The sequence below is a fragment of the Delphinapterus leucas genome, chromosome 18, assembly GCF_059928025.1.
Source record: "Delphinapterus leucas isolate spDelLeu-1000000601 "Yukka" chromosome 18, BTC_Dleu_Yukka2, whole genome shotgun sequence".
NCBI lineage: Eukaryota > Metazoa > Chordata > Mammalia > Artiodactyla > Monodontidae > Delphinapterus > Delphinapterus leucas.
In genome coordinates, this window is record NC_143146.1 from 26,774,429 (window position 1) to 26,918,607 (window position 144,179).

General features: G+C 36.8%; 1 protein-coding gene across 18 annotated transcripts; it reads left to right on the plus strand.

The window, feature by feature from the left end:
- The first annotated feature begins 16,188 nt into the window (after positions 1–16,188).
- RBM26 (RNA binding motif protein 26) lies at positions 16,189–100,471 on the plus strand. Of its 18 annotated transcripts, none has more exons than XM_022576964.3 (24): positions 16,189–16,810; positions 43,106–43,224; positions 43,842–43,978; positions 47,627–47,715; positions 48,386–48,603; positions 50,465–50,725; positions 51,428–51,667; positions 52,080–52,250; positions 52,596–52,751; positions 56,488–56,599; positions 57,664–57,823; positions 60,295–60,459; positions 61,302–61,424; positions 62,666–62,737; positions 71,072–71,197; positions 71,547–71,621; positions 73,063–73,230; positions 75,104–75,208; positions 79,351–79,551; positions 82,252–82,338; positions 89,952–90,065; positions 91,685–92,836; positions 93,469–93,527; positions 97,257–100,471. In XM_022576964.3, exons 1-22 carry the CDS (start codon positions 16,740–16,742, stop codon positions 91,772–91,774), a joined length of 3,060 nt encoding a protein of 1,019 aa, XP_022432672.1. In that variant the 5' UTR covers positions 16,189–16,739; the 3' UTR covers positions 91,775–92,836; positions 93,469–93,527; positions 97,257–100,471. The 18 variants fall into 18 exon arrangements, with proteins under 18 accessions (XP_022432672.1, XP_022432676.1, XP_089755553.1 ...); XM_022576968.3 differs by having other exon boundaries at positions 52,110–52,250; XM_089899427.1 differs by having other exon boundaries at positions 48,389–48,603; positions 61,293–61,424.
- The last annotated feature ends 43,708 nt before the right edge of the window (positions 100,472–144,179 follow it).

Here is a 144,179-nt window from a genome sequence, read left to right on the forward strand (position 1 = left end):
ACAGGGCTCCTCCTCCGAATAGAATGGCACAGCCTTGTTTCTCTGACCCATTCAGAAATATCCTACTTATCCACCACACCAGCCCACTCAACCCTTCTGTAAAGCTTATTCTCTGCCAGGGAGGCACAATGGCACAGCAGTTAAGAACAAATGTAAGAGCCCAATAACAGTGCTCAGGAGAAGCATCAGAAAAGGTGGTGATGTGCATGGACCACGAAGCCAGGCTGCCTGGGTCTGAATCCTGCCTCTACAACGTGGTCATGAGCTCTGTGATCTTAGATGAGTTACTTTATGTCCCCATGTCTCAGTCTCCTCAATAGTTAAATAAGATAAAGAATGGTGGTTACTTCAAAAGTCTATTTTGGAGATGAGATAAAGCACCTAGAATAGTACCCACCAAACGTTTATCTAATAAAGTCCTCAATCTATCACTTCTTAGCTGGGTGACCTTCAATGGTTTATTTAACCTTTCTGTATCTCAATTTCTTGACTTTAAAATGAGGATAAGAAAAATAGCACCAATTTCATAGGATTGTTGAGGATTAAATAAAATAATATATGTAACTTGCCTACTACATAATTGTATATAGAGCTTTGCATATGGCAGGATTTAAACAAAATGGTAGTTTTAAAAAAAAGTTAGTTATTTTTCCTGAACTCTGTAACGCCTTACTCATATATCTATTACAGCACATATCAGATTATATTGTAATAGCCTAGACTGGGAACTCCTTGAGGACAGGAAGTTTGTCATTAATCTTCTGGTAAAGGGAAAACCAGTTCAGCTGGCAACTAGGATGTGAGGGGGGAACTGAAAATTGAAACAGAAACCACAACTTGCAAAACTATATAATGAGTCACAAAATAGAAAAACTGTACAAAACCACGATATGCAAGACAAACTAAGTTCAGACCCTTAACGACATCTCATGGTGTTCTAAATAAGACAACAAACTAACCTAACAATAACTCCACACAAAGGCATGTCTTCTAAAGATAAGACCGCTGATTATTCCAACAACTTCCTAGTTTACAAATTCTGACCTATCTCTGCCTAGGCCATCCAATGACTAACTACAGTCCTGCAAACTCTGTAGATAATCTTCCTTAACTTCCACCTGTTAAAATGTTGAACTCTCCATTATGTGTGCACCTCCTTGCTGCAGCAAGCTAATAAACCTTTGTTTGAAAAAAAAATACTACCTATTGTACGCTGGACACTGGGAATAAAACCGTGAATGGAAAAAGCTTTTGCCTTCAAGGAACCTAATCTTTTAATGTGGTAACAGACAAATATTAACAATACAGTGTGATATAATTATAAGCAAGGTAAGCACTGTGAACACTTGGCCTAGTCAGGGAAGTCTTTCTGGAGGAAGTGATTTTTAGGATAAATCCTGAAGGGTGATTAGGAGTTAGGTAAAGAATAGGGTTGGGCATGGTAAACATTCTAAACAGCAAGGGCTCCTTGTCTGAAGAAGAGAATAAAGGACAGCATGCTTGGAATAGAATAAAGGACAGCTAGGAATAGATTAAGGACTTTATAGGCCCCATGCATCAAGAATACTGCTAAGTTCTTCCATTTGAAATTCAAAATAAAAATTAATGCTAATTATAAAACACATGCAGGGAAAAAGGCACACAAGACCCAGGGCGCCACCTCCAGGCACTTGGGGGAAGGAGGGTCAGTGAAGAGCTGGAAGAGCAGCCAGGCGGGGGGGTCGCAGCTCCTACAAAGGTGCAAAGAATGTCAGTAAGAGGATACTCTGTGGCTGAGACCGCTGGTAAGAGGATTCTGGCACTTATAATATCAGAGCCCTGTGGCTGACAGGGTCTTGGTGCTGCCGTCGGGTGTCAGGCCTGTGCCTCTGAGGTGGGAGTGCTGAGTTCAGGATATTGGTCCACCAGAGACCTCCTGGCTCTGCATAATATCAAACAGCGAAAGCTCTCCCAGAGATCTCCATCTCAACGCTAAGACCCAGCTCCACTCGACGACCAGCAAGCTACAGTGCTGGACGCCCTATGCCAAACAACTAGCAAGACAGGAACTCAACCCCACCCATTAGCAGAGAGGCTGCCTAAAATCATTCTAAGTTCACAGACACCTCAAAACACACCAGACGCAGCCCTGCCTACCAGAAAGAAAAGATCCAGCCTCATCCACCAGAACACAGGCACCAGTTCCCTCCACCAGGAAGGCTACCCAACCCACTGAACCAACCTTAGCCCCTGGGGGCAGACACCAAAAACAACGGGAACTATGAACCTGCAGCTGGCGAAAAGGAGATCCCAAACTGAGTAAGTTAAGCAAAATGGGAAGACAGAGAAATATGCAACAGATGAAGGAGCAAGGTAAAAACCCAGCAGACCAAACAGATGAAGAGGAAATAGGCAGTCTACCTGAAAAAGATTTCAGGGTAATGATAGTAAAGATGACCCCAAATCTTGGAAATAGAATGGAGAAAACACAAGAAATGTTTAACAAGGACCTAGAAGAATTAAAGAGCAAACAAATAATGATGAACAACACAATAAATGAAATTAAAAATTCTCTAGAAGGAATCAAAAGCAGAATAACTGAGGCAGAAGAACGGATAAGTGACCTGGAAGATAAAATAGTGGAAATAACTACCACAGAGCAGAATAAAGAAAAAAGAATGAAAAGAACTGAGGACAGTCTCAGAGACCTATGGGACAACATTAAACACATCAACATATAAATTATAGGGGTCCCAGAAGAAGAAGAGAAAAAAAAGGGACTGAGAAAATATTTGAAGAGATTATAGTTGAAAACTTCCCTAATATGGGAAAGGATATAGTTAATCAAGTCCAGGAAGTGCAGACAGTCCCAGACAGGATAAATCCAAGGAGAAACACGCCAAGACACATATTAATCAAACTATCAAAAATTAAATACAAAGAAAAAATATTAAAAGCAGCAAGGGAAAAACAACAAATAACATACAAAGGAATCCCCATAAGGTTAACACTGATCTTTCAGCAGAAACTCTGCAAGCCAGAAGAGAGTGGCAGGACATATTTAAAGTGATGAAAGGGAAAAACCTACAACCAAGATTACTCTACCCAGCAAGGATCTCATTCAGATTCAACGGAGAAATTAAAATATTTACAGACAAGCAAAAGCTAAGAGAATTCAGCACCAATAAAACAGCTTTACAACAACTGCTAAAGGAACTTCTCTAGGCAGGAAACACAAGACAAGGAAAAGACCTACAATAACAAACCCAAAACAATTAAGAAAATGGTAATAGGAACATACATATTGATAACTACCTTAAATGTAAAAGGATTAAATGCTCCAACCAAAAAGACACAGACTGGCTGAATGTATACAAAAACAAGACCCTTGTACATGCTGTCTACAGGAGACCCACTTCAGACCTAGGGACACATACAGACTGAAGGTGAGGGGATGGAAAAAGATATTCCATGCAAATGGAAATCAAAAGAAAGCTGGAGTACCAATTTTCATATCAGACAAAATGGACTTTAAAATAAAGACTATAAGAAGAGACAAAGAAGGACACCCCATAATGGGGTGGTGGATCAATCCAAGAAGAAGATATAACAATTGTAAATATTTATGCACCCAACAGAGGAGCACCTCAATACATAAGGCAAATGCTAACAGCCATAAAAGGGCAAATCGACACTAACACATTCATAGTAGGGGACTTCAACACCCCACTTTCACCAATGGACAGATCATCCAAAATGAAAATAAATAAGGAAACACAAGCTATAAATGATACATTAAACAAGATGGACTTAATTGATATTTATAGGACACTGCATCCAAAAACAACAGAATACACTTTCTTCTCAAATGCTCATGGAACATTCTCCAGGATAGTTCATATCTTGGATCACAACTCAAGCCTTGGTAAATTTAAGAAAATTGAAATCATATCAAGTATCTTTTCCAACCACAACGCTATGAGACTAGATATCAATTACAGGAAGAAATCTGTAAAAAATAAAAACACAGGGAGGCTAAACAATACACTACTTAATAACCAAGAGATCACTGAAGAAATCAAAGAGGAAATCAAAAAATACCTAGAAACAAATGACAATGAAAACACAACTATCCAAAACCTATGGGATGCAGCAAAAGCAGTTCTAAGAGGGAAGTTTATAGCAATACAATCCTACCTTAAGAAACAAGAAACATCTCAACTAAATAACCTAACCTTACACATAAAGCAATTAGAGAAAAAAGAACAAGAAAGCCCCAAAGTTAGCAGAAGGAAAGAAATCATAAAGATCAGATCACAAATAAATGAAAAAGAAATGAGGGAAACAATAGCAAAGATCAATAAAACTAAAAGCTGGTTCTTTGAGAAGATAAACAAAATCAATAAACCATTAGCCAGACTTATCAAGAAAAAAAGGGAGAAGACTCAAATCAATAGAATTAGAAATGAAAAAGGAGAAATAACAACTGACACTGCAGAAATACAAAAGAACATGAGAGATTACTACAAGCAACTATATGCCAATAAAATGGACAACCTGGAAGAAATGGACAAATTCTTAGAAAAGCACAACCTTCTGAGACTGAACCAGGAAGAAACAGAAAATAGAGACAGACCATCACAAGCACTGAAATTGAAACACTGACTAAAATTCTTCCAACAAACAAAAACCCAGGACCAGATGGCTTCACAGGTAAATTCTATCAAACATTTTGAGAAGAGCTAACACCTTTCCTTCTCAAACTCTTCCAAAATATAGCAGAGGGAGGAACACTCCCAAACTCATTCTACAAGGCCACCATCACCCTGATACCAAAACCAGACAAAGATGTCACAAAGAAAGAAAACTACAGGCCAATATCAGTGATGAACATAGATGCAAAAATCCTCAACAAAATACTAGCAAACAGAATCCAACAGCACATTAAAAGGATCATACACCATGATCAAGTGGGGTTTATCCCAGAAATGCAAGGATTCTTCAATATATGCAAATCAATCAATGTGATACACCATATTAACAAATTGAAGGAGAAAAACCATATGATCATCTCAATAGATGCAGAGAAAGCTTTCGACAAAATTCAACACCCATTTACGATAAAAACCCTCCAGAAAGTAGGCGTAGAGGGAACCTACCTCAACATAATAAAGGCCATATATGACAAACCCACAGCCAACATCATTCTCAATGGTGAAAAACTGAAACCATTTCCTCTAAGATCAGGAACAAGACAAAGTTGCCCACCCTCACCACTATTATTCAACACAGTTTTGGAAGTTTTAGTCACAGCAATCAGAGAAGAAAAATAAATAAAAGGAATCCAAATCAGAAAAGCAGAAGTAAAGCTGTCACTGTTTGCAGATGACATGATACTATACATAGAGAATCCTAAAGAGGCTACCAGAAAACTACTAGAGTTAATCAATGAATTTGGTAAAGTAGCAGGATACAAAATTAATGCACAGAAATCTCTTGCATTCCTATACACTAATGATGAAAAATCTGACACAGAAATTAAGGAAACACTCCCATTTACCATTGCAACAGAAAGAATAAAATACCTAGGAATAAACCTACCTAAGGAGACAAAAGACCTCTATGCAGAAAACTATAAGACACTGATGAAAGAAATTAAAGATGATACAAACAGATGGAGAGATATACCATGTTCTTGGATTGGAAGAATCAACATTGTGAAAATGACCATACTACCCAAAGCAATCTACAGATTCAGTGCAATCCCTGTGAAACTACCAATGGCATTTTTCACAGAACTAGAACAAAAAATTCACAATTTGTATGGAAACACAAAAGACCCCGAATAGCCAAAGCAATCTTGAGAAAGAACAACAGAGCTGGAGGAATCAGGCTCCTGGACTTCAATACTATGACGCTACAGTAATCAAGACAGTATGGTATTGGAACAAAAACAGAAATATAGATCAATGGGACAGAATATAAAGCCCAGAGATAAACCCACACACATATGGTCACCTTATCTTTGATAAAGGAGGCAAGAATATACAATGGAGAAAAGAGAGCCTGTTCAATAAGTGATGCTGGGAAAAGTGGACAGCTACATGTAAAAGGATGAAATTAGAACACTCCCTAACGCCACAGAAAAAATAAACTCAAGATGGATTAAAGACCTAAATGTAAGGCCAGACACTATAAAATTCTTAGAGGAAAACATAGGCAGAACCCTCTATGACATAAATCACAGCAAGGTCCTTTTTGACCCACCTGCTACAGAAATGGAAATAAAAACAAAAATAAACAAATGGGATCTAGTGAAACTTAAAAGCTTTTGCAAAGCAAAGGAAACCATAAACAAGACTAAAAGACAACCCTCAGAATGGGAGAAAATATTTGCAAACAAAGCAACTGACAAAGGATTAATCTCCAAAATTTACAAGCAGCTCATGCAGCTCAATATCAAAAAAACAAAACACCCAATCCAAAAATGGGCAGACCTACATAGACATTTCTCCAAAGAAGATATACAGATTGCCAACAAGCACATGAAAGAATGCTCAACATCACTAATCATTAGAGAAATGCAAGTCAAAACTAATGAGGTATCCCCTCACACCGGTCAGAATGGGCATCATCAAAAAATCTACAAACAATAAATGCTGGAGAGGGTGTGGAGAAAAGGGAATCCTTTTGCACTGTTGGTGGAATGTAAATTGATACAGCCACTATGGAGAACAGTATGGAGGTCTTTAAAAAACTAAAAATAGACCTACCATACGACCTAGCAGTCCCACTCCTGGGCATATACCCTGAGAAAACCATTATTCAAAAAGCTACATGCACCCCAATGTTCATTGCAGCACTATTTACAATAGCCAGGACATGGAAGCACCCTAAGTGTCCATCGACAGATGAATGGGTAAAGAAGATGTGGTACATATATACAATGGAATATTACTCAGCCATAAAAAGAAACAAAATTGAGTTATTTGTAGTGAGGTGGATGGACCTAGAGTGTGTCATACAGAGTGAAGTAAGTCAGAAAGAAAAATGCATATACCATATGCTGACACATATATATGGAATCTAAAAGAAAAAATGCCTCTGAAAAACCTAGGGGCAGGACAGGAATAAAGATACAGACGTAGAGAATGGACTTGAGGACACAGGGAGTTGGAAGGGTAAGCTGGGATGAAGTGAGGGAGTGGCGTGGACATATATACACTATCAAATGTAAAATAGATAGCTAGTGGGAAGCAGCCACATAGCACAGGGAGATCAGTTTGGTACTTTGTGTCCACCTAGAGGGGTGGGATAGGGAGGGTGGGAGGGAGATGCAAGAGGGAGGAGATATGGGGATATATGTATATGTATAGCTGATTCACTTTGTTATAAAGCAGAAACTAACACACCATTGTAAAGCAATTGTACTCCAATAAAGGTGTTTTAAAAATAAATAAATAAATAAATAAAATACATGTAGGAAAGTCCTTCTGGTTTCTCTCATCATGTGTAGTTTAATACTTTAAAAGAAATCTTGAATTCTCTGAAAAATATACTCATGTTCCTGCTTTGGCACTTCAGCATATATGAGTTTGTCTATTGCATCATGCACTACTGTTTCTTTAGGGAACTACAAATACTTTAGTGTGGCAGCACTGTAGAGTGTGAAAGGTAAGAGATAAAGCTGGAGAGCTAGGCAAGCACCAGTTAATGAAAGATCTAGTAAAGATGTAGTTAAAAGATGTGGTCTTTGTTGTCTACTGACCTGGGTTCAATCTCTGCCATGCTTGGGCACTCACTGTATATGACTGGGCAACTCAAAGCCTTAATTTCCTCAGCAGTAAAATGGAAATGCTAAGCTGTGATGATTAACATAATAAATATAAAGTGCTTAGCACAGTGCTTAATATAAAACACACTAAATTTCAGTTCGGTATTTTTTTAAATAAATTTGTTCTTCAGCCTGAGAAATGGGGAGTCAATAAAGAGTTTTAAGTAGTGAGATGATTAGAATGGGATTTTATGGATTTCTTTGCTGCAGTGTATAGTCTAGGTTGAATGACAATGAGTAGATTCTAGGTGTACTTAAGAGGAAGACTCAAATAATAATGGGGCTTCCCTGGTGGCGCAGTGGTTAAGAATCTGCCTGTCAATGCAGGGGACACACGTTCGAGCCCTGGTCCTGGGAGATCCCACATGCCGCAGAGCAACTAAGCCCGTGTGCCACAACTACTGAGCCTGAGCTCTAGAGCCCCCGAGCCACAACTACTGAGCCCACGTGCCACAGCTACTGAAGCCCGCGTGCCTAGAGCCCGTGCTCCACAACAAGAGAAGCCACCGTAATGAGAAGCCCGCGCACCGCAACGAAAAGTAGCTCCCGCTCGCCGCAACCAGAGAAAGCCCACGTGCATCAACGAACACCCAATGCAGCCAAAAACAAACAAATAAAGTTATAAAAAAAATAATGATTGGATGGAGTTTGAAGATATATATGCATATATCTATATGTTGCATGTATACATATATTACATATTTATACCTACACACACATTTACAAAGTCTCCTATATAAACTGCCACAGATGATGATAGGTGTAAATCTCAGTTTCCAGAAGAATCAAACATGTAACATTATTAAAATCATCTGTCAGTGAAATGATGTGATAATCTGTCAAAATAATTTAAAATGGGCTAAGGAGAGAAGATGGAGTGTCAATGAAATAAAATTGACCAGGAGTTGATTACTGTTAAAACTGGATGACAGGACTTCCATGGTGGCGCAGTGGTTGAGAGTCCGCCTGCCGATGCAGGGGACACGGGTTCGTGCCCGGGTCGGAGAAGATCCCACGTGCCGCCGAGCGGCTGGGCCCGTGAGCCATGGCCACTGAGCCTGTGCGTCCGAAGCCTGTGCTCCGCCACGGGAGAGGCCACAACAGTGAGAGGCCCGCGTACCGCAAAAAACAAAAACAAAAACAAAAGCAAAACCTGGATGACAGGAAAGATTATACTTTTTTCTGCTTTTGGATACATTAAAATTTTTTCCATAACAAAAAACATTAAAAAAAATATACTAAGGTAGGGAGACCTAGAAAACAAAAAGATCCCTGGGGGGCCTAATAGACTGGCTAGAATACAAGTTCCATGAAGGCAAAGACCTTGCCTGTCTTGTTTACATCTGTATCTCCAGGGCCTAGAGCAGTTCATACCCACACAGTAGGCTCTCAGTGTGTATTTGTTGAAGGAATGAACGCTGGAGAACAAAAACCATAACCTAAGTGAGTCTGACAGCTTAGACTGAGAGCCAAGATTCCTGGGGATCATCTTTTATGCTACATATGATATCTCCCTAGCTACTGTAAGGAAAAAGAGCTCGAGAAAACCATCCCAAGAGAGAGCAGAGAAGATTCACAAACTTCACTTTGGTATTCCATGAGAAGTAGGTATTTACAATGGTAATATGCATTTGATCCCTAGAAAGCTTCTCCGGGGACTCTGTCATATCATTCCATGCCATTGCTTTTTAAAAAACAAATATTTATTGTGGAGATGTCTTTGTCTTGTCTTCAAGCCAAGAATCAGAAGAAAACTATGTATACCCTATCCTCTCCTTCCCTCTCTTATGGCTAATACTACTATGGCTAATAGAAGAGACGGAAGGAATAAACAGTCTTTTGAAGAAGGTTCACCTCTACATTTTGTTCTTATTTCCTTAGTAGCCTTAGGACAAAACTGTCTATTACAAAAGTAATGATGTAGAACCTTAATTAGGGTTTTTGAAATTCAAGCCCACTCTTATGGGGGGCAGAACCTGAGCAGAGGAAAACGACCAATAACACTGAAACAACAGACATCAAGTACAATTAAATGCCCACATGAGGCACCCTCTAAAGTTTTAAAGCTGCACTGTTCAGTACCATAGCCACTAGCAATGTGTGGCTATTGAGCATTTGTGATGCAGCTTGTCTGAATTGAGATGACCTGTAAGTGTAAAAATACACACCAGATTTCAAAGACTTAGTAACAACAACAAAGTAAAATATCTCAATTATTTTTATATTAATTGCACAGTGAAGTGAAAATATTGTGGATAAGTTACAGAAAATATATCATTAAAAGTAATTTCACTTTTTTTAACTTTTTGAAAAAGTAACCCCTAGAAAACTTAAAATTACATATGTGGCTCACACTATATTTTTATTGGACAGCATTTTTGTTTGTTTAGTAATTTTCCTCTCCTTATGTGGAATAAAACAAAGATCTCAGGGTATTAATAGCACAACTCCTAGTCTTCTTACTCTATACTGTTTTGGGTCCCTTCTATAAAAGTACTGCTATAGGAGTCGTTATAAGCAATTATAGGTATAAATGGAGTGCCCACTGAAGAACTGGTGATTGTCCCACAAACTCTTTTTTTACTAGAAGTGCTCTGAACTTATTAAGGGGGAAATGATAGAATGTCCTCTGATCCCAGTTTACACTATCAGCAATTGCTGAAGTGTTTCCTCTTAAATTACCTAAAGATATACCTTACCACAGCAAGCATTATTTTTCTTTCCAAGTCATCAGTGCCTAGTCTCAGATGAGAAAACTGTATTCCCTTTATTAACATGCTCTTGATTCACTTTTTTTAAAAAATAAATTTATTTATTTTTGGCTGCTTTGGGTCTTCTTTGCTGCGCGCGGGCTTTCTCTAGCTGCGGGAAGCGGGGGCTACTCTTCGTTGCAGTGTGCATGCTTCTCCTTGTGGCTCACGGGCTCTAGAGCGCAGGCTCAGTAGTTGTGGTGCACGGGCTTAGTCGCTCTGGGGCATGTCGGATCTTCCCAGACCAGGGCTCGAACCCGTGTCCCCTGCATTGGCGGGCGGATTCTTAACCACTGCGCCACCAGGGAAGTCCAGCTCTTGATTCACTTCTAGCGAAATAAAAATCCTGGCATTATGACGTTAAAAGTGATTTGCCTCCCTTCTGTTTTTATTTAAAAATTCCCTAATTTAATTAAGCTTTTTCTTTTAAAAGAAGTATGTACATATGTTCATGTTTTCAATTCATCCTGTCATACTGAAAAACTTTTCAATGGTTGTGTATCATATTTTAAATAAAATCTAGTTCAAAAATCTTAATGTGGCTCTTGTTTACCTAATTTGACCTACAGCCATGTTTCCCCCTAACTTGGTACCCTCCTACCTCTCTGGGTTTCTTTAAGAGCCTAGCTCTTCCTTACCTCTGGAACATCCCACAAGCTATTATGTCTGCCTTGAATATTCCTGTCTCTACTTTGTTTCACATGGCTAACTTCTACTCATTACCCCCTTTCTTAACCATTTAAACACTATATTCTAAGAGAAGCCATGCTTGAGTCTTTCCAGTCTAAATTGTTATAATGGTTCATATTTCTCTCTATTTTCTTTCATAATACCTAATATAATTTGTATTAAAATTTAATTACAAAAATTAAAAAAATTTCCCTATATGATTTTCCGTTAAATGTCTCCCTTTCTAAATTAGGGCAGATACCATGCCTTGTTTGTCCATCACTGTATTCTCAGCAAGTAGTAGTATATCTGAAACAGAGCCGACCTTTAGTAAACATTCGTTGAGTGATGAATTGGAAAGACCCAACAGAGTACAAGAGTTGCAAACATGAGATAAGGAAGTAATCGATGAAACAAGGTACTAAAGAGGCCACAGGGGATAAAGTATATGTGCATTAAAAAATAAAACGATAGGGGCTAAATCAATGATGGCCATAGAAAGTCAAAGGTTTGTTAGAATGTATGTCCTGAGAGACATCATATTAAATGAAGGTGGCTAGGGATAGTTTCAAAGAAGTAATTGGGCCAGAAGGGATGGTTAGATTTTATTAACTATAATTTAAAAAATATTTATAAAAATAGAATGAATCAGATGACTTGTGTCATAGGTTAGGTTCTCTAGGAAGTAGATGTTGAGGTGGAGTTAGAAGTACAAAAGGTTTACTGGAGGATAGCATTTGTGAAAGAGAAAGGGAGAAAGTAGGATTAGGCAGGGGGAGCCATCAGACTGCCATGCAAGCCTGAAAAAGCCTCTGTCATCCTAATGTTAACATTAAGTCCTCATACTATGCCTTACTCAGTCTTTAGTTGAGGATGGGCATGGGAGAGAGGGGTAGCCCTGAAAATAGTGTAACTTCAGCTTAGAAGCTGAGGTGAACCCAGAAGAAGTTAATGACTGAAGGCTGTCAGCTAACTACATGCCTTCGGCAGTGAGTCCTTTCTCGAAGGTAGATCTGAGCAAAGTACCTGTGACTGTGACACAGGATGCCAATTCAATCCAAATTAATCTATAAATTCAATAAAGGATCCTTTTTTTTTTTTTTTTTTTTTGCTAAGCTCAACAATCTTGTTCTAGGAAGTATTTAGTAGACCAAGGGTTCACAGTTAGCTAAGTCAAATTTGAAAGACAAGAGCAAAGGGGAGGGATTTTTCACTATTACATATTAAGACAGTCTATAAGACAATGGTAAATAAAAACAACATGGTACTGGCGTCATCATGGACAAAGAGACCAACTGAAAAAGAGGTCAGAACCAGAGCCATACATAAATGGAAATATGAACATATGATAAAGGTGGCATTGAAAATCCATGGGGAAGGGAGAGACTGTTCAGTAGAATTATAGAGAAGAATTGGCTTGCTGTTTGGAGAAAAAATAGGCTAGATCCCCACCTTACACCAAATAAAGGCATGTGTTCCAGAGAGAATAAAGACCTAAACCTGATTCCCGGGACAGAGTACTGACTATACAATAGAAGAAAAATTATAGAATATGTTTGTGATGTTGAAATACAGGCTAAGTGTTTAATCAAGACCCCCAAAGCACCACTAAGAGTAATAAGACTGTCTCCACCAGCTAGGTGAGAGAACTGGAAGAACCTAAGGAGGAGTTACGTATACTCTAGAGAATATTCCTAGGATCAGGGCAGCTAAGTAAACTATAAGGAGATGTAGGCCTACTGGGAGGTATATCATTATGACTTGCCTATCGAAAATATTTCCCCTGCCTCTACTTCCTTCTTATATCCTTCAACAAACATTTCTGAGTTCCACACACTGTGCTACGTGCAGAAAGAACAAACAGGAATCAACTTGAGTCCTAGTCCTTAAAGAGCTCATAATCTAGTTAGACAGACAGATGAAAAACTAAATAAGACGTTTTAACTCCTATTCTACAGGTAAGAACCAAGAGGCAACAACCTTTGCCTAGGGCATCTGGTATTTGAGCTATAAGGAAAGTCATTCCAGGCAAAAGGAACAGCGCTAACAAAGTCACAGGGCTTTGAAGGAACATGGTATGTTGGAAAATGTTAAGGAGGTAACCTAATAATGGACATTCTGAAATGTTTGTTACTGAATACATAAAGTAGTCTATGGGGGTTGTTTTAGTCTTTTCTTAGTTGCACTGCTTATCACATTAGCTAATTATCACCTCTGAAGACAAAGCCAAAGAAGATGAAGCACTGAAGCGATGAGGGATAAATGATAATAGTTAAGAAAGAGAATCATGCTAGGAAGCACTGATGACTAGTCGTGGAGTGATAACAAGCACTGTAACTAAGGATTTAGAGGTGAAAGAGATTGCTATCAGCTACATTGTTCAGGGAAGATTTCCTGGAAGTGGCAGGGCTTCATTTGATCATTCAAAAAATTGAGAAATGACTGTATATATCAGGGGCTGTGCATGGAACAGGAGATTCAAAACCATAGTCTACTAATGAACAGATAATCAAATAATTGCAAAAATAAAGCAATGAGTGTTACAATAGATGCAAGCACAGGCTGATGTGATAAAACCTCAGAGGGACTCCTGCTTTGGAGCAGGGAAGTCAAGGATGGTTTTCTAAAGGTGATGCTGTATGCACTGAATTTAATGGACGGGTAGGATTCAAGTGCAAGGGAGGGAAACACATTTTGCAATGGATCAGTTTAGTGAGAGAACACACCTCTTTCAAGGAGCATGAAATAGTTCAGGGTGGCTGAAGCGAAGGCTGAAAGGCAGTGAAAAAAGTTTCTAAGGCATATAGGAAGAGTTTGATTTTAAAAGGTCCTTTATAGATGTTAAAGAATGTAGATTTTTTATCCTGAAGACAACGTGGAAGTTGATGAAGATTTTAAGCAGGGAACTAACATGATTAGATCCAAATTTTACAATAACTGCTATTAAAGGCAATGATGATGAAGGCAACTGAAGATGAACTGATAAGGGGGCAGCTAAGAGGCAGAGAAATTAAAAGCCTGTTACTATTGTTTAGGAAAAATAAGGAAGGATTCAAAAATACAGTAGCAGTGGTACTGAGAGAGAAGGATGGGCAAGGTGTGAATAGCCAGAGAAAGAAGTAAGTGGAAGCATTCCCTGTGGAAATGATGTGAATAAATGTTTGGAGGAGGGAAAGGTGAGCAAATCTGTTTCCATGGATTATATAGCATTTAACAGAAGAATGATGATTAGTTGGAGTGCAGAGCCAGAGTTACCCAACAGTTGGTGATGAGGTTGGAAACTGGTGGAGTCAGTCCACGGCAAGGCTATTAAACAGGCAGGCTAAACAGTTAGGATTTTACATTTTCCCTAGCAATATTAAATTTATAAATCATTTTTTTATTGTGGCAAAATATACAAAAATTTATCATTTTAATCTTTTTTTTTTTTTTTTTTTTTTGCGGTACATGGCCTCTCACTGTTGCGGCCTCTCCCGTTGCAGAGCAGAGGCTCCAGATGCGCAGGCCCAGCGGCCATGGCTCATGGGCCCAGCCGCTCCGTGGCATGTGGGATCTTCCCGGACTGGGGCACAAACCCGTGTCCCCTGCATCGGCAGGCGTTCTCTCAACCACTGAGCCACCAGGGAAGCCCCCACTTTAACCATTTTTAAGTGTACAGTTCACAACACTCACATTATTGTGCAACCATCAACACCGCCTATCTCTAGAACTTTCTCACCATCCCAAACTGAAATTCTTTACTCATTAAAAAATAGCTCCCCATTCTCCCCTACCCCTCTTGCCCCTGGCAACTAAGTGATAACAAGTTGATAAAAATTCTATTTTTCTGTCTCTAGGGGTTTGGCCACTCTAGGTACCTCACGTAAGTGAAACACTAATAGTTGCCCTTTTGCATCCAGCTTATTTCACTTAGCTAAATCACTTGTTAATCAACACTCTGGTTAATCAGTAGCAGTCTTCTAATTTGCATACTACTTTATATGCTATATTTTAAAACAAATGTCAAGCTTTTCCGACTTTATCAAATCTTTTCCACTTAGTGCTTAAGGACACTTCACTCTAGCAAATTATAAACTCAGAGTTCTTAACAATTTAGTCTACCACTGTGTCTGCTATAAAAAGCTTTTTATTGTTCTACTTTAAATGTCTATATTGTGAATTATTTTCATTACAGTTAACAGGCACTAGACTTTTTGTAAAATTCCACCTAGTACCTTAATGGAAGTAAATAATAGCAAATAGAACAACTGAGGCAGGAATCAAACTTATTTGACCACCCAGGAAGTTGCTTTATTTAGGATGCTGATATGAAGGCTCTCTTTTGATATTATGTAATTTCCCTATCTGGGGCTGAATCGGCTCTAAACGGAGGGAATTAAAAACACTAACACTAAAAAAAAACAAAAAACCCCCCAAAAACCACAAACACTTATCTTATTTCTGGCTGGGGAAAAGTCCGAAAGTTTCAGATGTTTGGAAACTATTTCAGAACTGTCAAGGGTTGAAGGAATCCCTAGGTCATTAGTGCTCTGCCCATGCATGAAGTCGAGTAATTCTGGACAAGACTTAACTAAGCCTCTGGCGGTCTCAGCGCGTTATATTAGACCAGCCCGTTCTTCCCAATCTTGTCCACAGCACAGCACATGCAGAATATAGTACTGCAGGACCCTGAGGTAAACGGAGGAGGCAGCACAGCGCAGCACACCTGTAATCCCCAGGTCGCCTGCATCCCGCCACATCCAAGTGGACGCTCTCAGAGGAGCGCTCCCGTCGGTCGTTCCAGCCGATGCGCCACGCCGTCAGTTACAGAGGACGGGCTGGGGTTCCCGCTGATTCTGAAATCAGCGGCCTTTCCCTCCTTGCAAAAAAAAATAAAGTCTTTATTCCTTAAGAGAATCAAGGCGTGAAAAAGAAAAGTGCCCACAAACCACGCAAAGACGCAAAACTCGCCAAACTTGCCTAGCGCGCTCTCCGCTGATCTTACGTCTCTTCCCAGCAGGCTCCGGGAGTCACCGCGACACTTCAACAATTCTCGCGAGATTTATCGGCAGCCATCTTCTTGGGGGTGCTGGGAGCCGGGAAGACCCCCCGAACCGTTCCCATTCAGCTGCCCTTCGTCTTCGCTTTCTTCACTTTTGCCTCTTCTGCGTTGCCAGCCAGCACCTGGTCTCAAAGCTGAGAGAAAGCCCGGTTCTAGGAGCGTGTCGCGCTCTGGTCCAGGAAGATTCGCTGGGGTGGAGAGAAGGGGGAGGGCCCGGGCAAACAGTCGCTGCCTCAGCCGGGGCCGGGGTCCGGGGAGGGGGAGTTCCTGGCACCCCGTGGACTCGCGGCTTGCGGCCGTCCCCCCGGAGCTGTTGGCCCATCGGGGCTCGCGGGAGCCTGCCACCGGCACCTCCCACCGCGGCCCACGCGGGCGGCGCGCGGAGGAGGGGGCGGGGGCAGCGGCGGCTGTAGCGGCCGCGACCTGGGCGGGCGGACTAGTGTGACGGGCCTCTGGGCCGCTGTGGATGGTTTCTAAAATGATCATTGAAAACTTCGAGGCCCTCAAGTCCTGGCTCAGCAAGACTCTCGAGCCCATGTGAGTATCCGGGGGCTATTTCCTTGCAGGGGTGGAAGTGGGAGATAGGTGGCCTCACCGTTGCCTCAAGTGCCTTCCGTGGAGGCCGAAGCGGTGAACGCAGGTCCCAGGGCTCTGTGTTTTCTCCTCCTCTACCACCCTCGTTCCCAGGTTCAGAATACGCCTGGGAGCCTGAGCTGACCTTTACCTTATCGCTGAGTTGGTTCTTAAACCAATGTCTCTTCCTCTTGTTTTCCCGTTATTTGTAGACCGACCCCAACAACCTACACACACAACTCGTATTTGCCCAGGGCCCCCAGATCAGTTTCTTCTGGTGAATCCGAGCATAATCCGCTGTCCACTAGACTATTTTTGTTTCTTTAAATGAGGTGAATAGCCCTTATTACGGATTAGAACAGTTCTTGTCTCAGCCACTCACGTTTTACCTACATACAATCCCTGAAAGAAAGGCCATATCTCCCATGTGCTGTCTGGCTCATCAGCACCTCCGTTAACTGAAGATGTAACAGGTGCTAAGGTGCCCAGTAAAATTCCCCTTTCCCACCTACACGTTTGTTAGCTTGGAGGAAGAAAATGCAATCTATCCATATGGACTATTTAGCAGTTTTAAGTAGGTTTCTATAGGTGGACTCGGTGCATGTGTGTGTTTGAGGGGGTTCAGAGTGCTGAAATGTATTAGATTGGAAAAATTGAGTGTTTTAAGGATTTATCTTTTAATACACGCAAAATATGGGCCAAGTGTTTTATCAAAATTGGTTGATTTACAATAAACAGCTTAAAATACAACGGGGAATATCCATTCATTTAATAAATTTATTAGGCTCCTTCTATGTACTGTGGGAGGGTCAGGGCTAGAGTTTTTAAATTCCAAAATCAGTAAGACATAATAAACAAGTAAATAAGGTAATTCCAGGTAATAAGAGTAATGATGATTGTAACAGTAGAGAATCCTGTAAAAGAGTGATTAGAAGGCCTCTCAGAGGAGGTGACATTTGAGCAACACCTAAGGAACAGAAGGAACTACCTGTGTAAAAGTCTGGAGAGAGAATGCTCCTTACAGAAGGAACAGCGAGTGCAAAGGCTCTGTAGTGGAAATGATCACGGTGTGATCTGGGAAGAGAAAGCAGGCAGTTGTGGCTGCAGGGAACCTTGTGATGGGGGAGAGGATGGAAGGTTGTGAAGTTTGAGAAGTAGGCAGGGGCCAAATCATGTAGGATCTTCTAGGCTGTGGTCAAGAGCTAGGATTTAATTTAAACTATAATGGGAAGACATTAGATGATTTAAAGCAGGCAGGGATTGATTTTTTGTTTTAACTCTACCTGCTTTGTGGAGGTTAAGGGGTCAAGAAGAGAAGTAAGGAGACCATTCTGAAGGACGTTGTAGGCAGAGCTGTAGATAGTTTGCATTAGAGTGATAGTGGAGACAGAACTAAATATGTTTAATGAATAGATCTGGTAGAACTTGCTGATCGATTGGGTGTGAGAGATAAGGGAAAGGGAAGTCAAGGGTGATAACTAAGAAGTTAGCCTAAGCAACTGAATCCGTGTTGGAGAGAACAGGTTGAGGGGAGAAGAGTAGGTTGGTTGTTTTTGATCATTAAGTGTAAGGTGTTATATACCTAAGTGAGATGTCAAATAAGTAGTTGGTTATGAGTCTAGAACTCAGGCCAGGACTAGAAATATTTGGAGTCATGCAGATAGTGTTTAAAGCCGTAGACTGGGAAGTTTCTGAGGAAGAATGTGTAGATAGGGAAGCGAAGAGAGTCCAGGTCTGAGGTAGGAAGAAAATTGGGATACATGTCACTAATGAAACAAATGTATGACAAAAGAGGAGGGTTGTCAACTTGATGGGATACTGCATAATGGATGAAAAAGGTGGAGGCAGATTAGTGGCCCTTAGGTTTGTCAAGGTAGAAGTCATTGGTGAACTAAGTGAAAAGTTTCACTGGAGTAGGGTGGTATGGATAGAAGCCTTGTTTAAGTGGATTGGAGAGAGGGAGTAGGCAGGAGTGTAGTAATAGTGGTTGAGAGGGAGAACCCTGGAGCCAGAATGGCTGCCTTTGAATTCTGCCTCTGCCACTTACCAACTAACTGTATGATACTAGGTAAGTTACTTAGCTCAGTGCCTCCTTCCTCATGTCTAAAATGGGGAAAATAATGAGTATGTATTAAGAAAATCTTTGAACACTGCCTGGTTTGTAATTAGCACTCAATAAGTGTTCGGTGAACAGAAAACTTAGAAGACTGTTTTGAGTTAAAATAGCATTCCCGGGGCTTCCCTGGTGGCGCAGTGGTTGAGAGTCCGCCTGCCGATGCAGGGGACACGGGTTCGTGCCCCGGTCCGGGAAGATCCCACATGCTGCGGAGCGGCTGGGCCCGTGAGCCATGGCCGCTGAGCCTGCGCGTCTGGAGCCTGTGCTCCACAGTGGGAGAGGCCACAATAGTGAGAGGCCCACGTACGGCAAAAAAAAAAAAAAAAAAAAAAATAGCATTCCCTTTTTTAAGCATTCAATTCTCAAATTACTTATCAGCTTTATTACCATTTCCTTTTTTTTTTCCACTAATTGAAGATTATAGCTACTTTGCTTGTAATTTTTCTTGAGTTTTAATAAAGCATCTTCGGGTATCATATAGCCTACTCAGATGACTGTAGCAGTGCAGTCATTCTGCTGGAATAAAGCACTACTTGTAGAACCTAGACAGTGATAGGAGCTGGGATTGGTCCTTTTATAATGTACACTACTGTGGTAAAAATGAGCCCTTATCCAAGTTCCTGTCCCTTTAATTGCATTTCAGGTGAATTCTTTTTTTTTTTTTTAACAAGCCTGCATCTGACGTTAATTTATTTATTTTTGCTGTGTTGGGTCTTCGTTTCTGTGCAAGGGCTTTCTCTAGTTGCAGCAAGCGGGGGCCACTCTTCATCGCAGTGCTTGGGCCTCTCACTATCGCGGCCTCTTTTGTTGCGGAGCACAGGCTCCGAACGCGCAGGCTCAGTAGTTGTGGCTCACGGGCCCAGTTGCTCCACGGCATGAGGGATCCTCCCAGACCAGGGCTCGAACCTGTGTCCCCTGCATTAGCGGGCAGACTCTCAATCACTGCGCCACCAGGGAAGCCCCTCAGGTGCATTGTTTTAGATGACTTTTAACGCTGATTACAGTTATTTAAGACCTATGGTTTCTAACCTTGGTTTTGTGAAACTTGAAGATGTATTTGTTATCTAAAGAGATTTTTTTGCTTTACTTCGTAATTGCCATATAGCACCTATTTGAGGCAGGACCATATGAAGCACAAAGGATAAGACAGAACTTGAAACGTGTATAGAACTTTTTTAGCTATTTGTGCTAGTAAAGTATCTGATGGTTTTGGACTTGCCTCATAGTTTAAATGCATTAATTCAGCACATATTTATTGAGCACTTAATCTACTCTGTGCTAAGCACTGTGTTAGATATTGGGGAAATAGTAAGAAACACGACATGAAATGACCATCTTCATATTGTTTACTGCTTAGCACGGAAGACCGATGGTGAACAAGTAACCGTAAGACTAGTGAGTGTTATAAATCCAGAATGCTGTCAAAATGTATGTCTGGGAGGTCAAGAAAGGCTTTCCTGGCATGATAATATTTCATCTCAACCGGGATGGATGAAGAGCAGTTTGCTGGGGCAAAAGGATGGGAATGGAGAGCTGTGACAGCAAGGTTTTAGAGGGCAGATGGTATGAAGGCCCTAAAATAAAGGGAAAAAGAGGTGTCTTGGAGGAATTGAAAGAAACTGAAAAAAGAGCCAGTGGATAGCTCCAGAGAGAGGAGCCAGATCTCACGAGACTCTTGAGTCATTTTAAGGATTTGGGATGTCATTGAAGGGTAGTGGGAAACCAGTGAAGGGTTTTAGGGGAGGAAAGTTTTCATATGGACATTAAGAAAAAAAAAAAAGTCAACCTGGTTGCAGTTTCAACATGAAATAAAAGTTGGTAAATCTGTATTTTATTTGATTATAAGGTCTTTAGGTATATCAAGATTCTGAGTTTTTTTCATAATTTATTGAAAATATAGGTGTTAAAATTGTCATCTTGAAATACTTGATGTTTTTGTTCTCCCAAACATTTGCTTAGTCATGCATGCTAATAATAAAATTAGATGTTGGTCTTCCCTTTAACATTGATTTCTTTTTCATAATGTGCAGTCCTGGAAAAGAATTAAGCTATCTTCTTTCGATGTTTTTTTTGTTTTTTTAAACAGAAGAGGTTTTCTGCTGTATTTTAAAACTTCTTCTGAGTTTACACATCACTGAATGTGGTGATTTAATAAAATCATGGATTATTTTTAGTTTAGGGGAAACCTCAAAATCTAATCAAACCCCTTAATTTTTCAGAAAATAAAATTGAGAGACAGATGAACTTAATGATGTGCCCAGATTTTGTTGAGTTTAGTAGTAAAGAACAAAACGCCTAGTTTTGTGCTCCTGCTACTATGTAGTGCTGTGGAGGTAGCATTGTGTAGTGGAAAGAAAACATTTTTGTGTCCACATAGACCAGTGTTCACATCTCAGCTCTGCCACTTATTAACTGAGTAATCTAGGCAAATGAACTTCCCTTTTCCTTGTTGGTGTGATAGGGAGAATTATACTTGTTTCTTTCTGTAGTTGAAAGGATTAAATGAGACATATTTTAAAGAGCCTAGCCCTTCCCTCCTTTCTTAAATACGGGGTTGATTAAACACAAATAGGTTACATTACTATTATTGCTACCATTAACATTTGAACACATTGTTAAAGTTTTGTATTTCAAGTTCTGTGAGGTAAATACTGTACCTCCATTTTGCAAGTGATGACCCCGAGGCACTAGAGCATGAAGTTGAGATACTTGCCCAGAGTCACAGCTTTTACATATGACTAAACAGTGATTTAAACTCAAGTTTTTGACTCTGGAGCCTTGTTCTTAATTTACTACAACACAATACAATGTATTCTTTCCTATTACTCTGTGTGTGTGCATATACACTTTTTTTTTTTTTTTTTGCGGTACGTGGGCCTCTCACTGCTGTGGCCTCTCCTGTTGCGGAGCACAGGCTCCGGACGCGCAGGCTCAGTGGCCGTGGCTCACGGGCGCAGCCGCTCCGCGGCATGTGGGATCCTCCCGGACTGGGGCACGAACCGTGTCCCCTGCATTGGCAGGCGGACTCTCAACTACTGCGCCACCAGGGAAGCCCTATACACTTTTTTACTATTACATTTTTGGAGTAGTAGCTGCTATTGTAAAGGAACAAAGTTCTAAAGCATCATGGTTATCAGTGCTTTAGAGTTTAAGAAAGAAACCTAGAGTTTTTGTAGTCTTTTCCTCTTCACCCACGCTTGTTATTAAACCTTTCTTACCACATTAAAATTTATTTTTGTTCCAGTTTTACAGGAAGAGCTGAAAGGTGATCTTTTTATTTCTGAACTTTATACCTGTTTCCCTCCCTTGATCTTTTTTTTCTACAGACTCCTTTGGGCACAGAGTCAGTCTCCCATTCCTTAAGGAAGAAAAGCTTAGCAACAATAGCAAAAAATAAAACAAAAAATTAAATCATACTTCTAGTCACTTTGCTAGCTTTCTTTTCCTGTCAGTGTTAAATCTTGAAACAGTAGTCAGCCTTTAATTTTTCACTCATTTGCCCCAGCCATTACTTCTTAATGCCTATCATATAGTTTCTTGCTACTTGTATTCAACCAAAATTGCTTACCTCAATGTTACCAATGAATTTGTTTATTAAATGTAAATACTTTGTATAAATTTTAATTCTTTGACCTCTGTATATAACATTAGACAGTGTTGATAGCTGCCTTTTTCTTTTTTTTAAACTTCTCATGTCTTGGATCCATAATATTTTGGTTCTCTTCTCAAATCATTCCTATCTCCTTAAGTTCTTTTTCTTGCCTTTGAATTGTATTATTCTTAGTTCTGTTCCCAAGACTTTTTTTTCTTAATCATTCTACTCCTGTTCCCTCATTCACATTCATTCCTATGGATGGTTTCCATTGTAATACGTGCCTGTGGTTTTTAAAAACTTTGTGTGTGTGTTGTAGATGCTTTGAAAGTTTGATTAAAGACTGTTTTCCCCAGGATATTGCATATACACATTTGCATTTGAATTTTAGAGCTTTTCCAACACATACCTGTATGCATTTATTTTTCACACAATTATGTTTAGGCTTAACCACTTCAAAGTTTTAAGCTCTTAACTCCGATTGCTAGCTTTGTACCTGATCCTCTCATCTGAACTTCAAACTATTGTATGTTTCTGAAAATAAAATGTTCACTTATTTCCATTTCATTTCTCCAAATTATCTGGGCTTGAAGTTTCATTTTTTGGGCTTCTCCTCCCTTCATTTCTTTTCTCCCATTCAAGTTGGTCATTGGGTTCTGTCTCTTTCTTTTAATAATTCTTACTAATGACAGTGCTCAGTAGGGGACTCTTCTTCACTCCTTATCTAAACCATTGCAGTTTGTTTCCTAACAGACCTCCCTATCTCCAGTCTTTTTCTCTCTTCCAGTTCTTTTCGCCTGGATGCCCAACTTGTTTATATCCTATTGTTAGATCAAAATCTTCAGGACTCCTAAGTAATTAATTGCATACTTTTTAACTTGGTTTTCAGGACTCTAATGTCTGTTTCAAATGATCTCTCCAGTTTATATCTTCCTACTTTTTATGTAAGTCTTAATTTCAGCAAAACTGAACTTTACATTCTGATTCTTTATCACATTGGTCATACTGTCCTTTTCCCCTCAACTTTAAGTAGAAGGTAACATTCATTGAGTGCTATTTGCTAATGCTTGTGCATTCATTGTATGTGAGCTAGGTTCTGTTATACCAATTTTAAGGATGAAGAAGTTGACTCTTAGGAAGATTAAGTAATACACTTCATTCATAGCTTATAAATGATAGAGACAGGATTAAAAACAAGACACTTATATTCCAGAGCTTTGTTGTGCATTATCATGTACTGCCTTTCTCCGTTTCTTTTTTATATGTTGAAATCAAAGGTCAAGTGTGATTCCAGTTCTTCCAGAAAGCCATTTATCACCTATCCAGTTGGAAGCAGTGACTCTCCTCCATGACTCTCCTCTCCTACCTCTAGTTTGTACTCATCACGTGCAAACTTGTTCAGTAGTTAATTCTTATTTGTTTTAAGGTTACTGTTAGAGTCTAAGGTCCTTGAAAATAAACTCCAAATCTTAAGGTTAAGTGTTCTCCTGTTCTGTGTGAGCACCCAGCACAATGCCATGTGTGGGGTGTGCATCTGAGTTTCAAATGCATTAGTTGAAATTTCTGTTTTGTGCACCCATGACTTAAGAGAGAAGAGGCATTTGTGTAAAACTTCTATTTCAGAGAAGCAGATAAGTGAGCAATTTGAAGATTTACTAATCTCAGGGCCTGTTTTGCTTTATTTTTACCTTTCAGCAGTTTCAAATTAACTAAAGCTTAAGTGATTTTTTTAAGGGGGAAAGGACACTGAAGAGTATTAACATTTACTCATTAAAGTATTAGTGAATGCTGCTATATGCAAGATTGCGCACCTCCATGGAGCTGCACAAACAATTATGTATGGTAATTCTAGTCTGATGAATTTTACAGCTGGTAGAAGAGTTTTTCTATAATTAATTATTGGCTAAAATATTTTTCATAACCTTCATTACCACATTTTACTGCTGCAACCTTAGTTGGGTTTTCCATCTGAGTGATGAGTAGTTAAAATGCATTTAGCATTTTCTTTCTGTTTTAGCAATTCCTTTTCTTTGGCTTACAATTCTTTTCAAATGAATTATTTTACATGCATAAATCAAGATATAGGGATAGTATTATGAACAAAATGGAAAATAAGATATTACGGTGTTTGGTGTGTACATTTGGAGAATGAATAACTCAAACTTGAGCTAAATGTAGGCTTCTAGGAATTTTTTTTCTTCCTCCTGCTTCCTTAGTCCCAGAGAATAGAGAATGAGTGAAACGAGTGGATGGTAAATGCTTCCTACTAGACTTACTCACTAACCTCCTACCACCTTGTTTCTGTGGAAAAATCCTTTTCAGTTTACAGATAGTAACTTCTGAAATAGGTAAAAGTTTATTTTTAACTTGGGGTTATATTTAGTATTTTGTGTGTATATGAAACAATGGAGTATGTTGGAGATATGTTACTCATTGGTTCTCACTGCGATATTTTGCCTATGTACAAGCAAATATGTTTATATATATTTTTCTTTTTTTTTATATAACTGGTTTCATACTTGGAGGTCATTCAATATAATACATAAGAGACTTGCCCCCTTTTTACGGTTGCATGGCATTTTAATGTAACGTGTGTACCATAATTTATTTAACCAGCCTTTATTGATTTACTGAACAAATAGTACTATGGTGTATATATCTATTATGTGTCCATTTATACTTAACATAAACATTAGTTGCATAAGGTTTTTTTTTTGGTAGTTTCTTTTTTATTTTTTAATTTTTTTAAATTTTAATTAATTAATTAATTTATGGCTGTGTTGGGTCTTCGTTTCTGTGCAAGGGCTTTCTCTAGTTGCGGCAAGCAGGGGCCACTCTTCATCGCGGTGCGCGGGCCTCTCACTATCGCGGCCTCTCTTGTTGGGAGCACAGGCTCCAGACGTGCAGGCTCAGTAGTTGTGGCTCACGGGCCTAGTTGCTCCGCGGCATGTGGGATCTTCCCAGACCAGGGCTTGAACCTGTGTCCCCTGCATTGGCAGGCAGATTCTCAACCACTGCACCACCAGGGAAGCTCAATTGCATAAGTTTTGACAGTTATATACGCCTATGTAATCACCATATAAAACAGGATCTAGAACATTCTCTGGAACATTCTCTTGTGCCTCTTTCTGGGTTTTTCTTTCCCTCTCCAACAAAGGCATCTACTTTCTAACTTTGGCATTATGAATGTGGCTGCTATGAATATTCTTATTCAAGTCTTTGTGGAAGTATTTTTTTTGGGTAAATACCTAGGAGGATATTTGCTAGATCATAGGGTAGATAGATGTATGTTTTCTATTATAAGAAACTGCCTAATTGTTGCTACCTGTGATTTATGAGAGTTCCAGTTGCTCCATATCCGCAGCAATATTTAGTATTGTCAAGGGTTTTTTTTGTTGTTTCTTTTTAAACCTTTAGAGTGAGTATAAAATGGCATCTTTCCTTTTTTGGACTGACAGTTTAATTCTCTTTATGGTTTTAATTTGCATTTTCCTGAAGACTAATGCTATTGAGGACCTTTCCATGTGCTTATTGACTGTCATATCTTTTGTGAAGTATCTAAGTCTTGCTTATTTTTAAAATTGGGCTGTCTTTTATTGTTGACTTATAGGAGCTCTTTATTCATATACGATACATGTACTGCAGATTTTTTCCCCACTCTGTGACTTTTATACAGTAGTCCCCCCTTATCTGTGCTTTTGCTTTCTGTGGTTTCAGTTACCTGTGATGAGCTGCTGTTTGAAAATATTAAATGGAAAATTCCAGAAGTAAACAATTTATAAGTTTTAAATTGCATGCTGTTCTGAGTAGCATGATGAAATCTTGCACTGTCCTGCCCGAGATGTGAATTAATCCTTTGTCCAGCATATCCCACCTGTTAGTCACTTAGTAGCTGTCCTGGTTATCAGGTCAGCTCTCATGGTATTGCAGCGCTTGTGCTCAAGTAACCCTTATTTTACTTAACAATGACCACAACATGCGAGAGCGGTGACGCTGGCAGTGTGGATATACCAAAGAGAAGCCATAAAGTGCTTCCTTTAAGCGAAAAGGTGAAAATTCTCGACTTGATAAGGAAAGAAAAAATTCAGTACTGAAGTTACTGAGATTTACAGTAAGAATGAATCTTCTGTGAAATTGTGAAGAAGGAAAAAAATTCTTTCTGGTTTTGCTATCACACTTCAAACTGCAAAAAAGTTGCAGCAACAGTGTGTGATAAATGCTTAAGATGGAAAAGGCATTCAATTTGTACTAAAGTATTTTGAAAGGCGGAGAGAGAGACTACACTTACATAACTTTTATTACAGTATATTGTTATAATTGTTCTATTTTATTGTTGTTAATCTCTTACTGTGACTAATTTACATATTAAACTTTATCATAGGTATATCTGTGTGGGAAAAAATGTAGTGTATATAGGGTGTATTTGTGGTTTCACTGGTTTCACACCCCCCCTCCCAGTGGGTGTCTTGAAACATATTTCCCCCATGGATAAGGGGGGACTATTGTATAATGATGTCATTTCGTGAGCAGAAATTTTTAATTTTTATTAAGTCCAATTTATTTTTCTTTTATGGTTAGTGCTCTTTGTGTCTAAGAAGCCTTTATCTCCTCCAACATCATAAAGATATTCTATGTTCTAGAAATTTTCTGCCTCTTGGTTTTATGTTTAGGTCTGTTCATCTCAAATGAATTAAAAAAAAATGCATATGGAGGAGTTCGGGTTTTTTGAGCACAAGCCACCTGTTCTTACTTGGCCCTGCAGTAATCGTTTCTCAGTGCCAGACTCCGACATTTTGGTTTGTTTGGCCTAACTGTGTGTCTCTCAGGCAAACGAACTTGCGTTTGGTATCAGTTTTGGTGAGCCAGCCCAGTAGTCTATTCCTGTGGCAGGTTGACCCTGGCCAGGAGCAGCCTCTTCCCTGAGTCCCCAGCAGCTGCCAAAGCTCATTTCGTTCAGAGGCACTCAGAAGGACTCCCAGACAAGCACTGGCTGCCCTGGCTCAAGGCTGTTTGGAGTCGAGAAACGAAAAACAAACAAACAAAAATGGATGTGGAATGAGATAGGGCTAAATGGCTCCTTTTTTTTCTTTAATAAGTATATTAAGTTTTCCAGAAATGGTTCCTAAAAAGACATTCCTTTTCCCATTGGGTGACTTGGCACGTTGGTTGATAATTAAGTGTATGTATAAGTCTATTTCTGGATTCTGTCTTGGTCCAATGATATTTGGCATGTTGGTTGATGATTAACTATATATGAGTCTATTTCTGGACTCTGTCTTCGTCCAGTGATATTTATTTATTATGATGCTTATACCACACTGTCTAAAGCCAACTACCTTTATAATAAGTTTTAAAATCAGGTTATATAAGTCCTCCTAGTTTGTCCTTTTAAAAGATTGAGTTATGCTGGATTCTTGGCATTTCCCTATAAAGATGAGAATCAGCCTTTCAGTTTCTGCAAGAAAGCCTGTGTGATTGTTGATAGGGATGTGTTGAATGTAGAGATCAATTTTAGAAGAAAGAACATCTTCATAATATTTAGTCTTCCAGTTCATGAATGTGGTAATCTCTCCATTTATTCAAGCTTAATTTCTCCTGGCAATGTTTTGTAGCTCTCCTTGTGGAGTCCTTGTAAATCTTTTGTTAGATTTTTTTTCACTGGGTATGTGATGTTTTATAAAATCATTAAAATTTAATTTTTCAATTTTCTTTGTTATTTATAGAAATATGATTGATTTTTGCATATTGACTTTATTCTGCAACTTTCTAAGTACACTTATTAGTTATAGTAGCTATTTTATAGATTCTTTGGAATTTCTTTTACCAGTCATGTCATGTGTGATTAATGACAGTTTTACTTTCTGATTTTTTATGCCTTCATTTCTTACTGAACTGGTTAGGAACGACAGACAGTACAAGTTAAATTGAAGTGGTAAGAGTGGACATTCTTGTTTTGTCTCAGTCTTAGGGGAGAGAGACTTAATGTTTCAGTATTAACTGATGTTAGTGCTAGATTGTTTTTTTTGGCCGTGTCAGGTCTTGGTTGCAGCACGCGGGATCTTTGTTGAGGCATGCGGGATCTTTTGTTTTGGCGTGCAGGCTTCTCTCTAGTTGTGGCGTGCGGGTTTTCTCTCTCTAGTTGTGTTGTGCGGGCTCCAGGGCGCATGGGCTCTCTAGTTGTGGCGTGCGAGCTCAGTCGTTGTGGTGTGCGGGCTTAGTTGCCCTGCAGCATGTGGGGTCTTAGTTCCCCGACCAGGGATCGAACCTGTGTCCCCTGCATTGAAAGGCAGATTCTTTACCACTGGACTACCAGGGAAGTCCCCTGTGCTAGACTTTTTTTTTTTTTTTCGCGGTACGCAGGCCTCTCACTGCTGTGGCCTCTTCCGTTGCGGAGCACAGGCTCCGGACGCGCAGGCTCAGCGGGCATGGCTCACGGGCCTAGCCGCTCCGCAGCATGTGGGATCTTCCCGGACCGGGGCACGAACCCGTGTCCCTTGCATTGGCAGGTGGACTCTCAACCACTGCACCAGCAGGGAATCCCTAGATTTTTTTTATAACTGCCTTTTAAATACCAGATTGAGGAAATCTCTTTTATTCTTACTTTGCAGAGTGTTTTAATGTCATGAAAAGGTATTGAATTTGTCAAATTCTTTTGTCTACATTTATTGAGATGATCATAGGGGTTTTCTCTCTTTTTCTGTTAATATTGTGTATTACATGGATTGGTTTTCAAATGTTAAGCCAGCCTTGTATTCGGGAGATAAACCCTGCTTGGTCATGATGTATTATCGTTTTTATACATATTACTGGATTTGATTTGCTAATATTTTGTTAAGAGGTTTTGTTTTTGTTTATGAGGGCTATCTGCATTTTATTTTTTCTTTAAAATGTTTGGTAGACTTCACTGATGAAGCCATCTGAAACTGAAGATTTTGTTGTGAAATGGACTTTTTATTACGAAATCAGTTTCTTTAATAGGTATAGGTCTGTTTAGGTATTCTGTTTCTTCTTGTGTCACTTTTGGTAATTTATGTTTTTCAAGGATTTTCCTTTTAAGTTGCCAGATTTATTGACATAGAGTTGTTTCTGTTGTTGCCTTACTATTCATATAATGACTAGAATCTATTGTGATGCTCCCCCTCCCCTTTTAAAACTTATACCTGACGTTGGTAATATTACTCTTTTATTGACCAGTTTTGCTAAGTTTGTCAATTTTATTCATCATTTCCAAGAACAGTATTAGCTTTGTTGATTGTTTTCTGTTTCAATATTATATTTTTATTATTTCCTTTTTACCTACTTTGAATTTAGTTTGCTGGCCTTTCCCTCTTTATGTCATTGGTTTTATATTTTTCTTTTAGTTTCAAAAGCTTGGAGCCTGGAGGTAAAGCACAGGCAAGTATCCAGAATCTTGTTAATGCTGAGATTCCAGTTTTTATGAAAGGGAAAATCCTGATCATGCCCTCAAAACATTTGAAGCCAGTGGTGAACTGAATCAAACTAAAGCTTCTTACAAAGCCCAAACCATGTCAATTACAGAACAAGTGACTCCACTCTAGTGGCCTGACGAAAGGGCATGGCATTTACTGAAGGTAAATCTTATTTACTTCAGTCTCCATTCACCTCAGTGTTCTTTTACACAAAACGTTCAACATAAGATCAAATAACAAGGAACACAAAATAGTAAGAAAATAAGATCCACATGAGAAGAAATAGTTAATGGAAACTTACCCAGAGATGACTCAAATAATAGAATTATTAATCAAGGACTTTAAAATAACTATGATAAAAATGCTAAAGAATTTATTTGAACATGTGGACAGCATGCATAAAGATATGGGGAATTCAGCTAATACACAGAAGCTATTAAAAAGAGCTTAATGGAAAAACCTAGAAATGAAAACTGTAACAGAAATAAAGAATTCTTCTTTGCAACAGACTGGACACCATAGAGGAAAAAAATAGCAGTGAACTTGAATGTAGGAAAATAGAAAATATCCAAACCGAAAACAAAGGGACAAAAATAATTTTAAAAGATACATCTGAGATCTGTAGGATAGTATCAAGTAATCTAAAATACAGGTTACTGAAGTTACTGAAGTTACAAGTTACTGAAGTCTTAGAAAAAGGAAAGAAAAATGAGGCAGAAAAAATGTTGGAAGACATAATGACCAAGGACTTTCCAAAACTGATGAAAGACATCAAAATATAGATCCAAATTGGCAAAACCAAGCAGGATAAAATACACACACACACACACACACACACACACACACACACATACACACACACACACACACACACACACACACACACACACAGCCTTAAGCATATTGTAGTCAAACTGCTGACCAAATAAAAAGAATCTTAAAAGTAGCCAAAGGGAGAAAAAAAGACAGATACATACGGGAAAACAAAGACTTAAATGGTCGCTAATTTCTCTTCATAATCATTGGAGGACAGTGGCAATAGAACAATATCATAAAAGTGTACAACCACTCAACACTTACCAACTAAAAACACAAGAGTAGTTCTGCAAGCAAGGAAGGAGAAGTAGAAGAGATCTACCAAGGCACTCCCAGCTTTCAGCTAGCAAAGTCTGAGAGTAGAACAGGAGGGCTGAGCAAAACTCCTCTTAGGCATTCCAGGCCTTCACAGAGAATTGGGTGGTTACCCTACAAAAGAAAAGGGAAGGAGCAACAAAACAACTGCTCTGCCTATATTCTCCATTTATTAATTTTCCACTGCTTACTGGCAGTTTAAAAGTTGATACCGAAAGAAAAACCCCAAATCTTGAAGTCAGTTATTATAAATAAAAAACATTTGAATGATGTCAAGTCCTACATATAAGCACTAATAGCAGTTCAGCAGATCATTTGTTGCTCTTTTTAATGTAGTTTAAGTGCAAGAAGTATTTTGAAACCTATAACTTAACCTTTTTAGGGCATTTTAAAAAGAAATTATCAGTGTGACTCTTGTTATTTTTATATATTTTCTTTAATGATAGCTGAAGTACTTATTTTACATTTTCAAAAAGTTTAATTTTTTATAATAACAGACTGTGAAAGAGATAGATCTTACTTTGAAAACTGTTTTATAAACTTGTACTTACCAGGCTGTGAAAGTTTTTCAAGAACTTTCTCAAATTGGATTGTGTTATTAAAGTTTTTTTTTTAATTAATTAATTAATTTATGGCTGTGTTGGGTCTTTGTTGCTGCGGGTGGGCTTCCTCTAATTGAGTGGGGGCTACTCTTCGCTGCGGTGTGAGGGCTTCTTATTGCAGTGGCTTCTCTTGTTGCGGAGCATGGGCTCTAGGCGCATGGGTTTCAGTAGTTGTGGCACACAGGCTCAGTAGTTGTGGCTCGTGGGCTCTAGAGCACAGGCTCAGTAGTTGTGGCGCACGGGCTTAGTTGCTCCGCGGCATGTGGGATCTTCCCGGACCAGGGCTTGAACCTGTGTCCCCTGCATTGGCAGGTGAATTCTTAACCACTGTGCCACCAGGGAAGTCCCTGTGTTAAAGTTTTGAAGCTTCTGATGACATTGAGTGCCCCAAATTGGATGAATAGTTATGTTCTATGAGGAATTATGACCGTTCATTATGGGTAGGAAAAGGTTTTTGACTCCAGCTAGCCTTTGTTGGTTTCATATTAAAATGGTTTTATTACCATGTTGAAGTGTTTGGACATTTTGGGGACTAGGTTATGGGATACTGGGAAGGTTAATTAAAGTAGCAGAGTAACTTGGTCACATCTCTTTTTAAGAATGAAACTATGGTGTTTAGAGATTTGATTAAGTTGTAACATTTTGGAGACAAGGAAGATTAAATAGTTTTTTAATTCTAGTTTTAAGAGTGAGTTGTAAAATGCCTAAATTTGGACTTTGGCAGGAGGCAGGAAGAGAGAGGTAATATACTTAGAACATATGTACTGGATATATATGAGGGCCATTGAAGCAGTCAGAATATGGAAGAAAAAGCAACTAGGAAGGACTTGTCAGAATGCTTGTGGGCTTTTTTATTGACCTTTTTTGGTATCTGTGACAGCTTTTTAAACTGTTGGCACACCTTTGTATTTGTGATAATTGGGTTTGACCTAAACTGAGAATTGTTTTTTTGTGAGTTTTGGTTGATATGCCCCTGACTTAGTATGCTATTACATACTGTGATAATTAGTAGATACTTCTCAACCAGTGTGATTGGTTCTAGGGAAAAGGTAGACATAGTTACCTAGTCTGAAACAGACAAGCACACCAGTAGTAACATTTGAACAGTGGTAGAAATATGTGCAGATCTTAAGGTCTGGCAATTCAGAAAAATTATGTAAAGTGTTTCTACCTAGTAGAATTTAGTTATTCTTTATCCTTCCCAGAGGCTCAAACTTTGCTCATGAGTGTTCAGAAAAGGGAATTATATGGCTTTTGAAAAAGACCTAGAGGAAAAAAAATTTTTTTCAGATTACATACTGAATTATTTTTAAGTTCAGTTAAAGTTCCTGGGAATGAGAGTAGGGGAGTGCAATGACGATGAAAGCTTTGCACCTTATTCCTAAAAAATGACCCACTTTGTCAGATTGTATGGTTCAGCACCTTTGTTTTAAAAATGAGAAAACTGAAGCCTAGAGAAATAAAATGCTAACCCAGAATTATGTAACTAATGAATAAAGTAAGATGATATCAGACTAGAAATCTGAAAACCCCTGGGTTTTTGGAGTTCATTTCTGTGCTTTTTTTTTTTATAATACCAGACTGCTTCAAGGAAAAGCTGTTAGTTTGGCTTAGAAGACAACATAGATTTGAAAGGGAATAGTGCTTAAAATATAGTAGCTAGATTTTAACACCTATTCTAAGGGGGTGGCAATAATAGGCATCTTATTACTTCAAATTTTTATTTTATTTCATTCTTTAGTGGTCCATTTGTTCCGGTGTTTGGCAAGTTAATAAAATGCTTTCTTATTTGCAGTCATATTTATTTGTAATTATTTCTAATTTGGCAGAGCAGCTGTTCTCTCAGATAAGGAAACTGAAGCTTAGTTTCTTTAGTCCTGAGATTTGTGAGGTGAAAAGTATAACCTTTTTAATAAAAAAATTTCAGCGTGATTTGATAGCAGTATTAGAAAACTGTTGTGGCAATATTAGAAAAAACCCAGGAGTATACCATACAGCCACACAGCATTAGCCTGATTTTTTTTTTTTTTTTAATATATGAGGAAACAGTTTGTAAGAATTTAGTTGAAAACAGAATGACAGACTAGGTTTTTCACATTTCTAGTCTTAGTGCTATTTCTTTTGGATAATTCTGCCCCTTCTTGGTCAAGAGAGAAAATGTTCCCTAGCCTCTCCTGTCTCTTAGTAACTGAAGGGAATAAGCGCTTCAAATCTGTTTTGTAACTAGGTAAATGTGAATCCACATATAAGTAACTGAAGGGGTGGCCTTTGGAAGCCCCAGAGCCCTTTCCCAGAGAATTTGATTCTTCCTTAGCTGTGAATTAGAATGTAAAACGTACAAGAAATAATGGAGCTTTGTTGTGGGCTGCCATATCAGCATTTCATCTGCAGTTCCGCTTTTCTTTTAAGAGAGAATTCTATGACATGATTCTGTAACCACACCTATCTGTGCTCAGTTTGCTCTTTGGGCTACTGCTTTTTGCACTGAGCAGTATACAGTCTGATTATTGGGTCTTTGGGAATGTGAAGACTGACTTTGTCTTTGAATTAGACGCTTAACACATACTTTCTGAATCACTTCTAAAGCAGCGATTCTCAAATATGGTGTGAGGACTCCTAGAGCTTCCTGAGACCCTTTCATGGAGTCTGTGAGGTCCCCACTTTCCCAACTGTATACCTATGTGAGGCCAGATTTTATATTTCAACCAAAACAGGGTATCACAACAGATTGAATATAAAAGTAGATGTAAGTATCAGTCTATTATTTAAGGCAGACATTAATAGTATTTGCAAAAAAAAAAGAAAAAAAAAGAACCGTTGTCAATCTTCTTACTAAATTTTTATTTTGGTGTGGGAATATAACTTTATTCACAAAAAAATATAGGGTACAGGTTTCCCCTGATATCTGAAATAGAGTGTTCCTGTGAAACTTTTCGTAAGCTGAAATGGCGTAAAGTGAAGAAGCAGTTACTTTAGGACACATCTTGTCAATGGATGCACAAAATAAATTGAGATAAAACATAGCTGCTCACAGACACAGTTCAAAGCTATGGCAGCTTGATGCTGAGATGCCCAGTGTAGTTCTTGGGGAAGGATCTGGGCAGTGCCACTCTGGCTGCTTATGATACGGGCTACCTCTATACAACTTGCTGCAAAACAAATGCTGGACACTATTTATGTTTTTCACCTTTTCTCATAAAAGTGAAAATTCTTTCTGAATTTCTTGTGGTTAGTAGTTACCAATGTAGGTCTTCTGTAAAAGCTTCACAAAGGGGCATAAAGCAAACTTTTGAAAAGCAGGGGATTCCTGTGTTTAGTTTCAGGTGAGGCTATTAGTTATCGAGCTCTGCCCATCCCTGCATGGCAGTGGGGGTATAGCTCAAGCTGGAGAAGGTCAGTCATTTTCAAGGACCAATATGATGCTCTGGGAGAGAGGGGAGGCTATTTTCTCTGGCTTCACTAGCTGTCAGAATAATGTAAGCCCAGAACTGCTCAGGGCTATTTTTGTTGCCACATGTGCCTGCCTCAAAATAAAGCAAGTTCAAAGGAAAGCAGAATAGAAAGGGAGTGTCCTGGTAACATCATTTGAACTCCTGGATCCAGCTCTGCCTAAAGTCAATCCTACTCTTGGACTTCCCATTTATTTATATCAATAAGTTCCTCCTTTTGATTACTCCTCCTGCCCCCCACCCCCAGGTATTTATAGTTAAATCATAATGGATTTATTTAGTTATTTTAAACTAAATAATTTAGAATTTTCTCATTTTTAAATTTTAATATGGTAAATACTGGCTTTTAAATAAAAGCTTTTCCGGGTCCTCTGTCATTTTTAAAGTGTAAAAAGATTCTGAGACCAAAAAGTTTGAGAACCACTGCTCTCAAGGTAAGGAGGAATTCCTGCCATTTCTTGGGGGTAATATAAGGGAATGAAGGAACTAACTGAATAGTATTCAGCATTATAATTACATGTTTTGTACTAGGTTTGTGCAGTGATAAGTGGTTCATGTGATGCTCATGGATGTATCATGTTTACATATGCTTATTTTGTGGTGGTCATTTTATTTTGTAGAATAAAGTGGGTATGTAATAATTCTTTATGAGTAACCTTTGCTGTAACTAATTACTACATACAAATCTATGTTTTACTCTTTTTTTGAATTGGATGAAACTGTATAATAAACTATGGTAATTGAATTTTTCAATGTATATAGTATGTTTGTTGCAATGGAATTTGGGTTTTTAAAAGAGTAATTCTGTGTACAGAATATAATTGCATGACTTTGATGTAAATTAGATATTTTTCTTGAATATAAAGTGAAAATTTGGTAGGAACAGACGTGGGTGTATATCCGTGTTCTAAAGTGACTGAGTTAACATATTTAAATTTAATTTTTAATTCCCACTGCCACCTCCAGCTCCTCCTTCTCAAGATTACTGAAAATGGAAGCTTGGGTAAAATTTCATCAGTTATCTTCCACTGAATTTCTAAAGCCTCCAAAAAACTTGGGCAAAACAAAACAAACTTCTTTTTGAAATATTGTACTGGTGTGTTAGCTTTTTGTTTTTTGCTTCACTGTCTCGTTACTATTTTGAAAGTACTAAATTAAAAAGTAAAAACTAATATGATGAGTGTGTTAGGAAGATTAATTAGAACCTTTAGGGGTGATTCTTTTTTTAATTGAGGTATAGTTGATTGACAGTGTTGTGCTGATCTCTGCTGTACAGCAAAGTGACTCAGTTACTTGATTCATGTTTTTTGAAGTCTTTCTTAAGAAAATTAAGTTCTTTTGGGAGATTTTATTAAAACATTTGATTTTCTGCATTGCTTTGGCTTTTCTAACTTATTTAGTGCATGTGCTCTCCTTCCCAGTTACAGCTGGAGGAGAAAGACCCTCTTAGATATTCACCCATGCTTTTCAGGGGTATTATTATTAGTTGTATCCTTAACTGAATATATTCAGAGATTGATAAAATTTTATTTTTATGCCTTTAAAATCATTGGTTTGAATGACTTCATAGTGATCTGATGTAAATTTTAAATCCTTAACAAAGGTGAGAGATTAGAAATCCAAATGTGCATGACACATTTGGATGGAATGGAGCACTGGTCTCCTATCCCTCATGAGTCAAGTATCAGTAGATACCCACCTCAGCCCTTTTCTGTTGGTTCCCTCTGCCTGGGCTGACCTTTTTCCAGAAAGCCAAAAAGCTTGCTTGCACTCCATTCTGTTCCCTATTTAAATTCTGACCCTGTTTAAATATCCTTACCTGATAATCTTATCTAGGATCTCCTCATTCATTCCTTCTCCTCCCTCCGTTTTCTTTCTTCCTCTTTTTTTCCCTTCATTCCTCTTCTTCTATAGTTTATCCCATTACCTGGCATTTTTTTCTCTTCGGAGCACTTGTTTATATGAGAATGGCTTCTGTGTGTGTATTGTCTGGCTACACAAGAATCCCTAGCAAGTTATCTGATAATGATATCCATTTACCATTCTGGTCATTTTCTAAGAATGTTTGACTTTGTTTATATATTTATAAAAGGTGGCACCTAGAAGTGAAAGCAGTGGCACTCCCTACTGCATGGGAGAGCTGCACTGTTTCCTCTCTGGTTATGATTTTCCTCCATTTCAATGCTTTATCTCATTTGACTTTTGTAAGTTGAAATACTTAGTTGCTTCCCCTTCACCCCACCTTCCACAGTGCTATTGGTAAGCCATGTCTTCTTTATTTTGTAGTTTCTGGTTTTTGTTGTGTTTTCCCTGCTCCCCTCCTTCTATGCCCTCACTGCTCCCACCCTCCTACCCCTAACACACACACAGAAGGATAATTGAAGTTGGAGCACTCTGTGGTCAGAATTGTACTTTATTGGCAGATTATGTTTTTGCTGGGCTTAGAAGTACTTATGGAACAGAGACTTAGTGGGAATTCAGCCTGTTTTCTAAGGTAGGAGTGAAGTTTGTCACTGTTTCAGTATTATTTCTTTGTCCTTAACATTTTCAAAATCTGATTCTTTTTTTCTCTTTCCCTGATCTGAAAGAAGATTTCAGCCCCACTTTTCTTTCACATGTTTCTAGAATGCTGGCAGTGTAGCAGAGGGTAAAGACTAGCTTTGACAAGATAATGTGTCATTCAAATCACAAACCTATCATCAGCAGTATCAACTGGTATAGTAAAGTACCTCGTGAACAATCTTGCTTACCATGGAGACAGTTTTTAAAAGTAACCCCTTACTATCAGAATATAGTTTTCTTTTGATTCAGTAATTTAAACATTTTTACTTCATTAATTTTGCATAGCAGGTTATTATTGCTAGATGTTCAGATGAAGTAGCATTGGTACTTTTAATTAAGATAAATAGAAAAGAGAACACACAGTTTGCCTTTTGTCCCTGATCCATAACATTTTGGTATATTATTAAACTTCTATGGTTCAGATTATTTTTTACTTAGCTATAATTTGTAACTACATACCTTTTTTGTTTTCAGAAGTTATTAAAATAAAAATGAAGTGGCTTCCTATAGGACTTAAGAAAAATTACCTCCCAAATGCATATTTACCTGTTCTGTTGTTAAATGTGAAATTGTAAACCTTGCTTCTACTATGTAATTTGCAGTCTAACAAATTTTAAAAAGTAATCTACCTTTCAGACTATTTTAAGTATTTAACATTTTTTTGTATGGTAGTTAATTCATTATGATTGTTGTGGCTTTTTTTGGTTCTTGATTTGGTTTGAATTGCTTCTAATAGAAGATGTTGAGCAAAGATTGTTCAGGAGTTTATCTTGCTGTTTTATAAAACTGTATTCTAGGCCACAATAATTTTTAAAAAATCGCAAAAGTCTTTCTCCACATTTTTAGCTGCTAACATTTTAATTCACTTTTAAAGTGTCCTGTTTAAAAAATAATGGAGGGAATGGAATAGATTTGGTGTTTAGCTAAGAGAAATGTAAAGTGACAGTTATTAGAAAGGCTGTTATTAAGTTGAAAATTCACTACAACAATCAAACCAATACTCAATCAGACTATAGCATTTGGACTCAATGTAGAGATTCTGAATTTGTTCATTAACAGTTGCAATAAAACTGTTTAGCACAGTGATAGTATTATGTATCACAGTGATTTCCAGTAAACTGAAGTATGTTCAGCTTGGTGTCTAGTTAGGTTAATGTTTAGTTGATTGTGCTTATTCAGGTTACCTAACATGAGAAAGTACTGTTTCATGGTCTCTCATGCAGTGTTACCAGATTGCCAGATATAAGTGTATCTGTAGATACATCATGAGGTTATTGTCCCATTTCTTCATGCTTATTTCATCACAGAGGCTGACCCCAGCCTCTCCAGTTTCTTTGAATTCGTTGTCCAGCTCTTTCCTATATCCTTATCTGTGGACTTTTTGCTAAAGGAAATTCCTTGTTTAATTGGTGTTTCAGAAAAATGGGAAAATTCATGGCCCATTGTCTCTGGAGTCATATCATCATCTTCACTAGCAATTAAGTGAAAAGCAGGCTCTAAAATTTTTCTCACAAAATTACCAACATGAATATTATCTTTAATATTGTGCATTTAATATTAATGCACAATATTAACGTTAGCATTATTAATATTAGCATTATTTAATAATGCTCATTGTGATAAACATGAAAAAATTAACTTACCACAAATCACTTTGTCTGCATTTAAAAAATTGTTGGTATAAATAAATATATTGAAATAAATTTCAAAGAGAAAGTGTTTAAAAATCTCATGTACCATTGAAATGATTTTATTTTTTCCTGTTTAGGTTATAACCCACTTCAAGTCTTTGTAAATAAATGGAAATAGATCTATGAGAAAAGTTGATATATAATTACTAACAGATTACCCTGAAACTTAACTTAGTAGCACAGCAGACATTTATCATCTCATGACATGTATCATTCCTGTGGGTCAGAAATTTGGAGCAGGTTAGCTAGGTATTTCTGGCTCTGAGTCTTTCATGAGATTGTGGTCAAGCTTTTGGTCAGTGCTGCAGTTGTTTCAAGGTTCCACTGGGTCTGTAGAATCGGCTTCCATGTTCATTCATGTATGGTTCTTGGCAAGAGACCTTAGTCCTCCCTGGAGTCCTCATTTCATAGCCACATGGTGCTCTCTGTAAGGCTGCTTGAGTGTCCTTGAAACATAGCAGCTGATTTCTCTAGAATATATATATAATTGCAAATGACCTAGATGGTGTCTGACCATAAACATCAGACACCATCACTTCTGCCGTATTCTGTTTGTTTAGAAGCAAGGCAAAGAATGGGGAATTGGGCTCTGCCTTTTGAAGGGAAGATTGAAGAGTTTGAAGTCACAGTCACCACAAAGATGTACACTAAGGAGTCTTAACATTATATGATAAATGCTGTACTAGTTCCTTAATAGAGTAATTCTCAACTCTGATACTGTATCAGACTTATCTGTACAGCTCTTATAAAACAAACAAAGCAAAATGCAGATGGTTGTATTAGACCTGTTGATTCACTTGCAGTCAGATTTTCCATAGGTGTTTCTACTGTGCAGCCAAAGCTGTCCAGTGTCTTTAAGATGTACTTTTTGATTCAGTGACATGTTACTGCTATAATTCTGTAAAACTGTTACATTCCAGATATGTATAGGAATTAAGACTTTTTGGTATATGTATTAAAGTATTTTCTAGCTTTAATGTGTATAAGTTCCTTATTAATATTCTAGCATTTGAACTTTTGGTAGAACATGTGGAATTTCTATTTTGTGTTTAGTATTGTTAGAGTTAAAATTGCTAATAGTTGTTACAATAAAGAGCGATAAAAATGAATTGAAGGATGTCATGTATCATGTATGTATCTGTTTTTCCTCAAATGAACTATTAGGTTATCCTATCTCTCCCCCTCATTTGTAGTCATCTCTCCCTACTGTAATTCCCTAATGTATTTGTCTTTTTTTTAAAACTGTAATTGGTAAGTCTTTTTGTGTCATCAGTATCCTTTGAAAATTTAATTTACTGAGCATTATTTATGTTACTGGCATGAAACTAAGAGAAGCTAAGCTGGGGGTGGATTCTAACTTGGGATTTTGCCAAGTTGGTGGCATAGAAGAAGAGTAGAAAGAAAGTGAGGCAAACATGGCTGAGGAATTTAGAGGTTGTTTGAAATAGTGGACTCTAAGGGGAGAGTACAGGAGGAAGTAAATTAGAGGAACTGTGCCTTGGACAGCAACTAAGGGAGGTATTGTAGGGGGCTTTTACTAGGATGGATAGGGAGTTGGTGGCTGTAACTAGATGTTTGTAGCAGTAAGTAAATTGGAGGTCTGGTTTTTGGGTAGCTCGTTGTAAGAAGCAATTTGGTGTAGTGGTTAAGAGAGCAGACTTTAGAGTAAGAAATTTAGGTTTAAATCTTGGTTCTGTTACTAATTTACATGTAGTCTTGGGCAGTTTGCTTAACTTTTTCCTGAGCCTCAGTTTCATCAGTAAAATGAGAACTAAATATAGAATGTAAAGTGTGGAGCAGTGTTCATGGCACAAATGAGGGTTCAGTAAATGTTAGTGCTTAGCTATTGCTATTATTTTATTATTATTTACCATAACTTGTAAAATGATCTTTAATTAAATAGGTAGCAACTTCAGCTTAGTTGAAAAACAATTATCTGCTTTTTAGCAATTGGATGGGCATGGTTTGGGCATCAAAAACTTTCCCTCTTCCCTCCTGACCCTGTTTCTTTTTCACTTCCTACTCCCTACCCCCATCAACAAATAACCGTAGTTACTTGTTTATACTTATAGCTATTCATTATTCAGACATAAGCCAACCCAAATATATAATCTCCTTTTCTTCCCACACAAATGGTAATACACTATACAAGCTTTTTCTCTATCTCGCTTTTTAAACTTAACAAATTGATAGGAAAATTTCTCCATGATATGAAAACTTCCTCATTCTTTTTTGTCTTTTTGCTGTATCCCATTCCCTTGTGTAGATTTAGTATACTTTCTTTTTCCAGTCCTCTGTAAATGGACAGTTGCAGATTTTTGGTTTTACAATCAGTGTGACACTGAATGACTTGTACACATATCATTTTGAACATGTAAGTATATCTGTAAAGTTAATTCATTGAAGTAGAATTGCTGGGTCAGTTGTATTTGTGATCTTTTTACTGCCATACCCTAGGAGCTACCAGTTTACTCTCAGCAGCAATAATGTATGAAAACTGATTGTTTCTGTCTTGCCTCCAGAATATGTTTCCATATATTTAGATTTTATCAACTTTATAACAGAAAAATGATATTTCAGTATAGCTTAAGTTTGAATTTATCTTATGGATGATGTTATATTTTTACTCATATTTAAGAATCATTTTTATTTCTTTTTCTGTTTAGTATTTCATTTGACTTTTAAGTCTTTTTTACATTCTTAAGTTTTTGCTTCTTTTGTATAATCAAATTACTCTTGTGCAATATATGGATTTTCTCTCATAATTCAAAAGGTCTTCATTACTCCAGAGTTGTAAAATAACTTTTTCTTGTTTTCTTCTAATACTTTAATGGTTTCATGTTTTTACTGTGGTATATGGAATAAGTTATGGGTCCAACTTAATTTTTTAGAAAGATAGCTGCCAAGTTTTCTTAGTACCATTTATTTTGTAGTTCATCCCTTCTTCCTTGACTTGGATGTCACCTTTATAAAATTTATGTTTCTATATATATTTGGGTCTATTTCTAAACTTGCTTTTCTTTCATTAAAATTCTGTATTGTGTGGTATGTTTTCAAGTTTCCCTTTATTGTCCTCTTTTTCAGGGTTTTTCTGACCATTATTTACCTTGTTCTGGGGGAGAATAGCCTCTTGGTATTTTTTTTTTTTTGCGGTACGCGGGCCTCTCACTGTTGTGGCCTCTCCCGTTGTGGAGCACAGGCTCCGGACGCGCAGGCTCAGCGGCCATGGCTCATGGGCCCAGCCGCTCCGCGGCATGTGGGATCTTCCCAGATAGGGGCACGAACCCGTGTCCCCTGCATCAGCAGGCGGACTCTCAACCACTGTGCCACCAGGGAAGCCCGCCTCTTGGTATTTTTATTGGTACCACACTAATTATTAGTTTTTGATGTTTTGGTGTTGTTTATAATTTGTTATAACTTCTTTTTTTAATAATAGAGCCTAATGAATCTTTAATACATGTATTAGTGTGTATTTGGCAGAATACTGAATGATGACTACATATACCATGTAAAGCATATTAAGATAAGGGAGAGAAACTTATATTTCTTCATTGCTTTCTATGTACCAGATGCTTTTTTACATATATTAACTCATTGAACTATCATGCTATTAGTTTGTAACTGGAATTCATAGAATGTGCAATTTTTTATGGTTAAATTTCCTTCAACATTGCTTTTTTCTTCAGCTGTGATGCAGATCCATCAGCCCTGGCAAAATATGTTCTCGCTTTGGTAAAGAAAGACAAAAGTGAAAAAGAATTAAAGGCGTTATGTATTGATCAACTGGATGTATTTCTTCAAAAAGGTAAGATCTTTGGTTTAAAAATACTAATTTAAAAAGTTATTTAAAATAAGATTCAGAGAGTGTTAAAGGAATTCACTAAGAGACAGACTCTAACTGTAACAAAGTTGAACAAATAGTATTATTACTGATTATATCCATAGCTTATTTATAATGGAAATCTTTTCTTTCATTAACATCCATATGCTTATTCTTAAAGAATGCTGTTATTTTTTTCTTAAGAGATTAAGAAAATGACTGAAAGATAGTACTGCTTAGGAACCTACTTTGGATGTTGTCTAGCACAGTGCTTCTCAAATTTTTTCACCTTGCCAGCATTTAGGTAATGATAATATTTCTGTTTGGCACACTAGGCAGGATACATGGAGACTAGTGATGGCTGGGAGCGACTGACCCAGAGGCTCTAGCCATTCTAGCCCTCAGCATCCTGAGAATTGAATGGATCGGTATTACCATGGGACTTGTGCCATAGCACACTGGTTGGGAAGCTGTTGGTCTTAGTATAATTTTTAGATTTATAAAAAATCAAGGCATATTTCATCATACTGATGTGGAGAAGTAGAGAATAAATATCTTAGCAAATGTTTTTTAATCTATGCTGGTTTTGGTTTTATTTTTAGAGACGCAGATATTTGTGGAAAAACTTTTTGATGCTGTGAATACAAAGAGTTATCTACCTTCTCCAGAGCAGCCATCATCAGGAAGCTTAAAGGTAGAATTTTTTCAGCACCAAGAAAAAGATATAAAAAAAGAAGAGGTAAGAATTTGTGTTAAACTTTACATGTTCTTTAAAAACATATTTGGAGTGATTAAACTGAGTTTTATTTTTTTTAATTTATTCTTAGTTTTATTTATTTTTATCTGTGTTGGGAGTCCTCAAGACCACCTCCAGGTTTGATTATTTCACTAGGAGTACTCACAGAACTCAGAGCATATAGTCATACTCATGGCTATGATTTCTTACAGTGAAAGGATACAAAGCAAAATCAGCAAAGGGAAAAAAGTATATGGTGCAAAATCTGGGGAAAAACAGGAACAGATTTCCAGAGGTTTCTTCCAGTGGAGTCAAAGAAGATGCACTTAACAAGTAGTGACAACATGTGTGAACCAGGGACGCTCATTAGAGACACAGTGCCCAGGGTTTTTATTTAGCGCTCGTTACATAGGCATCTTCAGCCTTATATGTACCAAAATTCCAGACTCTGAGGAGGAAAGCAGATGTTCAGCATAGACCATATTGTTTATCCAGACAGTTTAGGCATAGTGAGCTATTGTTATCAGGGAATGATGTGAACCTTCCAGAAATTGTTTGCAGATGCCAGCTAAGGGCTTACCTTATCAGCAGGTCTTTCTAAAGATAACAGTCTCAGGAGTGCTTTTAACTCTTTTCTGCACAGTATTTATAGGTATGGACTCTTATTATCTGTGTTCTATGAAAACAGTTAGATTGTCAGTAGATCTGTTTGCTTCTGCCTACATGCATTTTGTAGGGGACTTTTTTTTTAAAATAGATTTATTTATTTATTATTTATTTTTGGCTGTGTTGGGTCTTCCTTGTTGCACACGGGCATTCTCTAGTTGTGGTGAGCGGGGGCTGCTCTTCGTTGCAGTGCACGGGCTTCTCATTGTAGTGGCTTCTCTTATTGTGGTGCCCATGCTTCAGTAGTTGTGGCACACGGGCTTAGTTGCTCCACGGCACGTGGGATCTTCCCAGACCAGGGCTCGAACCCGTGTCCCCTGCATTGGCAGGCAGATTCTTAACCACTGCGCCACCAGGGAAGCCCTGTAGGGGACTATTTTTAAGGTAGTCAAATAAAAGGACCTTCACAGGGCAATGTAAATGACTTCATACTTTAAGAGGTGTTTACCTTTCATACAAGATTACCCTCTTGTTTAATAATCATATAATAGTTCAAATTTCCTCAGTTTGATGTTTAAAGCTTGTAATTTTAACAAAAATAATCGTTGACAATTAAGCTATTAATATAATATATCCATGGTTAGCCTAGTTTTAGGTCAAACAAATCTTGGTTAAATTTTTACCACCGTTTGGGGCTTCCCTGGTGGCGCAGTGGTTGAGAGTCCGCCTGCCAATGCAGGGGACATTGGTTCAAGCCCTGGTCCGGGAGGATCCCACATGCCGCGGAGCAATGAAGCCCGTGTGCCACAACTACTGAGCCTGCTCTCTAGAGCCCACGAGCCACAACTTGAGCCTGAGTGCCACACTGCTGAAGCCCGCACGCCTAGAGCCCGTGCTTTGCAACAAGAGAAGCCAGCCAATGAGAAGCCTGCGCACTGCAACGAAGAGTAGCCCCTGCTCGCCGCAACTAGAGAAAAGCCTGTGCACAGCAACAAAGACCCAATGCAGCCAAAAATAAAAATAAATAAAATAAATTAATTTAAAAAAATTTTTACCACCGTTTTGTGACCTTGAAGTTATTACTTTTCCAACCCTTAGTTTACTCAGCCGTGAAATGGAAATATTATAGGGCTGTTGTGAGGAATAGTAAAATAAGGTCTGTGAAGCACTTGGCAGAGTGTGTGGCGCAAAGTAGGTTCTCAGTAAATGATAGTTGCTATTATTGTTGAGACATTGTTGTGTGGTGGGTGTGGTTGTGGCCTTTGGTTTTTTTTCACCTGATACTCTGTTTTTTTCCAGATTATATAAGTAATATATGTTCGTTATATTTACATATGTGTTATATAATAATATTTACGTATGTATGATATGTATTGTAATTTACATATGTATTTACATATGTATTATATAATTCTCAAATGTATTTTTGTCTCTGTATATCTGAACATATTTGCACACATGTATATATATATATATAGTTACATGCACATATACATAAGACACCCCCATCACTTCTGTCTTCAGAGGAAGACCAGAAATAATTTTATAACTGCATGTTTTGTACCTAACGGTATAGGGGGTCTGTTAGTAAGGAAGAATGGGATAGTGGATATTGTCTTGGCAACTGCTTATGCAACATAGAGATATACAATAATTTATTTAAATTTTACCCATTGATGGAAGTCTGGATTGGTTCCAGAATTTTTTCCAGATAATTGCAAATTATATTTTAATTCTTGGAAATCTTGAGTAAATCACGGGCTCTTTGTTTGAGAAGCAGTAAGCCTTAGTCTTACATCTGTTGATATAATAATATTTCACCACAGTTGTCTTGAGCAGTTGTGAAGGATATTTATCCCTCATCTTTCAGAACCGAAATGTCAGATGGCAGTCTGGACTTTAAATGCTGTGGGTGTTGTGAAAGTTAGCAGTTGGGCAGGTACCATGGAATGTGACAGTCTGTCAACCTAACTTATTTACAAGAGTGCATGGAAGCAAACTGAAGGGAAAAAGTGCATCAGGAGGGTTTTTTGTTTTGTTTTGTTTTTGCAGGGGGGAAGGTTGAAATGGATAGGAAGAGTAGAACAAAAAAAGTACTTACAAGAAAGAAAAAGGCAAACTGTTAAAAGAAGGCTTTTAAGTATTATTTCTCAGAGTTTGGTCTGTTGATAGGATTTCCATTTAATTTATCATCCAGTGTGAGACACTTGACAGTGAGAGGCTTTTACCCAAAGGAATGCTGAAACAGCTGGCATAAACTGGGACATATTTATGCTATCTGTAGACTATGTGCATAAGAATATCTTAGGGTTTTTATTAAACATGCAAAATCTTGAGCCGTATCATATTTACAGAAGCTCATGTTCAATATTTTCTGAATTTGTTTATCCTCTGAATCCTTTTTTCTCTAATAACACCTCTTAATGTCCTGTGGAACCAGTTTTTTGGGCAGCATGGAAAACTGGTCTACAGAAAGTAGCACTGATCAAGGAAATGTTTTTCAGGGCTGCATTATATTAATTATATAATATGAATTGTAGGAAAGAGGAATGTATAGCTGTCATACTGCTGTGAGAAACTAGGGAACTGTTTTCACTTGTTTGTTTATTTTCACAGGTATTTTTTTCTCAAATGTTTTCTTTTTCTATGACTTGGTTAGTTCTAATGCATTCTCCTTTAGTCCCTAATGTGTTTGGTGCCAGATCAAATCCATGAAACCAAAACTTGAATGGACTTTTGAAAGAAGGAATAAAATTGGCTTTCCATTAATGATGTGTAAAATGAGGACACTTGCTTAAAATGTTTTTCTTGCTACTGTTATCTAAGATAAGCATTTATGAATTTCTTTACCATTCACTTTAACTTTCAGCAAGCCTGTCTTTTATTGTTAAATTAAATGATTGTACTTAGAAGACATTATTTTGTTTAATGCTTTCACAAGAAGACTCTGTTGCTCATATTTTAATATCAGTTAAGTCATTGAAACAGTAACATGGCAAGGAATAACTGTTGTTAACCTTGCACACATTTTTCTTTGTGTATCAGATCACAAAAGAGGAAGAACGAGAGAAGAAGTTTTCTAGAAGGCTAAATCACAGTCCTCCTCAGTCAAGCTCCCGATACAGAGAAAATAGGTGATTGATTCTTTGAACCATGTTCAATGTTTAGACATTGCTTTTATTTTATATGAATATTTAGACTTGATTTTCTTTTACATAGGGGTAAGTAATATCTACTCTTTTATTGGTCTAGGAAAGTGATAACTCACTCCTTTTCTACCAAGAATATCTAGGTGAGATTTGTTGGTCCTGGAAGTGAGATTTAGAACAGTGCTCAGCATATGTTTGTTATTGTTATTATTTTTATTCCTAACTGCAAATTCCAGTGAAGTCTTAATGTGAGACCTTTTTTGCCCAAAGTTTCCCTTTAGAGTAAATACATTATTTTTCCCATTAAGGCTTCAAAAGCATTTAGAGTGCAGTGCATGTAATATATGCCTATAAGTATGAGACTGTGTACAAGACAATATATACTACAGGACATATGTACAGATCCCTTAATGTATAGAAGCATTTGTGTATAAAATGAAGACTTCAAAAGAGTTCTTTTTTTCCTTAGGGGTTTTAGAGTACTTTAGCAGGTCATGTTCAGGTTTTCAGTTTTTTGAGTTTCCTATGTTTGTATTCTGATGGTGGGATAAAGAATCATGGTGGTACAAGAATAAAATAGAACTTTTGCCTATAATTGGAGTTTTTCCTGTATCCACTTAAATATTTTCATAAAAGTGATCATATATTTCTTTAGAAGTCGTGATGAGAGGAAAAAAGATGATCGTTCTCGCAAAAGAGATTATGATCGAAACCCTCCTCGAAGAGATTCATACAGAGACCGGTACAATAGAAGACGAGGGCGAAGTCGCAGTTACAGCAGGAGTCGGAGTCGAAGTTGGAGTAAAGAGAGGCTTCGTGACAGGGATAGAGATAGAAGCAGGACTAGAAGCAGAAGCAGGACCCGAAGCAGGGGTAAATAATCCACATATCTGTATATTTTGGTTGGCACTTTCATTGTGAAAAAAATTCTGTATTTGAGGGTTTTAAAAATTGTTTTAATTTTGTCAATGTTATCTTTATTTTCTTCTATTTTGATGTATTTTGTGAGTCCAAGTGAATGCTTTTTAAAAATTTCTTTAAAAATTTTTATTTTATACAAATTAAAGCCACAATGAATTACCACTGTACACCCATCAGAATGATTGAAATTAAAAAGACTTGCTTTACCCAGTGTTGGTGAGGATGGAGATAAGCTGGAACTCTTTGGAAAACACTTGAACAGTATCTTAAAAATGTTAAGCCTATACCTACCAAATGATCCAGTCAGTCATTCCACTCCTAGGTGTTTACTTAAAAGAAATGAAAGTGTATTTCCACACAAAGACATACACAGATGATCATGGCAGCTTCATTTGTTATAGCCAAAAGCTAGAAATAATCCAAACGTCCATCAACAGGTGAATGGATGAACCAATTATGGTATATCCATAGAATGGATAAAAAGGAAAGAACTATTGATACATGTAGGAAAATGCATGAATCTCAAAATAATTATGCTGATTGAAAGAAGCCACACAAAAAAGTGTGTGTGTGTGTGTGTGTGTGTGTGTGAGAGAGAGAGAGAGAGAGACACAGAGACATAGAATTTTAGAAAATGCAGACTAATCTATGATGACAGAAAACAACTCAGTGGTTGCCTGGGATAAAGTAAAGGAGGGATGGATCATAAAAGGGAACAAGGATACTTTTGGGGGGTGATGAGTATGTACAGTATATACCTTATTTTGATTGTGATGTTTGGTTTCACAGGTGTATACATAGATAAAAATTCATTAAATTGTACATTTTAAGTATGTTCAGTTTATCATATATCAGACCTCAAAACTATGAAAACAGTTAAAAATTTTCATTTCAGATGTGTGAGTTTACAGGAGTGTCTCATTTCCAACATGCATATTTTTCTTTCAATGTGTATTATTGAAAGGGATATATTGCAGGCAGTAGAACAACTAAACACCTTAAGAGTAAAACACCTTTACTCAACTTAGATTTTTACTACCCTTGCGAACTTTATTGTATAGTTACTTTTAGTCTTTAGGAAATAATATTTATGGCTTTTGTATAAGCCCTGTATTTCTCTGTTACTCTTAGAGTTTTTCCCTGCCCTGTGATCTAGGTGTATTAGGCCTTTCTGCACATTGCTTCACTTAACTGATCTCCTTAATGTCTTTTCTCTTTCCTTGGTAAATTTTCTTTTCTTGGCCCAGTTAATTTCTTTGTGTTTATTATGTACTCCTTTTTCTTCCTCTGTACACATCCATTCTCATCTTCAACAAATAGTGTTCAGTGTATAAAGCCATGCTAGGACCTTTGAATGGATGACAACTAAATATTCACCACAGAAAAAATAACCATACTTGTATATTTTGTTTTGTTGGCTAAAGTTATGCATACTAAGATTGCAATGAAGAAAATTTTAAAATTTTCTGCTAAGTAAAGCTCAAAGAAAAATCTCATTAAGTACAGCAAGTTTATGTGTGATTTTTTAGTTTAGGTCATATTGAAAAGAAATTGCTTATCTTGGAACATTGTATATACATTGAATAGTTTTTAAAAGGAGGATTGTGTAAAATTTGAACTTTTTCTCTATGTTTAGCAAAAATATTGGGTTGGCCAAAAAGTTCATTTGGGTTTTTCCATAACGTCTTATGGAAAAACCCAAACGAACCTTTTGGCGAACCTAATATCTATTTCTTAGCTTGGGGACATGTGTGTTTTTTGTTTTTTTGTTTAATAGAGTGTAGTTTTATAAGTCATTTATATTTTGTTGCAGAAAGGGATCTGGTAAAACCTAAATATGACCTGGATAGAGCAGATGCATTAGAAAACAATTATACTCCAGTCTCTTCGGTACCTAATATTTCATCTGGCCACTACCCTGTACCTACTTTGAGCAGCACTATTACAGTAATTGCTCCTACTCATCATGGTAATAATACTACCGAAAGTTGGTCTGAATTTCATGAAGACCAAGTGGACCATAACTCGTATGTAAGACCACCAATGCCAAAGAAACGGTGTAGAGACTATGATGGTAAGCCTGTCAACTATTTCATGAGGTATCAAATTAATATTTCCAGCTGAGTAACCTCTGTAAATTTAGGTTATACACACTCAAAGACTTATTAACCTATTGGAAATAGTGGGAAATTAGTTTTAAGCACTTCATGAATTCCTCAGTATATTACTGAAGTCTTCATTAGTCACCACTGACTATTGAATATTAATTTAAAGATAGTGTTTATTTGCACCAAGTCTTAACATATTTCTGGAATTTGCCAAACAAGAGTAATATCTACTGAGTTACCTACCAGGGAATTGGCTACTGAAACATTCTTGACAAAACTTACTTCTTTAGAAATCAGTGGTTATTAGCATGTAAGTAAAACCTAGAAATGTGAATATCACCTATATAAACATTTTATAAATGAATTGAAGACTCTTTAAGATTTTACTGTAAAAGTTTTGTAAACTATTAAAGCTGTATCATGTTGCTAGCTGGGTATACTCATTTTAATTTGGTAATATATTTTTTAGTGGGTATGTTAGCTATATTTTCACTTAATATATATTTTATATTACTGGAAATGAGTAGGTAGCTCTTGTGATATGGTTACTTATATTTGCCCAATATTAAAAATATTCCTATTTTTAAATATCTCCACTTTTTTTAACTTAGAGAAAATGTATATGTCCAGCAGTTTTCATATTTCTTTCTAATTGTTCTTCCTCACAGAAAAGGGTTTCTGTATGAGAGGAGACATGTGCCCTTTTGATCATGGAAGTGACCCGGTAGTTGTAGAAGATGTCAATCTTCCTGGTATGCTGCCTTTCCCAGCACAGCCTCCTGTTGTTGAAGGACCACCTCCTCCTGGACTCCCTCCACCACCACCAATTCTTACACCCCCACCTGTGAATCTGAGACCCCCAGTGCCACCGCCAGGCCCATTACCACCCAGTCTACCACCTGTCACAGGTAAGTAAATATGTTTGCCTATACTTATTATCTATCCATAGTCTTTTATAAAAGTTGATAGTTTGATGCTTGATTTTGTTAAAAGTATCTAAAGTAATCCTATAGATGCCTGTTAGGAACTAAGAGTAAGATGCTCCCATCTGGAATATACTCCTTATTTTTCAGACTGTGCCAAACCTATGGTTTACTGTGGTTTAGGGTGGCCCTGAATTATGCATGTTACTGATGAATCCCAGCTATCTGTAGTCCTTTATAGCTTAAGACAAACCTGTTTTGGAATACATTAAATGAATATTTTACCCTGAAAAACTCATATAGTTGTAAGAGCTTGGTGTTTGTAGATATTATAATTTGCTAAAGGAGAATATCACGTTTGGATATACAATAACTTATTTTATTTGTTTGCTTTCAGATGATATTTCTTATTCTTTGGTTTTGACAGGACCACCACCTCCACTTCCTCCTTTGCAACCATCTGGCATGGATGCTCCCCCAAACTCTGCGACCAGCTCTGTTCCTACTGTGGTAACAACTGGCATCCATCACCAGCCTCCTCCTGCTCCACCCTCTCTTTTTACTGCAGGTGCGGTTTTGGCCCTCTGTGTATTAATAATGTAGTATAGTTTAGAGAAGAGTTTTAGGTGAGGAATTTAAAAATGTCTAGAGAGTGAATTGCTCTATCAAGTCTGTTTTTCTTACTAAAATTCTATGGAATAAAATGTAGACATGGTGAATGCACATTAAATATAAGTTCTCAGTTACACTTTTTAAAAAACTAAGTTTTTAATATTTAATTTTTATAAGACTATTTTTAAAAATACATATGCACGTTAGTTATGAATTAGTAATATGTTACGTAGTTGACTTTTTCTATTATCAGTATAAAAAAATTACCAAGAGGAGTTTTATAATTGTTTTTTAATTGCAGTTTTTGTATTACCAGATACATATGACACAGATGGTTACAATCCTGAAGCCCCAAGCATAACAAACACTTCCAGACCAATGTATCGACACAGAGTGCATGCGCAAAGGCCTAACTTGATAGGACTAACATCAGGGGATATGGATTTGCCACCCAGAGGTACTATGATGAATCTTTTCTTCTTATCATTTTCATAATATCAAGAGTGGCAAAGCATTTGAAAAGAACAGTCAGTCCTGTGTTTATTGGAGTTGAGTAAGGGATGATACTTATGTTTGTTCCTTGGATCCTTTGGTCTCACATGAGAGAAAAGGTAATGTGTGGTACCCTATTTGTGGTGTTGGTGACATTTTATTCTGTCATCCAAGGGGAAAGGAATTTCCCCAAAGTCCTTATTTTCTAGCTTTTTGGGGGTATATGCTATCATTTGCAGTCTTAATTGGTTCATTTAAACTCTTTAAGAATAATGCTTTAATTCCTAAAGATAAATTCTTTTGTAGTTTAGATCATGAAATTAGCTTACAAATTTAATGCTTGATACATATTTTATTTTTGTTTGCTTTTGACATGTTAGAATTTGATACTGGTTTGCTTATAATACTTTAAGCAAAAAGAATTATATTTTAGAAAGTGACTTGTTAGCTTTTAAAATTTTCTTAGAGGAGACAGACTTTTTGGTATAATTTCTAAGTGGGAGAAGAAGATAGAATTTAGACTGGTCCACAAGCCAGGGCAGGAAAAGTGCTATACAGAGGTGCAAACTGATACAAAGGTTCAGAGGAGGGAGAGTTCACATTAATTTGAAAGATGGAGCAATGTTGTCAGACATTATAGAAAATATTATACAGGCCAATAAAAATATATCTTTTTTCCTAACTACTTCAACTAACTTTTAAATCCCATTTTCTTTCCAATCTTTCCTTGCCATCTTTTATTTCTAGTAAAAAAAAAAAAAAGTCATGCATTGTCAGTTGTGAATAAAAGTCCAACTTGTTTAAATAAGTAACAGTCTGTACCTAATGTGGTTTAGTAAACTTGTGTTTACTTACACTTTGCACTTTTTTTGTTTGTTCATTAGAAACTGTCAGATTCTGAGCATCTACTTTGAGTGTTCAGAGAACTTTCTGTGGTGGAGGACTGAGGAACATTTTAATTTCTATCCTGTGAGATCACAGGACAACATTTCATGTGGATGTCCCTTTCCTCCCACACCTTTTAAAGTCTCCTTGAGGCATTCTAATGACTTTCATTAATAACAGCAATAGAAAAAAGGTTTCTTAACAATTTTTACGTAAGGGAAATAAGATTGTTTGTAATTGAAAAGTAGCCACTTAAGATTATGGCTGTTCATGGTATTTACTCATCCCTTGAGTGTCTCCTACCTGACTAGTTCAGAGAAAACCCCTTCCTTCTTTGGGTCACTACTTAGCACTCATTTTCTTTTCATTATACCAGTATTCCTTGCTCTTGCTGGAACCTCTGACATCAAATCATCTCTTTCTTACCTTGCTGCTTTGGAGTGGCATAAATGTATGCCACTATAGATCAACATTTATTAGACCCATCCCAAATCTAGGACAGTTTTTTGCTGGTGATTGAGAGAAGACAGAAGGATCAAACCCCTTGCACATAAATCTTACCATATAGAAGTTGGAATTATGGTAATTTCAGCTCCACATGCATGTAGTTACAAGTTACAGGAAATGGCTCTATTGAGATATAAATGTCTGGTATGCCTACTTAGAAATTTGAATGCCTTTTCTTATAGAATCATTATACATAATGATTATTTTATTACTTTTTAAATTTCTTTAGGTACATCATGTACTATTTCTGTAAGCTGGTTTAGGAATATATTTTCCATTAATAACATTGTTTTTATGTACCAGACAACTGATTTAGCAAACCATTTAAATTGAGGATGACCTATACTTTTGTTGCCTTATCTTTTTTCAGTCCTCCTCCCCTCAAAATGTTCTCATCTATTGCCCATTTGGTTTGAAATTTACTGGCCTGGATTGGGACATATACATAATTAAAAGTTTATAATATTGTTCATTATATAATTATTATACATTTCTAATAGCCTATAGATGGCCTCATTTACATTTGTCACAGACTATTATGTGATAACTATATTTTTATGCTTCATACTTTCAACTTTATAGGAAATTATTGTTATTAAACAAATGAAAAAACTTTAGGCCTTTTGATGCCTTGGAATCAAAAAAGTGATAATTGTACTTTCTAGATTTCTAAGGCAGTGGAGAACTTGATAGACACTCCCTTGACTGGATATAGATAGGTAGGAAGAAGGGCTAAGTGGTTTTTCATTTGCCATCAACAAAACCAGTGCTGAAAATGCTAAGCAGAAAAACAATTTATTAAAAAGATATCAGGGGAAAACACAGTAAATACAACTAATAGACACATTTACTAATTGTATATCAAGAGGAACTTGCTTCTGTGTGTTAAGCACTCCTTTTAAATAAATAACAGTGAAAGAGAATATGAGTGAGAGAATACAGATGAGTTGGAGCAAACACATCACTGCCTTTCTTGGTGAACCTTCAGATAAAGAACATATTAAAGTACAAAAGGATATTGGATAGCTCAGAGACTCTTTAAAAGGGCTAGTGAACATGTTTAGGAGGCAGGAATATGGCCAGAAATTCTGTTGCAGAACTGGTCCTGTGAAGATACCACTTGGCAAAGAAACTACAACTTGCACTGTGAATGCCAGCAATGCCAGATACTGGATGTTTCCACCTGATCTGCTGTACAGATGTGGGATAAGTCAGAGTTAGCCAGAAAAAGGGGGTCAATAAAGCACATATATCCTGTGCTACTTTTGTGAAACTGGAAGATCTTTTTGATTAGGAACAGAGGGAGTAAGGGATATGGGGGTGGGGAGATAGGAGGCCAATTAAAGGCGTTTGAAAAATTCTAGAAAAGAGATGATAAGTAGCTAGACTAGGGTAGTAACAGTGGGAAGTAAGAGATTTAAGTTTAGTGGAAAGAGTTGACAACACCTTTAATTTATTGAATTTGGGGACTTAGAATGGGGGTAATGGAGAAGGTGAAATGAAAGACACCAGGTTTCTGTTTTGGATAATTGGGCAGATGATTATGTCATTCATTGAGAGGAAGAACAGATTTGGATCTCCTGCATGGAGGTTATAGTGGTAGCCATAAGAGAGACTGTGCTGAAACAGATCCTAAGTTCTTTTGGTTATATGTTTAGAAATACTCAGAATAGGAGTTATATAACCAATTTATCCATCTTTTAAGAAAGGAGTTTTAAAATATATTTTTTCCGTGTGGACTAATGTTAGCATGTTTTAAACTTTGGCGTCATTTGGGAATAACAGGTTAAATGTAGTTTTGTGTTTGTCAAACTCCATCTAAGTGTATGTAAAATGTTGAAAGTAGCACATATTTACAGCTCTTTTGCACTGCATTTCAATGTTGAATATTTACCTTTTTTAATTTAACATGATTTTATTTTGTTAATATGCTGATGTTTAAATAAGCAACTCATTTCAGTCACAACTCCAAGTTATTGAGTCTTAGGGTTACTAGACTAGTGTTAAATTTTAAATCTTGTAGATTGTGCATTTAATTTCAAAACTATAAACTCAGCCCCAAGATGATTTATTTATTATTAATTTGACATATGAGAATTACTGATTATTGTTCAGTTAAGTGTGAAAGGAATTCAAAATAAGTTAAAATCCCTTAGATGACTGTATTTAGATGTACATATATTTCTATTTCTTCTAAAATGTATATTTGGACAAAAATCCAGAACTTTGTTTTTAATGCAGATTTAAGGAAGTGGCTACGATTAACAGAAAATATTAATCTATGCTTTCTTTTCTTTTGTTTCAAACAGAAAAGCCTCCTAATAAAAGCAGTATGAGGATAGTAGTGGATTCAGAGTCAAGAAAAAGAACCATTGGTTCTGGGGAGCCTGGAGTTCCTACAAAGAAGACTTGGTTTGATAAGTAAGCTGGCAGGGGAAATTGAGGAATTTTATTATGCAGTGATCTTTAGGATCGTTGCAGTATTATTGTGACAGTATAGTGGTCTCTTTCAAAATAAAATTTATTCTGTAGGCAGTCCCCAACTAAAGTGTATAGTATTTGTTTTCTAAAAATATGTAAGTTAGTTGTCTGGTACTTGGAAGGTACTTTCTTATAGAAATGGTGTGGTGGTTGAGCACATAATTTTTCCTATTTGTACCTCCCCCTACCTTCACAAAAACAACAACAACCCACCCCTTAACTTAGCAATGTTGTCGAATACTAGCTGTTTAAAGGATAGTCATGAGCCTACTCTTAGGGAAGGAAGGAAGGGTTAGGTATGAGAGGAGGCTTTACATGTGGGCAGTTCCTGTTAGGAGTTAGAAAGCAGCCTTTGTGGGGGTAGGGGAGGCTGTGTGTTTGATGATTCATTTACAAATTTGCATGTTTGAGGAAAGACTGAGATCACACTTTTAGAGCTTTAACATATGTTTAATAATGGATAATTTCTAGTTCTGTTTCTGCCTTTAATTCTGTGATTTAGGGCAAGCAATGTAACCTCCCTGGGCCACAGTTTTGACCCCCTTTCTTCAAGTGTCAAACGTATGGTCTACAATTCTGACTTTTTTTTTTAATTGGAAGGAGGTCGAGACAGTCATTTCTTGCTTTTAATCAATGTTTTGAAGTAGGAAATATCTCAGTAAGTTAGCCTTTGCAGAAATGGCAAAGGTTATATAGGCAAATTGACTCAAAGAGGGTGCTAAGAACTTTTCTGCTAAGAATTTTAAGTAGGAGTGGAATAGAAGTGGAAAGGAACAAATGATGAGGAAGAAACCTTCTCATTTGGCTTCCATAAAAGATAATGAACACTACTCATTTGGAAACTTCATTTTTTGAGGAAAAAAAAAATTCCCTTTATCAACTAGCAATTTCCATTTTGAAAAAAAAATTGAACTTAAGTTGCAAAACTTTATTCCTTTGTACTTGATAGGGATCAGGATTTATAAATGAATGTATTGTATTAATTAACTTGATTTTTGTTACAGGCCAAATTTTAATAGAACAAACAGCCCAGGCTTCCAGAAAAAGGTTCAGTTTGGAAATGAAAATACCAAACTTGAACTTAGAAAAGTTCCTCCAGAATTAAATAATATCAGCAAACTTAATGAGCATTTTAGTCGATTTGGAACCTTGGTTAACTTACAGGTAAGAGCTTTGAAGTGATTCTGTTGTCTCTGCTTAATTATCTAGAGAGGGAATCTTAATATAGTAAGAAAAATAGTTTTATAAGAAAATATTATGGAAACTTTGGTAATATTTTAAGTTTAGAAAATTGGATATGAAGTGAAACTTTTTATTTTAGGAAAATGTGTGATTTTGAATAACCTATTTACTTTCAAAAGGCAGGAGACTTGATTGATCTTATTATACACTTTTTACCTAATAGAGATTATCATAAAATTACAGCAAAGTTAAATAACCACAGTGGTAAAATCTAATCTTAAAGTAGTTTTCATTTCCTTAGTTTCACATTAGCAGAATGCTTCAGTCAGATTTATTTTTGCTGCCCCTATGGTGGGACACATTTAATAGATACTTTGGGGGCCCATATACCAGGTAATCCATAATCAGTTTAAACATTTACTTTTTTCTCTTCCACTTTTGAACATCTTTTAAGATAAATATCAGTGTAATTTGTATTTGATTTCCCCTAAAATTAGACCTTGGCTTAGGTATATGTTACTTGTGAGGTTATTTAGTATTGAGTTTACATTATGTAATATGTTGAAAGTTCAAATAATGTTGGGCTTCTTCTCCAGTTTGTGCAGCATTCTTTTGAACTAAATTATTTCCCATAATTGGATAAGAATAAATGTTAGTACAGCTTAAGTTGATATTTGGAAAAATTTGTTTTCTTTCCATTTAAAAAATAATATTATAAAAGTAATAGATGAGGAACTTCCCTGGTGGTGCAGTGGTTAAGAATCCACCTGCCAATGCAGGGGACACGGGTTTGATCCCTGGTCCAGGAAGATCCCACATGCCGCGGAGCAACTAAGCCCGTGCGCCACAACTACTGAGCCTGCACTCTAGAGCCCACGAGCCACAACTACTGAGCCCGCGTGCCTAGAGCCCGTGCTCCACAACAAGAGAAGCCACCGCAATGAGAAGCCTGCGCACTGCAAGGAAGAGTAGCCCCAGCTCGCCGCAGCTAGAGAAAGCCCTCAGGCAACAACGAAAACCCAACGCAGCCAAATCAGTCAGTCAGTCAATCCCTAAAATGAAAAGAAAGTTCAACAAAAAAGGGTGGGGCAGTAGAGATTTACATAGAATTTAAAGAAAATGTGTTCAGCTCTCTGTCTCTTCCATTCTTCTCATATATACCCATAATATTATTACTTTATTGGTAACAATTTACCATGTGTTATTTTGGATTTTTTGTTTTGTATTTCTGTGAGTATGGATCTACCTATATAAATCAGTATGCAAACTTAAAAATATGTACATATTTAAAAGTATGTGGGTCTCTAGTATACATATTACCCTGTAGTTATTTACTGCATCTTGAATATCTCTAAATATCTTTTTATGGCAATTCGATTTATCTACCACGTTTAGATCTAGACTTTAAAAAGTACTTTTCCTTACACAGTTAACTACATTAGTAATATTAAATTTAAAGAAGTTTAAAGCTGAGGGTTAAAACATGGTATCTCACTATTGTTTCAACTTGTATTTCCTCAGTTACTGGTGAGATTGGTATCTTATCTCTGTACAGGTCCTACTGCTGTATCTGTATACTACCTGCATTATTATTTATAAAATACATATATTTGAAAGTTAGTTTAAAGAAACCTTTTAGCTTTATCCTAATATAACTGCCCCCCCCTCTGTTTTACATGAATTACTATTTAATTCTTAACTACTGAGTGGGTATTGTTATCTGGAGCGAGGTTGCTTGATTCAGGGTCTGTGTGCTTAATCCCTATTTTGTATTGCTTTGCATCACCAGTAGTTTATATAACATACTTTGGAAAGTACTGGTATTATTGAAAGAACAGGAAATTGAACACTAAAAAGCCCTGGATCTACTACTTACTCGTTGTATGGATCTACAGAATCACGTACTCTTTGAATCTTAGTTTCCTTATGTGTAAAATGTGATTGTTGCTATTGTTTTGTAGATCTTACTCCCCCTGCCCACCTTAAATTTTCTTACGCTCTTGGAAATATTTTTGTGAGGTTTACCAATTTGGAAAATTTTACAGATGGATTTTTCTGTGATTTTCAATTAGAGATCACTCCTTTCAAAGTAGTTTACTGACTTTTTCTGACTCTGGGGATCTAAGTCATGTCACTCAGTGACATAAGGATTATTTCTCATAGCCTTAATATTGGGGGTAAAAAGTGAAACATTCTAATGCTTGTATTTAACATTTGTGCAGTGAGCATTCTCTACTAAGTGTTATATAGAGGAGGCTCTGATTCCACTCTGAACGGTCCTCAGTTACCATTTCTTCTGGAGTGAAAGTAGGCTACGGTAATAATCCAGATATAAGGAAGTGTAAAGATAGACTCTTACTTGGAGGACCAATATTTCATTTCTTGGGGAATTTTACTGTATAAAGCAATAGATTCATTTGCAAATTCACTGTGCTTAATATTTTAAATCTTAGGTTGCCTATAATGGTGATCCTGAAGGTGCCCTTATCCAATTTGCAACATATGAAGAAGCAAAGAAAGCAATATCAAGTACAGAAGCAGTGCTAAACAATCGCTTTATTAAGGTTTATTGGCACAGAGAAGGAAGCACCCAGCAGTTACAAACTACTTCTCCAAAAGTAAGAGAGAAATTTGTGTGAAATTAAATGCTTTTCTTGGAACGCTCTTGGCACAGTGTTTTTTTTTTGTTTTTTTGTTTTTGTTTTTGTTTTTTTGCGGTACGCAGCCCTCTCACTGTTGTGGCCTTTCCCGCTGCGGAGCACAGGCTCCAGACGCGCAGGCTCAGCGGCCATGGCTCACGGGCCCAGCCGCTCTGGCATGTGGGATCTTCCCGGACCGGGGCATGAACCCGTGTCCCCTGCATCGGCAGGCGGACTCTCAACCACCGCGCCACCAGGGAAGCCCTTGGCACAGTGTTTTTTAAAAGCAACTTCTCTAACCTGTTCTCTCATTTTATTATGACATTAATCCCTAGTTTAGATGATTATAAGATGATATGTGTAAAGCCTATAGAACAGTCCCTGTTACATGGGAGATACGCCAGTACATGGTAGCTGTGTGTATTCTAGAAACTCAGACTGTGGGTTCATATTGGAAATCCTTCCTTCCCTCTCTTTTTCTCTCTTTCAATCAGTGAGCCAATGAATATGTAAAGTTTAATTGTTTGCAGAGGTGTACTACAGCAGTTTGTTTTTCTGTTTATCTTTCTTCTGTTAACTAAAAAAAGAGACAGAAGATAGTGAAGGTCAGATTTTTATTTTTTCCTCTACTTTATAAATATTTTATGCATCTGTATACATGCATGAAGGAATTTGGGAGGTGGTTAGGTTTTGATTATAAGCTGCACTTTTAAAACTTTCTCTGCATGGGCAACTTAGTAACAAAATAACAAAGGTTACCTTCCATGCTCATGAACTAATCAACTTGTTTAACATGTTTTTCTTGTTCTGAGGTAATGCAGCCTTTAGTCCAGCAGCCCATTTTGCCTGTTGTGAAGCAGTCAGTCAAAGAGCGGTTGGGTCCGGTACCTTCAAGTACTGTTGAACCAGCAGAAGGCCAGAGTGCCAGTTCAGAACTTCCTCAGGTAAATGAAAAGTCTTACTGTGCCTGTCATGTAATAGGTTCTCAGTCAATTAGTTTCCCTTGGTGATTTGAATTATAATTAATTGAGTGTGTGTCTGTGTGTATATATATATATATATATATATATGTATGTATGTATGTATTATATATACGTTTTATGTAGAAATATGATGGTCTATTCGTATTTGAACACCACTTGTAAAATTTTTTTTTTACCATTACCATAACGTTTTCACAGTCTAGTTTTCCTATAGTATTTGAATCTTAAATTCTTTCCTGTAGGTAATACTTATTTATGAGAATACTTTTTCACTTTGTAGAGGAGACATTTTCCAGCAAAACTGTCTAAAATGTAAAGTTTTAGTACATTAAATCTTATTTTTCCCATCATCTTTTACTTAACTAGAATGTTGTTCCAGAGATAATTATGCAGTAGACTGAACTGAAAGCTTTTGGAAAGGGAAGGCTTAAACCTTGAAGTTACTTATGCAGCTCTCTCAGAACTTTGCATCACTTATTCCTGACTCTCAAATTCTCTTCTCCATATGCCATTCCCTTCCCTCCCTTCCACACTTGAGTGGCACTTTCTTGTTTCTGCACCCTCAGTCTCTTATGTTTCAATATTTGCTGTGTGAAATAGTTAGGATGTCGTATCCTACTTAGCTAATGGATGCCACCTTGTTAAAATAAGTCTTTGTAGATAATTCCTGAAGAGTAAGATATTGAGATTTTATAAAAACATGCAGAATGTAAATTAGTAAATTATTAGGTACTAAAAAAAAACCCCTCCAATCCTGCTATCCCAAATCATCACCAAATACAGTGTATTTGGCTATAAAACAAACATACTTTAGGAAAGAATGGCGTTTGTTTTAAGCTCACAAAGCAGGCACGTATTTTAACTACTCAGCTCTAATATTTAGAATGTACAAACTTTCTACTTGTCAACATAGGATTCTAAGAATGTATGGTTCTGTATCACTGGAGGGGACTTTAGCAACCACCTGGTTCAAACCTCTTATTTTACATCATAATTTTCCATGATTGAGTAATACTGTATACTGTTTGTTTTTCCAAACATTTTCTTTCTGTCTCTGTCTTTGCGGAAGGCCCAAGGTTTTGTTATTAACATCAGTATACTTACAGAGTCAGTATATGTTAGTAAAATCAGAATGTTCAAAATCCCTACAGACTTTTATATGTTTGGGGAAACACTGAATATGTCCATTTTAATTTTTTTAGAATGTAACTAAGTTATCTGTGAAGGACAGGTTGGGTTTTGTATCAAAGCCATCTGTTTCAGCAACTGAAAAGGTAAGAAGAATAGCATGATGTGTGTGTCTTGGCTTCATAAATGTTTTCAGGTGGCATCTTAATTTTTTAATTTTTTTCGTCGTTCCAAACTCTTGCTTCTTAATTGTATCTTTTATTCCTACCTTTTTGCTTTCCATTTGCTGAAAAAGAAAAATATTTGCCTACCGCTTTTTGCATCAGCATTTTAATACTTGCTGCTCACTGTATTTCCTTATGCTCCATTCTTTTTGTTTTTAGTTTTTATTTACTATTTTTTCTTTAGAGATATCATACATTTTAATTTGAAAACTCTGACAACCTTATAGAGAGGGCCATGAATTAGGAATTTTACCTGAGTTTGAGCTCTGGCTCTTCACTTACTAACTGCATGACTTTGGGCAGTGCTCTTAACCTTTCTGAACCCTTTTCCTCATCAGTAAAATGGTGATGGTAATATTTGTCTTATGGGGTTTTATGATGATTAAATAAAATCAATTATTTAAAGAGTATTTTGTAAATTAGAATGATGTAAATAAGTTTTTTATTTATTACAAACAGCTATTGTGTATAGCCTGACAATATAGTTAGTCATTTCTTTTTTTAAATGAGGGGAGCAAATGCTGATTAAATTGAGAACATTTTTGGACCTGTCTTATAGTTCTGTGTAGATGTGTTATTTTTTTCTGTTTAGGTATGAGTGAATGGCCCTGATCTTTAGTCTTTTTTGAGGTATGTCAAATCACAGAATATTAGAATTAGATAATCTTTCTCATTTCTCTATCCTCACCTTAAGGAAGGTAACCCCCAAATAGTTTTATGATTGACCTATACACTATGAGTTACTGAGCTAGGACTGGAATCTGGGTCTTTGATTTCTTTCTAGTCCATGGCTCCTTCCATTATGAAGATTACGTGGGAAATTGACATTATAGTTAATTAGAGCATCCCATGAAATAGCTGACCTGCTGTCTTCACTGGTTCTTCAGTATATTATTTTCCTATTTACTGTGTTAAACTTTGGCAATTCTAGAAATTTGAGTATGAATCTCATTTTGTATATTACGTTTTCTTCTTGGGTACCTCAGCATTACTTTAGGCATAAAATGCCTAAAATGATTCATTATTTCCCCTATAAATTAGTTTCTCCTCCTAGCCACCCACCTCTGGAAGTGATGCCACTATTTTCCTTGTTGTGCAGTCTAGAAGCCTTAGAGTCATTCACTTGTGTTTGTAGTCCAGTTGTCTCCTTCAGTTCCCTGGCCTCTGGACTGGCATCCCCCTCCTCTAGTTTACACTGCCACCATTCTACTCTCAGACTTATTTTAATGTTAACTTCGTACAGAAACTTTCATTTCCTCAGCTGAATTTGCTTGATTCGTAACTCATCATACCTCAATTATTGTGGTTCTGTTACCTCTGCTTTAGTTGTTCCTTTCTACCCTAATGAGCCCTTTTCTGTTCATTGTCTCTTGCTATTTCCTGCCTCTTTTTTCTTTTTTTTGATGGTGGTTTTTCTGGAGTAATTTCCTTCTGCCTAACAGATTTCTAGTCATTCTTTTAAAGATTGAAAATCTCTCTAACCTCTACTATGAAACCTCCAGAGTTTTCCATATATGCCCCCCTCCCGAATTTGTGTGGCTTAGTCTATGCCACTAAATTTAGCAGCATCTAAATATTTACTTTGATTATTTTTATCCTCCTTGATAATAAGTAACTAAGGAATAAAATAACAATATAAGGGCTGTTACTTAGTATAGTGCTGAGCAATTCTGGTGAGATCTACAACCCTGATTATGTGTAGGATCTGTTTATGTCAAGATTTGGATTCTGAAATTGAAGTGTACTAATTATAGCTTTTACAAAACTTTTCTAGCGTGTTTTGCTACTTGTTCTCATTATTGTTTTTTAACGTGTTTTGTATAGCTTTAGATGAAAGGTGTCCAAATTTGGAATTGATAGTATAAATTTGCTAATATAGTTAGCATTAAGTATATTTGTGAAAAATCACTAATGGTAGTGGGCTATTTATGAAAAAAACCCTACTCAGTAAATATTTTAAAGAATCTTCTAAGGAAAGCAATTATTTACAAGTATGTAACTTCCTGTCATCTTCAGTGCACGTGTTTACAGAATAGCATTTTGTTTTTGCTTATTCTTGGTTATTTCTGTTCCCTTAGTCCATAGGGGTTTTTACTGCATAATCCTTAGAGCTCAGTGATTCAGAGAAGTCTTAGGAAGAGTAGGAGAATGTTCCCCATCATCAAATGTTATTTCAATTTTTTTTTAAATTGAAGGCTGGGAAAAACTCAAACCTTGCATCCAAACAATATCTTTTGTCATTGTTTTTGCGGTACGCGGGCCTCTCACTGTTGTGGCCTCTCCCGTTGCGGAGCACAGGCTCTAGACGCGCAGGCTCAGCAGCCATGGCTTACGGGCCCAGCTGCTCCGTGGCATGTGGGATCTTCCTGGACTGGGCCGCGAACCCGTGTCCCCTGCATCGGCAGGCGGACTCTCAACCACTGTGCCACCGGGGAAGCCCTTTTGTCATTGTTAAAGCAAACAAGTACACAAATGTAAAATTTTATCCCCTTCCTGTAAATAGCACCCACTAAACTCTCTAGTGATTCTTTGTTATTCTAAGATTGCATGTGAGAGGGCTAAGAAAGAGGAAACTTAAAACCTAATTTTTACTGCTAAATATTAAGATACTGTAATAGCTATTAAATAGGTATTGTTTGAGTAGAGTGATCAGTAAAATGATGTTTGAGTGCCTCAGCTTACTCTAGAGAGATTTATGAAGAATAAAGGTGGCATCTGCATATACCATCCTGGTTAGTTTTGTTTTTTTTAAAATTTTATTTATTTATTTATTTATTTTCGGCTGCATTGGGTCTTTCTTGCTGCACGCGGGCTTTCTCTGGTTGTGGCCAGCGGGGGCTACTCTTCATTGTGGTGCACGGGCTTCTCATTGCGGTGGCTTCTCTTGTTGCGGAGCATGGGCTTTAGGCGCACAGGCTTCAGTAGTTGTGGCATGCAAGCTCAATAGTTGTGACTTGCAGGCTCTAGAGCACAGGCTCAGAGTATTGCGGCACATGGGCTTAGTTGCTCTGCAGCATGTGGGATCTTCCCAGACCAGGGGTCGAACCCGTGTCCCCTGCATTGGCAGGCAGATTCTTAACCACTGCACCACCAGGGAAGTCCATCCTGGTTAGTTTTCTAAAAAAGGTTTAGACTGTCCAAATTATCCCCGTAAAGCTCTTCTAAATTCTAAGAAGGTAAACTGACTAATCAGTTGAATATTTAATGTTCTTATATCAGTTTTAGGTATATCAGACTTATGGTACAGGATGTTATTGTTCCTTAGCAGGGTTTTTTTTTGGTAATCTAAAAATATATCCTGGTCCCCTTGCATGATGATAAGCTGACATCTGTACCATGGAACTTTTAAAAGGGAAATTGTGTGGCATAATTGAAGGAACATTGCATGTCATATAGAGAATTTGGCTGTTAGGATTTAGCAGCTGACATTCTGGATGATCCTGGATAAGTCTTACTTTCTCTGTTTCCTTAACGATAAAATACAGTCATTTAAGTAACCCTTTGATTTTTAAAATTTGTATTTGTTGTGTAATTTTGCTATGTTATTATAAAGATTAAGGAAATGTATTATCATTTCTTTCCATAACTGTTATTGACTAATTTTAAAAAATGGATTGGCCTCTGTCAGGATTATTCTGTGGATTACTCAGTATTATTACCAGGGTTATTTTTCTTACAGAGAAATATGATTTATATATAATTATTTGCTATGCTGAATTTTCTGGGAACTGAGCTGTTGTAGCAAAAATTGATTACTGACTTAAACATTTTTTTCTTTGATGTTAAGATATTTCTCTGCAAGATCTTCAATCCCTTTGTCTCTTTTAAGCTACTTGGTATTCTTGTAAGAAATAAAATCGTTAATTCCTGAAAATATTTGATAAACTTAATTTTAAAGTAAACTCCTGTCGTCCTCACTAGAATTCCCAGTTAAGTTTTGCTACAGAAAACACATCTGTATGCTGCTTTAAGGGAATGTCATAAGTGAACATTGAGATTTATTGAAAGGCTGATTATTTACTTAATATAAAAGTTGACTATATGGTAATTATATATTAATAAGTTTCCTACACATAACTCCTCAGAATACTGTCTTTTTTTTTTTTTTTTTTGTGGTACGTGGGCCTCTCACTGTTGTGGCCTCTCCCGTTGCGGAGCACAGGCTCCGGACACGCAGGCTCAGCGGCCACGGCTCACGGGCCTAGCCACTCCGCGGCATGTGGGATCTTCCCGGACCGGGGCACGAACCTGCGTCCCCTGCATCGGCAGGCGGACTCTCAACCACTGCGCCACCAGGGAAGCCAGAATGCTGTCTTTTTATTGCATTTAAGCAAGGCACTTCTGCTTTAGACACCTGTGAGAACTAGCTTATTGGGAGTGTTGCTTTGGGGCATCCTAACTATGTTTCTTTTGTATTTGATTTTAACTTGGGCACTTGTTATTAAAAAATGATACTTGGATGACTTAATTTGTAATAACCTTCTTTTGCAGTAGGTAATTTTTACAAAATACTTCTTTTATTCCGTTTTTATCCATGAGAAAAATCTATTTTTCTTTTTTTTACAAGTACTAATAATAGTCATGGCTTGTAATATTTTATATAGGAAGTAAGATAAGGAGGTGTTAATGGATTATAACCTCTATTTTATTGGAGAATTGGCTTTTATCTTGGGAAGTAAGAGGTATTAGTGATGTATATTTTAACAACAAAGCGTGTGATACTTTTCAGCTCATCTTACGAATTGAAGAGAGCTTTGATACCCGACCTGACAAGTGTCCTACAAGAAATGAAAATTACAAGCCAATATCTCATGAACATAAACGCAAAAATCCTAAGTAAAATGTTAGCAAATGTACAGTGATATGAGAAAGATAATACATCCTGACCAGGTAGAGTTTATTCCAGAAATGCAAGGTTGATTTAACATTTGAAAATCATTTATTTCACCATATTAACAAAATAAAGGGTTGGGAGGAGGTATGTGGTAGATGTTGGAGGGAGGGAGAAGGACCCCATGTGATTATCTCAGTAGGAAAAAAATGTGGTAAAATTATTTAGTCACATTAAGCATTCTGCAAACTAGGAATAGAAAGAAACTTCCTTAATTTTGACAAAGTATATTTGCAAAATAACAAACCCCTACAGTTAACATATTCAATGGTGAAATATTGAATACTTTCCCCCTGAGATCAGGAACAGCAAACGATGTCCACTCTTGTCACTTTTTTCCAGTAGTATAGGGCCTAACCACTACAATAAGGAAATAAAATAAATGGCATAAACGTTGGAAAGGGAGAAACAGAACTGTGTTTACTCACAGATGATATATGATTGTATATGTAGAAAATCCAAAAGAATTCACAGGCGATTGGAATTAATAAGTGAATACAGTAAGGTCACTGGAAATAAGGTCAATATGTAAAAATACAGCACATGCAGAAACCATTTTGGAAAATAGAGGTGTGGTTGTTTAGAAAGACCACTATGTTTTTATTATATTCTTAGAATCGTAGCATCATCTTTTCTTTTGGGTTCGTTACTTTCTTCTCTTTTGTGACAACTCTATCCTCATCTTTCGAAAAATACAGATATTTCTTGTTATTCAAACTCTTACTGTCTAAACTCTGGAACCTAATAGATTCAGATAGTGAGCAATATTTGTAATCATATAGTTCACTGTTTCTAAGACATTTTATTTTCACATTTTTACACCTCTGAAATTGGGCTACATCTTATAGTTGTTGGTATTTATGATTATAATTGGCAGCCTTTTCCTTTAGTAGGGTTATATTAAATGACAGTGTGTCTCCTAGGAAGTGATATCTTAAGCTCAGTGAAATATGTTAGCTGATGTTCTGTTTTTACAGAAGGAAGTTCCTGGAAAAAACAAGGAAGTAAGATGCTTGTAGCAATAAAGGAGTCTTCTTACTGTTATCATATACTTTTTTTTTTTTTTGTGGTATGCGGGCCTCTTACCGCCGCGGCCCTTCCCATTGCGGAGCACAGGCTCCGGACGCGCAGGCCCAGCGGCCATGGCTCACGGGCCTAGCCACCCTGCGGTACGTGGGATCTTCCTGGACCAGGGCACGAACCCCTGTCCCCTGCATTGGCAGGTGGACTCTCAACCACTGTGCCACCAGGAAAGCCCTATCATATACTTTTATTCACCTTGCAACAGCAATCCTTAGTGTGATACCTGGTATTAATAACAGTACTTGGAAAGGGAGTGTTCCCTACTCACTGAAATTGGAGAAATGCTGAATTAAACAAATTATATGGGTTTCTTTACTTCTGGCTTTTTCACAGCTCTTACGATAATATACATTTTGAAACTAGAAAGTAGGGTTATGATATTGTTTCCAACTTTATTTGAGTATAGAAATCCTGTTTTGGTCACAACTGTTCAACTTGTTATGGAACCATCATGACGAAAACAGTTTATAAACAGTCTCTTTCTTCTGCAGATTATCTTGCGTTTCTCCCTTTATAAAGTTATTATCTCACCCTGTATAATCGTAGTTTGACATTGTATGGTGTGGTAAGGTAGCATGGAATAACTTTTCCTCTAGAATTACAGAGAATGTGACAAGTTAGACTATGAACTAAATCTGTGTCTACTTTATATTTTACTGAATGCAACCATTTCATACTTGTTAGTGATATCTTAAGTATTTTCATTATTGAAGAAAATTATCAAAGTTTGATACACATCAACTATTGTAAAGAACCTTTATTTTTAAACATCAGCTGTGCTATATGGAACTAGTGTAATTACAGTATTCTAGGTTTTTATTTCATTTAGAGGCTAAGACATTCTTGGATACTTAGAATAGTGATGAGTTGCCTAAGCTTTGTGATGTTCCCTAATCTAATTTCATGATAAAAGATTAGAAAGTATTGTCCAGATTGCTACTTCTCTGATATACCCAGTTATTTACATTTTAGTACCGAGAAAGTAGTGCTCTTTTTCTCATTGATACTCTTCTATTTATGTAGTTCTTCTAACCTCTTTTAGGTCATGAACTCCTTTAAGACTTTGGAAACTATGTTTTTTCCTCTGGGAAGTTACACTCTTCACACACATGGTTTCATGTTTAGATTTTATAGCATTCATAGCTCTCTTTGAAGGGATCTCTAAACTCCTTTCCAAGAACCAGTAACCAACCACTCTTTGGAACCTACAACTTTCTGCTTTTGGAGGATAAAAAAGGCAGCCTATACACTTTAATTTTCTTAAATTGACCTTTGTGTGGAAAAGATTATCCTCTCTGATCTACCATCATTTCATTTTAACTTGGTGCAAAAGTGTTTATTGAGTATTTGCTGTGTGCCCCGGTGCTGTTCTAGGCACTGAAGGTAAAGCAGTGAACCAAGCAAAAAAATCCCTACCCTCATGGAATGAATTTTTGGGTTTGTGAGGACATTAGGCACCATCAGGTTGAACTTCTTATTTAATGAGCAAACTGAGGCCCAAGAAGGTACCTGAATTTACCCATTGTCTCATAATTAGTTGGTAGTAAGGTTTAGGTACTAGAAGAAGCACAAAGAGGAGAAAGATATGTTTTTTTTGTTTCAGGGCTCTTACAGTGAAGATAGGGAGAGAGATATAAAATAAATTAATATGTCATCAGGTCATTTTTACTAAATATTTTAATAGGAATAATATTTCATCGAAGGACCTAGGTAGAAGAAATGATTAGAGCTTTGTGGAGGTCTGGAGTGGTTGTTGCGAACCTGAGCTGAGTTTAAGGGAATAAGGTCACTTAAAGTAGGAGCAGTGCTAGCAAAGGAATGGAGAGAGAAAGCAATAAGGTTAATTTCAGAAATGTAAGTTACAAATGATCATTTTAAATTGTTTGCAGGACAGTGTCTGATTTCCTCCTGTGCTGTGTTCTTGTGTACAGTTTTTGCTTTAGTCACTAGGAATACTAGTAATGTATTCAACAACTAATATTTTCTCAGTGATACAGTAATGGCAGTGTTTTTTATTGATTTGAAGTTTTTGTATGTTTGCTTTTTGCTTTTCTTCTAAAGGTATATGGTGTTAATTAAAAAATTTTTCACTTTATAGTTTATCCCTCACTCAAACCCTTTCTTTCAAATCACTAATGTGACTTAGTTATTACAAATATATAATACTTTTAGTTCAGTGTGGTAGATTTTGACAGGAGTGCTTTAGAGTTTTGAAGGAAATAGTACTCAGGAAATCATGAATGCTTGATACATTTTTTGAGAAATTGAATTTGTATTGGTAGGTGTTGTCTACATCTACTGGCCTAACAAAAACGGTGTATAATCCAGCTGCTTTGAAGGCTGCACAAAAAACCTTACTTGTTTCCACCTCTGCAGTTGATAATAATGAAGCACAGAAAAAAAAACAGGTAAGTATAGTAGTGTACAGAATTTGCAGGTCGGGAAGCTTTTCTGCATGTATGTGTTTTTTCAGTGCTTATCATAAAATAGAGCTAAAAGAAAGGTATATGTTGGCTGCCACTGAACTTTTATTTTCCCTAGTATATTAGTAAATATTAATTTTCGTCTTGGAATGAAAGGCTCTCCTGATTGATTTTTGAAACTTGTGTACTTATTTAACTTACGTAGGAAAACTTTGCATTTCATTTTTGTTGCCAAGCTTCTTCAGTTACAACCAGTTCTGTCTTCTTGGGTAATTCCATTTATCGGAAAGGTACATGGTAAATATTCTAATAATATTTTTGATCCCTTCTCTAGGAGGCACTGAAACTTCAGCAGGATGTAAGGAAAAGAAAACAAGAAATTTTAGAAAAGCACATTGAAACACAGAAGGTAAAATATTAAAGTTAGATTTGGCAAAATATATTTATAAGTGTCATAATTTTTAGTGAATTTAATCTTACACTCTATAGATAGTCCTGAGAAATATATTTACTGTAATTGATAATGGTAAAACTGAAATATTTATCAATAATAATGTATATATTAATTGATAAAATGTTGGTGATGAAGTGTATTACATTGTGTAATATACATTGCACAGTGGACTGGGAAATGGATTAGTTTAAATGGAGCTATGACTATCAACTTGAAATGAAAATAAGGAATATTTATCCAGGTATGTTGCTGCACAGTAGTTCAATAGATAGTAAATGGAACCTTTTTCTCATTGTTGACGTATGTACTTTAATTGGCTTGTGATCCTCTAGTCCTATGTTGTCTGGTACAGCAGCTAAGAGCCACATCTGACTATCAGGTACTTGAAATGTGTCTAATCCAAATTGACATGTGCTGTAAGTGTAAAATACATACCAGATTTCAAGCACGTAGTATGAAGAAAAATGGTAAAACATCCCAGTAATTTTTGTTGAAATGTTACTTTTGATAAAATGAGTTAAATAGAATATGTATTTAATTAACTTTAATGTATCTCTTTTATCTTTGTAAGGTGGCTGCTAGAAAATTAAAAATTATGTGGCTTGCAGTATTTCTTTTGTACAGTGTTGCTCTAGTTATGGCATTTAATTAGTGTCAGTTCTTGATTATGTCTGGTAATAAAAGTTATGACACTTGAAAATATTGAAAATACACAAACTTTTTAAACCTTTTGGTTTAAAATGTATGTCTTTTCTAATTTAAATTTGTATGTACTTGATAAAGAGACATCACAATGCTTTACAACCAAAACTGAAACCATCTTGACTCAGAGAACCTAGAATACTTTGTGATGTCTTCTCCATATTACCATGTTTATCTTCTTACTTCCTATCTATGTTGGGCATATTGTTCTTAGCCTAGCCAGTTACTGTTCCCTCTGACAAAGAAAGTAAGTAACTAAATATGCCATTTTTCTAATATCATATGGAGGGAAACCGTAAAACTTTTCCTCTGATTCTTTCTGGGTTACGGACTATGTTTGGAGTGGGAATACTTAGGATCAGTAATATCAGCAAGTGGATTAGAAAGTAAGATTGTTGCTATTTCAAAATGACAACTTTTCAGGGATTGAATTAAATTTCTTGTGGTTGTATGCTTTGAACTTATGTTCTAAGAGACTTAAGTAGTAATATAGTTCTTCACAACGTAAACCAAGATTAAGACTTGAATTGAGATAGTTAGCATCACCAATCTGCTATTCTGCTATCTCAGTGATTGTAAGCCTTGTCATGAATACATAAACTAAAAGTAGCAGTTATTTATATTTACTTTGCCATGTTTGCTTTTTAAATAATAGTAGGAATGTGTCATATATTTGTTTTTAAAAATTTGCCAGATGTTAATTTCAAAACTGGAGAAAAACAAAGCAATGAAGTCTGAAGATAAAGCAGAAATAATGAAGACTTTAGAGATTTTGACAAAAAATATTACCAAGTTGAAAGATGAGGTCAAGGCTGCTTCTCCTGGACGCTGTCTTCCAAAAAGTATAAAAACCAAGACTCAGGTATTTCAATTTGTATTGTTATTCATATTACTACTTGTTAAAAGAACATTAAAACACTACATTATTTAAGATTCAGTTTTCCTTTAGCTAATATTCTTTGCTCAAAATTTGATCATTATATACTACCATTCTTCTCCTTCTCTAGTAATTAATAAGTAAATAAACACAAACAAGCAAACTCTACTCATCTTTTGAACCCTGCACATTGTAGTTAGAAAGTCAGTTGTAGTTAGAACGTTAGTAATTAGACAAATAGTTATGGATAATCTTAAAAAGGTAGCTAGAGGACAAAACGATATAGGTACTGGATGCTTGACTGAGGAGTTTGAGATTTATTTTGTAAGTAATTGGTGGCATAAAATATTAATGAACAGAGAAGTGCCAATCTGATGTCACTGTACAGAATGAATGATATTTTCTTTTAATAAATTTATTTATTTATTTTTATTTTTTGGCTGCATTGGGTCTTCATTGCTGCACACGGGCTTTCTCTAGTTGCGGCGAGCGGGAGATACTCTTCGTTGTGCGTGGGCTTCTCGTTGCAGTGGCTTCTCTTGTTGCAGAGCACGGGCTCTAGGTGCGCAGGCTTCAGTAGTTGTGGCACACGGGCTCAGTAGTTGTGGCTCGCGGGCTCTAGAGCACAGGCTCAGTAGTTGTGGCACATGGGCTTCATTGCTATGCGGCATGTAGGATCTTCCCGGACCATGTCCCGAACCCATGTCCCCTGCATTGGCAGGCAGATTCTTTAACCACTGTGCCACCAGTGAAGTCTCCAGAATGAATGATTGAAAGGGAGAAAATTCAGGTAGATTAACTGATTAGATACAAAAAAGTGAGCAAGTTAATTTCAGATGACAATAAGTGATTTTAAAAAAACCCGTGGAGTTATACAATACTTATACTTAGTGTGTGTGTATGTGTGTATTTGTTGTGTGTGTGTGTATGTATATATGTGTGTGTGTATATATATATATATATATAAAATTATGAGTTTATATTGATATTTCTCATTCTAATCTAATACCACAGCATTCTTCTTTTCTTTCTCTTAGGCCATATCTCCCTGTTCCCATGATGACAACTTGGTTCCCACTAACATCAATACAGTATACGTTTGCACAGTCCTGTAATCCATTCGAATAGTTCCAGAATTGCTAAAACAATACCACTTCCAACAACTAACTAAATATAAAATTAAGAATTTGTTTGCATTCTTTACAACCTCATAATATACTCCACTAAGAGTATAGAGTCAGACCCGTGGTGTAGGATCATGTGTTTTTCCGTTCGTGTGGTTATGTTATTAATTTGATAAAGTTTGGTTTATTTCTGTCTGTATTCAGTTTTGGATTGCTCTCCCTGTCATTCTTGCTGATTTAATTTTATTTTTTGAATAAGTAAAACATTAACATGATTCAAAAGTTATACTATATAAAAAGGTTTATATAAACAACCATTCCCCCTTTGAGCCCTGACACTCTGTTCCCCACTCTTCCCTCCCTCTTGGTGTGTGTGTATGTATTCTTTCTTACGTAAAAGCGTACTGTATATTCCTCATTAACACCTTGGTGTTTTGCTTTCCTTTTCAGTTATTTCCTGAAAATTACTCCATATCAGTCAGTAGAAATCTCACTCTGGCTTCTGTCTGGAAAATGAATTATAGGGAAATCAGTGGAAGTAGGAACAAGTTAGAAAGCTGTTGCAGTAGTGTAGACCAGAGGTGACTGGTGGCTTGAACTAGGATGGTAGGACTGGAGATAGAGAAGAAATGTACGGATTAAATGAGAATGTGTAAAAAATTCTTTGTAAAAAGTTTTGTATAAATGCAGGATATTGATTGTCATCACCTAAAATATTTATTACTATTTTCTAGATGCAGAAAGAATTACTTGACACAGAACTGGATTTATATAAGAAGATGCAAGCTGGAGAAGAAGTCACTGAACTTAGGAGAAAGTATACCGAATTACAGCTGGAGGTACGTTTCATGATAGCCACACAGTACGCTAAAGAGGAGTAGTTACAGTCTTGATGGTTTATTTGAAAATACATTCCTCTCATTCTGGTCAACAGTCGTTAGTATGTTGGAAGTTGATGTAGAAAAGAGGGAAGAGGTTAACAAATCTTTCAGAGCTAATAGAAAATCTCTTAGTATTTAATGAGGGATGATAGCCATTCTACTTTTATACACAAGTCCCTCTACTTCTAGTGAATTTTGTTCCTTTTCTATTTTCGGTTTGTTTTTCTTCCTAGGACCAAAATCTATTAAAGGCTTTTCATTTATTCTTAGGGAGATATTCTGTGCATATATAGGCATGTTACGTTGAGTTCCTATAAGGATCAGACTTTTAGTGGTAGAATTATATTGAAGAACATGCTTACTTAAGTTGTGCCTATAGATGGTGCTGTGGATGTTAAAGAGAAAAAAACTAACTTCTTATAATTTAGTTATATGATTATATAAGAAAAATCTAGTAAAATTGATCTCTATACATGAGAATTTTTAACATTTAGCAAAAATATGTTTAAGAATCAGAATTACATTTTGAAGTACAGGGACATTTATGTCATTAGTGTAGTTGGTACTTGTCTATATTTATCGTTGCCACAATTTAATTTTTTGTATTTTAGCTTATTCCTTTTGCTTAATCTGAAAATAATCCTTTTTTTCCAAATTCGTTAGCAACTTGATTTTCTTTTTCCAACATAGTAGAAATCTGTATTGAGTACTGGTATCCAGCTATTAAAGACCTTAACATTTAGCAGCCATTGTTCTTGTCTTAAGGCTCTGTCTTGTCTGTCATGGGAAGCCATAGGATGGTATATTAAACCTGCATATATTTTGCGTTCTCTGGAAAACTGATATGGTTGTCTGTGTGTCCTGCCTAAGATAACAAGTTTTGGAAAAGATAGGTTCCTTTTATGTTAATATAGAAATTGTGTTTTCACCATTCTGGAGATTTCATGCCTGTGTTGATGCGACTTTAAAAAAATACATTATCATTTTTAAAATTTTGGCCCATAATTTTAGCAAATAAATAATAGTATTACTAATATTCTTTATAGTATTAGTCCATGTTTTCATTCTTATCATGATATAGCTAAACACTGAATGACATCTTCTGTTTTTCTTTTATGATGGCCAAACTTTAGTTTGCAATTAATATTAGTATATGCAGTAATGCAGTGTTTGCCAGAGTGTGTTCATTCACCACATCAATTCCATATTTTGTTAATAGGTATTAGTGAAAAAAGCTTTTGAGGCCAAATAAGTTTGGAAGAGGTTATAGTAAACATATGTTTTTTTTTCCCACATTCTATTTTTAATTTTTTTTAACATCTTTATTGGAGTATAATTGCTTTACAGTGGTGTGTTAGTTTCTGCTGTATAACGAAGTGAACCAGCTATACGTATACGTACATCCCCATATCTCCTCCCTCTTGCGTCTCCCTCCTACCCTCCCTATCCCACCCCTCTAGGTGGACACAAAACACCGAGCTGATCTCCCTGTGCTATGCAGCTGCTTCCCACTAGCTATCTATTTTACATTTGGCAGTGTATGTGTAAACATTTGTTTTGTATATGGTTTTCTAGAGGCTTGTAATTTGTGAATCTCCAAAAACACATGTTTAAATACCCAGTATTGCTCAAACTTACTTGTCCAGGGACCCCTTTTTTAAGGAGTATTTTGAAGTTCCTAAGAGTATACTTTTGTATATGCTGTGCTGTTATTGACATTACTCCTTGACCTCTGAAGTTTTTTATTTGGATTTTAGATGATTACTTTAGCTAATGTTAAAATTAACTGTCTTGAGATGAATAAACTAAAATATTTATACTTGCAGAGATTTTGGCAGTGGTGCCTGCTTGACATTTTCACTTGGATGTCTCACATCCTCAGGCTCAACATGTTCAAAATTGTGCTTATTTTGTCCCTAAACTCATCTACACAATTACCCAAGCCAGAAATCTGGGAGTCATCATTGATTTCTCCCTTTCCTTCAGTATTCATACACATTTAATTACCAAGTTTTATACATATTACTCCCCAGTGTATCTTTTTTTTTCTTAGTTAATCAATTAATTTTTGGCTGCGTTGGGTCTTCGTTGCTATGCGCAGGCTTTCTCTAATTGCGGTGACCAGGGGCTACTCTTCATTGCAGTGTGCGGGCTTCTCATTTCAGTGGCTTCTCTTGTTGCAGAGCACGGGCTCTTGTTGCAGAGCATGGGCTCTAGGCACGCGGGCTTCAGTAGTTGTGGCTCGTAGGCTGAGTAGTTGTGGCTCACAGGCTGTAGAGCGCAGGCTCAGTAGCTGTGGCACACGGGCTTAGTTGCTCCGCGGCATGTGGATTCTTCCCAGACCAGGGCATGAACCCATGTCCCCTGCATTGGCAGGTGGATTCTTAACCACTGCGCCACCAGGGAAGCCTCCTCAGTATGTCTTAAATGTGTTTATTTTACTTCTATCTCCATGGCCACCATTGTAGACTAAGCTTCTATCTTCAGTTGTTGGCACTATTGTAGTAGCCTGACTGGTTTCCCAGCTTGTTCTCTTTTCCTTTTACCAGAATAATATTTTAAACACTGATTTGATTACATCACCCTACATCTGAACTTTAGATGTTTTAATTGATTTTCATGGCTCTTGGGATAAAATCAAAGTCTTTAACGTGGTTCTTAAAGTTGTTCATTATCTGGCTCTGCCTGTCTCTCTAGCCTCATCTCTTCATCACATGTGGTCCAGCTGTACTGGATTTTATTCCTTCTTAGAAGTACCAAGTTCCTTTCAGCCTTGGTTCCTTTGTTCATGCTCTAACCCCCACCCCTCACCCTTACCTTGCTTGTTCTTTGTACCTTCTTTGATGCACTGAACAAATAACTAAGTTTCTACAATCTGCTAGCTGCTATTTTAGGTGCTGGGGATAAAGTAGAGAGTAAAACAAGGAAAAAAATTCCTCATGGAACTTTTATTCTAGTAGTTTATTCATTGCAGATCTTTAATCTATTTAAATCTTTAAGTAGAGCATTTCTTCATTTTTTGAATCACTTCTCATTAATATAATCAAATAACTAGATTGCTTAATGTCTCTACCCTTTTAGGATTTGAGCTTCATGAGGGTAAAGACTAGATCACAGGAAGTGCTCATTAAATATTTGTGGAATGAAGGAATGGTGTGCTATTCATATAGAGCGATAAAGTGGAATATGTTACTATGCTACATTGGTTGTATGATGGTGTTAGTGTAAATGATCAAAATGATGAATTTGAAATAACTGTACATATTGAAGTCAACAGGCAAACAAATGGAAACACTGTATTTGAAAGCCATAACTAGAAAAAATACACTTATATATATAGGTATCTTGTATGTCTACATTATGCTAACTTCTTTTTTTTTAATAGATTTATTTATTTGTTTATTTTTGGCTGCGTTGGGTCTTTGTTGCTGCGCCCGGGCTTTCTCTAGTTGCGGCGAGCAGGGGCTACTCTTTGTTGTGGTGCACGGGCTTCTCATTGCGGTGACTTCTCTTGTTGTGGAGCACAGGCTATAGGCACGTGGGCTTCAGTAGTTTTGGCACACGGGCTCAGTAGTTGTTGCTCGCGGGCTCTAGAGCGCAGGCTCAGTAGTTGTGGTGCACGGGCTTAGTTGCTCCGTGGCATGTAGGATCTCCCCGGACCAGGGCTTGCACCTGTGTCCCCTGCATTAGCAGGAGGTTTCTTAACCACTGCACCACCAGGGAAGTCCCTATACTAACTTTTGAAGTAACATTCAGCTCTGGGCCTTATTTGGAACTCAAGAATTGCTGGTCTTTTTGTGATATAGTTTGATGTCTTAGTAGGGGCTTAGTAGAAAAGGCACATTTATTAATTTCAAAACATTGCTTAAATTAATGTTACTTTGTTTTCTAAATTCATTAGCTGTCTAAATTTTTTTTCACTTTAGAAACTAAAACCCTAACTTAAATTATGCAATCCTTTTGTAGGGCATTATTTGAATATGTAAATATGTATCAAATTGTATAACTCATGTCAGATTGTATGACTCATCTGACTGAGTATAACACTTGGCTCGTGTTAGTAATTGTAATGTTTAACCTATTTGTCTAATCTCTTCTAGGCTGCGAAACGGGGGATTCTCTCATCTGGTCGTGGTAGAGGAATTCATTCAAGAGGTCGAGGGGCAGCTCACGGCCGAGGCAGGGGTCGAGGTCGAGGTCGAGGTGTGCCTGGTCATGCTGTGGTGGATCACCGTCCCAGGGCATTGGAGATTTCTGCATTTACAGAGAGTGATAGAGAAGATCTTCTTCCTCATTTTGCGGTACTTTCTTACTGTCCAACAAAACAAATACTGATAATCATTGTTGGGGATAATGGATATTAAAGGGAAAGTATGAAAATGAAATGAATAATTTAAGCCCATTAATCTCACGAAAGGTTTTGATTAATCTATAATAATCCTTTGTTAATTACTTAAAAAACAAGCTCTAGTGGTTTTTTGTTTAATCATTGGAAGAAATGTTACTATTCTTACACTTAGTAGGCCTTCAGATTATGAAAGGAATGATTTAGACCTTATTGTTTCAGAGAGGGAAGTCCTATCGTTTAGTTTCATTTGATATTTACTTTTAGGAAAAATTTAACATGTTGCATGGGCCATCCAGATTTTTAAAAATTAAGATGGAATTTTATTTGTTAATACTGTATTCTTGACCTAGCTAACCTAGAAATGACACAAGACAAAATTTTGGAATACGATCTTGACATTGCCTTATTTGGTGCCAGGGTATAATTAAAGGGAGTCAGTCTAATTGCAATGGATTTCCTTCTATGAGGAAGGAGAATAAGATTCTAGTCCCTGCTAATCCATTATTTTACTTGGATTTCCTGGGATCTGTTGGGTTCATGTGCAGAATGGAGATCATATCTGCCTAAAGCCCTTTTCAACTTAAATGTTATGATTCTTAGTGGTATCCCAAAGGTTAGTTACTAAGCATTGGTCTTGCCTGCAGCATTAGAGTAATTGCTCTGGAGATATAAAGTAAATAACCAGTTCTTTACCCTCAAGGATTTTACATATAATGGTTTAACACAAACCAGTTAAACTACAAATAATTTAAAATCTAGTTAAATTTATTAAAAACTATAAATACTTCAGTAACTTAGAGAAGTATTTTTCACACAGACATATGATGGTGAAAGAACAGTAGAGGAAAGTTTCAAGAGGTAGTAAAGCTGGAGCTTGGGTCTTGAGGGATAGGTAAGCTTATAGATAGGTACACAAATAATTTAACATTTTGAATATTCAGATTTAAATATTTGACAGTTATATTCCAGACTGTTAACTGCAGTTACAAATGTAAAACTATACTTTTTCAGGACATAGAGAGGTATTGAAAGAAATGGTATATGTTTAAGAAATAACTAAAATGATTAATATTTAAGGATGGTGAGTCTGGAAAGTATTCTGCTTTATGGCTTCAAAGGGAGAAAATAAGGAATCAGCTTTCTAGCTTGGAAATAACTGTAGCTCGATTCTTCCCTACTACACACCCTGTTTCTGCACCTTCCCAAGGGGAAGGAGATCCAGATAACTTAGGTGTACTACATATCGTTATACAGCTAATCAGGAAATTATCAAAGGATATGCTCAAATAATCCAGACAAACAAGGTGAGTTTAGGAATGTGTTTTGATGAGACTGAAATGGTTTTGGTTTTAGAAACAGTCAGAGCCTCTAAATGGATATTCTTGGATGTATTTGGAGATTCGAACTCTTCTCAAAGTTAGTAGTGGTAATGCACATTTAAAAAATTGCCAGTCTTTAAGATAGCTTATCTATCTCAACCTGTGATTTGAACATATGACAGGTATCAGAGAAAAAAATCTACATTACTAAAGGATCATTGACGGTTACAAATTGTGATTAACAAAATGCTTTCTTTAATTTATCCATTGGAACCAGTAGCAGTAATAAACATTACAGCTAAAACTTACAGAGCACTTATTTTGTGGCAGGTATTTTTCTGAATGCTTTTTATATAACTCACCATATTATGAGTTATTTTGACAACTCTATGAGGTAGGTACCTTTATTATGCTTATTTTAGAGATTGGGAAAATGAAGCATGAAGAGAGTAAGTAACTTGTTCGAGTTTACACAGCTAGTACTAACAGAGCTGGGATCTGACTGATTCTGTGGTCGTTTTCTTTACTATGCCCTACAGAATTTTTCTGTGTGGAGTGTGTGTATTTAATGAGATTGTGGTTATAATTTTATTTGGGGCTAAGAAATAAGGAGGTATTAGTAATGATATATAAAGGACTAAAGTTTTATGTGATAAAGGTGCTGTTTTCTGCTGTTTGCAGAAAAATCTTCCTACACAGGGAAAAATAAAATCCAGCACACCCAAAACAAGCATAATTTAATATGTTTAGCTTTTAAATGTCCTAAAAGAGTGTGGTCTAGAGGAGGGTAAAGTAAGAGTAAAAGCAGGGTCAATTAAAGTTTTGAATCGAAAACTTTTGAGTGGAAAACTGGACTCTCATCCTGGTAATTAACTTAGTTACTTTGGAAAAATTACTTAAATTCTCTGAACCCCCCCCCATCTTTAAATTGGGAATGATACAAAAAACTCACACAGTATTCTGAGGATTAAATATTCTGCTTTAGAAAGAATTTAACATACTCTGGAATTGGAATAATGAGTATAGAAGGAATGGCAATAAGGAAGCTCAATCTTTCACCATTGTTTCCCTATTTAAAGAATAGTTCAATCAAGTGTAAGTTACCCTGGTTCTAGAAAGTATAGAATTGTAAATAATATTGGAAAATAGGAACACCCTTTATCATACAATATTACGTCCTAAAATGAATTATTCATAATTTCTTTCTGCTAATCACCCTGAATTGTTATGCATTCTGGGTTATATTTATTGGTGTCTTAATATTTTAAAAACCATTGGGATTTTGGATGTTTCAAAATATTTATTTGGAGGAAATACTTTTTTTTAATTTAAAGCAATATGGTGAAATTGAAGATTGTCAGATTGATGACTCTTCACTTCATGCAGTAATTACATTCAAGACACGAGCAGAAGCTGAAGCAGTAAGTATTATAAATATTCTAATTTATTAAAATTCAGATTTAAATGTTCTATAAATATTGCCTCTAAGTTTTAATATAAATGAATTTTTTTTGACTTACTAAAGAACTACACTGTGACAGTAGATAGACCATAGGAAGTGGAATTCATGGCTACAAAGAATGTCCTAAAGCAGTTAGGCAGTTTTATATATAACATGAATATTTAGAATATATAGTTAATCACCAAGTTGAATGTCAAGTTGTACTCTCTTGAGACATCAGGAATTCTTCCATTCTCTTTCACAGGAGATAGGGCCACTCCACTTTCCATTATCCCTTTCTCAGCTGGCCCAGAACAAGTCTGCTTTGGCAGAATGAGTGGTGAGGGGTAAGGTACAAGCGGAGATAGAATCCTGATGGCCGCTCTTCTTAACCATCCCTCATCTGCTACTTCCTAGTCCCAGTTGGCTGAACCCTACAGTGTTCGTAGCTCAGCATACCCGCAACTAGGCCTCTACAACATTTTGCCCAAGACAGGAATATATAGCGGTAGCTTTTAGAGTCCTTTTAGTATAGTTGTCTTAAAATGTGTATCTTGAATTATCTTTCTAAAGAATGACCAGAAGTATATGCAGCCTTGTCTTTCTTCTGGGTTTAAAAGATTTAAAAAAGGAAAATGAGTGCGAGGTGTAACGGGTTCATCGGAACATTTTTAGCCCTATGTATTCTTTGTTCAAGATTGTAGAGAAATAGATGTACCATTTTGACCTTGGAAAAACGCGTTAAGCGTTCCAAACAGTTAACCTAATGTGAATGAAAGAGTAGGATGGTTTTCAGAAGTTTTAAGATGATTGTGGTCTAAATAAGTTTTGAAAATCTTCTAAATTGATTTATTCTCTTTGTAGTGAATACTCCCTGCTGGTACATTGCTGGGAACTTACCTGGTAGGAGTTGCTCTTGGCACATTGCAGCCTATAAAAAAGACTGTTGGTCTGATAAGTCTCAGAAAAGTGTTTAACTGGGCCCTAGAATAACATAGTTTCAGGGTTAGGTGGGTGGGTAGTGGATAGTTTTATAGAATAGGAATTCCTCATCCTAGAGTTTTATTAAGTTTTAAGAAATCTTCTATTTAAAGGTCTTTTGTGAAAATAAAAGGTAATTTATAATTGATGAGAGTTTAAAACTTTCTTATAAGCTTATATGTATATGTGTTATATTGAAAAAGTAGATGTTTGATCAAGTTTTCTCTGAGAGGTATTATTGAATATAAGTTAAGAATGAGCCTCCTTTAAATGACAGCTTCAGTGACAGTTTTCAGTGTAATGTTGGATACGTTGCTTGAGTACCATCTTTTTATGTTCTATTTACCATTGTTATAAAACAATGGTAATTGTTATGTTCAAATGGTTACAGTATTACCAAGTTTGTGAATTTAGTAACTACTTTAAAAATATATATTACTACTTGTCCCTGTTTACTTATGTGGCTGAGAAAAACAAAAACAAAAACCCTCCTGCCTCTTAAATAATTGTTGGATGTTTTGCTTTTGGTAAGTAGGACCTGTTGACATATATCTTCTTGGGTTTTGCTTTTTTCTATCTCAGATGTAAATTCTAATATATATTTTTATACTATGTATATATCTTCCAAATGAATAGCAGTCATTTCAAAGACCTGGGATTAATGTATAAAGAAAGATTTTAACAGTGAATTATATGAAGGTTGAATAAGTGGCAGAATAACTTAGCTTAAGTTAGATCTGATGAGAGTTAGCTCATCAGATAGCTCAGGGTAAATACCATTTTAGTTGGATTTACGTAACAGACTAAAAGGAACAACTACCATTGCTATGATAAACATTTGGAATTAGGTTATAGAAGTTGTTAAACATTTCCTTAAGCCAAAAAAATTTCTTAAAATTTTGCAACATTCTATTTTAGAAGAGGATAGAAAATTAAGTTGAAGCTAATCTTATACAAGCAGAATATAGGCTAAAATAGTGTTTTTCAAACTTCTAGATTTTAGGGAACAGTGAGGTTTAGGAATTTAAAAACTAGTGTGTTTGACATTAGGTTTCCAGTGTTTAATTTTGTCAAGGAAGAATGCTTAAAAAGTACAAAAAAAATTGTACCATCATTATATAAAATAAAGAAAAATTTAATACCAAATGTAGGTGGATATAAACTCAAGGTAAAGGATAGTCCTTCCCAAGAAAAGAAAATTGTAAACCTTTGCTAATGTTTATTTCCAAATATTTCATTGTTCATAATTTCTGAATCATTGTATTAGATGACTGAATGTATGTCTATTTCCTTAAGTCAATAGATGCATAATATTTCAAAGGAAAGTACAGGAATAAGATAATCAAGACATTCAAATATGACTGAAAAGTAAGAAATTTTCCTCAGAAAAGAGATTGAAGTATTTTAAGGAGTAATAATATAAACAGAACCATTTTAGCTTTAGGTTAAGATGGCTAAGGTTTGATTCTGGTTAGTTAGAAGATGGATCCTACTGCTTTATTTTCTGTTTTCCAATTTGTCTGTCACCACCTCTAATGTACTAAAGGTGCATAAGTACCCAAACAGGACAGAAAAAAGTAACCTCTTCCCATGACTGGTTAGAATGTTAGTTTTCCTACTCTGAATTGTTCCTATACTTTTGTAAGAAACCAGGATCCAGTTTTAGAATAGGAATAGTTAAGTTCCTGTTTTATAAGAATCAGTCCCAAAGATGAAACTCTACAGTCCCAAACTCAAAGAAGGTATATAGCTTTTTATATCACAAAGAAAGAATCTTGTTCTACTGGTGCGTTTTTGACACCCATGCCTGAATTCCCAGTAGTTGTGTGGATTCACTGACTCAGAACTTGTAAGGTATACTTAGAACAGTGCCTGGAACATAGTAAACCCTCTTAATGTTAGCTATTTTTAATATTTGTGTGTGTGTGTGTATGTTTAAGAATGAGAATTGATTGGTAAATCAGTGAAACTGAATACAAACAAGATAGAGTGATTTCAAAACTCTCATTCTTTAGACCTGAAGATAGAAGCACAAAATTGGATTCATAGAGGATAGTGCAGCATGAAGAGTAGAAGCTGATGGGGCTGACTGAGTAAATAGTAAATTTATAGCAAGAAGTAAATGTATAAGTGGATTCATTCAAGAGAAATCAAATCATGTATCTCCCAGGTCTTTGTGTGTGTGTTCTTGCTGATTTACTTAATAGTTATTAAGTGCTGCTATGTGATGGGCACTGTGCTATGAGAATTCGTAAATCTAAGTCTGAAGCTTGTGAGACAGTGGCCATGTAGTCTTTCCCTATAAATTCTAAAAATCAGAATTTACATGTTTTTGTGGTCCTTTAATGTAACTTCTGCCTAAACATTGTATACTGTGGTTATTACAAACATTAATAAGCTTGGTTTTAACCTTCTTTTATAGATAGTTTTATCGTTATGGTTACTAAAAAAAAGTTAGGTACACTAGGCTTGCAGCTTTAGCTCTTCTGGCCTTAGGTCAGATTTCCCCACATTGTTTTTACAGAACACTGGTTCTATAGGAGCTCCTCTAGCAAAGGATTCTCTTGTCAGTAAATTTGTGAAGAGCTGCATTTTGTATATTCAATTTAGAATTATAATCTCAATGACTTGAAAAGGCAAACACACCTGTTTAATTTTGCTTAATCCAGCCTTTTCCAGATGTTACTTGTTTCCAGAATCATTTTCCATGTAAGATATGGAACCTACCTCATAACTACTTTTCATACTTTTTTTTCTTCCTTCATTTGTCAGGTCTTCAAAGCCTTTTTTAAAATTTTTTCTTCTGTCACTGGGTTGTGCCTGCTTTCCTTACGTCCTAATATGGTGCAAACTTTGAATGACTGTGCAAGACTAAATAGGCAAATGTCTAAAGCAAGCCTATGAATAAAATGCTTCAGCTTTTAAACATACTTTTTATTTACACTTCAAAGCATAGAAATGAGAGAAAATTGTAAAATGAACTTCTACACACTCATCATCAAGCTTTAGCAATTATCTACTTATGGCCAATCTTATTTTGTCTGTATTCCACCCACTAACAACCCTCTGCCTCCTTATTTTGGAACCATTCCCAGTCATCATATCATTTCAGCTGTAAACCTTTCAGTGTTTATACTGAACCTGTTCTCTCGATATTAGAGCCTTAAAAAAATAATACTATTATTGTACCTAAAAATGATTAATATTTCTTAAGTATTACCAAATACCAGTGTTTACATTTCTCTGGTTTTCTTATAAATATTTTACTTACTTCCTTTAAGGATCCAGAATAAGATTCATATTTTGATTTAACTTGATTGGTATTGTGGAATTATAAATTCATAGATTTAAACATTTCATGGGTATTGATCCATTGTCCTCAGTTATTGATGTCCCATCTTTGGCTAGTGGCTAGTATATAGGTTTGTTCCTGAGTTCTTTTGACAGGACTCTAGTGGGTTATGATACTTTCTCTGCTTTCTGGTATGAAAAGGTGTTCTAGGTTCATCTTATAAATTTTCTCTTCCAGACTAGGAACTGGCCATTTCTCTAAGGAGCTCTGATTCTTTTTACTGGGAAAGGTATTTGAAGACCACAATCTGAGTACTAGAGATGCTCATTACTACTGAGTTTGTTACTATAACTAATCTTTTTCAGTGGTAAGAGCTGGGAGTGGGGAAAAAAATGCATATGTTCATATAGACACGTGTACATATACATACATATCCTACTGATATTTCCCATTTAATTCTGTACTATATGGTTTTTATACACACACGTATACAGGTATACCTTGTTTTATTGTGCTTTGCTTTACTGCAATTTGCAGATATTGTTTGTTTGTTTTAACAAATTGAAGGTTTGTGGCAGCCCTGCATTATGCAAGTCTGTCAGCGCCATTTTTCCAGTAGCATTTGCTCACTGTATGTATCACATTTTGGTAATTTTTGCAATATTCCAAACTTGCTTCTTCTTTATTATATCTGTTCTGGTGATCTGTGGTTATTTAGGGGCACCACAAACCATGCCCATATAAGACAGCAAATTTAATCAATAAATGTGTGTTCTGACTGCTCCCACTGACCAGTCATTCCCCATCTCTCTCCCTCTCCTCAGGCCTCCTTATTCCCTGAGACAAAACAACATTGAAATGAGGCCAGTTGATAACCCTGCAATGGCCTCTAAGTGTTCAAGTGAAAGGAAGAGTCACACATCTCTCACTTTAAATCAAAAGCTAGAAATGATTAAGCTTAGTGAGGAAGGCATGTCAAAAGCCAAGATAGGATGAAAGCTAGGCCTCTTGCACCAGTTATTCAAGTTGTGAATGCAAAGGAAAAGTTCTTGAAGGAAATTGAAAGTGCTAGTCCAGTGAACACATGAATGATAAGAATATGAGATAGCCTTATTGCTGACATGGAGAAAATTTTAGTGGTCTGGATAGAATATCAAACCAACCACAACATCCCCTTAAGCCAAAGTCTAATCCAGAGCAAAGCCTTAACTCTCTTCAATTTTGTGAAGGCTGAGAGAGATGAGGAAGCTTCAGAGGAAAAGTTTGAAGCTAGCAGAGGTTGGTTCATGAGGTTTAAGGAAAGAAGCTGTCACCATAATATAAAAATGGAAGTGCCAATATAGAAGCTGCAGTGCGTCATCCAGAAGATCTTGCTAAGATAATGAAGGTGGCTACTGTAAACAACAGATTTTCAGTGTAGATGAAACAGCCTTATATTGGAAGAAGGTGCCATCTAGGACATTCATAGCTAGAGAGGAGAAGTCAATGCCTGGTTTCAAAGCTTCAAAGGTCAGACTGACTCTCTTGTGAGGAGCTAATGTAGCAGATGACTTGAAGTTGAAACCAGAGCTCATTTAGCATTCTGAAAATCCTAGGACCCTTAGATTTATGCTAAATCTACTCTGCCTATGCTCTGTAAATGGAACAACAGAGCCTGGATGATAGCATCCAGTAAATAATTTTAAAATTAAAACTTTAGAGAGTTGTAGATTCACCTTATAAATTTGAAGTATGTGCTAAATATAGAGATTTACAAAATTAGGCCATAAGAAATTTTTAACAAATTAAATAAATTTATGTATGTATGGCTGTGTTGGGTCTTTGTTGCTGCATGGAGGCTTTCTCTAGTTGCGGCGAGCAGGGGCTACTCTTCATTGTGGTGCACAGGCTTATCATTATGGTGGCTTCTCTTGTTGCGGAGCATGGCTCTAGGCGTGCAGGCTTCAGTAGTTGTGGCTCGTGGGCTCTAGAGCACAGGCTCAGTAGTTGTGGCGCATGGGCTTCGTTGCTCCGTGGCATGTCGGTTCTTCCCGGACCAGGGCTCGAACCCGTGTCCCCTGCATTGTCAGGCGGATTCTTAACCACTGCACCACCAGGGAAGTCCCATAAGAAATTTTTGAAGAACTTACTATAAAAAAACATCACTTACATTTTTTGCCTTTTTTAGCTGGATGAAAACATGAGTTTTATGAGTAGACATTTTGCATGAGACAATTGGAATTCCTTACCGGAATATATTTTTATGTAACAGTTATAGCTTCAAAAAGATTACAATTTGTTTCTGGCCTTAAATATTATATATAAGTACTTAAAAATTTTTAGTTATATGACATGATGGGGTCATGGACTAAAAACTCCTGAGCTGCATTTTAATAGGCATGAAATATTTTAAATTTATCATAAATTTATATGTGCAGGTTTAAAATTTATACCTGGGGACTTTAATATCACGCAATTCATAGTCAAATGTCATTGAACATGTAATTGTTTCTACATTTCACATTATGCTGTACTTTGAGATTGTGCTATAAATCTTTTGTGACTATGAGTTATTTTGGTATGTTGCTAACATTGATTTATGTTAGTTCACATTACTTTAATTTGAAAGCATTCTTTCTAAACCAGCCATTTAATGTAACAAGTACTTAGACTTGACTGTTTACTCAGTTTTACCATATGCAGGTCTGAAAGCTTTGTAGGGAAGTGCTTTAGTTTTCAATAGAAAAGTTCAGGGTTTTTGTTTGTTTGTTTTTTTCTTCTTCATTGAGATATTTATATTTTGTAATAGTGATACATCAGACATTTTATGGTATTTTTTGATTATTTGATGTAATTTAAAAATAAATACACATGCAAAATTATTCTTATATTTGTTAAAGGTTTCTAGTTTATAGTTATTATATGAGCCATTTGTGAATTAACAAGAATTAAGATCTACAGCCAGAATCTTGAAGTGCTTTGAGATTGTTGCCTTGAGTAGCAGTTATCCTTTTACTGTAGACATGGAGACATAGTTCTTCTAGTCAGATATTGGCCAGTAGTGAAATAGCTCTACTCGATTATGAGAAATTGCTCCCGTTTTCTTTTTATAAAGGAATTTACAATCACTAGGCTGATTTTAGAAGTAAATAACAATATAAAGTACATTATAAATTGCAATAATAAATAGTAAATAAAGAAGTAAACCACAAAGCAAAAATACACAACTGTCTTTCACTTGTGTTTAGCTAATTTAGTTTAAATATTAGGTACTATAACATTTCATTTTTTTCTTCACAAATTATTAATGTTCTATATTCCAATGTTCTTAATTGTTTTAGGCTGCAGTTCATGGAGCTCGTTTCAAAGGGCAGGATCTAAAACTGGCTTGGAATAAACCAATAACTAATATTTCAGCTGTTGAAACAGAAGAAGTTGAACCTGATGAAGAGGAAGTATGTTTTTTTTCCACTTGTTTTTACCCTTAAATGTTTACGTTTTTATATAAAATGTGATTTTATGGCTGTGATTTTAACATAAAACTTTTATTCCTGAGCCATCTTCCAGGCAGGGGATATCAGATAAATGCAGACAACTTTAAATTTTATGTATTAATGAGAACTGTGGATTGCTAATCCAAAAAGAATATATGAAAATCATATATATACTCAGTTTTCATTTACTCTTAGAAAACATTAATTATTCATTAGATTTTTATCCACAGGAAATCTTGTGATATTTTAAGTTTTAGAGTATATATTCTATTCAGTTGCTTTATTAACATTTCAGGTTTCATTTTAATTCATATCATTTTAGTTCATTAGAATGAATGCCTGCTATATGGTAGATACTGTGATAGGCACAAAAATGAATAAGACACGGTCCCTGTTATCAAGGAGCTTAAAATATGGAAGAGGGGGTGGTGACAGACACATAAGAAACTAATTATAATAAAAGGCAGACTGATATGGTAAATAAAGATTTGAACAATATGCTGTGGGAACCCAGAGGAAGGAGTGATTGTTTCTTTCCAGAAGAATCTTGAAGGAGGTGGTTGCAGTGGAGCTGAACCCTGAGTGATAAAAAAAACTTCATAACCAAGAGCTGGGCCTGGGAGTATAGTTGAGAGAGGCATTTTAAATGGCAGAGGTATAGGTGTGGAAGAGTATATTTTTTCTTGGGTAACAGCAGGTAGTCTGATGGCTGAGAGGTGAGAGCATGAACAGTGAAGTGGAGAGCCCTTTGAAACCAAAAACCTAAAGATAAGCAACTCTGTTTTGTTTAATCATGAAATAAGCTGTAGGAAAAAGTTGAGGAAGTTAAGGAATGAAAGGTAAGGTGGGGAAACTAAATGGTTCCATGTTTTACAATTGGTTAGATTTTTATAATGGCACTTCATTTTGTTTGAAGAGCATTCAAGGCTGTTATACATATCCATAGTCAAATGCAAGAATAAAATGTGTATTTTGAAACTCATATACATGATTTGTCATTTTATATTTTAGATTATACCTTTGTCCTTCCATGAGTTTGAATTGAATGGGGAGAAAAGCAGGAGAGCTCCTGGTATTAGGTATTTTGAAAAGTTTGAAAAGTAGACTGAGAAGCTTTTATGAAGGGAATGGGGAAAAGAAAAGAATGCTATAAAAGAAAATGTTTGTTACATACAGCAGAAAAGAAATATAAATATTGATAAACTTTATTCAAGTTGTTGGTTGATTTAGTGTCAGAGAAGACTTATTGATGTTTTCTTTAAAACAAAAAAAAGGTGTGGAGCAATGTTTTGTAGGTATAGAAGATGGCATAATTTGATAAAGAGAGGCAGGAGAAACGGCATGTACAAAGGCTTATTACTTTGATATTTTTTTAGAGTCTATTTGATGCAAGCAATAGAATAGATAGTATTGAGAAACCATTGAGTAGAGTTTGCTTTTCTTTGTTTCTTGAATGTTCTAGCTATAGAAATACCTTTTGTATTCGACTCTGTTGAGAGTAATCAGTGTTTAAAAGTGTCACCTTTTTTCTTTTCTTTTTTTTTTTTTGGGTAAATTCCTAAATGCATTTTAACCTAAAGTTTCAGGAAGAGTCTTTGGTGGATGACTCATTACTTCAAGATGATGATGAAGAAGAAGAGGACAATGAATCTCGCTCTTGGAGAAGATGATTTGACTGATCATTGATCTGCATATGATAGAACTCTACCTGTGTTTCATTAGTATTATCTAATGTACTTTTACATATTTGTAAAAACAATTTTTGGTAAAATGTGATGAAGATGGATTTCACAAATAGACAAAAGAAAAGAAAACTACCTTCTGAATCCTGTATTTTGAAAGATTGATGTTTGAGTTTTATTTCAGTAAACAATTGGTAAAGACATCACACTAGAAACATATGCAATGTTTTTATTACATACTTCTACTGAACATTACAGAATTCTTTGGGTTCTTTGTAATTTAATGAATAGGTCTGAAGACTTAATGACCAATACTTGTTATAACTTAGAGGATTTTGTTTTACTCCAAATAAGGAATGCATTTGCATTTAAGATCTTAATGAATGTTTTCAAAAATGAGTAGGTAACATAGTACTCTAACTAAAGTCTCCAAGTTATGTATTCATAATATTACATAGTAGTATGCTTAGGCTTTACTATGTATTAGCCTTTTGTTGGACTTGTGTATGTATTTTACAATATGGGTTTTAATGATAACGGTGTATGACTGCTTTGCATTTGAGTCCTTATGCATTCAGATGTTAAAAATAAAGTGGAATGGTCTCTTGAAAAGAAAAGAAAAGAAAAAAGCAATGACAAAAAAAAAGACAATGTTCCTTGATTTAAAAAAAGAAAAAAAAAAGAAAAAAAAGTTAAAATAAATAGACCATTCCAGATGGTGATCTACCCTTCCCCCCAATTATCACAAAAGGAGCTATAATCACTAACTTATTCTTAATAATAATGGTTACCAGTACCTTTACAATAATGTTCAATCCATTGTTTAAAATTTATACCACTTCAGTTTGGTTTGATCCTATAAACTTTCAACAGATGTCTTAAATTAAAAGCAGGCTGATTAGTTTGGAACCAGACTTCAAGTAGAGCTAACATTTGGTGAATAAGAAAACATCACATTACATTTTGGATGTATGAAAGAAAACTTGACCATTTGAAGATGTATGAATAAAGAAATGTACTATAGATACTACTTTAGGAAAACACTGTTTGGTAAGTGTTCCAGTCTGATATTTTAAGTGTGCATTTCCTATACTTGTATAAAAAATCTTTGACATTTGCAACAATATTGTGATTTTTAAGTGGCTTTCTCTGACAAGTGAACATGATCATTGAAAGTTGATACAGCAGTTTCCAGGAAATAAATGCATTCTTTGTAGAATGGAGGGTGGAAGATTACATATTTACCTTTTACAGTTTATCCTTTTGGTTGCAAGTGTTTCTACCCCTCCTGAGAATATAGTGATTATATTAAAAGTCACATAAAAAAATTACTTTCTTCCCATACTGGGGTCCTCACAATCACAGACTGTAATTTCACCACCATAGTCTTTTGCCAGTGGAGTAGCTAGTGGATGCTGTTCCTCTTTTTCTTTTCTTCCCACACTTAGGATTAAAGTTGTATATATATTCTTGATGGTATTATATTTCATAGGAATGTTTTGGCTTGCAGTTGATGCACATGTTTATATTTAAAATTTCACTATCAGATTTCTTTTGTCAAAATAGTGACTTTACTTGAAACTTCTTTACTTAGAGCTGTGATATATTTTGCTGTAGTCTCTTGTATGTTGACTATGTGCTATTCTGATTCATTAGGTAAGTTTGTTTTCTTTTCTTTTTAGTAGTCGTGAAAGATGCCAAATTGGCAGAGGCTCACGTTTCTTCTCTTTACACCAAACAGGTATTATAAAGAAAGAAAATCTTGCAAAGGCCAGTTAAATCTCCATGCTGATTTTTGGCTTTATAATATGATTAGTAAATTTTAGCATGATGTTTTGCAATTATTGTAAAATTCCCTTATAATGTAACTGAAATCACATACTATTTACTTAAACCCATAAATAGCTTATCACTTTCCCTAATCTTAAATTCTGTAGTAACCTAAAATTCATAGGTTTTACACCATGTTGCTTTGAATGAATCAGAAGACAAGTATGTTTTGATAGGGTCCTGCAGTATGGGATTAAATATTAGCAACATTCATTAGGTCCATAATTATATTTTTATTATCATTAATATGATTTTAATTATAAATATTATGTAGTATGAAATTGCTATTGGATTTTTTCAAATTAATGCATATGTTTATAAATACTAGTACTCTACATGTACTTTCATGTGTTCTCATTTAAAACTTAAAATATCCCTTTGAAGTAGTTGTTAATTCCCATTTTACAGATAAGGAAACTTAGGCTAATAGAGATGAAATGACTTGCCCAAAGTGACAGCTAGTAAGTAGAAGGACTAAATTTGAATTGCAGGCATTCTGATTTCAGTGCCAACTTTTTTTTAAACCTCTACATTGCTACCTCTTTCCTAATTATTGATTGGGCATGAGATTGTGTTCACAATAAATGTGGTAGTTGTTACACAAAATTAGTAGACTTCTTGGTCATTAGCCAGTTCATACCTTAACCATCCCTTTTAACACAGCACTTTGTTCATATCTCTGTTACAGTACTTATGTTGTAATATAATTTATCTGGTTTATATGTCTGTCTTCCCCACTAGATTACAAGCTCCTCTAGGAAGGGGACCATGTCTTATTCATCTTTTTATCTCTAGTGATTATCATAAAGCCTGGCTCATAGTGGGCATTCAGTTGTTTGTTGGATGAATTAATGGATGAATGCATATTTAAATCTCCAACAATGGAGTGACAATTACCTCCCTTGTTAATTCTTATCAATTTTCTAAAAATCTCTCTTGAAGGTCTTCTCAGTCATTGGGACCGTCTTAGTAAACAATTGATACTGTTAAGTATTGCACCAGTGGGGGTTACAAATACTGATGGAGGAATATACAAGTAGTCTTAGTGGAATTTCCATAACAATTAGTAGGCTATTAAAATTTTGAAGTTTTAAATGTTGTCCATTGAGGAAGTAAAATCCCCTTTTGGTTTCTGTCAGTGTGTAAGAATAGAAATGTCAAGAGCCACTAATCTAGTCCATCCCATTAATTTTTTATATCCGAAGATGAGCTAGTGTAGAGTACTGGACAAGGGTTAAGAGATTTAGCTTTTGGTTCCTAGCTCTGTAACTTGACTCTCTGGCCTTAGACAAGTCTCTTAACTTATCCAGGGTTGTTTCCTTGTCTGTAAAATGAAAGGGGTTGGACTAGATGATCTCTAAGGTCCGTTTCACGTCTTTAGTTTCCCTGGTAGTATATTAGTGTTTGATCTAAAACAATTTAACATATCTATATCAATTCTCCCTACCTGTTGTTGCTGTTGCTATCATCTTATCAGTGGAAACAACTTAGATTTGGTTATGATAATTCATACAGTGTGTCTTGGTACAGTTTTGTATACAGTGTTCCCAAATGTTTGCCTTTGCTACCTAAATTCCTTTTAACCTGGGAAGTGTAGATTAACTTCTGTATTCACACTTTTTCTTCTTGCTTGTAACTTTTCCTTTCACTTCCAAACTTAAAGTTTAAAACTCTTTCTTATTACAGTATGCTACCTAAAACTTGATACACGCTTTTAAATTTTGCAGTTCTAACAAGTTCTTTGCTGTAGTATAGATCTGGGCTGAGGTGGGAGTGAAAAAGGGATTGAGATGTAGGTAGCTACTTTTTCCAGGAAAAAAATTGAAGGAAATTATGTATCATTGGTTTAAAAGATTGATTAGGATTACCTCAAGGGATGGTTGAGTTGTCATTTTACATATTTCACTCACTATTTTATGTCTCTACGTAAGCAGTGTTGCTTTAACTGTTATTGGATAATTGTAACATTTAAAAATTAATTTTAGTATTTAACCAGTACTCAAGCATTTAATGAAATCATGTTGCATGAATGGGAGAGTATTCCATAGCTCTTGTTTTATTTTGTAATATGATCAAATGTATCAAACAGTAGTTTACTATAAAGATAAGACTTCACTGTTTTAGCTGATTGCCTGTAGAAAGTATGGCTGAGCTTAATTGAAGGAAATTTCTTGTTACTAGAACTGTTTTATGGGGACTGTATTTTCAGTCTTACTTGGAACACTAATCACTGGTTCTAAGGGTTACAAAAAGAAGGCAAACAGTTGCTTGTTTGGTATGTTGAAATATCAATGGCTATTGTAGAATATTATACAAACTTTATCAGTCTATATTTTCTTTCTTTTTTCCCCTTACCTATAGTGTGAACTAATTATAGAAAATCAGTTTTAGTCCTTCCAGAATTTATGTAAATATTTGTAAGATTTTCTTTTTTCTTCCCTTACAAGAAGTCTTTTAGCCTTTTAAAACAAAAATGTCCTGCATAAAATTCTGGCTTATTAGGTTAGTTCACCTTTTGGTCTTTTGCAGGGCTTTTCTCATTCTTCCAAAACCATATAATTAAAGCAGAAATGTAATCTAGGAATAAATTGTCAGCATACAGTATCTGTAAGGCAGAAAGAAAATTTCCTTTTCCCAGATCTCAGGAACTACCTTGTTCTTGTTAACTTCTTGAACTGGCTAGTTGCTCCGAGGTATGTATACAGCATACAGGCTTTTAGAGAAGAGATTTTTTCTCTCTGATCATTGTATACCTATCAGATGACAGCAGATTATCTTCGAAAATAGCTATCTAAAAGACCTAAGAAAGGAAGAAACCTTGGTGAACATGACTGACATACTCAGTAATTTCTAATGAAAACTTGTTCAAAGAAAAATTTCATACTTGTTCAGTAGAAAAATTCCTAATTTGGTTAATAACTTTCTTGCAGTTTATCAGTATTATGTACTCATTACTTAGTATAATTAAAAGCATTTTTATTTTACTTTTCTGTATCAGTTTATTATATTTGCTTTTTCCTCATCCCTCCCTCCCTGTCACTTTACTTCATCCATCCTCTCATCTTCCCAATCATCCGAGTTAGTCTTCCTTTGTATACAAAGCAGTGTCTCATTTTGATATGTTCCTTTTTATTTACTTTTGTTGTTAATCATTATGCTTAGTATAGTATTTTATGTCATATAGTGTGATTGAAGAATGAAATGGTTATCACATGGAGTTTAAGGAAATGAAGTCCTTGGGAAACTTAAGACAATTGTTCTTGCTTTTATTTTATATCAATATTTTGGAATTTGTTCGTGATTTCTTAAAATTACTACTTTGCCAACCCACACTGATAAAAATTTACTATGTGGTCAGTTATGACATTTCCTAATCAAAAATTTTAGATCGTAACCATGTTGCAGAGCTGTGATCTTTGCAGCTTAATGTTTCAGTGAAGCATGATGCAGAGAAGTTTTGTTAAATCATTTTAACCCAAGGCTGATCTTTGTGAAATTTGTCTGGAACTTTCATTTTGATTCCTTTCTCAGATTTTATTTAATGTTAAAAAAAAATTAGAGGTCAGTGTATGGTATGATTCAGTTTTTAGATTTATTTACTGTTTTCACAGTTTTTTTTAATAGTCTTCTCTTTTTCCAGCAGAGAGAGATCATCATTGCCTGAATTTAGCTTTGTGACTACAACAACAAGACCTGTTCCTGTCTGGAGACGACTGTTATAATAATATGATACTATCGTTTTATGTTTGCCCTTTATCATTTTGAATAGATGTTTACATGTACCATAATTAGCATTTTATCTTTACAGTTCTTTTAGGGTACATCTGAGTCCAGAAGTAAATCTGATTGTGTGCTTTGTCTGACCTTATTCTTAAATGTTTTCTCCCCTTTATAGCCATTTATTTTTAAACAGTCTAAGAAGGAAAAAAAAGAAAATCCTCTTGGTTTTCCTAACCTGAGATAAGTTTTCAGTCTCGGCCAAATTGAAATTGTGTCTAGGAAGTCTATAAAGCCATGATACTATGTTCATTAGCATGAACAATTTAGAATGATGAAAATGATTAAAAAGTTAAACCTTGGTTTGGCTTTAATTTTCCTGGGTTTTTAGGATACATTTCTGGAGTTAGGATAGTCACTTAAAATAATTTTGAACAATTAGTAAAATACTTTTTTCACATGGTGATAACTTGCCTGTTTCTTCTAAATATACTTATTGAAGTCGCTGCCAAGGCCACTTACCCAAATAATTTTTTAAAAATTCTTAACTCTTCAAAGTAAACAAGGAAAATAATTTTCTTTCTTTTAAAGTAGTATAAAATGATCTGTGGATTGTAGATATTGAGAAATATCTATTAAATGTCTAATTTACACAGTTTTTCCTTATTTTCCTCAGTTGCAACCAAGATATCAAAGACAATTTTAAAAGCAAGGGGAAATAGTGTTGTGTGTCTAGCGTTGTTAAAACTATAGTTTCCCTGCCTTAAAAGGTGTATGTCTGTATCATTTATTTATAAGCAGTATGGCTTGGAATTATTTATAAAGAGTGTGATTAAATTTTATTCTAAATATTCACCCAAAATACCCTCTTTATAATGGGCACCATAAAGTTTTCAGAGAACTAATTTCTTAGTATTCCTTCATAGATTCTCATTAGCATTTAAGAAGTCGGAAGTTACACTTGATAGCAACTCCTTTAGAAAAGTCCAAATTATACTTGATTCTTTTCTCCCTTTTTTTTTTTTAGTTCCATTCAGCCATGCTCATATTTTCACCTTTTTGTGCAAAGTTAACTATTCTGCAAGCACTTTTTCTTGAGTATGCATTGCATTTGTCTTCATGAAAAAAAGAATGAACCCGTCAGACATAACGTAAGTTATCTATTTTGATCCACGTTAGTTGGAGACAGCATGGTTAATGTAGGCTTGGTTTAAAGGAAGGTCTTCTTAACATAATTATGACCTTATAGCCTACAGGGCATTTTAAAAATTGGACTTCTCTTTTAGTTCACATTTACGAACAAACATATAGTTGCTGGGAATTCACAAATATTTTCCCAGATTAGTTCAGTAGTTTTTTCTTTTTAAGGAAAGATTCTCTGCCTGTGTAATAGAATAGTTCTAACCTGCTGGGCTAAAAACCCAAAAAACATTCTCTGAAGGGACCATACTTGCTGTTAACAGTTTTGGTTGGTTAATAGATGTGGATCATATCCCACCACTCTCAATTTTATTTTGTCATCTTCCTCCCCCCCCCTTGCTTTTAAATTAAAAACAAAATAAATTGAACATGCCATTGGGAATCAGAAGTCGAGATGATTTAATTCTCATTGAGATCATTGTACTTTTTGAAAATCGCTGTGAGATCTGGTAGGTCAGGTACATATTTGAGTTCCCATATGTTTATTAATTAAAAATAGGGATTTTCATTATTTTATTTTCCTGAAGAGGATTCTTACGGAGCTATGTGTAGATAACTGTACAGAATCACTTTTGTGTAATTGAGTGAAGCAGTTTACCTCTGCATGATTGCATTATGGAAGCCTTTTATATATCTTTATATTTTTCAATATACTTAGATTTTACACTATCAGCTGCCCTAGTCATGCTATATTTGTTTTTTTTTAATAGAGTTTATAAATATTTGTGCTCAAAATACAGATCAATTGAATATTTTTGGTCTTGTTTACAAGATAAATAATACTTTAAAGTGATGCAGCCCCTCAAGTGTCTTAGGAAAAAGTCATTGGTGCTACAAAACCTTTCAATATCATTTTTCAACCTGTTATTTAGACTTTGCTAGGCTTAAATCTATGATTGCTTATAACTTAATCTAATCTAGCAGCATAATTATAAAAGTGGTCTGCGGTGAGTCGGGTAAAGAGCCCAGCCAATTAGAAACATCCCATAATTTAAAGATAAGATGGAGAATGACATTATACTAATTTGTGTCCAGCTTCCCCAAAAGAAAATAGTTTCTTCAGTTTTTCATTAGCTCTTTTGATAAAAGGAGTGGTGTGTTAATATGACTAGAATAAAGAAAATGATACATTCAGCATGGCTCAGTTTTCCCACATTTCAAATGGAAAACTTTTCTAGTCCTAAAATATGGTGTAATCCTGTTCTGCTTTAAATTCCCATCTGTCTTTTACTCAACAGGAGGCAGGGTAATTCTTAAATATTTATAGAACATTTGATAAGTTCTAAAGAGATGTATTATTTACATTGTACAAGTTTTGTGTTGATGTGCAGATTGTTTTCTACATCTGCAAGACTTCATTCCAGCACCTTAGTGAATGTTCTTAAGATACAATTTTTAAGTATCAGCAAAGCATTCATAGATGTTTACTTTTGATTCTCAGAATCCTGAACCTGTTTTGGGTATGATGTTACTTCACAACATGTCTGGCACAAGATTTCCTTTAATAGTGGTTTAGTCTAACTCAATTTCTGTGGATTGTTGAGCCGAAAAACACCAAAGGAGTTCTTTCTTGTCTGGAGACTGGATTGTTCCAGTTTTTAATACCTGTGCCCATAAGTATCCCATTTCACGAATGTGTGTTGGCATGGGGGAAAAATTCCCTGCTCTTTGAGTGGAGCGAAAGTAATTGGTTAAGCTGTAGCAGCTTTTTTTGTTTATTTTTTAAAGTGATAATAAAACTTGAACTGAAAATGGTAAAACTTGAACTAGAAAACTACTCTTGTATGCTTAGAATGTTTATAGTATTACGTGTTTATGTGAGGTTGTCAACATTTTTATTATTTATAGTTGAATTATGTTTTGTTTGTTAAATATCCATAATGTTTATTATTTTTATATTTTGAAAAATTTTAAAATAAAATAGTCTTACTAAAAGCAGTTGTTAACTTTTTAAAATTGTCTTGCATTTTGCATCAATTATAGTAACATAGAATAGAAAGGAAAACTTGCAGCCCTTGGGCACTGCACAAGCAGAAACATAAAGTGCTTATACTGTCAACTTCCAAGGCCAATGAAAGTTTTTGGAACTTCCCTCCATAATTTTCAGTTTTCATCTGAACATTTCTTCTCCTGATCTAATTTGATATACTTTTCCAGCATTCAGCATGTTCATTTCATATTTATTTTTATTGAATGATAAATATTGCAATATTTGTTTTTTGTGTTTGTTTTTCATTGCAGATATCCCTTCCATCATCTATAACTTGGGTTAAATAAGTTTGGTAATAACCTGTCTTCCACTGCTTCTACAAGAAAATACATTATCATCTCAGTATATAAGTTTTGATAAAAATCTAGTTAAAGAGATCTGGTTATGAAATAGTAGAAGTCTCTGGCTTAAAATAGAGGACTTTGGTTAATAAATAATGATACTTGGTAAAATTATTAAAAAGAATTATATATATAGATATATACCTATATATAGTACAAATTACACACAAAAATGTAAGCCTTTAAAGTCTTTCACATTTTGAACCATGTTTTAATCTTAAAATGACATTTGTCCCTAAGATCTCATTTAAATCAGAATTTTCAGGGACATTACCAACCTATTATTTAAAAAAAATAACATCTGTGATTTAAAACTTCGTAGACAATCCTGTATTTTTTATTAGAAGTCAGTGTTAGGAAGAAATACTTAGAAGTTATAGCCGTCTGCAAGTTTGGAGTTGGATAGCTTTCAGATTTGTACTAAGTTTAATGCAGTATCTGTTGTTGTTTAGGGTTTTTTGGGGGAAAAATAACTGGATAATATGCCAACTTCATATTTTTTTTTCTTATCAAGTTGATATTCAGAGTTAACAGAAATTAAAGAATGATGATAAAAAGGAAGATCTCTGGCATTTAACAATTGTCATGTCTGAATGAGGTAAGAATTTACATAGAAACCAAACAGGTAACTCTTTGACAAAAATATTGAATACTGAGCTGATTATTAGTCACGACAGCCCTCACATATGTCATATTTATAATATTAAATGGATGAAAACTGCATATACTAATGTAATATAATCCTAACCAACCATTTTTTGGTCAACCTAAAAGGAGTAGGTCTTTAAAATTTTGTTTTGTCAAGGTTTCCAGTGAAAAAAGAGAGAATCCCCAGATTGGGAGTGCTCACAAAAGAATAGAGCCATATAAGGTGCCAAGGATGGGAAGAGGAGGATGGATTATAGATTTAGTCCTGCATTTGTGAAAATTCTGACTGAAGCAGCCTGGAAGCAAGTAGTACTTTTTTATTTTTATTTTTCTCCTCAACTGATAAGCTTTATGGAGCATCAAAAGACATGAAAATTTCATAGAAAAACATGTATCCAGGGCAGATCTATTCAAGGTCCTGCTTGTGTTTCTCATGGGGAACCACTTAAGGAAGGGATGATGATAGCAACCTGAGCGAGTTACATTGCCCCCCACCCCAATAACTCCCTCTTATCTGCCACAAGAGCACCTCAGCACAACTTATCACATAAAGCCATAAGCCACGCCACTCAGACCTAATGTCCAGATTCAATGTCCCAAGATTTTTACTGTGCTATGTATGTAACCTACCTGTGACTGCCCTTACCCACTTGGACCTGGGAACATTCCAAATGTGAACAATTAGGGCCTTCCTGTGTGCAGTCCCAGCCATGGCGTACTGCAAACTATAAACCTAGAAAAATCAATTGCATTTCTATATACTAGCTCTGAACACCTGGAGGCTGAAATTAAAAATACAGTGCCAATTATAATAAGCGAAAAAGTGACATACTTGGGTGTAAATCTAAAAAACTGTGTACAGGACTTGTATGCTGAAAACTACAAAATGCTGATTAAAAAAAAAGAAAAGGAGACCTAAGTAAATGGAGAGACTCATGGGTCGGAGAACCCAATGTAGTAAGTGTGTCACTTCTCCCCAGACTGATACACAGGTTTGACATAAGTAATTTTCTTTTTGGTAGATACAAGATCATACAAGAATTTATATGGAAAGGCCAAAAAGAACTAGAATAACTAAAATGATTTTTTTTAAAGAAGAATCAAGTGGGTGAAATTATCCAGTTTCAAGACATAACTATAGTAGTCAGGACTGTGTTCTTGATGGGAGGGATGGACATATAGAGATCACAGAAGTAGACCCACATGAGTGTGCCCAACTGATTTTTAACAAGGTGCAAAAACAGTTGAATGGAGGAAATAATTGCCTTTTCAACAAACAATCCTGGAACGATTGGTCATCCCTCGCCAAAAACAAAATGAACCCTGACCTAAATCTCACACCTTACTCAACTCAGAATGGATCATGGACTTAAATATAAAGCTATAACTTTTAGGAAGAACAAAAAATCCGGAAAAATCTTTGGAACCTAGGGCTAGGCAAAAAAGTTCTTAAGACTTGATACCAAAAGCTTAATCCATAGAAGTATGATAGATTGAACATCAAAATTTAAAACTTTTGCTCTGTGAAAGAATATGTTAAAAGGACAAGGAGATAAGCTACAAAGTGGAAGAAAGTACTTGCAAACCACATTTCTAGTATGTGTCAGGATTGGTATCTAGATTGTATCATTAACTCAAAGCAAAACAATAAAAAAAGCCAGCAATCCAATTAGAATATAGGCAAAAGACATAGAGACATTTCCTCAAAGATGACATTCAGGTGACAAATAAGCTTGTGAAAAGACATTCAACATTCTTTGCCATTAGGGAAATGAGAAAATTAAAACCACAATGTGACATCGCTATATACCTATCAGAATGGCCAAAGTAAAACAGTGACAACACTAAATGCTGTCAAGGATGCAGAGAAACTGGATCACAAATACTCAGTACATTGCTGGTGAGAATTGGATAGCAACTCTGGAAAACAGTGTGGCAGTTTCTTAAATAGCTCAACATACAACTATCATATGAACTAGCAATTATACTCCTGGGCATTTAACTTATTTTCACGCAAATACCTGTACACATTCTCATAGAAGCTTTATTCATAATAGTAAAAAACTGGAAATAATCCACAGCATTCAATGGGTGAATGGTTACTGATAACATCCGTTCCATGAAAATACTACTCAGCAGTAAAAAAAAAAAAACTATTGATACATGCCACTCCGGGATGAATCTCCAGAGATTACACTGAATGAAATAAGCCAGCCCCAAAAAGCTACTGTGTGAATTCCATTTATATAGTATTCTTGAAATGACAAAATTATAGAGATGAACAGACTAGTAGTTGCCAGGGATTATGGAGGTGGTAGCGGTGGGAGGGAAGCGGATGTGGCTGTGAAAGGGAAACGAGGGATCCTTATGGTGATGGAAACTGTTATCTCGTCTATCAACGTAAGTATACTGGTTGTGATAATTGTACTATAGTTTTGCAAGATACTACCATTGGATTAGCAGATATTTGGTAAAGGGTAATGGGACCTCTCTGTGTTATTTCTTAGAGCTGCACGTGAATTTTAATTATCTCGAAATCAAAAGTTTAATTTTAAAAACAGTAAAGGCAGAATAACATCTAACTAGTCCCATTTTAGGGTGCAATCTAGGGAAATGCCTTGGATGTGTGCCCCCCATAAAGAATGAGGTTTTGGGAATTCCCAGGTGGTCTAATGGTTAGGACTCCGCACTTCCATTGCAGGGGGCACAGGTCCCTTGGCCGGGGAACTAAGATCCCGCATGCCATGTGGCGCAGCCAAAAGAAAAGAAAAAGGTCTTGAGAACAAGTATTTGAGGTATATAAAAGCAATGAATTGAGTTTGCACACTTGAGAACTTTCGGAATTACTGCAGACTTATTTCTCTCACTGGTTACACCACAGCCAGTGCCAGTAAATGAAGTAGTTCTATATATATGTTGCGTGTTAATTCTTCCCATCAGCATTGCTGCCTGAAAAGGACTTCAGACTGAGAAATGGCACAGCTCACCTACCTATGAAAAAGTGGGTGAGGAGTAAAACAATTGATTCTTATCTCACTCTTCCTGCCCTTTACCATAGTTCAGGAGGGTTGAAATCATCCAAAAGGGGAAGGAAACAGAACAAAAGCAAAATTTTAAATGCTCTGAAGGAACAGAGTTTCATGAAAGTATAAAGCAAATGGATCTGACTTAGGAAAGGCTTCCCGTAACAAGTGATCTTTCATTTGAGATGAGAGCTAAGCAGTCTACTACGGGGGAGCATATTCTTGAGGGAGTGAACAGTTTTGTACAGAAGTACTATAGAGGGACCAGATGTGCATTTGAAGAATGAGAGAAACCCAGTGTGGCTACAAGGCAGAGATACACAATTTGAGAATTACTTACTACAGAAATCTTAATCTGTCAGCATGAAATTCCTAGAGGTCAAGTATAGAGTGAGGAGCTCTACATTTAATCCAGATAATGTGGACAGATTCTGCAAAGGAAAATTAGAAGGGGCAATGACAGAGGTAGAAAAAAAACCAGGAATGGGAGTTATAGAGGCCAAAAATTTAAAAGCTCACTTTATAAGGAAATGATCAACAGTTTTAAATGTTGCAAGGTAAAGTAAGATGAAATGTGAAAATGTCCATTGGATTTTAGGATAAGGAAGTCGTTGATAACCCTGGAATGTGTTTTTGTCTGTTTTTTTGTTTTGTTTTGCTTATTTGCTTTTTAATGATGGATATCGGAGACAAAATGTATAGGCTAAGGAGTGAAATGAGGGTAAGGATATGGAGACAGAGTATAGACAAGTTTTTTGAGAAGATTTTTAAGGGTAGAAGAGAGATTAGTAGTTTGCAAGGCAGATGAGATAAAGGGAGGCCAGAGGCCTAATCATGTTTAAATCTCTGCAGAAAGGAGTCCCAATTAGAAGACAGAGTAGACAATAGTGATAGTTTACGGTGCCCAAAAGATGGGATGAGAAAAGATCCAAAGCACAATTAGAAGGACTGCTCCTGGGTAGTAATACACACAAGTCGTCCACTGGAGGACTAACTGGAGACAAGGAGAGAAAGAAAATTTCATTATGATTTTAGGTTTGGTAATGGAATTAAAAGAGTTCCCATCAAATGACTCCAGTTTTCTTTACAAGTAGGAATATCATTTGCTACATAGCCCTCACCTGTGTAACTGCTGTATAGCATCCCCCTTTTACCATCTTTCTCAGTTATACCTGAGACTCTCCTAAATATCTAGCCTTAACTAGTCCCCTCACATTCTTCCTTACCAGAATCATCTGGACTCTTCACGAAGGCCTCTATCACTATGTGGCCTCTGTTAAAACACTGCTTTACTGGTAACCCTCATAGTGTCCTCCTCCCCTACCCAGGACACCAAAGCACTGAGCTGTGAGAAAGTCAATGACCCTTCTCCAACTCTGTCAGTCTTTGTTCCTGGGATCCAGTGTATAGCATCTGCTCAGAGCCTGTGTCTCTTGAACACAGCTCTTTTATTTCCTGCCCTAAACCTCTCATGCCAGTGGGTAAACAAACATCTTGCTATCTCAGAATCCTTTTTTTGCCCCTTCTACTCTCTTTTTTGATATTTAGGCGAAAAAGTAGTTTTCATAAATGTCAATTAATGAAAATAAGTGGTCAGAGGAGTGGCAAAAGCATGAAGTAATTAGAATGTAAAGGGTTTTAAGGAAAATAGAAGGATAGAAGGAGTCGGAAAAGAAGGTTTAGAGCATGGTAAGAACTTTGAACTTCATACTGTGGTGTTGCCACTGAAAGGTTTGAAAGTTTATAAGAAACAAGGTGATGGAATGAAAGGAAGACAGGGATGAGGGCAGGGTAGTGTTAAATGATTATATTTGCAGTTTTGAAAGATCATTTTTGCATTGGTAAGGAGGGTGAATTGGAGGCAGGGAGGACAGTGAGCATAACAAGGGCAGAGAAACCCCAGGTTTCTGGGCTGAGCAGTAAAGCTGACTGGTTGTGGGATTGGGAACTGGCTTGTAAAAAAGGAAAGAAGTTGAATTCATTTCTGACATGTTGAGCTTCAGGGCCTGTAGCATATCAAAATGGAAATAACCTGTGGGCAGATGTCTGCTATCTGAAGCCCAGGAGAGAAGTCTGGGATGCAGATACAGGGCTGGGAACCATATATAAGAATGAGATTTCCCAGTGAAGGACACATAGCATTCAAAGAGGGAAGACAGGATGGTGAACTCCATTATTTGCAAGATAACCATGAAGTAGATGAAAAAAGTTGCTAGAAGAAGACCAAACTGAAGTGATGTCACAAAAGCCAGTGAAGGAGAGAACTTCACAAATGAGGGCTTAATCAAATAAGTAAGGTCAAGATGGATTGACAATTCATAAGTCTGTACGTAGCTTAATGGAAGGAAAAGACATGCTGATGTGGAACGAAGAGTAACTGGGATGCTAGGTGGAGACAATGTAGGAAACTCAAAGTGGAAGGCAAAATTCAGTGTGGTAGCTTGCTGGGTAAAGGAAAGGTGGTGGTTGATTCTTTTTAGAATGGCAGAAACATGAGCTCATTTTATAGACTGAAGGAAAAGAGTCAATGGAAGGAGGAGATTAAGAATGTAAGGGAATTTGTTTATAATTGATAAGGTGTTTCAGGGTACACCGTGGAAAGGGATGACAGAGCAGTTGTGAGAAGAGTGATGAGAGTATGCTAGAATGTGGTCGCCAAGGCCCAAGTGGAATGTGGCAGAGAGAAATGCATGGAACTAGCCAAATTCTGTATTTTAAATCAGTTTTGATAGTGCTTTTGGTCATTACTGAGGCAGGTGTCAGGTGCTGGGGGATGCTGGTTGTCATTTGCAACCAATCCCCACAAATCTAAACACAACTGGAATATTGTAATTGTCCATTACAAAATGTAAGTACTTTGCTCATAATAAGCATCCAAATGGATTAGGCTGCTCTGGACTTTTCTGGAAAAGAGAGAAGGGAAATTATTAATAATAAACGTGTAGGAAGGGGTAGTGAGGAGAGGGAAAATACCAAGGGAAGAAAGATGAAATAACAAAGCCTGGCACCAGAATTAAAAAGACCCTGTGTAAGAAAAATGTGTTTGTCTATGCTTTCCAGGAATAAAAGAAAATTTTGGGTTTTTCTTTTCTTTTTTCTTTCTTTTTTTTTTTTTAACTCTGAACTGTTTATTTCTTTCAAGCTGTGTCTTGATGCCTGGAGTAATGAAAATCTTCCCAGGGCAAGGGTTGTTAACTTTGGTTCCTGCTACTGCTTCCTAGAAATGAGTAACGTAAGGTAAGTAGAGAGAGGAAGCGCCTGGGTTTAGTAATTGTGTGACCTCCAGCAAATGATTGGAGTAAAGATCTCAGTCTCCTCATATGTAAAGTGGAGCTAAAAACAGCACCTTTCTCACGAACTATTGAGAAAATCTGATGAAACCGCAAAAAGTAAGGATTTATTTGGGTCATAGCAATGACTCAATGGATTAGTAATTGTTTATAAAGCCTTGGGGGTTGGAAAACACCGCCTATGAGCTCCCTGTCTGGGGGAAAGGAAGGCCCAGAGGAAGGTCATAATGAAAATGGATGCGGGATAGTTCCATCATCCACTCCCAGTGCCTCATCTGGGAAGGTGAATTGGATTTACCTTCTCATCTGCTCTGGTTTAGTTGTAGGGAATCCTGGGAAAAGTCTCGGTATTTCCCCTTCTTTACTCCAGCTGCTTCTAAATACTCTGGAGCCCTAAATTAAAGGGGCATGGAGCCGGTGTAATAGTGATAGCTGAGCTTTTTGTATTGCAAGGAATTAAGGCTGCTTCAGGTACTCCCTATGAGCTCTGTGTCCTGGGGAAAACTGGCTTGAGAGTTTGGTGAGGAATTCCAAAATTATTCAAGGTTAAAAGATGTGGACAAATTTCCGTTACCACAGTTTACTTAAATAGCGCCAGTCCCCAAATGCCATGATTCAAAAATCAGTTATCACAGTATATTAGCATGTAGTTGTGTTGCCTTCTTGTCTCCCAGTGATAGACTCATGAAACAGTTTACAGAAATGGGTAATGAAGTGCTAGTTACAGCAGTTTTAAAGTGGCGGAGAGGGTCGTTGCTCTCTCAAGAGTGAAGAATAGAAGGGGACAGTTAACTGTCATGGAAGAGGGGCTGGCTCACAGGGGCTGCTTGGACTTCTGAGGAGTTCATACACGGCTGATTCTGAAAGTGATAAAAGATGCTGGAAGGATACACACAAAAGCTGGAAGTGGGAGCTTCTTTTCTTCCTTTCTTTCCCTGGTAGTCTCCCAGCAGTGCCTCCCATTGGCAGTTAGTCTGGGAAATGTAGCTCGCAGACACCCAGCATTACAAAGCCAAGTATAGTGGGGTTGGATTGGGTCTGAGAGGCAGTAGGTAAATAACAGCATAGCTGCCATCACCATTTCTCCCAGGGATTGTTGGAAAAATAGGATTGCTAATGCCTTGCTTTGACACCTCAGATCTTTGAAGAAGCATGTCCACAGGGCCACTGTCATATGTTTGCAGCACTTGTAAGTCATGCATTGAAATAAATGGACACTTGTTGCCCAAATATCAACCAGAGGTCAGTTACAACTACTTTTTCTTGGTCTACAAAAATCAGACACTTTTTCCCAATGGCTATCATTGTTTTTGGTAATAGTTCATTTCATTTCTGATCCTCAAATGGCTAACCTTTGTGTGATTCCATGTCCAAGAACTTTGCTGGCCTTCTTTTATCTATTCTCAGGCTGTGGGTTTGCTTTTTCTTTACACCCTTTCTCATTTGCCTCTCTATTTCTGGTAATGAGGTATCCTGGGTGTTCATTCTTTGAGAGGATTTTTCAGTATGGTACTCAAAGAAAAAGAGGCTAAGGAATCTGAGATTTTAATTCATTTCAACTTTCTTTGTTTCTTTGTTATACCCCTCCTGACCCACTGGGAAGAAACAAATCTATGCCTTTGGAGAATTTTGAGCTTATTCTCTGGAAACGAAAACAGAGGCTTGCACATACTTCTTAATATATTTCTTGTTTTCTTTTACATACATTCATTTACACATAAGCATTTGTGTGTGATAAAGATGGATAACCACAGCATTTGAGCGGTTTAAAAATACTGTTAAGACAGTTCTGGGATCCTACCTGATACCTGCTTGTACTGGTGGCAGTGACACCAGGATGGAAGAGGATAATGTGAATATACAGTGAAAGTTAATGAAAATTACTAAATGAACTATAGATGACAAGTCTTGCTTATATTCTAATTTTCACAGCTATTTTTTTCAAATACATCTTTGATATGCTAAGAAGCTATAAGAAGGATACCAAACAGTTAAACTGATGAGTGCTGCTTTTTCATTGCATCATTTTATGCTTTATAACTTTTTATGGAAACTTTTAGAGGTACCTCTCTTTTTGACTTAAAAAATGGAATATTTGTCTCGGAGAGCTAGACCTAGCTGCAGTGAGTTTTTGAAAAATTATGCCTCTATGGCTTTAAGGGAAGACTGGCTTGATATAACATCCCAAGGAAGTCTTTATGATACATTGGTTTGCTAATAACACCATCGGCTAAGAAGTAATAAGTGAAGGTTCTAAACTAGTACGTATCATACATAACGTGCACATGTGCATAAAATGAACAAAACTAACATGTTCTATGAAGTGTTCATTTTTATTAACTGACTATAACAATAAAACATGTATTCTAGTGGAAAGAGCCTTTGGTGACCAGGGTTCCATTCCAGTTCAGGCTCTACTACTAATTAACTCTGTGACCTAGGCAGTCATTTAACCTCTCTGGACCTGACTTTGCTTATCTGTGATAAAAGAAAATGAATCAGACTAGGAATAAGCAGGATACATCCTGACCACCAACTCCAAAAAGTAACCCGTTAAGAGCTGAGTTGAAAATTCTAAGGCTGAGTCTGGGCTTAATGAGGAGTGCCATGATCGATTAGTGCTGTCTGCTGTGAGTGCAGGATATGGAGAGCGGCAATGTAAGTGCCAGATACTAGCTGTCTCCCTAGACTAGCTTACCTCCAAGGCCACTTGTGCTATGCCATATAATTCAAGTTATTCATCATTTAAATTTAATTTACAAACATAAAGCAAACTGGAAAAACAAATCTTGAGGTTTCCTGACCTAAACATGGATTTTGGAAAAACACAATTTTTCCTTTTGGAAGTAGAAATAAAAAAGGAAGTTTCTGCCAGAACTTTTTTGAAAGCGTTTTAAAATAATGTAAACTTATCTCCCTTCACGCTTTCATTATCGCATGAAATATTAAGTACCAACTTTGAAATTGTCACAGTGTGGGTGTTGAATATTTGCTGAATTGAATTGAATTGGGGGATAGAAAGATGAATAGACACAGCCTTTGCTCTTGTAGAGTTCATGGCCCAGTGGGGAAGGCAGACGTCCTAGCAGGTAATTCCAATACAATATGTTAAATGCTATAATGGTTTTGTGAAGCTTAAAAAATGAAATGACCAACTTTGTCTGAAGGAGTTCCTGCAGGTTCCACACAGAAGATGACATCTGAGCTGAATGTTAAAGGGCGAATAAAAATCTGTCTGGTGGAGCAGGGTAGCTTAGGTATTTTGGCACTGTTGAAAAAGAATTCCTTCCCACAAATTATTTGTATTTTGGGGGGGGGGTTGGTTAAGTTAGAGTCTAGAAAATTGACCTGTAATTGTTAGTGATTATTCTTGCTTGTTTAAGAAAATATTGTCAAATCATGTAGGCCTGGAAATGCAATTTGGGCTGCCTGGGAGAGTAGGGATGAAGCATTTAGGTGGAAGTTTAAATATCTCTGGATGACAACCGCAGGGAACAATTTGGAAGGAGAGATGACAGAACCGTTCTGATCAAAACTGGAGACTCAGAGAGAACGGTAGAGGGCACGCTGGATGAGAAGGGGCTTGGGGGTTGGAGGGGTTCATCAGGGAATTTGTGTAAGGATTTGGAAAGGGATTGTCCTAAACCAAGGGCCTCCCAGGAAAGGACTTAGCATCTCCAGGAATACAGAGATGGAAGCAGTATCTCATGCTGGAGTATGACAGTGAAATAAAGTATTAAGTTATGAGAATGACCATCAAAAGTCAGGTGAACAAGAGAAGTCAGTCACCAGAACTCAGTGGTTATAGAACCCATGGAGGGACATGCTGACTGTGTATTAGTGGGTGAAGTCTTCATTTTTTATTTTATTTTATTTTTTTGGCGGTACGCGGGCCCCTCGCTGCTGTGGCCTCTCCCGTTGCAGAGCACAGGCTCCGGACGCGCAGGCTCAGCGGCCATGGCTTACGGGTCCAGCCGCTCCGCGGCATTTTGGATCTTCCTGGACCGGGGCACGAACTCATGTCCCCTGTCCACTGGCAGGCGGACTGTCAACCACTGCGTCACCAGGGAAGCCCAAAGCCTTCATTTTTAATACTTGCAAAAAACAATAGAAAAAACTTACTCTGTAGACTGTGATGGTTTCCAGGGTAAAGTGGGGAAATTCTCAGACCAGGTGCTTCCTTAGAGGGAGTAGTTCGAGATCTCAGCTCCCTCTCCCTTGGAGCTATTGAAAACTGTTGGGGAAAAGTGAGAGTGGACCAGACTGTAAATTTCCCCGAAATAGACTTAAATGTTGCTCAGAGGGTTTGGTTGCTGATGCTCTGAGTTGTGACTATGTGTTGGTACGCCTAGTAAGTAGAGTTAGCAATTGGATTTGCTTTTTAAGCTGCATGTACGCATTTGGGCAGCAGATGAGCCTTACTCGTGCAATGATTGGCTAATAGTATTATCCAGGCCCTCTCCTGTGCAAGACGAGCTGTGACACTGAACTGTGAGGACTCTGTCCATTTACCCACTGAAAAAGCACATTTATAGATTGAAAGTGCAACAGGTCTTTTGTTGTTTTAAAAGGATAAAATCAGATGTGTTAGATGAGTAAAAACGTGGCTCATGGACTTCCCTGGTGACGCAGTGGTTAAGAAACCACCTGCCAGTGCAGGGGACACGGGTTCGATCCCTGGTCCGGGAAGATCCCACATGCCGCAGAGCAACTAAGCCCGTGCGCCACAACTACTGAGCCTGCACTCTAGATCCCTCGAGCCACAACTACTGAGCCTGTGCACCTGGAGCCCGTGTTCCGCAACAAGAGAAGCCACTGCAATGAGAAGCCCACCCACAGCAACGAAGAGTCGTCCCCGCTCGCTGCAACTAGAGAAAGCCTGCACACAGCACCTAAGACTCAGTGCAGCCAAAAACAAAACCAAAAAAATGTAGCTCATGTTCTGAATGATATAAAGTGGGTCCTGTGTCTGCAGCATAGAATTGGGATTTGTGGGCAGCTATATCTAACTTTAGTTGCGTAGCACACTTTTGGGAAGTCACGCAACAAACTGATCATTTTCCAGTCCATTTAATGAACTCCTTAAGCAGACGGCATCAGAGTTGCAGCCTGGACTGCCACTCTTTCTTTTCACAGCAAGTCATATACGTTATTGGCAGGGTTAGCAAATATTAACATTCAGATTTCAACTCAGGCACGTTATTTTCTGGCTGAGAATTACGTGTGTGGCATGTGTATTTAATTTTAGTCAATTTCTTTTTCTTGGGTTTTTTTTTTTTTTTTGGTAACCTAAAAGAAAATTTCATAGGACATAGTGAAATTTCCTTACTATATAAAAAGGGCTTTGTTCTGCTTTAGAAGACTGTTAGGCAGGATTTACTAAAGCCGAAGAGTCGTGTTCAAATATATGTGTACGCCCAGTGACCCAGGAATCCTGCTTCTAGGTATTAGACTCCATAGAAATTAAAATACATGTGCACCAAAGCAAATGTACAAGAATGTTTCCAGCAGCAATCCAACGGTAAGAATATGCTGTGCATACAACAGAATACTATGCAACGAGAAAGTATAAACTACTGTTACACAACACCACAGATAAATGCCACAAACAATATTGAGTAAAATAGTCAGGCACTCCCACCTCCCCAAAAAAGAAGCCAGACCACAAAAAGTAGACTTTGTAAGATTCAATTTATATGAGTTTCAAAAACAGGCAAAACCGAGCTATGCTGACGAAATTCGGAAGAGTGGTTATATTTGAAGGGGTTAATCACTGAGAAGAGGCATATCGGGGGCTTATGCAGCATTGTTAATGCTGCATTTTATTTTTAATCTGAATGGTGGTTTCACAGGTGTGTTTACTTTGTTAAATGTCATTGATATATACACTTACGATTTGTGCACTTTTCTGTATATGTATTTTTACTTCTATAAAAAATTTAAACGGGTTTTAGTAACAAGCATTTACATTTGTAATATTCTAGCCTTGTAAAGTTAGGTTTAAAGATTTCTTTCTCATTAGCATAGTAGGCTCAAGTATTTTGCACAGGAATCAGTATTTTTATTTTGATTTTTCATTAAATACATGTGTGTACCAGTTAGTATTTTCTGAATTTTATGACATTCTCTGTAGTAGTTAATCCTGCGGTAAGCAATGATGATTTTAAGAGGTGGACTAAGGTAGCAAATTATGTCAAAGTTTCTTGCAGAGCCAAAGATGTCTATTAGCTAATAGTATCAGTTGCCTGTAACAAAGTATATTTTAACATTTGTGTATTTATTTTCTTGAATATGAGTACTATGTAACTCATTTAAACATGGTTTGCCTTTGTTACTATCTTTACTTTCTGCATCTCTTCATAAAGTATTGTATTGTTTGGTATCCTCCCTTTTTATAAAAAGAATTTAAGATTACATTGCCCCTTCATATATATATATATATATATATAGCTCCTATATATATATATATATCCATAAAGTACATACATGTGGGCGTTTTCTTTTTTTTTAACATCTTTATTGGAGTATAATTGCTTTACAATGGTGTGTTTCTGCTTAGTAACAAAGTGAATCAGCTATACATATACATATATCCCCATATCTCCTCCCTCTTGTGTCTCCTTCCCACCCCTCCCTATCCCACCCCTCTAGGTGGTCACAAAGCACTGAGCTGATCTCCCTGGGCTATGCGGCTGCTTCCCACTAGCTATCTATTTTACATTTGGTCATGTATATATGTCCATGCCAGTCTCTCACTTCGTCCCAGCTTCCCCTTCCCTGTCCCCATGTCCTCAAGGCTGCGTCTTTATTCCTGTCCTGCCCCTAGGTTCTTCAGAACCACTTTTTTTTTTAGGTTCCCTATTTACGTGTTAGCATACGGTATTTGTTTTTCTCTTTCTGACTTACTTCACTCCGTATGACAGTCTCTAGGTCCATCCACCTCACTACAAATAACTCAATTTTGTTTGTTTTTATGGCTGAGTAATATCCCATTGTATATATGTGCCACATCTTTATTATCCATTCATCTGATGGACACTTAGGTTGCTTCCATGTCCTGGCTATTGCAAAGAGAGCTGCAGTGAACATTGTGGTTCATGTCTCCTTTTGAATTATGGTTTTCTCAGGGTATATGTCCAGTAGAGGGATTGCTGGATCATATGGTAGTTCTATTTTGAGTTTTTTAAGGAACATCCATACTGCTCTCCATCGTAGCTGTATCAATTTACATTCTCACCAACAGTGCAAATAAATGCTCACTCCAGCATTTATTGTTTGTAGATTTTTTGATGATGGCCATTCTGACTGGTGTGAGGCGATACCTCATTGTAGTTTTGATTTGCAATTCTCTAATGATTAGTGATGTTGAGCATACTTTCATTTGTTTGTTGGCAATCTGTGTATCTTCTCTGGATAAATGTCTATTTAGGTCTTCTGCCCATTTTTGGATTGGGTTGCTTGTTTTTTTGATACTAAGCTGCATGAGCTGCTTGTAAATTTTGGAGATTAATCCTTTGTCTGTGTAACTCATGCTATGTAATTCATTTAAACATGGTTTGCCTTTGTTACTATCTTTACTTTCTGCATCTCTTCATAAAGTATTGTTTGGTATCCTCCCTTTTTATAAAAAGAATTTAAGATTACATTGCCCCTTTATATATATATATATATTTTATAAATATATATATATATTTAGCCATAAAGTACATATGTGTGAGTGTTTTCTGTCTTTTTTTTTTTGGCTGCATTGGGTCTTCGTTGCTGTGTGCAGGCTTTCTCTAGTTGTGGCGAGCGGGGGCTACTCTTCATTGTGGTGTGCAGGCTTCTCATTGCGGTGGCTTCTCTTGTTGCGGAGGATGGGCTCTAGGCACCTGGGCTTCAGTAGTTGTGGCATGCTGGCTCAGTAGTTGCAGCGCACGGGCTCTAGAGTGCAGGCTCAGTAGTTGTGGTGCACAGGCTTAGTTGCTCTGCGGCATGTGGGATCTTCCCAGACCAGGGATCGAACCCATGTCCCCTGCAGGCGGATTCTTAACCACTGTGGCACCAGGGAGGTCCTCCGTTTTCTGTCTTTTTGTCTAAAATCAGTGATGTCTTCCCAGAAAGGGTGTGTGTGTGTGTGTGTAGTGATAATTAGAGAAATTGTAAAATCAGATATTAAAAGGAGCTGAAGATAATAGTTCATATTCCTGTTTTCAGACAGCAGACACTACCCTCTGAGAAATTTGGTGTTGTAAAGCATTTTATTGAGAACTTTTAGAGACTACAGAATTATAAAGCCTCAGCGAAGCAAACTAGGTAACAAGCTCTAGTGTTTTTTAACCCTTCTGGCTTCATAGAATCATAGACTGTTTGTGTTGGTTGGGACAGAGGTCAAACACCCTACACATTCATGGAAATTGTCCCTCAGAATCTCCTGGTTGCTGGTGATTTTTCTCCAAGGTCCTGAGCACAAAGGAGATGCCACCCTGAATCTGAACCTCTTTGCAGAGACACACTTGAAGATGAACTGACTATATTAACTACAGAGAGGACCTCTGCCTTGGAGATGGAAGCCTGTTAAGAGAAAAGCTGCGATGTCTCGGGTTTCTTTCCATTGTGCTTCGCTTTAAAAATTTTAAACTTTGCTTCAGTCCTAAAGCCTGTGGTACAAGAACACAGCTTTCCAATCTTATCTATTTTCCAATGTAGGATAAACATGTTGGGTTTAGTTAAATTATGAATGCTGATAATATTCATTTGGTACAATTTATATTCTTCTTTTATCTTTTTATTTTTGACAGTTTAGGCTGGGGCATAAAGCATTATTATATTCTTGGCATCCTCCCTTAGAAGTTTTAAATCAGTTCATGAGGCTTTCAGCGCGCTTCCTGTCATTCATCCATCAGCATCCAGTCCATTTAATCCCGGCCTCTCAGCTGAGCTGCCCTAGCCCCTGTTGTGAGTGATTGGCCTGCTCCAGCGCTCCCAGCTTCTCCTGTCACATCACATTTGCATAAAAGAGGACAGATAACCAAATTTGAGCACACAAATGAAAATGCTAAGCGCTAAACCTGTCACAGTTGTTGTTCAACTAATTGTGAAAAATTTGATTTGCTTGCCTTTCACTGTTTGTCATGTGGACCCCCTTCTCAAATGTGCCTTGGCTTCTGCCTCTGTACATGTAGCTTTTAAACTCTTGAGCACAAGCAGCCCACCCTGGGGATTACTTACCTCTCCTACCAGCTTTTAATGTTGGCTCATCTTCTTGACTAAATTAGGCCACCACGGCAAACAAACACATAATTAAAAACCCAGGAAAGACAACTGCAGTTGCACTTCTTAAATTGATTTTTACAATGCTGATGGATGCCTTTGTGTGTTCTTCCATTTGATAATTTTATTTCTTTATATAACCTTTTGGTAGGAGAAAATTAAGAATGGGCATTGTAGAAACCTTTATGTTATTTTAAAACCTATGTGTTATTTTGCTCCTTTCTGTTCCTCAAATAACAAAACTTGTATAATGGGTCTTAAAAAGCATATTTCTGTTCCGTAATACTTTACCTGCCATATCAGTATACATTTTTAATCAAGGTTTCAAATGATTCCATTTGAAATTGTATTAGAAACAATGGATAAAATTCCTTTGCTCACAATACTCAATCACATGAGCTCTGTTTAAATGGTAGGTAGTATGAGTGTTTTGAAAATTTGTATGTGTACTATGTACAGTCTCGTTCAATATTTGTTATAAAGAGGCTTTAACTTGTTTTTACAGGCATTAAGTTGGTAATTTCTTGATGCTCATTAAAACAATACATAATGGTATCTCTATAAAGTCAAAAACCTCGTTTTCCAGGAGTCGCACGAGAAAATGTCTCTTTCATTTATAACAATACCTCTCATTGCTTTACTGCATTAATTTGTTTCTAATATTTTAGGTATGTGATGTTCAAGCAACAAAGAAGATGGCATTAACTAAAGTTGAAACCTTTTAGGGTTGAATACAGCTTAAATTACCTTGAAGAATTGGAGGGTCATATTCTTGAAATTGGGTTAAAATGAAATTTGACATTACAGTGACAGTTTGTGGTTTGCAAAAGTTGGATGTAACATCATTTATTGCAGTATTCCTTTGGGATTTATTTTTAGTAGGTCATATGAAATGGATTAAAGAAATATTTGAACGGTATAATTTTATACAGTCTTATCCTAAAGAAAAGAAGGTCTTTCTTTTTGCTACAACCCCCTAAAATGCTGAGTGGTTAAATCTAACGTGAAAATTTGAATGCACACTAATCTCTTTACAATGTTTAATCCCATTTTAGTTCAAAGGAGTTAAATTATGGTATGAAATGCTCACCACTTTAACACATACATGATAAACTTAATTTTTTTTTTAAGAGCTAGAGGAATAATTTCATCCCTATTACATTTTGTTTATACTTCACTATTTTTATGTCATCGTAATTTCTTACTGTGTGGGTGAAAGTCTCTATGACCCTGATGTATAAATTTCAACTAGATATGGCTAGTCACATATGAACAATATTGATTATAAGATATTTTAATATCTCTAAACCAAACATCTGGAAAAGACCACAAAAATTAACTTAACACTCTAGGAAGGGTTGAATGAAACTCTTACCAGAGAACTCTCTTATTATAGCATTTAGCACAGGACCTTTTACAGAGTAGAAACAAAATAAATTAATAAGTCTAAACCATGGTCTACCTTCATTCTACTTCCGTGTTGTTCTGATTCCTCTTCAGTAATATTTTTCCTTTATCCTCATATATTTTCATTTTGCATTAGTTTAATTATGGATCATTTAATTATGGAGGTAGCATTAACACTGTGGTTAATAATCTGGGTTTTAGAGCCAGGCATGGGTTGGAGTCCTGTCTCATGCTCTCAGTAACTGTATGACCTTGGGAGAAACTCACCGTTATCTCCAGATTTCTCTTTGACATACTGGAGATGATAATAACACCATCCTCACAGATTAGTTATTAGGTTTAAATGACTTAATGCATGTGATACTTTTAGATTATAATTTGGCACATAGTAAGTGCTCAAAAGTAGTAGCTATTATTGTAGTGCATACAAAATTAATGCTTTACTTTTGCCTTTGACCTATTTTAAATACCTTTTAAAGGTTTCTGAGCAATCATATTTAGTATTTTAATGGTTTTATATAATATTCCATAGTTTACCCAATATTTCCCCAACAAGTGGATGTTCATATTATTACTAGTCCTTTTACTTTTATAAATAAACACTGTTATCTGTATCTCTGTTCATTCAAGACCCCTACCCTTCTACCCCCACCTTTTGTATTATTCCTCTGAGTTAAGTTTCCAGAGTGAGATTCCTGTTTCATATGGCATGAACTATTTATGAATATTGAACTATATTGCAAAATTGTCATCTAAGAAGTTGAACCACTTTACAATGTCAACCGCAATCTCTGCCCTCACTAGTGTTGGTCTTGCTTGCATTTCCTGCTTTGGTGTGTTCATCCCCTCAAAGTCGCATCCCAGCTCGAAACTACTGCATAATTACCCCTTATTCATTTCACATTAGAATAATTCTTCTTAACCATTGTCTGTCTTTTGGCACCGTTAGAATTATTCTTCTGTGGCTTCTTGAATAAAGTTAAAAGTTTTTATTAGTTAAAATAAACCATTGAATCAATCGCCTACTAAGTCTACCATTAAATTTTTTTTTTTTTCTATTAGGAAACTGCACAGCCTAGTTCCAAGAATACAGGCTTCAAGTCAGACAGATCCAGGTTTAAATCCTGATGTTATTATTTACCAAGCTGGGTAACCTCAGGCGAAATCTGTCAACTTCAATTCCTCATTTAGGATAAGAACAACCATACCAAACTTGTTTGGTTGTTGTGATTTAAGGCATGTGAACTCTTGGCTGGCTTTAGGCACTCAATAAATATTAGTTAATTTACTCTTTCAATTACTACTCTGTTCCTACTCTTGCTCTTTTCTCAGAATATTTCCTGGAAATATTTTTCCTCTCCCATTTCCAAACCATTGCAAATGCTGAGATTCTTTATTCTCTCTGCTGAATTTTGATATTTTTTTCTTTGAAATCATCTTTACTCATTTCTCCATATTAGACTCACCTGCTTCAATTACTACTCTTGTTTGGGATTTGAAGAGTATATAGAATTTTTTTTATTGAATATTAAGCTTATATTGGGATAAAATACTGAAGGAATCCATGAGTTAATATGAAAATATAAGCTGTCATTTGGGTGGGGAAAGCAGAAAAGAGGAGAGAAGACTTATGAAATCACTTCTCTTCCCCAGTGAGTGAAACCATGTTGGTTCCTGAATGGCTCTAATATATCCTCCTGGTCTTGGAGCTAGCAGAACTTGAGGTAAAAGAGACTCAACAGCTCTTGGGCTAATTATGTTTACAAAGTGCTTTCCACTCATCTTGGCCTATTTAAATTTTTAATTGTATAAAAACATTTCCCTGACCTTAGAAAACTTACAAGATGGTTAGAAATATAAACAAAACATTTTTTAAAATCACAGATAAAGATTAGGAAATAACACCAGCATGACATGCGTAGACCAGGATTGTCAAACTTCAGCAGTATGGGAACTGAAGAGTGTATGTAGTCCCTGAAAGTATTAAAATTTAATCAATAGCAACAACAACAACACCATGTTGACGAAACAAAATACATCTGTGTGACATTCTGTGGGATGCTGCTTTCTAACTACTTGCATGCAAATTATATTTACAGAACCAGCCGTGGTTCAGGAAGAGTTTATGAAGACATTGGTTTTAAGCTTTAAATGACAAGCGGGACTTGAAAATAGGAGGCCATATGCTAGGTAGAAGTGATGGAAGGGGAAAGGCAGAGAAAGAAAAAGTAGATGATCTTTCCTAAGATGAGTGAATGCTTTGATTTTATTTGAGAGGAAATTCATGCCCAAGACAAAAGCTCCAGTGGTGAAAAGGAGTTGATGTTTATACTGTGTGCAGGGGCAAATTACAGAAGGGGATGCCTCCCCATCCCCTCCCCCCTGGAGATTAACCTAATGAAAGTAATATTTGGTTTAGGATGCTTGTGCAGGTGGTGTGCTGAAATTAGGGGACAGAGAAAAGCCTGGAGAAAAAGAGACCAGTTTGAAGATGATTTCAGTGGTCCAGGTACGAGGTACTAAGTATAAAGGTGGTGAAACATGGAAATGGAAGAGCACATAAAATGAAGGTTTCATAAAAAGAATTAATAGGTCTTGAGACCAGATAAAATTTGGAGCTCAGAAAGATAAAGAAATCAAAGTTCATTGATGTTTCAAACTCGGGCAGAATATTAACTAATGAAACAGAGCTAGCTGGCTTTGGGGGGAAGTTCTGAGTGTGATTCTAGATTTATAAAGTAAAATATTTAAGTGATGTAGTGTATAGGTAGTTGTGGTGATTGAGATTGGAAGTGCAGGTGTGGAGATCAAATATGAAAGTTACATGGAAGGAGGAAATGAAAAATGATAAACTAGAGTCAGGGGATATAACTTGTTTCAGGACTTTGACAGTGAAAGAAAAGCTAGAGAGATAGCTTGAGCAAGTAGGAGAATTATAAGAAGGTTATTATTTTTCAAGAAAAGGGAGGAAAATTGGGAGGGACCAGTTAAGTAGGGACACCTCTTTCTCTGCCCAAAGCAAATCACATGATCATATTGTAAAAAAATTAATAAACATAAACCTCAATTAAAATAGATTGGGGAAACGAGAGAGAAGTGGAGGGGCTCTTCTGTGATGATACTGGAGCCCAACAGAAGAAGAATGATTCCTCTTCTTTCCTGGTAACAACTCAACCAATGAAAAGCCATTGGACTCTTTGTTTACTAGAGTCCTCTCAACTTCCTTTTCCCCTCTATAATAGAGTTTTCCTTCTCTTGTCAAGTGGGGACTTGTACACGGCTCACAATGGTTGTAGACCACGAATTGCAATTCTTTGCTGATCCTGAATAAATCCATTTTTGCTGGAGAAGTAACTGGCAGTCTGTTTTAGGTAAACAATATCAATAAAAGTCCAAATCCCACACTGGATTAGATTCAAGAATTAGGTTCCTTTTTTTTGCTGCTCTGGGGACAACAAAGAAAGGGAACTCCCTTTCTTGTAGCAAGAGGTAAGATCAGAGTTCAGAGTGGGAAACTACCATAAATTCCTGAAATTGTGTGTGAATTAAAAATGTTTTAGTAGTATTCTTTTTTCACGACCTTTGATATCTGCTTTAGAATTTTGTTAAATGTTTTATTGGGGTTGTAAGATAATAATAGCTTTTTATTAAAAGCTTTGAGAAATTATAACTGCCAAGACCCAGCCACTGTAGTGAGTGACTACAGTAAGTGATTATTGTGATCATTCACAACCACGGCAGGCATTACCACTCCTCTTCAATGTCTGGTTTTCCTTCACCTTTGGGCAGGCAGATGGGTGGGCAGCTTTTCCCCACCCTGCTGTCCTGAAGATAGGTATGCATGCAATTTGCTTTTCCCAGGGCGTGTGAGTGGAAGTACTATGTGTTAGTAATGACTCAACTCTTCAACCTGCTTGTCCTTCCCATTGTGATTGATCACGGACATGCATGTTGATGTGAAGATGCTGTAAGACTCAAGCAGGTGATAATGAAGCCAACATGTGAAGGTAAGCTGCCCCAGAGTGCTGTCTGTTGTCTGGGAGAGTGAGAGAGAGAGAAACTTTTGTTGAACTTTTTTTTTTTTTTTTTAAACCACAGCTTAATCTAGCTTATTCTGATAAATAAAATGACCGAATTGAAAAGTATAAAAAAGGCAAGTTACAGAATGCCTACAGGTCTCCCTTCACTTACCTGAAATGTTTATAGTGGTTCCAAGTATAAATCCTTATACTTAGAATGTAAAATTTTATAACAATAGGTATAAACAGGGTAGTAATAACAGCTAACATTTAACAAGCTCTTTCTGTATGCCAAGACCTGTTCTAAACCCATCTAAGCTCTGTACATTCTCTCATTTAACCCTCATGACAATCCTAAGAGGAGACTTTTATTAATAGGGCCATATTACAAATAATAAAACTAAGGACAGAGAGGTCTGGGAAATTCTCCATGGCAAATTCAATGTTCAAACCCAATATGTCTGTTTTTAGGTTCTTTGTGCTTCCAGACGTGTGCGTGAAAGGTGCACAGCAATTGACACTGATGTCTGAATGTCCTGAATCCTGTGTTGTCTGAATGTAAAGCCCAACCTTTTCTTCTACTATAATTACATTCATCAGAATTTCAAACTTGAGATCCTTTCTGCTACTAATTAGTAACTAAATCTTTGAACTAAAAGACGTGATACAGATTATTTTGAAGAATTATAACAGTTTGACAAAATGAGAACCCTTGATTAGCCTATGGATGGAAATCAGTCAAAGCCTAGTCAAAATGATTTACATGCAAACCTTGAGAAGTAATTTGACTGATTAGTTGATTCTACACATACATGAAAAACAAACACCACAGATAAGGTGAGAAATCTTTGATTATGCAGATCACTTCATTTATTTAGCACCTCTGATGTGCAAAGGACAGTACTAGGTGTGATGAAGATTCAGAGATGGATAAACATAGCTTAGGGAGCTCACAACTAGGGAGTATGTGACATCAATGATAACAATAATAATAACAACAATATCTCAGCATTAAAAATGCGCCAGTATACCAAAAACCATTGAATTTGCACTTAAAAATATGTGCTAGGCATTTCACATACATTTCTTATTTAATCTCCAAATTAATCTTATTTAATAGTTGTCCACATTATAAAATATCCCTGGCTCAGGGAGGTCAGGTAACTTACCTGAGGATACACAGTAGGTGGTAAAGCTGGGATTCACATGGAATTTTCTTGGACATCAAGGCCTATGCCTTTCTTTACTAGTATTTCTAAAGGTGTGTTAGATCTATACTGGTGGTAAATCAGAGATTTTAATGTGGTACAAAAATAAGCAGCTTATTTGAAGAGTTAAGGGTTTTACAGTTAATTTTCTACTTACTAAACAATAAGAATATATAGTTTTATTTTAAAGTAAATGTTTTTAGGTAGATAAAATTAAATTGATTTAAATGAAAAATAGTATTTAGGTTTGCAAAAAAATGTGAAGATAGCACTTGAGTGCTTAAGTGTTGAAAATATTGCTCTAGGCCACACTAGTATGCCTGCAGGAGGGCTGAGGGTCAGGAAAGGCTATGCTGCTGTAACAAACAAGCCCTGAATTCAGGAGTGTAAGAAAAATGGCTTATTTATTTATGGTTCACATTATATACCCAACATGACAGGAAGGGACAGTCGGGGGTGTGGAGGTGTCTCTTTTCCAGGTAGTCACTCAGGAACCTAGGTCCACTAGCTTATGTCACTCAATGGGAGTCTGGAGGATTAAGCAGGGACCATCCATGAAAGGTTAAAGAATTTGGACTTTATCCTGAGGGCAAGAGATCAGTGCTTTTAATGCCTTTTGCTCTATTCACTGCAAGCACAGGCAGTGTCATGGCTAAGAAGATAATACAATATGTTGCCTGGGGACCCATCACTAAGATTTTTGTGATTCAAACCTAATATATGAAAATCCAGGCTTATACTGCAAATAAATATGGGGATTGCTCAAACTGCAAAAGGATTCTTTGCTTAAATAAAGGATTAATTGCAGGGTGCTCTTTAAGAGTAAATATTCCTTAAATGGGCTATTTGAAATGAATATTTATTTAATTCTGTGTAAACCCAGCTTTTTAGAAGCTCTTCTGTGATGCGGAGTTTTACCTGTTTCACAGTGAAGGTAACAATGTACATATTTAAGATATGTGAATATTGTTTCCATTAACAGTAACAGTAGAATGGAGTTGTTGGGTTTTTTTTCCCCACATGAATGCAATGAAAGCAAGTGTAATTTAGACTCTAAGCATTGGAACAAATACAATTTTGAGAGGCAGGAACATTTCTTTAGTGATTATTTGAGCTCCCAAACTCTTAGTTTATGTTTCTATAATACCCCTTATCAAGTAGAATTACAGGCTTACAGGGCTATCTTCTTCACTAGCTCTGTCACTGAGGACAGGAGATGTTAGTTAACTTTGTCTTTCCAACACCTGACACAGGTCTGGGCTCTTAGTAGGTGCTCAATAATATTTGCTGAGTGACTAAATAAATACCTTGCATTTTTCAAACCAAATTCTAAAGCAGAAAGCTTTTCTAGTCAGTTTTGCCTCTGCCGACCATGACTTTATTCTTAATTCATCAGTCCTTACCTCTCTTTAGTTTGCAGGTTTGCTAGAGATAACAGCTAAATCTTTCCTCTAAGTAATCCAAGATAAATAAGAAATAGACTTCAAGAGAGCCAATGAATTCTTAAATTGTTGATTCCTGTGACTAAGTGAGAAAAATGAATGTATCTGTGTAGTCAAGAAATAAATTCCAGGCAACCTTAGCATAGTTGTCTAGTTTTGAAACATTAAGGCCAATTTATCAGCCATTACACTCCAGTTAAGTACTAATCAAGTTTGTGTCCCCTCCAAGCTAAGTAATAGAGAAGAACTCTGATTACAAGAGAACACTAAAACCATCTATTATATAGTCTTAAAATGCTTATGACTTTAATTTCCATGAAGAGCATATGCTTATTGTGTTTAAATGTCAGTTTTACAAAAGGCATACATCACAACTGGGACAGTCAAGTAATTGGAAAATAATTTGCAAAAACTTGAGTCCTTCCTTTATCACCTCCCACTTTGAATTTTTTTTTTTTCCCTTTTAGGTAAATTTCTATTACATCTCTTTATGTCCTAAAGTGTATGCATTGACGCAGCTTCAGCTTTCAAATCCGTACCACTTGTGCTGTTGAGAGCTCTGATTCCCAGATGATCTCCATTCCCTCTGTTCGAGCTTAAGCATCATTTGTTATCCTTGAAATTTATGTGACAAGCCAGAATTGTGGCCATGTACTCATTTGCTTCTGAGAGCGCAAAACATACAAAGCAAAGAGGTAGAAAGCAGATGCACTCAGGGCTCAGATTAGCACTTGAGCTCAGTAATAAAGGGCCTGCCAGTAATTAAACCACTTCAGAATAATAAAATGATTGTACACAGTATGGAGGGAGGCCCACCATTAGATTGCTCATCATAGCGAAAGGAAAGGAGGACCTGGGCTTCCAGGGAAGAGGTATTGACCTCCAGATGCTTTCTTTCGACACCTCCAAAACATGACATTGTTCAGGGGTATTAAATCAGTGCATCTTTGTTTAGATGAAATATAATGCTGGGCTGTTAATATATTGATACTTTCTCTATGTTTTAGAGCATCTAGGTCTAGAGACCAAATTTTTTGGAGTTCTTTGTTGATCAGAGAGGCACTATGTAAACTAGAACAAATTTCCTGTGGGTGGGGACCAGCCATTGTGTACAAGCAGGCAGAGTGAGTCTTCCTCCTTCTGTTATTGTAGTTTCCGTTCAGAAAGCAACACTTAAAGCTATTTAGGTGGAGGGGACTGAATAGGGATGAAGAGGCCAATTAACCAATTTTTCTTGGCCTTTCCTCACACATAGACACATTCTGTACAACACCCCAGTTTTGATGTATTATTTTAATTAATCCCAGTCTTTTGAATCCTGCAGAAAGAAGGTTAGCAAATGTAACAATGCTCGGGAGTTTCTTTATCGTAAAAGACACATAATTTCAAGCATTTAATAAGGTAGATTTATTCTGGGTAGTTTAGCTTGCACATTCACTCAAACAGCCCTCCCCAAAGACAACATTAAAAATGTGATTAGTTAGCTGCCATCAATAACACAAAATAGGAAAATGCTCTCTGAAGGGACAGCTTTGTGGAGGGCACTGCACAGTGTGTAGTAAAAATATATGGCCTAATAAGTTTACATTTGCAGGCTCATTTGTTAAAACTCTTGAATTTCTAATTTGTGTCGGAAAGATAAATGGATGGAGCCACAGTAAAGTGTGAGATTAATACTGATGGATGGGGATTCAGTTTTTTGCTAGCCTCTTAGTTCCACACAACCCAGTAGGCAGTTTATAGGAAAACCAAATGTAAATAAAAAGAAGGACATTATTTACTCCGGTTGAGACCAATTACCAGTTATTTTGTTCCTTTCAACCTTACAGTTAAGGAAATTTCTATGTAATTTAATTATTATACTTCAGTAATCAGAAGGGCTACAATTTATAATTTGATGTTTCTAAGATTGGCCTCCAGAAGCTCTATTGTGTGAGGAGCAATTAGGGATTGCCCGATTCATTGTTTTTCATAAAATATTTCCCCAGTCAGATTGTCCCTAAAAATTTTTTTCTGGACACAACATGGGAAGAAGATATGGGTTCTGAGGAAATGCAGAAGAACGGTAGGCTTTTTCACAGCCAAGGGTTTAGGAAAAACCAAATGTGATTTCTGTAGCTGAAGTAAATTTAATGCCTCTTTTTGTTGTCTTAAACCACTCCCCTTCCTCTCCCACTCAAGGCCTTAAGCAGCCCCCTGGCATGGAGTTTCCTAATGCCTCAGGAACTTCCTCTGTATCACTGTTGGCCATCAGATCAGTAATGGCAACAATGGTCAATGGCAGAGAGGGAGGGAAATCAATACCCCAAACACTTAGTTTGATAAAAATCACTCTAAAATCCTGAAATGGGTGCTCAACACATTTGTAAACTCCAGCTCCTTTGACTGAAGCTAGACATATTTCTAATTATGAAACATGTTCTACATCCTGTGCCAACATTTCATAGGATCTACTTGGAGGGGTGGGAATCAGCAAGTTAAATTCCCCTCCCCTCCTCTTCCCTTCACCCCCCTTCTCGGTCTCTCTCCCCGCTCCACCCTCCTCTCTATCAGGGCATCATCACACACCTGAAAGCGGTCTCCAGGAGGGACTCTCCAACTGTCCCTGAGTTCCTCACTGATTCCACTTGCCTCAGCAAGTCCCAAGAGGGAGTGTAGCACAGAGAAAGGTTTGGCCAAGGGAACAGAACAATCTGAGAGGTGGCCCTGGTTCCACTACCTAAAAGCTGTGTGATGATCAAATCCCTTATCTTCTCAGAGTCTTATTTTCCTCATCTCTAGAATGGGAACAGTATCATAAAGGCTATATACGTTATATGCATGGAATAAACATATAGTAGTGCTTTAAAAAGTAGTTTAGGGCTTCCCTGGTGGTGCAGTGGTTAAGAATCCGCCTGCCAATGCAGGGGACATGGGTTCGAGCCCTGGTCTGGGAAGATCCCACATGCCACGGAGCAACTAAGCCCGTGCGCCACAACTACCGAGCCTGCGCATCTGGAGCCTGTGCTCCGCAATGGGAGAGGCCGCGGCAGTGAGAGGCCCGCGCACCGCGATGAAGAGTGGCCCCCACTCACCGCAACTAGAGAAAGCCCTTGCACAGAAACAAAGACCCAACACAGCCAAAAAAAAAAAGTAGTTTAATTCCCTGTCTTTAATTAGGCTGAAAAATAACCTTTAAAATGTTAAAAATTGTAAAGGGGAATTTAAAAAAAAATCAATGTAGAGTTAATTGTGTGACCATGTCTGGAGGTGGTGACGTTCCCCAGAGAGCACCTCCATCCACAGGATGCCGAGGGCACTGCTAACAGGTGCTGGCTGGCTCAGGGGGGCTGCATGGGGGCTTCTGACGTGGGGTGGGAGCTGGGCTTCAGCTCCCTCTGCTTCTCAACAACATGAGAAGCCCAAGCTGTAAGTGTGACGTGCACTGGCCTCGGGCCAGTGGCCTCCAAGCCTGGACTGACCTCTCCTGAGCCCCAGTGGCAATTTTTAGCATAGAGCTCAATGGCGAGGTTTCTGAATAAACTACATGTGTCCCTCTGGCACTGTATGGTTCAGCTCTTCAAAGAACCATCTCCAGCCGGCATTCAGCTAAGGCTAATTTTAGTGCTGATGGTTTTTGTGTGCTCTAGTTAGATCTGCCCCGGGAACGTTGCCTTGTCCGGAGATCCAATCCGCTGCTCCTCTAATCTGCTGAGAAATGAGCAGGAGGTGCTCACAAGTCCGGCAGTTAGCATTTGTTGAGCACTTACTATGTTTTTTAAAAAGGATCTCTTTTCACAGGAATGCAAGAAAATGACTTTCGTCTGTGTTTAGTATGTGACCCAGGGTCAAATGTTTGCATCTGAGGTGGAGTGTGAAGGAATGGAGGCATTGTCATGACACATAACCACAAAATGGATTGGTAAAAGGGCAAAAAATCCAAATGCACTGAAATTTTCTATCGGGAAACATCGGTCCTAGAGAAGGAAGCAGTATGTAGTCAGGAGAGGCTCCTGAAAGTTTTCTTTGGTTAAAGTTATTTGTAGAAAACTGAAGCTGTGGATTACTTTAGGAAATTCTAGGAATAGATTTAGCATGCACTTAAGGCTCCCTTGCTTAGGGCTAAGTGGAATGAGAGGGAGTATAAAGCACACAGAAGAGAAGCATTCTCTCCGTTTATGGGCCCTTGATCTTAGGGCACAAGAGAAATTTGTGTTGGTGAGTGAATCCTCCTATCAACTCTAAAATGGAGAGAAGAGCCTTTTCAGAGTTTTCTTAGGCGAATTTGTGGTAAAACATGAAGAAGCAGATTAATCTTGAAACTTCTAGAACTATATTCTCTTAGTTAAAAATTCTGAATGGTTCCCTATTGCCTATAAGATAAAAATCCAAGCTCCTTAGCTCCACATAGCAGACTCTGTCATTTTTGTAATATATAAATTTATTTATTTATTTCTGGCTGCGTTGGGTCTTTGTTGCTGCACGCGGGCTTTCTCTAGTTGTGGCAAGCGGGGGCTACTCTTTGTTGTGGTGCACAGGCTTCTCATTGCGGTGGCTTCTCTTGTTGTGGAGCACAGGCTCGAGGGGCGTGGGCTTCAGTAGTTGTGGTGTGTGGGCTCTAGAGTGCAGGCTCAGTAGTTGTGGCACATGGGCTTAGTTGCTCTGTGGCATGTGGGATCTTCGCAGACCAGGGCTCAAACCCATGTCCCCTGCGTTGGCAGGCGGATTCTTAACCACTGCGCCACCAGGGAAGTCCAGACCCTTTGTCATTTATTCCCACAACTTTGCAGCCTCATCTCTTTCATTTTCTACCAATGCATTTTGGCCTCAGTTACACGGAACCCATTTATGGGTTCCTGGGAACACTGTTCAGATGCTATTCCCCAGACTGGAATGTTGCCCTTGGCCCCTGCTGGCACCCCTGCCTGCCCTGACCTTCAAGGCTGCCCTCAAATGCAGTCTCTACCGGAGGCTGAGTGAGCACCTTCCTTCCCCCTGCTCCTCCCTCACGCTTAGCTTAGTCTCTTCTAGTCCTCAGCTATTACCCAGAAATTGTGTTTGGATGTTGTTTCCGCACATAAACGATGAACCCTTTAAAGAGAGAAACCTGTGCCATTGTCCTCACACATAGTGTAAGAACAAAGGCACAAGGAGTCTGAAGGAGAGCCATTGTTCCCAATTAGTGCCTTGTGTTTTGTGACTTGCGGCAAGACAAGACAGATTGAGGAGGGTGGTTGCCAGGAGAAATCGGTCACTTGTGTGTCATGGTTAAACACATTTACAGACACTTTTTAAAGTGTGTGTGTTTGGGGTAGGTCGGGGAGGTAGAGGGTTGGCTAAGCCACAAAGCAAAGGCAAATTTAAGTGTTTGGGTTGACTAATTGGCACAGAGGTCTGAGATAATGTTTCCCATCATTGCTCTAAAAGATTTATATGTTTTCAAGGGACTTTTAGACTCATTAATGAGCATGTTTGTGGCCTTTTGCTCTTTAATGTGATAAAAAGAAATACAGCTCTTCAGGTGACAGCTCTCTGTCTGTTATAGGTAGGAAGAGACTGTAGAATGTTAGTTTGACTACACCACACCCAAAACGAATGTCCTTTATCTAGAGGCCACACACTTTCAAAGCTGAAGTTCCGATTGATCAGACCATGAGTAGATCAAGTTCCTACGTCAGTAATCAATAACTCGAATCCCCCCACATCCAGTCACATTTCAGTTCCTTGTTTAATCAGAATTTTAGGAAGGATTAGTTCTGCAATGAATTCTTGTGAATTTGCCTTCAGTCTTCTCTATGTTGATGACATCCTTGCATATGTATATCCACATTTGCCTCTCAGTGGGAATACATATTTGACATTTCAAAGACTACAGAATATGATCTGGAAAATAAACACTGCTGTAGTAATTTTGTTGGTTGATCATCTGTTTAATGTAATGTCAGTTAACTTTGAGACTGAAAATTAGGCTGGCTTGATTTGTTATCAATTTTCAGTGCTGTTTTCATCCTGAACAAAAAACAAAACAAAACCTCCACAAGATCTAGGGAGGATGAAGAGTAAAGATGGATTTTAATCTTTATGGGAAGAACTGTCAGGTATTTTCCAGCATCTAAATGTAGGTTACTTAGATTAATTCTAAGACACAAAAGGCATTTTATGCTTTCAGATTTAAGGAAATGATATTCCAGACAATGGACCTATTGTTTCATTCTCTATTTTATTTCATGTTATTGGTGAGCTTCCCTGCATGGAGAAAAACAAGGCCTTTCTTTTAGGTTGTACTGATTCATAAAAATAACCTTCTGTGGAATTCTGTAAATAAGGGTTTGGTGAGTTTTGTGTTTTTGTTAAAATGTTTAGTCTTTTTTTTTTTTTTTAACTGAATGCTTTAATGTCATACAGACCTAGTTTTACAATTGAAGTTGTTATTCTATTTTAGATCCTGATCATGTGGAAAACTTACTTGGAACATAGAAACTTTTATGACTACCAAACTCCATTTTCTGAAAACAAAGATATGAATTTAAGAGTCCCAGGTGTGACAGGATGATAGCATTAATCAAGATAGAAAGATTCCTAGACTGGAGTAGGAGAATGAAGGGCTTCAGGAGTGAGGATGGGGGTAGGGCAAGAAGAAGAAGGATTTGCTAGATGATCAGATATATTGGATCACTTTAAAAATTGTATTGAGACGATGTTGGTAGGATTGGGAACAATTAATGAAAATAACACAGAAAAATTAGCAAGAGAAAAAACTAGCAATCATTAATAACAGGAAAATAACTTATATTAGAAAAGAAATTTAACCGTAGTACCCTATTTTGCTCAGCAATAAAAATTACATTGTTGGAATAATGTAAACAATAAAGTTTTTAATAAAAATTATGGCATAACTATATTGAAGAGAGGTGATATAACTATATTGATGGGGGGAGAGGAGAGTGAAGAGAACTATATCCTCATCTACCACGGTAGCAGGTCAGTAGATGGTTCTAATAGTGGTTAATCAATTTAAATTTGATTAAATCAATTTAAGAAAATATAATAGCAATATGAGCATATTATCCAGAAATACAGAGGTAAGGACCATAAGGAACAACACAAAGGCTTGAAGGTAGTTGTCTCTGGGGAACAGGACAGAGGGGTAGATGGCTGTGGTTTCCATCAAAAACTTTGATATTTCAAATTATGTGTGTTATTTTGATAAAAACAGAAATTAATATTTTGAAATTAATTTTCTTTTCCAACTATTCCACTCCCATCTTCTTTCCTTTCCTAAAATTCTAAATACCCATAAACACCTACCTTTATATTGAACCACGCAGGGCAGGAAGGCAGTAATCATACTGGTTATTCAGTAGCATACACCACAGGATTGTTGAACTGGATTGGGGATTATCTGCCCTCCTTAGATTTATGTTACACATGAGACTCTTAAATTCATCTTTATTTTCAAAAGATGGAGTTTGGTAGACACAAAAGTTTCTGTGTGCCAAGTAAGCTTTCCACATGGTCAGGATCTGAAATAGAATAACAACTTCAATTCTAAAACTAGGTCTGTATGACATTAAAGCATTCGGTTTTAAAAAATGAACATTTTAACAAAAGCAATAATGTCATATAAGCACAGAATTCACCAAACACCTATTTGTAGAGTGGAAACTTCATTATCAGAGATCTAGTGACTAAAGGGTTGAGGGTTTGATGAAGGGCTGGGATCTTTCTGTTTTCAATCTGATGTTTCACCTCAACCTGTCCTTGGTGACTGTAACCTCTAAGATTCAATTTACCCAGATCTCAAATGCTTTGATAAACTGTCTTGAGGGGTTGGGGAGGAATGTTAATTTGGTGCCATATAGTAGAGATGGGTTATTTGGGCATTTCATCCATTGTACCTTTTTTCAACCCCATGTCTAACCTCCACTTCATATGTACTTGATATCGCCAATTATTGAGACTTTCTGGGGCTCTGTGGCTGGAAACTGCTTGCTTCTTTTTGGAAGATACGCAGGTTACAACTCCTGTAAGTCAGATAGAACACCTTCAAAAGCGTTTCATTTTCTGTTTTCTTTGTCCCTATGGGTTTATGATTTTCTTTTTTTTTCTCTGTTGTTTTTGTGCTTTTTCTGAGAGAGTAAAAACATGATATGTATGTTTGAACTGACCTGTTTTTAAAGAGAAGTCCAAACATTTAACTTATTTAACTTACTAGTAGTCCCACTTGTACTCAGTAAGATAATTTATAGGTATCTTGTCATCGCAACAATCTTAAAAAGGAGATATGACATCTTTACTTTGTTTTTGTTTGTTTGTTTTCTTTTGTTTTTTGGCCATGCAGGATCTTAGTTCCCCGACCAGGGTTTGAACCTGCTCCCTCAGCAGTGAAAGCAAGAAGTCCTAACCACTGGACCGCCAGGGAATTCCCAGACGTCTTTACTTTGTAAATGAGGAATCCGAGGTTCAGAAGAAATAAGTAATAGATCCAACATCATATGATAGGTAAGTTGTTCAGATTGTGTTTGAACCTCATCATTTTCTGTGGTGCCATAGTACCTCTTCTTCATGTGAAAGACATGTTGTCTTCATTTTAGCACATCAATAGGGCCCAACGTTGCTCTGATGTTTTTACTGCTTTGCTTGTAAGAAGCAGAGTTAAGCTCTATTCCTAGACACACAGCCTCCCGATGGCGCTGACTATTTAGGACATCTCCCTTTTCTTTTTCTGTTCTTCAGGCAGGCTCCCTGTGCCTTACTCACCCTCTCTACTGGACTCTCTCTTTGGTGCATCACAGTCTATGTGTCACTCCCAGTCTTGATCACCTCTGTACCCAGATGTCACTCCATTTTCCTGCTCCCACTCTCCCAGATGAATGTTTTATACTCACTCTGCTCTCCTCCAACTTGAACACTCTCTTTTCCCTACTCATGCTCCACTGATGACCTTGTTTCTTTTATCACTGAGAAAATGGAAGCTACCAGAAAAGAACTTTCACATCCTTCTATCAAATCTACTGACCTGTACCCATACCACTATTTTCTCTCTTGTTGCACTGGATGAACTGTCCCTGATCCTAATTTAGGTGAACTCCACCTCAGGACACAGGATCCCAGCCCTTTTTGCCTACCTGAAGACTCTTGTATCATCATTTTTTCCTTCTCTCTTGGAGGACTTCATAAACATATGTCATGGAATGGTATTCTTCATTAAAGAAAAAAAAAAATTCCTGCCTTGACTGCTGAGCCCTCATCTACCTACCCTTCTACCTCTCTCCCCCCTTTTACAGAAAAGTTGCTTGAGTGGTATCTGTTTGCTTTCTTCACTTTCCTTCTCACATGATTTCTTGAATCATCTCACATCAGGCTTTTGCACTTAGCACTCCACTGAAACTACTTTTATCAGGAACATTGAGGGCTGCCCCACTGCCTAGTCCACTGGGCGAGTCCCAGTGCTCCTTTACTCAGTCTCTCAGCAGAATTTCACTCTGCTGGCTTCCTCCTTCTTCTAGAAACACTGCACCCTTCTGGATTTTCTTCTTTCATAAGGCTGCTATCTATCCATTATAGACTCCTCTTCCAGATCATTCTCCTCTTCTTGACCTCTACATACTGGAATGCTCCAGAGCTCAGTCCCTGGACTTTTTTTCCTTTTTGAATTTTTATTTCTTAGATGATACAGCCATTTCTGAGGCTTTAATACATCTCTATACTGATGATGCCAATATTTGTTCTCCACTGAACCTCAAACTTGCATATCCAACTACCTGCTCAGCTTTTTCACTGAGCTGCTTAACAGGCTTCTGAAATTCAATGTGCCCAGGAGAACTCTTGATTTTTCCCTTTCACACCCATTCTTCCCCCAGCGTCCCTGATTTCTGTAAATGGTTCCTCTTACAGCCAATATTTCTCCATCTCCAAACTTTGAACTCATCCTTGGCACCTTTTTCTCACACTCCACATCCAATCGATTCAAAAATCCTGTTGCCTCTTCCTTTAAAATGGATTCCACATATGACCATTTTTATTTTATTTTATTTTATTTTTACCATGCTGTGCGGCTTGTGGGATCTCAGTTCCCCGACCAGAGATTGAACCCGGGCCGCGGCAGTGAAAGCACGGAATCCTAACCACTAGGCCACAGGGAACTCCCATATGACCCCTTTTTCATCTCTTTCATCACTAGCACTCTAATTCACATTGTTCTTTTCTCTTGCCTTGTCTAAGACAATACATTCTAACTAGTCCCCCTGCTTCCATAGTCACCTTACTGTAGTTTATTCTTTACACAGTAGACAAAATGATACTTTAAGAATGTAAATGAGATAATGCTGTACTTTGCTTAAAAGCATCATGTTGCTCTGTTCTATTTTCTTCATAGCACTCACCACCTCACCACAATGGGACATTATATCACTATTTGCTAATTTGATTGTCTTCTTTACCTCCAGAATGTAAGCTCCATGAGGCCAGGGATATTGCTGCTCTTGTTTACCTCTACCATTCAGACTGCTGAAATAAAAATACCATAGACTGGGTGACTTAAACAACAGAAATTTATTTCTCACTGTTCTGGAAGCTGGGAAGTCCAAGATCAAGGTGCAGGCAGATTTGGTGTCTGGTGAAGGCTTGCTTTCCGGTTTATAGTCAGCTGTCTTCTCTCTGTGCCCTCACATAGTGGAAGGGGTGAGGGAACTCTGTAGGGTCTCTCTTTTTTTTTTTAATTAATTAATTTTTATTTTTATTTGTTTTTGCTGCCTTGAATCTTTGTTGCTGCATGCAGCCTTTCTCTAGTTGCGGCGAGCGGGGACTATTCTTCGTTGCGGTACGCAGGGTTCTTATTGCAATGGCTTCTTGTTGTGGAGCATGGGCTCTAGGAATGTGGACTTCAGTAGATGTGGCATGCGGGCTCAGTAGTTGTGGCATGCGGGCTCAGTAATTGTGGCTTGCAGGCTCTAGAGCGCAGGCTCAGTAGTTGTGGCTCACGGGCTTAGTTGCTCCACGGCATGTGGGATCTTCCCGTACCAGGTCTCAAACCCATGTCCCCTGCATTGGCAGGCGGATTCTTAACCACTGCACCACCAGGGAAGCCCCTGTAGGGTCTCTTTTATAAGGACACTAATCTCATTCATGAGGGCTCCACTCCCATGACCTAATCACCAGCTCCATGTCCTAATACCACCATACTAGGGATTAGGATTTTGGAGGAACACAAACATTCAGTCGGTAGCAGCCTCCATATCACTAGTGTTTAGAAGGGGGCCTGGTACTTAGGAGGTACTAGGAAATGTTTAATGAGTGAACGAATGAATGAATGGTCTTGAAAGCACTCCTGGGATCCTGTAATTGTTTTTTCAAGTACCATTGCTTACTTCATCCTCCTGCCTTATCCTAAATAACCACTCTCCCATGGATCTCTTAAATATATAAAAATTTAGTGTTATGCAGTTTGTTCTATTGCCCTATTCAATTTATTTAAATATAGTTTAGAATGTTGGATAATGGACTAAAGTGTATAATAAGTAGATGATTAAATTACTTAAATATGGCTATTGTAGATTTTTCTATAAAACTAAAACGGTCTTTCTTTATGAACAGAACTATGTCATCGCGATTTTGGTGGGGAATAAATTTGAGTTAAATTATTTCATCTTACAGAAAGTTGAACATGAGCTGTGGTAAAGATGTAGGTATCTTTTTGTGCCTTGCACTGTGTGTGCATGTGCCTGTGTGTATGTGTGCATGTTGTTTTAGAAGCTGGGGCAGTTACACGGTGGAAGGTACAGGCTTTGCCTGATCCACGTAGCATGTGTGTAATCTAAATTTTTTAATAAAGAAAAATGCTTCACTACCTAATGCCCTTCATTTAAAACAGAGAACATGGTTATTGTTAGAATATTATCAGAGACAAATGCAAAATATTATTCATGACCCAGTTGAATTAGACACAAAGTTTGTTTGCTACTCTTATGTGACACTTCTTCTCTTTTTCTTGGAAGTATTTGTACAATGAGTTTTTTCCATATATTTGTAACAAAACGTCGAGTCCTCCACAGACAGGAGTCTATCAGTTTAACTTAAGAGCATACGGCAATTTACATACAAACTGCTTTATGTTTGGAATATGGGGCTGAGGCAAGATGCTGTCAGTTTGCTTCTGTGTGAAGCTGGTTGGAGCCCACAGTGAAATGGTTATTGCAGCAGTAGCTGAAATAAAAGATAGGTAGGGCAAGAGACTCGGAAGTTAAATATCAGATAGGTTCAATACAGACAAAGCAACAAATAAGCAAACAAAAGTAAATTAAATATCCAAAAAGGTCCATTAAAAATGGAACAAATAGGGCTTCCCTGGTGGCGCAGTGGTTGAGAGTCCGCCTGACGATGCTAGGGGATGCAGGTTCGTGACCCGGTCCGGGAGGATCCCACATACTGCGGAGCGGCTGGGCCCGTGGGCCATGGCCGCTGAGCCTGCGCGTCCGGAGCCTGTGCCCCGCAACGGGAGAGGCCACAACAGTGAGAGGCCCGTGTACAGCAAAAAAAAAAAAAATTGGAACAAATAGAAATAAAAAAGATGGTAACAAGATGTCCAACTATATTAATAATACAATAAAGAAAAATAGATTAAACGTATTAGTTAAAGATAGGGATGATCAGATTAGGTTAAAATATACTAGTTTACATCTAAAGTATGAAGGAATAGAATGGTTTAAAGGATAGAAGGACAGTATACTAAGCAAATATTAACCGAAACAAGAGTGGTATGTTATATTATCAGACAAAAGAGGCTTTAAGACGAAAAGCATTATTAGGAATGTAGAGGGTTACTAAATAATGATAAAATACTGAAATTACCAATAAGACATAGCAACTCTAAACTTGTATGCCTCTAATAAAATATAATACAAAAATTGAAAGAACCAGAGGAAGATAAGTCTGCCAGTAATGGTGAAAATTTTATTACACCTGTTTCATTGTCATATCCAAGATAAAAATAGTTAATAAAGATACAGAAATTTGCACAACACAATAAACAAGTTTGATTTAATAGAACTCTGCATCAAACTCTTAAGGAATCCAAATTCTTCTTAAGCACACATAGAACATTTACAAAAAATGATTATGAACTGGATTAAAAAGTGAGTCTCAACAAATTTCAAAAAAATCCGTATTATATACACTGACCTGTAACCTACATCTCCCAGATCCTCAAAAGTTCTGAAGCTTTCTGGTAAATGCTTGAGCAGCAATAGCTGTGTGGGTTAACTCCACGTGGAGAGATTAGTAAGTGCCCAAATGGGTCTACAACCTTGGGTTGTTGTGTTGGGAAAGGGGATGAATAGGCTTTGCTGCAAGCTGAATTATGAGGTGACAAACTACTTCCAATGATGCCTTGATAGAAATACATACACTTGTTTTGCAGAAAATGCAAAGAAGCCAGCAGCTAGGCAAGAGCTGCAAAGAATTTAGTTCGTCAGCTGCTTCTAGTAAGGGTAGTTACGGAAAATCTAGCTGAACCAAGGTGAAGAGATGTTTAGTTTATTAGAGAGGAATGAAAAATTTTTAGGTGCTGAACTGTGTCAGAGAAGGTCAGATTATATGAGTTAATGTGAAACTAACCAACTCTGCAATGGCTGTTTCATGCTGTGTCTACAATTTAAGGCCATTTCTTCCAGGTGGTATATGCTACATGTACAGCCACATACAATTTTAATTTTTTGGTTAAGATCCTCATTTTGGTTCTTTTCCTACCTTTTCTTGTTACCCAATCTGTATAGTTGATGGCAGCCCTTTAATTCCTACTCCTTTACATTTGAGTTATTGATCTATGTGATATGAAATTGGATGGACACGTGTATATGTTACAAACCTCCTTTGATTTTTCTTCCTTTAAGGATGGTTGATAATTCTTGAGGCAGGGAATATATTAAGTGCTAGTTGGGCACTAAACTTTACTACTGACATTACCTATTAAGTATCTCTAAAGGAAATAATAAAATAGCAGCTTTTTAGAGCCCATTTGTGACTCATAAAATATGGGTTAAAACCTCCCATTTTATTACACTTTTACTTCTGTAATTATTATTGTAAGTGATGGAACAGTGCAGGGCAATCAAGAAATCAACTCTCTCAACTCCTACACTCGAAGACAATCTGTGAAAGTCTAAAGAACAGCCTGATGAATTAAAAAATAAATAGATCAAATGACAAGGCAACAGAAACAAAAACCAAACTCCCAATAAAGTAATCAAAATAATGCTAAAATCATAGATCTGCAGAACCCCTGAGCCCATACAAACCTGCTTATTCCCCGCTTCAACACTCAAGGATGACCGCAGGAGATTTGCTCAATGTCTCCACACCATAATTTGCTCATTCAGTAAATGGGACATAAGAATTGTACATAATAAATTTTGTATTTTGGGGGGGAGCTAAGTGAGCTGATATATGTAAATACATTAGCACCAGTTCTGACATATAGCAAACGGTCAGTAAATGTTAGTTAATATTAATTAATATCATTATCATTATAATTAATAATGATAATTGTCTTCTTATACATGGTCCGTTAGATTGTATTGTGGTATGTCTGATGTGATGTTTATGAAGCTATTCTACCAGTAGCCTGTCTATTTTTTTCCCACCTTGATATGTGCTTGAAGTAGTAATCACAGGTGACTTATACTCAAAGCCTATTCTCACTCACTTTTTTTTTTTTTTTTTTTTTCCGGTACGCAGGCCTCTCACTGTTGTGGCCTCTCCCGTTGTGGAGCACAGGCTCTGGACGCACAGGCTCAGCGGCCATGGCTCACGGGCCCAGCCGCTCCGCGGCATGCGGGATCTTCCCAGACCGGGGCACGAACCCGTGTCCCCTGTATCGGCAGGCGGACTCTCAACCACTGCGCCACCAGGGAAGCCCCTCACTCACTTTTGTTGGGAGAGGATGGGAAGACTGTAAATCTAGCTGTTAGTTTTTACAAATGCTATGTGAATGCCCTTTATTTCCAAAGCATTACTCTTTTGGTTGTAGGAATAAGCCATGGTCCGTGGTTTCGAGAATGGTATGGTGTAATATAGTACCCAGACACAGATACAAACACTGTCATACAATAGAGAGAACCAGAAGGGGGTTGCATGGGCGAAGGGAAGTGTTGTGCGTGGGCTAAGATTCAGATTTAAATTAAAACAATATTTAACCAATAAGCTCCTGGATTTCAGACATTTTTCTCAGAATTCACTGTCGTTTGGTATTGAACCAATTACCCATGGCTCTAAACTGGGACATTAGTTATTATGATATGCAGTAATCACTTTAAAATCCCATTGCAATAGTGTTATTTAAGGTAGTACTGTCTGTGTTTGAAGCCGGGAGAAAAGAAAAAATGTTCCTTTTTTATCACCCTCCATTGCCCGGATTCAAGAGACTCATGGTCTAGTGAAAAAAGACAACAGTGTATTTATTAACAGATATATTACTATGTCATGTGATAAATTCTATAATTGAGGAATGAAGCAGTGATGTATGTATGGTTTTCCTTGAATGGGTTCTAGTTTATCTCTGGGAAAAATGAAGTTTGTGAAACGTGTTTATGCTCCTCAGTGCCCTGGGTGTTTCTGTAATCCTTGATTTTCTGTTCTACGCATTGCAGGCTCCTACCCTAAATACTATGCCCATGTCACAGGTTCCCTTTTTACTTGTCATCTAATTCACCCCAAAGAAGTACTGACATTTCTCCACTTTCAGGGTTAGAATTTCAATAGGGACATCTTGAAGAAACAACTTCTTATGTGCAAAACGAGGAGTGAGTGTTTACGATAGAGGCCTTTGGCTGGCATGCTTGTCTGAGGGTTTCATCTGCCCACCATAAAGAGTCTGTGTCACATGGTGAAAAAGAATGGACCTTGGATGTGACAGACCTGAGCTGTAACTCTTGCTCCAGCGTATACTGGCGGTCTTGGGCAAGTTATTCAGCCTCCTGGAGTCTGTTTCCTTATTATTAAAACAGGATAAGAATCTCTATTTCAGAGAGCCACTGTGCAAATCAAAAGAGGTCAACCTATATAAAATGCCTAATGCAGTGTTTTGTATGTTGCAAACAATAGAGAAATTATAATGGGGAGAGACAGACAATAGATGAAACTAAAAGCTAAAATATGCTCTTTCCTGCTTTCTTTTTCTCACACCCCCCACTGAAATCTGTCCATTTTGTATCTCCTTTACCTTGAAGCTCTTCGATTTACTGTGAAGTTCCATGGGATTCCTGGAGTTCCATGGTGATATTCTCAAGTGCAGAGCACTGACCTGGGAGCCGGAATATGTGAGTTCCAACCTGCTTCTTTTCATCATGAGCTGAGTGACTTTCACAAGTTGCTCCAAACTGCTGTGATTATGTTTTATTGTCTTGATATTCTCTAAGATTCTTCTCCTGCAGATATTGCCTATTAGAGGTAATTACCCACAGAAATCTCATTTAATTCACACAATGACCCTTGAAATAGATATTCTCTGTTTCTGGAGACAATATTCTCACCTGTTGGGTCTAACCCAATTTTGGATTCTAAATGTAAGTTTTCAGTCCAGTTTGTTTATGTCTGAGATTTATTTATACCTTCATTTAACAGGTATTTATTGAACTCAGGCCCTGGATGAGCAGGGAGGTGGGCCTTTTGGAGCCCCTCAAAACCATGCTTATCAAGCTGTTCCCTGGGACTTCCCAGGAAGAGTCATTCTTGGCAGCCAGACTGTGAAGTCCCAACAAAGTGTCCATGGGTAGGACTTAGAAAGAGCTGGGAATGGACTCTGAAACGAGAGAACATTGTGAGAGAAAACCAAAAGCAATAAGTTCATTGATCCTTAAAGAGTTTTCCTTAGAGCTGGCTGGAACTTCAGTCATGGGAGATCTGGCTGAAAATGGTATTTCTAAAAGAGATTAAGCGTATCTATTCTGAAGATTTGAAGACATTTTAAAATGAGTACAATCTTTTGAGACTGAAAAACTTTCTTGTTGGGATGGAGGGAAAGGGTCCACATGAGCTCTCATGCCTTATAAGGTATCTAACCAGTTACAGTATCATTGCAATGCTGTTCTAGGCCACTTCTAAACTCTCCTTTTTAAACCCCAATAGGTGAAACTTCTCCTTTCACCTCTCATATCCATGTGACCAAATGAAAAATCCCTACTTCTGTTATTAACCTGATTCTCAGTGAAGGGAAGCAGGCCCAGTTGCTATGGAAAGGAAGCAAACTGTAGGAAGATGTGAAAGCTCTTCTTTGCCGTTGTTAACATGGCTAACTCTAGGTAGAGGGGAAGTGGCTTTATTTTTATACTAACATAATTAGCAATTATTTCAGGTTGAGCTGCGTTTTTGCGTTTGGTTGTGTTTTAATATGCACAATCGACTTGATCATTAAGAACCATAGGAGTTGCTGAATGTTTCATTTTCACATCTATCAGCATAGATAGATTTAATAATTGAATGCTCAGACTCAGGTGTGGAGATAATCTGTGAACTCTTAATTAACGTATTGAAAATAAAGGTAGAACTCAGTGACAGATTTCTTTTAGTTGGGAGCGTGGGTCCAGCTGGTAAATGCAATTACATTACTCTGCCACTCTACCTTTTGCATAGGTACAAGAGTATAAGGTCTGCTCTATTACCACTGTGCCAATAACGTCACTGACAATTAAAACGCCAGAAACACCAAGGCAAAAGTAAATTCCTCAAAGTAAAGAACAATACAACATTTAAAAATTTATATTTTATCTAACCAGCTTTTTGCCACAACTGAGTGACATTATTTTTACAGCTTTATTGAGGTGTAATTGACATGCAATTAGCTGCACGTATTTAAAATGTAGACTTTGATGAGTTTTGACATATGTATACACCCATGAAACAATCACCACAGTCAAGATAAATGAATGTATCTACAGTCCTAGAAGTTTCTTTGTGCCTTTTTGTAATCTCTCCCTTGCTCCCTTCTCCAACCTCCTTCCAATCCCTGGGAAACTACTGATCTGCTTTGCATCACTGTAGTTTTGTTTGCGTGTTATGGAATATTATATAAATGGAATAATATGATGTGTACTCCTTTTTGTTTGGCTTATTTCAGCATAATTATTTTGGGTTCGTCTCTGTTGCTATATGTGGCAATAGCTTATTCTTTCTTATTTCTGAGAAAATTCATTTCTTTTTATTGCTGAGTAGTAATCTATTGTATAGATATACCATAACTTATTTATCCATTCATCAGTTGATGGACATTTGGGTTGTTTCTAGTTTTGGCTAATAGGATAACACTGCTATGAACATTTCTATGCCAGTTTTTGTGTAGACATAGGCTTTCATTTCTCTTAGGAATGCCTAAGAACAGAATTGCTGAGTTGTATGATGGGTGTATGTTTAAATTTTAAAACTGTCAAACTGTTTTCCAAATTGATTGTACAATTTTATATTCCCTCCAAGAGTATTTGGAAGTTCCAGTAGCTGCCTATCCTCACCAACACTTGGTATGGAGAGTCTTTTAGCCATTCTAACGGCAATGTGGTGAGATCTCTTTGTGGTTTTAATGTACAATTCACTAATGACTAATGTTGGACATCTTTTAATGTGCTTATTTGTCATCTGTATATCTCCTTTGATTATATACCTGTTCACACTTTTTACCCATTTATAAAAGTGAGTTGTCTTCTGATTGAGTTGTAAGAATTCTTTATATAATGTAGATGCACTTTTTTTCATATACATGCTTTGCAAATGTTTACTTCCAGTCTGAGGTTTGCTCTTTGTTTTTTGTAATACTGTCTTTTGAAGAACAACATTTTAATTTTGATAACATCCAACTTATTATCTTACAGTTTGTGATTTTTGTGTGTGTCCTATTTAAGAACTGTTTCCTAAACCTAGGATCACTAAGAATTTTTCTATGTTTTCTTCAAGAATTTTTGTAATTTTAAACATTACAATTAGGTCTATGATTCATTTTTGTTTTTTGCGGTACGCGGGCCTCTCACTGCTGTGGCCTCTCCCGTTGCGGAGCACAGGCTCTGG

Excerpts from the sequence above, each read along its gene's own strand:
- RBM26 (XM_089899424.1), top strand. The coding sequence starts at position 16,740 with ATGGTTTCTAAAATGATCATTGAAAACTTCGAGGCCCTCAAGTCCTGG. Across the intron at positions 50,726-51,427 it reads ACGGTGTAGAGACTATGATG|AAAAGGGTTTCTGTATGAGA; the intron begins GTAAGCCTGTCA and ends TCTTCCTCACAG. Across the intron at positions 71,622-73,062 it reads AGCACATTGAAACACAGAAG|ATGTTAATTTCAAAACTGGA; the intron begins GTAAAATATTAA and ends AAAATTTGCCAG.